Below are 141,410 nucleotides of genomic sequence, written 5' to 3'. Positions count from 1 at the left end.
CTGTCGAAGCTGTACAGTATGCAAGAGTAAAGATTGGCCAAATTAAGGAACAGTATTTGGGGGACACTGTCTTTTGGAGCAGCAATGTAAGAGAGATGATGGTGTTGTACAAGGAAAGGCAAGAATTAGACAGTGGGCCTATTCTGTCTTTTGTTTCCCTTCTTTGTGAGCACATGCAAAAAAGGTTCCCTGAGGATGAACTGAAAGAATGGGCAAGTTTTGAAATCCAGGCAATGTCAACACAATCACATTTTGATTTTGGGACTGAGAATATACAAAGACTTGTTGAAAAGTATAAAAATGTCTTGGTCCTGGGTGATTGTGAAACACCAGAAGATGTTGTTCGACAATACAGAGACTATAAATATGTGGTGGCAGAACATGTAAAGGGTGGTTTATTTACCACATTTCAAGACATGGTGAATTTCACTGTACGCAATGTTGCTCAATATAGTGTGGTGTCTCAGCTAGTTGATGTCTGCGCAACATTTCAAGCATCTAGTGCAGATTGTGAACGAGGATTCAGCCTCATGAATACTATAAAGAGTAAATTGAGGAATAGACTAGAGCAGAAGCATTTGGATATGCTGATGAGGACAAAGGCCTACCTCCTGAATGGGAAAGTTGACCTTGATAAAGTTTATCTGAACTGGAAAAATGGCAAGGATCGCCGTGAGAAGCAAGCCTGTCACCCATCTAGTGATGCCACTTGACTTGTCTGAACGTCCTTCTCACACAGTCCATCTTTGCATGTATGTCTGAGTTTTACAAACTACCCCTGGCAGGATAGCCCAACATTACTCAGTAACTTTCACATCAAATTGTAAATGTTATGTAATTTTGTAACTTATTGTGTATATGTGATATTGTATAGGCTCTCAACATTTCCCCACCCAATGAACAGTGCTCCAGTTAAAAATATTTAGTAAAATGTTATGATGGTACCACCTTTTGGAGTCTTGTGCTTTTCTAAACCTTAAGTGTACTTGCCTGTGTAACCAATCAATGTCATGGCGTCGTTATCCGATATGCAAATCGCAATATGCAAAAGCTGAACGTGGAGCTGTTTATGTGAAAATGCACCATCTTTTCACTTTTTTAAGCCAACGTTTGGAGTGACATTTGGCGCTGCACACGCGCGTGGTCTGGTTCCTGGCGCACATAGCCATGATTGCAGCGCACAGAGACCCTCCACTGCCGCACACAGAGGAAAAAAATTAGAGGTAACATTGTCTATAAGCACCAAAAATTAAATTAGGGGGAGCCGTGATGCACCGCCCAACCTCCTGCGAGACCAACAGCCACGAATTCCACATCTATAAAGGCCGTAATACCATCTACTAGGAGGAAGGGGTCCCAGTGTGATCAATGAACAATAGAACAATAGACCTGATTTAAAGAATTAATCAAAAACCAGCAGTTAAATCCACAAAGTTTATAATCACTGAGGGATCGAATGTAATGTATATACACAGTAAACAATCAAATTATTTAAGGTTGTACAGTGCCCCGGGAAGGAAGGGGGGAGGTGATCATAGTGAGGATGAGGAAGTGATAGGAATGTGTGACAGTAAAATCAAACATTCAGAACAAAATTGGCAATTAATTATATAGCCAAGATAGCCAACAAATTAATGGCAAACATTATTGAAAAAGACATACTTCAAAGAATACAATTAATCTAAACAATCGTGGCGTGAAGCTGACACTTGAGAAACAATAGTCGACGTTTCGACCCTCTTATCAATGCAGGGAATATTTGCATCCTTGCTGCGGGGTCTTCATCAGGACCAAGTGGTAGGGGCAGGCAACCTAATGAACGTAAGTATAAAGAACTAAAATTACTAGAGGGGTATAATTCCTGCCTCTTGAGTAATCACAAAGGTAGGTAGGACAATATAACTATAAACGGTGGTTAAGGTAAAATCGTAATTAAACCTTGAGAATGACAATATTATGCGATAAGAAAGACTTAAATCATATCTAAATACTGTTGCGTTGAAATGGACATATACATCCTATTGTCCAATAGTGTTACAACGTTTAATTAAATCAAATACAGTTAGTAAAGAGCTCGGGCGTGAGGGTCTGAAGACTGGTACGTAGGGTGGGGATGGCACTGAGTCAAGGCAAAAGATAATAGCTAAAGTACCTGGGATGGATTTATGGTTGGACCCGGAGGGACGAAGTTCTATAGCGAGTAATAATCCTCAGGGAAGTGTCTGCAAAAAACACACATATTTGTACGACCTAGATTACGTTAATGACGGTTTGTCCACAACTATTGCGATAGTAAAAAGGGGAGCGAGCATACCTTTAGGTAAGAGTCCTCAGTTGGCTCATTAGTATAATTCTTGTGGCGTCGTTAGTGACCAGCCAGCATCTACGAACCAATAATTAAGCAATCGTTAGGACCGGGGCATCCCGAATAGTTAATAGGCAGTAGGGAATGACCGGTTTAATGGGGCTTACCGATAAACAGGATAAACTGGTATGGTGCTGGACGAAGTTCCATGTAGCGTCGGGAGCGCGGGAGATTAATCAACAGATTGGGTCTGATGGAAAAAATAGAAAAAGATTGGTAGGTCACCACCAGAGCGATACCAGGGCAGAGGTGGAATAATGTGAGGAGGTGAAACTACTCACTGTTGCCGAGTAAATCGGATGGCTCCGTGCGAGGGAAACGGCGGTGGCCTGGTTTCCTGGTTGATAAAATCACCATGGCAATGGTGTCACGTGATGTCAGTACGGATAGAACTTGAAAAAAGACTATGGGGAATGGATTGCAGTATCGCTTGCCGAATTGAATAATGCCTATGGAGACTGCAAAACCTAGTCGATCCTAGATTAAATCATATCGATAAAGTGTACATCAGCACCTCGGTACATTGAATCTAATACATTAAAATTGAAATTAAAATTGAAACAAATGACTTACGACCATAATGACAATAGTAGTGTAAGTTGCTCAATTGGACCAAATAAATTGAGAACTAGAGGTGAAACTTCCTAAACGCAAATTAGTATGTAACATAGCTGAATTACAGAAAATGTTGCGTACCTCTCCAATATGAGGGTAAAGCACATTGAATTAGTAAAGAAACATAGGCATAGAAATGCTTCTCAGGTACACATAGAGATAGAATAAACATGCATAATATCATCAAGGTAGCGTAAAAATAGCGTACCTCTCAAACATGAGGGTAAAGCCATTAGTCTAATGATCACCTATAAGGAGAGGTGAAGAGATTGAAGTTAGTCACAATGGGAAACAGACCACTACGATTAGGTTGTCAGAATTCATGTAGGTAGGGGTGGATAGTTCTAATACTGAGCCCATTATCATGATAGAGAAGAACTTTAAGGTAATAGAGCTAGTTGAGAGAAAGAACTGTCATGTTCATTAAGGCCGGTGTTAATTGAGTCAAAGAAGTACATCCACTTCAGTTCACGAGTATTCAGTATGACTGAGATATCACCACCACGTGGCCCAAGCATCGCCTTCTCAATTACCACCCATTTCAGGCTTTTGGGAGGATGGGATTTAGACTTGAAGTGGTCCACAAGTGGTGCACCTGGTACCTCACATCGTTTCCTGCTCATATGCTGTAAAATCCTGGCTTTGACTTTTTGTTGAGTTTGCCCTATGTAGATTTTATGACATGGGCAGACAATGGCATATATGATGGTGTTTGAGTTACAATTACTAAAAGTCTTGAGCTTAATTGTTAGATGGTGGTGTTGGAATTCCTTAGTTTGAATGGTGAACTCACAGGCTTTGCATTGACCACACCTGAAATGGCCGGTGACAGGTGGCAAGTCCCATAAACAACTAATGGTGGGTTGGTTTGCTATGGGTAGAAAGGAGCATACCACATAGTCCTTAATGCTCTTGGCTTTTTTAAAAACATGTAGCAGTGTCTCTGGTTGTTGAATTTCATCAGATACCAAATGCCAATGATGATTGATAATTCGTTTGATCCTGTTAGTTTTCGTGTTGAAAGTCGTAACACAAACAATGCGGTTCTCTTGTTGGCTGATTCTGTCTTTAGGTGAGAGTAGTTCTTCCCTGGGATAGAACCACGCGCGTTTGCGTGCTTTTTTTATCAAACGTCTTGGGTAGCCCCGGTGTGCCAACCGGGAGGAGAGATCATCTGATTCCAGAAAGTAATGTTCTTTACTAGAACAATTCCTGCGGATTCTTAGAAATTGCCTGAAGGGCAGGTTGTCGCGTAGGGCTCGTGGGTGATGACTATGATATTGCAATAAAAAGTTTCTCTCAGCAGGTTTTCGATACAGTTTGGTGGAAAGTGATCCGGATCGATGGTAAATAGTGACATCCAGGAAATCAATAGTTTCATTGTGTGACTGATGGGTAAATTTCACATGTTGTGATTGTTGATTCAGCCACGTGAAGAATGAAATCAGATCGTCTTGGTTCCCCTTCCAAATTAGCAAAATGTCATCGATGTACCGCATCCAGAGACCGATGCGATCTCTGAATGGGTTCACCTGGTTGAGGACCGAATCTTCCTCAAAAGCTGCCATGTAGAGTATGGCTACATCTGGGGCAAAGGGAGCCCCCATGGCTACCCCAGATGTCTGGAGGTAAAATTTAGTATCAAAAAGAAAAAAATTCGTAGTCATCGCTATTTTTAACAGGGCCACAATAAATTCAGATGGAACTTGTACGTAATACCATCTACAGTCGCTCATTCTCATCCCTGGCCCTTCCGAACCATTATGTGAACCCCTCCCATTACTGCAGCAGGAGAATCAAAGTGAAAAAGGAGTTTGAATAAATGCAGTACAATACAATTCAAGGTCAGCAAGTGGCCAAGTACTTCAGCAACACAGGAACACTCCCTCATGGACGGATAGTCCCAATGTAGTTTTCTCCAAGATCGTAAAGTCACTAAAGAGGGAAAGGATGAAACAGAAGTCCAAGGACTATCACCCACAGGATTCTCCGGGGAGGGGACACAAATCAATTCTCCCAAAGTCAGCGATGATGGTAGGTATGTCAATATATCCAAAACACTGCGTTCGGGATTTTCCAGGAGACCAACCTGGGGCTGCCGCTCCTCTTGTCGCACGGGGTCCTCATACAGAGTCAAGATGGCCGTAGTTGAAATCGCTGCTTGTGATAATACCTTACCTGTAACAGGGTCCGGTTCCACGCACTCCATCACCACTAAGCCCGTCATCATGTTGTGAATCAGGGCTTCCACATGTGAATGAAATGCCCCGATGGCTGCCATTATCATCTTTAGTGACGGCTCACTCTCCATCCGGTCCATTTCTCCACGCTCAACAACGATCATGTTCACTTCCCCCGGGGAGCCGGCTTCCTCGGGGGGAATAGACAGGAGCTGAACGGGCGGCATCGGAGGGGACTGATCGGTTTCTGCGGCAACAATATGTATGTCGCTTGCGCGAGCGAAGACCCCGACTCACCGAGCCCCAGCCGGGCCACACCGGGTCCGCGGGTCAGGGACCTCCACCCCCGGCCACTGTTGTGCCACGTCACTCCTCCATCAATATTGATCAGGCAAAATGGGCATCGTCAAGATCGGGCAAAGAAAAAACCTCCACTACGGTTGACCGGACCCTGACTGCCTCTCACGGCCGATGTTGTGCAACTACGACACGGGCAGATCAAAACTCGAGGCCCCGGCTCTCCTGTTGGATTAGGCCGCAAACTTCCACTCGACGCAGCTCCGTCACCCAAGCAAATTAAGTTTTCGCAATTGCACCATCGGAGTGAGCAGCGGTTCATCTACACGGGGGTCGGCCGTTAAATGAGGATTATTGACGGGATCTTCTGGCAGGATACGGAGGTCGGCAGAGCCGGGAGCCTAAGCGGCCATCTTGGTTGCTAGCGTAGCTCCTCCCCCCTCTCCCTCCATTCTTAAATCTGACAGTGGTCCACCCTTCAATAGCAGAGAGTTTAAGGACTTTCTTAGTCACTTAAACATCAAGCATCAGAAAAGCAGACTTCTCTGGCACTTGCAAATGGCGCTGTTAAACGATATATGGGCACCATGAAGAAAGTGGTTCAGTGCGCGGCACTAGAAGGAATCGATCTCAAGTAAGCCTTATGTCCAGCCCCTCGTGCCTATTGGTCAACTCCCCATTCTAACCGATGAAAGCCCTGCCACCTTGCTGTTTGGCAGAATCATTGGGACAAAGCTGCCACAATGGACCACGCGCCGAGTGATAGACACTGATGAGATTCTTGTCAGGGACACTTCTTGCAAAAGCAAAATGCTAACTTATGCAGATAGGCGCAGATGCGCTTAGTACGCAGTTTTCTAAAAAGGAGATCAGGTCCTAGTCTAACAAAAATGAAAGCGGAAGACTGACGCTCCATTTGATGCTGACCTATTGAGAGTCGTGACAAGTAAATGACAGATGGTGACTGGACAACGTCACTGAAAGGCCATTACAAGGGACTCGTCACATTTCAAGCATCTGCATCGATGTTCGTGGCTCTAGACATCACGAGTGAGACAACAAGTCCACCTGCCAGATGACACCTCATATAATTTGATCTAGAAGATTGGTGCGAGCACCTCGACAACTCATTGACGAACTCTAACTTATATATGTTGTCACTACTTTTTATTTTATAAAGGGTAAGATGTAGTGTTGTGTGATCACGTGAAGTTGGACCATCATGGTCCTTGGCGGACTCCTTAGAAAGTTGTGTGATCATTTAAGGGGTATCTGGCTGGGTCTGGTCAATAAAGTTTATGATGCAGTACTTCGAGTTAACAGTTGCATGCCGGAGAATAACAACGTGTGTTACAGAGGCACGTGTGTGGCGTGGTCACTGGCATTCTCCCAGGCTGGGGAGGACGCAATAAAGGACAGTGGCATAGAGTGCAATGGTGTAGAGTAGAGTGACGTAGATGAGCAGAAAGGGCCGTGGCATAGAGGTGCGTAGAGTGCAGTGGCATAGAGTGGAGTGATGCAGAGTGCAGTGGCTTAGAGTGCAGTGATGTAGAGTGGCTTAAAGTGCATTGGCATAGAGTGCAGTGAGTGGCGTAGAGTTCATCGGGGCAACTGCAGTGTTGCAGAGTAGAATGACGGGGACCCAGAGGGTCGGCCGAAAACTGGGGGAGAGGCCTCCGATGAGGGCCGTCTCCGGCGATCGTACAGACAAGTCACTTCCCTCCCCACAGATAGACACCACACAAGGATGAGATCAACACTCTTTATATAGGGTTCTTGCGGCAAGGTTATCAGCGGTACAGGAGATTTAGGACTCGAGGGTCCTCTCAATTCTAGTCTCTGTAGGGAAAGGGGGTAGCGGGACAGTCTTGGTACCGGATCGGTACAGGAGGTGGCAGGAGGGAAGCTCACAATCCTCGAGCTTAGGAGTCTGCGGGGTCGGGCCGCGGCAGCGCCAGCAGGCCGAGGCGATGGTTCAATTGGCGTAGGGCCGCGGCAGCGCCGGCAGGCCAAGATGAGGGTTCAAGTTACAGAGGGCCGCGGCAGCGCCAGCAGGCCAAGATGGTGGTTCACGTTGCAGAGGGCCGCGGCAGCGCCAGCAGGCCAAGATGATGGCTCACGTTGCAGAGGGCCGCGGCAGCGCCAGCAGGCCGAGATGATGGCTCACGTTGCAGAGGGCCGCGGCAGCGCCAGCAGGCCGAGATGATGGCTCACGTTGCAGAGGGCCGCGCCAGCAGGCCGAGATGATGGTTCACGTTGCAGAGGGCCGCGGCAGCGCCAGCAGGCCAAGACGAAGGGTTCACAGAGCAGGGCTGCGGCAGCACCAGCAGTCCGCCAAGGATGAGTTCTTCTCGGTGTCTCTCGACTCCAGGATACAACTGCCCTCCTGGTCTGGGGCTTCCCCAGTTATAGGTCTGGATCCCTTTGATGTCCGGACCCTCGCGCCTTGAGGTCGGGAGGTCCGGAATGAGGGGGTCCCGACACCCCGCAGGGGGTTGGAGCCAGCGCCCAGGGAGGCCGGGGGTGATCGACACCCGGCGGAGGAGAGCCGTTGACGCCTTCTTCTTTCATTGACCTGCCAAGTGGTCTCTTTACCTCCTGTGTGGAGGTTGGTGCCTCGATGTCGGGGTCGGGCCAGGCCCAGGGTTGGGGTCGAGTCGAGGCCACGTGGCCTCGTGTTGTAGTGTCCAAAGATGGCTGCCGGGCCGGGGCCATGGGGCTGACGGGGACCCGGCCAGCCGGTACGGGAGGGTTCAGGAGCTGGAGTCCCGGTGTGGCCGGGTTGTGGATTACCTCGGGGGGTTGCCGGGGTGGCTCTTGCTGGGGATTCAGGGAGAGCCGGGGTCCGGGCCCTGTTGTGCGTAGGGGGTGACGGCCCGGCTACGAGGCCTGTCCAACATGCGTCCCCCCCAGCTGAAGGCAGGGAGAGTCAGCCATCCTCTTGGGGACTCTCCTCGCCGAGGCGGAAAAAGCGTGACAGGCCGTCTGCGTTGGCGTGGTCCTGGCCTGGACGATGCTCCACAGTGAAGTCCATCCCCTGTAAGGAGATGGACCAGCGCAACAGTTTCGGGTTCTCCCCCCGCATCTGCATCAGCCATTGCAGGGGTTGGTGGTCTGTCTGCACCCGAAAGGGGGTGCCGAAGAGGTAGGGCCGGAGCTTCTTGAGGGCCCACACTACGGCGAAGGCCTCCCTCTCGATGGTGCTCCAGCGCTGTTCCCGGGCCAGCAGGCGTCGGCTGATGAATGCCACTGGCTGATCGACTCCCTCGGTGTTGAGTTGGGAGAGGACGGCCCCCACGCCATGATCGGAGGCGTCCGTCTGTACGATGAATTCCCGGCCGTAGTCGGGAGCCTGGAGCACGGGGGCAGTGCACATGGCGGCCTTCAGTTTCTCGAAGGCCGATTGGCAGTCCGGAGTCCAGTTGATCGTTTTGGGGCTCTTCTTGGATGTGAGCTCCGTGAGGGGCCCCACGATGCTGCCATAGTCCTTCACGAACCGCCGGTAGTACCCGGTGAGCCCCAGGAAGGCCCGGACCTCAGTTTGGGTCGTAGGGGGTTGCCAGGCCTGGATGGCAGCGATCTTGAGCTGGAGGGGGGCCACCAGACCGCTTCCCACTTGGTGTCCTAGGTAGGTCACGGACCCTTGGCCCACCTGACATTTGCTGGCCTTGAGGGTGAGCCCGGCCTGCTGGAGGGCGTGTAGAACTTCCCGCAGGTGGTGGAGGTGGTCGGTCCAGTGGTGACTGTACACAGCGATGTCGTCCAGGTAGGCGGCGCTGAATCCTTCGAGGCCCGCCAGTACCTGGTTCACGAGTCGTTGAAATGTTGCTGGAGCGTTTTTCATGCCGAATGGCATCACCCTGAAGTGGTAGTGACCGTCCGGGGTAGAGAAGGCGGATCGTTCTTGGGCCCTGGGGGTGAGGCCGATTTGCCAGTAGCCCGCTGTTAAATCGAAGATGCTCAGGTAGCGGGCGGCCCCCATACGGTCAATTAGCTCATCTGCCCGGGGGATAGGGTGAGCGTCGGTCCTGGTAACAGCATTCAGTCCCCGGTAGTCCACACAGAACCGGAGCTCAGGGGCAACGCCCGGGGCGGCGGCCTTGGGGACCAGGACGACGGGGCTGGCCCAGGGGCTGTCCGAGGGTTCGATCACTCCCAGTGTCAGAATCTTGGACACCTCGGTCTGGATACAGGCGCGCACCCGATCTGGTACGCGGTACGCCCTGTGGCGAATAGGGGGGCTGTCCCCGGTGTCCACATCGTGAAGGCACCAGGGGGTGACCCCAGGGGTGAGAGAGAACAAGGATGCGAATCGTGTCAGGAGAGCTTGACAGTCTTGGCGTTGCTCCGGGGACAAGGCCTCGGAGAGTCGGACCCCTTCCACGGAGCCATCCTGCTCGAGGGTCCTCAGCAGGTCCGGAAGGGGCTCGGAGTCTTCTTCCGTCCCATTATCGGTAGCCATCAGGAGACTGAGTTCTGAGCGTACAAAATGGGGCTTGAGTCTGTTGGCGTGGAGGACCCGTAGGGGGTTCCGGGAAGTTTCCATGTCGATTAAGTAGGTGACGGGCCCCTTGCGTTCGATCACCTTGAAGGGTCCGGACCATTTGTCCTGTAGGGCACAGGGTTCAACCGGGGACATCACCCAGACCTGCTGTCCCGGCTCGAACTCGAGGGAGGAGGCGTGCTGATCATACCATTTCTTCATGTCTTCCTGACTGGCTTCCAGGTTGACTTTGGCGATCTCCCTGAATCGCCGGGTCTGGTTGCGAAGGGCCAAGAGGTATTTGTATACATCCGGGGGAGTTTTCTGGGAAGGCCTCTCCCAACCTTCTTTGACTAGGCTGAGGGGACCCCGGACGGGGTGCCCGTACAGGAGTTCAAATGGGCTGAAGCCTAGGGATTTTTGAGGGACCTCTCGGTAGGCGAACAGGAGGCACGGGAGTAGCACGTCCCACTGGCAACGGAGGGGCTCTTCTAGGCCCATGATCATTCCTTTGAGAGTGCGGTTAAACCGCTCGACCAATCCATTTCCTTGTGGGTGATAGGGGGTCGTGAATTTGTAGGTGACCCCGCACTGTTGCCAGAGAGACTTCATGTATTTCGAGATGAAGTTCGTGCCCCTGTCGCTGACGACCTCCCGGGGAAAGCCCACCCGGGAGAAGATCCCCATCAGGGCTCGGCCTACCACAGGCGCCCTCACGGTTCGAAGAGGGATAGCCTCGGGATAGCGGGTGGCGTGGTCCACCAGGACCAGGATGAACCGGTGTCCTTGGGCGGTTCGGGGGTCCAGGGGCCCCACAATGTCTATTCCCACCCGTTCGAACGGGGTGGTGACGACGGGAAAGGGCTGCAAGGGTGCTTTGGTTTTTCGGCCACTTTTTCCGCTGGCCTGGCAGGTGGGGCAGGCCTTGCAGTGGTTGGTGACATCTTTTCGCATTCGGGGCCAGTAAAAGTGGGTCACCAGGCGGTCGTACGTTTTGTCCTGTCCCAGGTGTCCGGCAAGGGGTATATCGTGGGCTAAGTTCAAGAGGAAATCTCTGAAGCGGATGGGCACCACCAGCACCCGACTGGCCCCCAGTTCTGCAATCCTTTGCTCACTGTAGAGCAGGTCATTGTCCCAGTAGATCCAGTGGGCCCCCGAGGTGTCCCCTGCGCTCTGGGCAAGGGCTTGCTGCCGGAGTCCCTCGAGGGAGGGACAGGTTCTTTGTTCTTGTTGGAATTGTTCCTGGGTGGGACCCCCCTCTTGACGCCACTGGGCCAGGTCGGGGAGGTCCGGGAGCCGACCGGGTCCTTCTTTGGTTTGGGCCGGGGGACTTGCTTCTGGGGTGGCCTCCTCTGGGACAATCGCGGGAGGAGGCTCCGGCCACTCGGGTTCTTCTGGACTGGGGACGGCACGGGCGGTCATGGACCGGGTCGTGGCACAGACCCATTCGGGGAGGCTCAGCATCCCCAGGTGCTCTCTCCGTTCGACTGCTGCCCAGGGAGAGCTTTCGAGATCGTTCCCCAGGAGGCAATCCACGGGGGCATCATCGCGGACAGTCACTTTCAGCATCCCTGATACTCCGCCCCATTCGAAGGGGACGTAGGCCATTTGACATAGACTTTCTGAGTTGTCGGCCGACCGGACAGGGCAAAGAATATTCGGCAAGATCTGGTCCGGGGCCACCAGATGACAGCGGACCGCGGTCACACTGGCCCCGGTATCGCGGAGGGCTTCAGCCCGGCGGCCATTAATGTTCACCCACTGGCTGTACTTCTGCGTGTTGGCGGGAAGGGGGGCCCGAGGGATCAGGTCTCGTTCCCCTAAGCAAACCAGGGACATGGCGGCCGGTTCCCACTCAGGCTGGTCGGTTTCGTACTCTTCTTGGTCTTCTGGGGGTTGCTCTTCCCCCAGGGCTGCAGCAGCGACCTGGCGGGGTGAAGGGTTCGGGTTCTTTGGGCAATTGGGATCATTTGCGTAGTGGCCGGGTCGCTGGCATCGGTGGCAAGTGATGTTGGCTCGGAAGCCGGGTCGCATCGGGGGGTTTCCCCGGCCCACCGGGGGCAGGGTGTTGCTGGCGGGAGTCACCGGGCCGGTGTCCCTACCCCGACCCTGGCCTCCTCCTCCACGGGGGCGATGGGGCCCTTGGGCAGTTCTGTGCGCTTCGCTGGGTCCGTTTCGGCCAACTCGGGTGCTTTCCCATCGGTCAGCTTCGGCGGCGAGTTGCCGAGGTTCCGTTAGTTTACTGTCCAGGAGGTGCTGCCTGAGTTCGATGAAGCAGTTGTTAGAAAGGTGCTCCCACACAACAAGGTCAAAGAGCTGTTCATAGGTGGTCACGTTGCTGCCCTTGATCCACCCCTCGAAGGCCCGGCTAAAGAAGTTCACGTACTCCACCCAAGTTGTACCCGGGATCCGTTTGCAGTCGCGGAACCGCTGGCGGTACATCTCGGGTGTGAGTCCGTATCAAGTGAGGAGGGCGGCTTTCATGTGGTCGTAGGATGTCATCAGATGGTCCGGGAGTTGCAGCAGGGCGTCTCGCCCTTCGTTGACAAACCTCCCCCATAACCCGGCTCCCCAGTCGCTCCGGGGAATCCGGTGGGAGGCCATGGCTACCTCATACGCTTTGAACCATTGCTGGATGTCATCGTTCTTGTAGTACTCTCTGACGACATCTTTGGGTATGTGGACCTTGGAGTCTGTAGGGGCAGGAGTGTTCGTGCGCTCGGGGACCCAGAGTTCCTTGTTCTGCTTCCGAATCTCTAGTTCTTTGAGGTTGCGCTCATGTTCGTAGGTTAGCTTCTTCTCTTCTAGCTCTCTCTGCCTTTGTTTCTCTTCTCGCTCCTCTCGGAGCCGTAAGTGTTCCAACGTTATTTTTTGTTCCGCCAATTTGAGCTCTCCATCTAAGCGCAGTCGTGCCAGTTCTAATTCATGGAGCCTGCTTTTTTCCCGTTCCCGGACCTCTTCTGGGGAGAGACCCGACCTTCTTTCTTCCGTCGGTGTGGGGCTTGTTTCGGGTGTCTCGTGGCTTCGTGTTTGGGGTACGGTCGTACCCGTCTCCGCCGAAGATTCCAGGGCTCGTTTGAAGTCCTCTTTCGTGCTCAGTCCTGTGGTTGAAATGCCTAATTCTATGCAAAATTGTTTCAGTTCTCTGTGGTTGTATTCTTCCAGCTTTTCCATCTGGAATTTTTCTGTTGCTCCGCTCTCTTTTGTTGTCATGGTGGTTGTGTGTCGTGGGGCGAGTGACCCTCTGTACGATTATGCGTAGGTTTGGATCGCGCCGCTGGCCACCAATGTTAGACGGGGACCCAGAGGGTCGGCCGAATACTGGGGGAGAGGCCTCCGATGAGGGCCGTCTCCGGCGATCGTACAGACAAGTCACTTCCCTCCCCACAGATAGACACCACACAAGGATGAGATCAACACTCTTTATATAGGGTTCTTGCGGCAAGGTTATCAGCGGTACAGGAGATTTAGGACTCGAGGGTCCTCTCAATTCTAGTCTCTGTAGGGAAAGGGGGTAGCGGGACAGTCTTGGTACCGGATCGGTACAGGAGGTGGCAGGAGGGAAGCTCACAATCCTCGAGCTTAGGAGTCTGCGGGGTCGGGCCGCGGCAGCGCCAGCAGGCCGAGGCGATGGTTCAATTGGCGTAGGGCCGCGGCAGCGCCGGCAGGCCAAGATGAGGGTTCAAGTTACAGAGGGCCGCGGCAGCGCCAGCAGGCCAAGATGGTGGTTCACGTTGCAGAGGGCCGCGGCAGCGCCAGCAGGCCAAGATGATGGCTCACGTTGCAGAGGGCCGCGGCAGCGCCAGCAGGCCGAGATGATGGCTCATGTTGCAGAGGGCCGCGGCAGCGCCAGCAGGCCAAGATGATGGCTCACGTTGCAGAGGGCCGCGGCAGCGCCAGCAGGCCGAGATGATGGTTCACGTTGCAGAGGGCCGCGGCAGCGCCAGCAGGCCAAGACGAAGGGTTCACAGAGCAGGGCTGCGGCAGCACCAGCAGTCCGCCAAGGATGAGTTCTTCTCGGTGTCTCTCGACTCCAGGATACAACTGCCCTCCTGGTCTGGGGCTTCCCCAGTTATAGGTCTGGATCCCTTTGATGTCCGGACCCTCGCGCCTTGAGGTCGGGAGGTCCGGAATGAGGGGGTCCCGACACCCCGCAGGGGGTTGGAGCCAGCGCCCAGGGAGGCCGGGGGTGATCGACACCCGGCGGAGGAGAGCCGTTGACGCCTTCTTCTTTCATTGACCTGCCAAGTGGTCTCTTTACCTCCTGTGTGGAGGTTGGTGCCTCGATGTCGGGGTCGGGCCAGGCCCAGGGTTGGGGTCGAGTCGAGGCCACGTGGCCTCGTGTTGTAGTGTCCAAAGATGGCTGCCGGGCCGGGGCCATGGGGCTGACGGGGACCCGGCCAGCCGGTACGGGAGGGTTCAGGAGCTGGAGTCCCGGTGTGGCCGGGTTGTGGATTACCTCGGGGGGTTGCCGGGGTGGCTCTTGCTGGGGATTCAGGGAGAGCCGGGGTCCGGGCCCTGTTGTGCGTAGGGGGTGACGGCCCGGCTACGAGGCCTGTCCAACAGAGTGCAGTGATGTAGAGACCCGTAGATTGCATGAGCATAGAGTGCAGTGGCATAGAGTAGAGTGGCGTAGAGTACAGTGGTGTGCAGAGTAGAGTGCAGATGTGTAGAGGCCAGATCCCTGAACCCAAGCTGAAAGTCAAAAACTTAGGAGTATGGTTCAATTCCAATCTTTACTTCGAATCCAAAATCAGTAGTGTAGCAGGGAAGTGCTTTTGCACTCTTAAAAGAAAGACATTGGACCTACTCCCTATTGAATCATGCATAATGGTGGTTCATGGGTTGGTAACATCCCAATTAGACTCCTGTAATGTTGTATACCTGGGAGCCACCAAAGGGAGCTTAAAAAAGTCCAAAAGTGGCAAAATGTGGCGGCCCGTCTGGTACTTAACCTCCCCAGAAGGGCATCTCCAACGGTGGCTTTAGCCACTTTCCACTGACTTCAACTGGAAAAGAGAATCCACTTTAAGGCTCTCTGTTTCAGCCACAGGATTCTAACCCCTGAAAGGCCCTAATACCTATTACCCCTGATACAGCCCTACTCCCAGCGCCGTCATATGAGATATTCTAAGTCTAATCATGTGCAAATCCCCAATGTCTTAGGGGTAAGACTGGGGGCACGCCCCTTCTTCTTTCTAGAGACTAAGGGTGTGGAATTCCCTCATGGCATATTTAAGAACCAGACCCTCTGAAACTTGGTTCAAGAACCTTCTAAAAACCTGGCTCTTTAGTTCCACTTAATTGCCTACTTGGGCCTTCTCTTACTCTTCCCCTGGGTCTCACTACAGCTTGGTCATGGTTTCAGCAGGGGGAGCACACCGTAGTGGTGTGACCAGGCGCTTTACATACAAATCCACATATTATTAATATTTTAATTGCATTGACGTAGAGTGCAGTGGTTTGGAGTAGAGTGGTGTAGAGCGCAGTGGCATAGAGTGGAGTGGGAAGAGTGGAGTAGAGTGCAGTGGCATAAATTAGATTGTTTCAGAGTAGAGTGAAGTGGCGCAGTGTGGAGTGGTGCAGGGTAAAGTGCAGCGGCATATAATTCAGCATCGTAAAATGCAGTGGCATAGATTAGAGTGTTGCATAATAGAGTGCAGTGGTGCAGAGTGGAGGGGTGCAGAGTAGAGTGGCGTAGAGTGCAGTGTAGCATAGTGGAGTAGAGTGGCAGAGAGCACAGTGGCGTAGAGTGGTGTAGAGTGGAGTGCCATAGAATGGAGCAATGCAGAGTTCAGTGGCATGGATTGCAGTGATACAGAGTAGGGTGGCATAGTGTCCATTGGCTCAGATTGCAGTAGTGCAGAGTAAAGTGGCGTAGAGTTCAGTGGTGGAGAGTGCAGTGTTGCAGAGTAGTGTCGTAGGGTGCAGTGGTGTAGAGTGGCATAGAGTGGAGTGGCGCAGAGTGGATTAGAGTGGTGCAGGGTATAGTGCAGCGGTGTAGAGTGCAATGGCGTAGAGTACAGCGGGTCAGAGTATATTATAGTGGCTTACAGTGGATTGGCGTAGAGTGTAGGGATGCAGAGTTGAGTATTACAGAGTAAAGTGCATTGGCGTAGAGTGTTTTTGCTTAGAGTGCAGTGGCGCAGAGCGCAGCGTAGCAGAGTGGCAGAGAATAGAGTGGCATGGAGTGGAGTTGTGAAGAGTATATTGGAGAGGCCTAGACTAAAGTAGTTTAGAGTACAGTTGCAAAGAGTGCAGTGGTGTAGGACGCAGTTTCATAAAGTGAAGTGGTGCAGAGTGAAGTAGATTGCAGTGGCGCAGTGGACAGTGACGTGCAATGTTGTAAAGTGGAGCGTTGCAGAGTAGAGTGCAGTGGCGTAAAGTGGAGTATGCATGTGTGACAGCCCACTGCCGTTACAGACAACACATTTTCAATTGAAATTACCATTACATTTGCACAGACATACAGTTTTACTACTAAAACTATACAGCGCACAAACAATGATGAGTGGGAATGGCATTACGTAGTGTATTGATTTGTTATGATCCAATTTAAGTATTTGTTTCCAACACACTTCAGAATTGACAAAATGTGTGCTTTATTTGAGTGTTCCTAATTCCGAAATATTCTGAAATATTTGCACAGTTCATTTAAATGCTGTGTGCTATAAGAAAAACCTCTCCTGCTCCTAATATCCAGCAAGAGTGTCACATAAATTCTCTCACTTTGAAGTCAGAGAAAGAAAAGTAAACATCAAGCTCCCTCGGAAGACGACCTTTGTCTTTGAATGCAGAGCATATGTGACACGATAAAAACAAGATTTACAGGCCTGTTTACACAAAGGAGAACTCGTGGAAGAATACAATGGGAGTTGGTGTGAAAAAGCTTTGCTCCTTGAGAGGGACAAGGTCACCCTGGACAGCCTAAAACAAATAAAGACGGCAAATAGCAAGCCAGAAAATGTGAGTTACAAACCACAAATCCAATGGTAAGCAACAGGCAGATTGCGTTCCTAGGTCAGCTTACTGAATGTCCACAAGATGACTTGAGCAAACCAGACAGCTGCACTGTCTGGTAGAATTCGACCTAAAAATTTGAATTTACCTCAGATCAACCAGCTTCCAGAATCTCTTCCAGAATCTCTTCACCTAAGCAAATGGCTGAAATATTACTTGAGAAATGTAGCAACATTAGGTAATACATACGAGTGTTAGATACACATCCTTAAAACCATTAAAAGAATCATTCACATGCTTTTAGATACAAAGACATTAAGGACGCCTAATGGCGGTGGCTTTTTACTGTGTGAAAGTGCTTCACTGGTAAACTTACAAAGATGGGAGCCTCGGCTGAAATTCATTTAATGAAAATATGCAAACTGTGATCCTGAGCGATGTGGGGCGGGGTAAGGCATCAGTCCGAAACAAAGAAGTGTGGTGACTAACCAAGTTAGGCAGTATGCAGGAGACATAATGGCACATGACATCACACCGTGTGACATTGCCCATGGCATAACAGTAAGTGACATCACAAGAAGTATCATCAGATCTTAAGACCTCAGACATATGCTAGGCAGGTATATCATGAGTAGATTTGAACCCATTACAATAGTTAACAATTGAGATTTTGCGTCTGAGTTGTGCTAAAAAAGTGATGCAACCCTGACGCAAAATCTGGTCCCCAACAAACACATTTATTTTGTAAAACTCTGACACAAAAAAATTGGCAGAAATATCTTTTTGGTTTAAGGCACCTGCTGTATAGATCTTTGTGTGCCCAGTAAATCTCAGGGAATAATGATAATGGTCGGATAAATCAGAAGTCAATGCACTTGCTGGAGAGATCTATGTTTTGTCTAGTCCCAGTTTTGAATCAAAGTAGCATAGAAGGTTAACATGGCTCTTGCAAAGCCCATCGTGTGGCACGCAGATGACAGATTTTTATTTTATGTAGAATGGTAAGTGGGTTATTGCTTTTAACCCACAGATTATTTTGCTACTTTAAATTCATAAATTCTAATCCTTCTAATGTAGAACAATGAGCTTTGAAGGACATGTGACTCCTACGAGGAACAGCCGGAACAGCGAGTTCCGGAAGCCCGCAAACCTAACAACGGCTTGCCTGAACAATGACTTTGCCTTAACCACGCATGTGCGTTAAGGCAAAGTCGGTCTAGTATTCAGGATGGGTGTGAAAAAGAAAAGAAAGAAAGAGAAGAGGATAGGTAAGTGGGGTTCGGGGTAGTTTTTAAGGGGGCGTGAGGGATCAGTGTAGTTTTTAGGGGGTGCGGAGGTTCGGGATAGTTTTTAGGGGTGGGGGTTTGGGGTAGTCTTTAAGGGGGTAGGAGGACCGGGGTAGTTTTTAGGGGGTGGGAAGGTTCGGGGAAGTTTTTTGGGGTGGGTGATTCAGGGTAGTTTTTTAGGAGGTGGGCAATTTCGGGGTAGTTTTTAGGTTGGGGGAGGGGGGTTCGGGGTCGTTTTTAGGGGGTGGGGGATTTATGGTAGTTTTTAGGGGGTGGGGGGTTTCGGGGTAGTTTGTAGGGGTTGGGAGGGGGTTCAGGGTAGTTTTTAGGGGGGAGGGATTCAGGGTCAGTTTTAGGGTGTGGGGATTCAGGGTCGTTTTTGGGGGGTCTGGAGTAGTCTTTAAGGGGGTGGGGGATCGGGGTAGTTTTTAGGGGGTAGGGGAATCGGGGTAGTTTTTAGGGGTGGGGGAGGTTCGGGGTAATTTTTAGGGGGTGGGAGGGGGTTTGGGGTAGTTTTTAGGGGGTGGGGGATTCAGGGTAGGTTTTTGGGGTAGGGGGTTCGGGGTAGTTTTTAAGGGATAGAGGATTCAGGGTTGTTTTTAGGGGTGGGAGCGGTTCAGATTAGTGTTTAGGGGTGGGGGTTCGGGGTAGCTTGTAGGAGTGGGGGGGGTTCGGGGAAGTTTTAAAAAGGATCGGGATGTATTTAGGGCTCAGGGTGAGAGAGAGGGGGGTGGTATACTTAACCATGGATAGCTGTTTAACATGCATGCCTTTACCATGAAAATTCGTGGAAAAGGAATGAGTGGTAAAGCAATTTGTGGTTAAGACACGGTCGTAGTAGAGACTGCGTTGTTAAGGTAGGTTTTCTAAAGGAACTTGCTGTTCCCACATACAACCGACTCCTACACCGTGTAACACTCACTGTCTTATGTATCACATACTGTACATTGATTTACGCACATATGACTTATTGTCAATGAATATGTTTAATGTAAAGCCCTGTGACACCCTGGATTGGGATGAGTAGCACTATAAAAGAAATAAAACCAAATAGTGGTAACTAAATTGTTATTTGTGTAAATACTGGGACAGACCAACACATTTGACATTCCCAGTCAAAAGCACACCTCTCTTAAGTACCTGTGAAGCTATACGATTTTGTTTCCCCTCGAATGCATTTGAAGCTATGTGTGAGGTACGAGAATGTTCAATCAAAAGAAGGTATGAGGACCCATCAACTTCGGACTTTGTTTTGGACTCAGCTGGAATTTAACATAACAAAGTCCCCTCGCAGCCTGCACCTTGCTGCTCGGAATGAATGTGGCCAACGTGCATGCGCTGCTGAATGTTTCTCAGTATCTGAAAATTACACCGGGACGCATTCGGCATATTACTGTGGGGTCCAACTTCACGGTAGAAGGTGCACATCCAGAAAAAAGAGGGGGTAGACACCGTCTACCCATGTATACGCTCAAGTTTTGCGCTGGGGCTGGGTGAATGTGGGGACGGGGTCAAAGATGTGGATAAAAAGAACAAAAAGTTCACAAGTTTGTTGGCCTTTCATCTGCTGGTAACTGCTTCTAAAATAACACACTTTTGGGAGGGAAAAGTCCACTCCGTGGTGAGGGACGTGCACCTCTTCCCTCAGTGCTCTATCTGTATGGATATATGGACTACGGGAAATTATTTCTGGTCACAGGTGGGAAACGGCCACTACAACGCGGCCGTTTCCACGAATACCTTAACCACGCATGCAGTACAACGCATGCGTGGTTACCACGAAAGCCTTTACCACGCATACCTTAACTACGAGGTTTGTAGTAAAGGTATATGTGGTAAAGGTAAAAAGTCAAAAAAGGGGGGCTTGGGGGGGTCTCCCCCCCAAGAAAAAAACTCACCAGAAGTCACGTCGGGATATGCAGATAATCAGCGTCGTTTAAGAGAAAACTGAAAAAAACGTCCGTTTCCTCTTAACGACGTATGACGTCACCACGCAAGTATTCGAGGAAAAGCTAATGCGTAGAAATTTCATTCCGTTGTAACGCATGCGTGGTAAAGGCATGCGTTGCAACGGAATGCGTTGTAAGAACATACAACCATCACAGGTGGATAGGGAGCACGCATGCATGACCTAAGTCTGTCTCATGGTAATGCGGTCTTGGACTTGAAGGGGTGCACGACTGCTACTCTAAAAGTGGTAGAGTGCTACTGCCCTCACACCAGCATGGTGGTGGCACTATATCCCGTTTTGTGTTCAATAGCGATCAGTAGTGTGAACACGCCGTTTTACCTGTATCCCTAGAGAGGTGCCTACTGACTCATAGATGTGTTCTTAACTCTCCCTTGGCCTGCATGGAGTGTATGTAGTGCAGCATATTTTGCATGTTATGTTATGTTATGTTATGTTATCCGTGCTTTTTATATAGCGCACGGCTGCCCCAGCAAAGGGGTGTCCCGGCGCTTCCAACAACAGAGAACGAACCCAGATACCACAGCGGGAAGACTCCAATACAAAAACAGAGGCCAGAAAAGCTATTGCACTGGGAAGAGATAGGTTTTGGTAGCTTTCCTGAAGTCCAACATACCCTCCAGACCGCGTATCTGAACCGGCAGAGAGTTCCATAGTTTGGCCGCCAAACAACGGAAGGAACGTCCTCTTGCTCGACAGTGTTTCACACGAGGAACAATGACCAGATGCTGTCCTACAGAAAGCAGCGCACGAGATTGAACATATGGGGTCAGTAAATTGCGAAGCAAGTTGGGCGTAGCGAGCTTCAATATCTTAAAAGAAAGACATAGAGTTTTAAACTGGATACGCTCCGCCATAGGAAGTCAATGAAGTTTCCGAATGGTACAGAACCCAGGAAGCATGTGCTTTCTGGAATATATGTATGTCTGGTGCATAACCTAGAGGCCTATGGGTTCCATTTTGGAAATACGGGGCCTGGCGAGGCGAGGAGGAGAATTGAGGACTGAAACCCCCTGCCAGGAAATGTGTATTGTTCGAGGGCTGGGGTGGGAGGACACACTAAAGGAAGAGAGACAGAGCATCCTCTGTGCACATCAAAGGTCTCTTTGATTCCAGGAAGAGTAAGGTGTTTGTGGGGCCTGGACTCATTGTCAGGAAGATGGTGGGACTGATAAAGTTGGTGCTTTGGACCAAGGAAACTAGATAGAGAGGAATGCATTGGTCTTTGAACGTAAGAGGCATATTTTAGTTGATGCTGACAGCTAGGTTTAATCTCTGTTACTCATGTGGCCTCTGTTGTGGTTCAATCATGATTGGGTCCACTTATGCTGCAGGAGCCTGTCCCTTTGACAAAGGGCAGATCAGAGGAGTGAGCTATCACTCACAACCTGAATTTCAAAGGATCAGACACTAAATCATATTTGTGTCTAGATTTTGATAATAAGGATGGAAGCATGATTCCCACACATGATTGAACAGCCCTAATCAACAGAAGAGAAGATCATTACAACTTCTAGCTGCTGGAAAGAGAACTAGAGACCAATGTCTGCTAGTTTCCTGCTGGGTGAAGGGGCATCGCCCAGGAAGTACAAACTAATTGCCCTGTGCCTGGAGCACTAGCCTTGTCCCTGCCTGCTAAGATGAGTGGACCCTGTGAGGAGCAGGTGAACGTCTAGAGAGAGCATGGGCCAGTGGAAAGTTTGCAGAGTGGATCCCAGTGAGTGAAGTGTGAGATGCCCGGTCCAGTCAGGACCACTGCACGGACTAGTTGTCAAACCCCGTATGCCAGCTTGGGTGCACCATGAATAAAGACAATTGCTCTTATGCACAATCAGTCGGCAACCGCTGTGAGCCAGATAGGGGCTGCATTGAAGGGAGGGCCATCACCCTTGTGAGGAGCCATTCAGCAAACCCCTCATGCCAGGAGTGGGCACTGTGAAGTAATGGCGTTGCTCTTCAATGGAGGAAATAGGCAACAAGCATGTACGAGGAGGGAGACACAGTGGAGGCAGGGCTGTTGCCTGGATCGTCATGCCCAGGCTGCTGTGAGGAACATTCAGTGATTGTGAGAAGCAGCGGAGAAGGACGTCTGACACCAACGCAGGCTGTCCGGAGAGTGAAGGAGGCCCGATGCGTCATTGTGAAAAGAGGTCACGGAACCTCAGCACCAGGACACCAAAGCCCTCAGAGACGCACCTGGCTCACCTGAATTTAAGGGCTGCCATCAGGTTGGGTAAGACTGTTTGAGGCCGGCAGTCCTGTTGGAGACTTACACAAACGTAGCTTGTGGGTCAGTTGAAGTTAACTCTTTGTTGCATGGGGAGTAGCATGGGTTGCAACAGGGAGTCACCTTCAGTATTAAATAGGAAATAATTAACCTTGTTGCAGATACTGCTTGTACTTTAAGTCTTGCGCCTGTGTATGTCTCACATCTATCTCCCCCTGGAAGAGCTTTGGACTGCTCGACTAATGCTACCCCTGAGAGTGAATTGCTAAAAGGCGTAGTGATTGACCCAGTTGCTCAGGAACCATAGCAAGTCAGACCCATGGACAGCAGGAGTAAAAGGTCTCAACCATCACAGTTGGGATCAGTAGAGCCTTCCTGCCCTCACAAAGTTGTTCTGACACACACACACACACAAATCTCGAATGAAAAAAAAGAATCAAGCGAAAGTAATCTTTTACTTAATGTATCCTGAAATGGAACATGTGATCAATACAGATGAGAATATTTTTCAGCATGAAGCTTCAGGTGACTCCATTAATGAAAGCATATACTGGCTCCCAATCAGCCCTTACAGTTGCTGATTACAAATTGCATACATTTATATTTCCTTCAGGTAGAAGGCACTATGGGCTTGTTCTTCTTTAGTTACCTGTCCATCCTTCAACTTCACAATGCAGGAGACATCTGACCTTCCCTTTCGGCCTGAGGTACCAGAAAGTTGGCATTAACCGTTCAGGGACTGAAAGTTTGGTAACTATTTTTGTAAAGTTAGAAAAGGACGGGCACGTTTGACATATTGCCATCCATTTCAATCTCTGGATTGGAGACTGGATGAATAAAAGATGATTTAATGGTAGGAAGGGTGCGTTGAATGGATGGCTCCAGACAAGTTACACCAGTCTCAGAGGTGGTGCCCTCAGCTGTTGTATGGTTCCACATAGCAATGCATTACTCCAACTCACAGAGCCCATGTTTTCAAGAGTGTATTCATATGAATGTCCAGGACAGAAAGCCAGTGGACAGGGGACACAAGTCCAGAGCCCAGCTCAGAGAGCAATATGGCTGTTCAGTACTCTGTATATGGGTTGCTGAATCCTGATATTACAGCTGTAGAGTTAGCATTACCTACGTTCTTGCTTATATTCCCGCCTACAACTAAGGTTGCCAGCTGGCCAGTGTTTTACCGGCCTGTCCATTTCTTTTAAGTGAAAATTGAAAACATCAGCAAAATCCAGTATTTCTTGTTTTTTTAATATAAGCTTAAAGGAACTTCAAGAATAAATCACTTAAAAGGTATGTCCTTGGATGGTAAAATATTTTATGATTGTGCCAGTGGTGGCCATACTATGCTGAGAGTTATCGTCTCTTACACAATCGTTAAAGCAGGGGTGGCCACCATTGATCACCATGATCGCCATCATCCTAGGCACCTCCCCCTCCGCCTGGGATGACTCTTGGTGGCCAGAGGCCCTTGGAAAAGCACCCATCCCGACGGACCACGCACGGAACCTGGGCGTCATCCTGGATTCCTCACTCTCGATGAACAGACAAGTCAACGCCGTTTCTTCATCTTGCTTCAACATTCTTCGCATGCTCAAAAAAACATTTCGCTGGATCCCCACTGAAACTAGAAAAACGGTCACCCACGCACTGGTCACGAGCCGCCTGGACTACGGAAACACCCTATACGCCGGTACCACCGCAAAACTCCAGAAAAAACTCCAACGCATCCAGAACGCTTCAGCCAGGCTCATATTAGACATCCCGCGTAAAGAACACATCTCTGGTCACCTGAAAAACCTCCACTGGCTCCCCGTCAATAAGAGAATTACTTTCCGCCTCCTAACCCACGCACACAAAGCACTTTACGAAATTGGACCCGAATGCCTCAACACACGACTGTCCTTCTACACCCCCTCCCGCCAGCTACGATCCTCCAACCAAGCCCTTGCCACTGTACCTCGCATCAACAAAACCACCATGGGAGGCAGATCCTTCTCCTACCTGGCAGCTAAAACCTGGAACTCACTTCCCACTCACCTTCGCCTTACTCAGAACCACCTAACATTCAGAAAGCAACTTAAAACATGGATATTCGACAAGTAATTCCCCACCCTCCTTCAAGCGCCTTGAGACCCTCTGGGTATGTAGCGCGCTATATAAATCTTTTGACTTGACTTGACTTGACCATTATGTGAATACCCACAGTATAGCAAGAATGATCACCATTATTCCATGCAGCATTACACCATCGGTGGCTCCAGTTGTTCTAAGGCCATACTATACCACTAATTAGCCCCACTAGGACAGTGAGAGAATTACATGCGGGTGGGGATGATCCTACCAAGAATGGTCACAGAATGTCAACAATGCCCACCATATTGCTAGTGCAAGCATCAACCACTGGTGGCACCATTATTCTACTAATGGCTGCAATGCCAGTAGCAGATGCCTCAAACCCCATGCACACTGGTTGCCATTTATAACTTTGTGGCTGGTAAAGAGGAAGGCCTCCTTCTCTCATTACCTACTTCTAGAGCAGAGAGCAGAACCCATCACTCTTGCCTAGAGCCACAATGCTAAGTGGGAAAGGGTGGTTTCACTGTTCTTTTGGGAATGTGCATACACAAACACTCAAAATTTCAACCAAGCTGTTGTTACTTGCTGCTGACCCCCAAGCTGATGCAAGACTCTTATGCCTAGAGATGTATACTCTTACATCAGTTGTGAGTTTGTGCTCCAACTATACTTGTAATAACTTAAAAACAGGGCAATCTGATATCCCAATGAAACACATGGGTCAAGGCAATCTATTTACATAATGATTCCAACAGGTTCGTTTCTATACAGCAATTATGACTAGACTAGATCAGACCACAAAAAGCTAGTTTTCCTTATAGGGGGCTAAGTCTAGGAAACAATTTGTATTATAAAATATATAACCACTTTGGTTTGTACATATTGGATGCGTGGGATATTTAGCAAAGGCCCTAGCATAGCTCTGTTAAACCTCCGACCAGCTTATTTGGACAAAGAAGCTCAAGAACCAGAGAAGTGTTGCAGATTGTTCTACTAATTAAGGCTCAAGTCTGGGGCCAGTCCAGATCTGGATAGGCCTTCCTCTTTTGGGACTGGGAGTGGCCAACATAAAGTCTCTTTCAGGGTCTCCATATCAGGTGACAACATGATGACATCACACTGACACTGCCTGTCCTCAAGGTGAGGACGCGCCCTGCAGCGAGCTTGGTAGACATTTGACAGAAGCGCAGTTTATTTTCATTGCTTTTCTTCTTATTCCGACAAGCATCCTACAGACAAGAGGTGATAAAAGAGCTGGGTGCCAGGAGTTCGTGTTGATCCTAAAGGGAGAAGATTCTGAGTCTGAGATCACCGTGTGCCGGCGTGGTGTGGCTTAAAAGATTGAAAGGAGGTCAGGCCCTCATTCCTTCTGTGGTGATCAAGAGGCCACCGCACTGGCCTCAGACTGGAGGCTATCTGCCTCCACAACTAGCTTACCCTTCTAGTGCCTTCCCCGTTACACCATCATGCATATACAACACTGTCCATGCAACAAATAAAACTTGTTCTGTCTATCCATGTTAAGGAGCAAAAAAGAAGTCCATTTGCCCATTACAGTGCAGGTTAAGAAAATCAAAACTGGGAGGTGTCCATCTCCCCTTTGGAGGTGTCCATATCCCCTGCCGGCATCACACCTCATACGTAGAGGGAAAGTAGCTTCTTTCTTCAGACATCCGCACACGGCTGTCTGCACTATTCTCTTAAATGGTGACCTTTGGACGAGTAACTGTATTCATGGTCAACTATTGCTATAGTTCCTGCTTTGCCTCTTGCCTCCGTATCATCATCTGGCAAAGTGTACGGAGTATCATAACCACCAAAATGTTGTGAGTCCATCATCTCCTTGTGTTTGCTCTCTTCTGTAGTTCCACCTATGATTGAATATGGTCTACATTGAGTTTTTACACCAGAAACATTAGCAAGTCCCTCCAACAAACCAATGTTTGCTCACCATGTGCCCAAAGCCTATGTGTCACCACCCTCATCATTCTTTCTGGACTTCTTATCATGCACACTTAAGCTCTTACAATCTTCCACGTGCCTAGTCAGTGCTAGCAAAAAGGCCTAGACTTTGTAGTAGTGCACTCCTGCAACCTAGGGATAAGTGGCTTTCCTTATATGAGTTGATTGCAGTAAAACATGTTACGCGTATAGTTTTATGCCTAATCCAACAGATATGTTTATTTCATAAGTCTTTTGAGAATGTTGCTGTATCTGTATAGTGTTTACGTTCATAATGACAAACCCCATTTTGTCTTTTCTCCACTTACAGGTGCCTGGTCTGGTTCCAGCAACCAAAATTCTCCCTTGTTTCTCAGGATTTCTTAGCCAACCAATGAATCGCAATCTCCTATGTCCAGGCACATGCCATTGTGGCAAGGCCTACACAAAATTCTCTGGAAGCATGTTTCATCACACACTTCAGCCATTGAAATCCATTGTTGTTTTACCGTTACCGTGCCTGTCACCCATTTGCTGGATGGCATACTGTACAACTGTGTTAATGTCCAATGCAGATAGTGCCACTTATTTTCTATAATAGCAACACACATTTATGTAAATTTAGTTGGCTGATAGATGAAGGAATTTCTCTTGTTTCTAATAAGTTGCTTTAAAAATGTAAACACACATAGAAATCCAAAATGCCAGTTTTAGGAATATGTTTCACTCGATCAAACGTACACCTCACCTGTGGATAACATGGTGTACTGGAGGATTCAGAATTGTAGATAGAATATGGATCCATATGAATTAATCAAACTGGTTTAGGGCCAATCTATGATTGTAATTCAACATGAGTGATTTGAAGTATGGTGACAAAATCCTGCTGCTCTGGGGTGTATAGAGAATTGGCTCATAATTAAACTCTTATACAACTTGTTACGGCTAATTGAAATCTTATTAGAACACATTGTTTTCTACGGTCCAGAACTCTCATACCCAAGACAATGTGACAGGTTCATGGAGGAAAATCCATTATTATGTTTCTATCAGAGCTTTCTACCTTAAAACATGCATATATCCAAAAGTGAATTTGTTGTTGACTTTGTTTTTTCATGGACTTTGTCTTTTTCACTTATTTTTATATTTCGGATCTAATATCGAAAACCTTTTCAACTTTAGGGCAAGATGTGTTGTTTTATTTGAGGAAAATTTCCCTTGTATTGTCTAAGTAATCATGTTCTTGCTGTTGTGCGACTGCTTGGTTCGATGTGTTCTTTGAATAAACTTTCTTGTTGCTCCATAATATTTCAAGTAATGTCCCATATAAAAACAAGAGACAACACTTGACCAGTATAACATACTTTATTTGCACTTTACAGTTAAATTGGTTGTCTTGTTAAAGGAAGACAAACTCATTCTTCGGGTAGACATCTATTTGATTTTCATTGAATAGATTTCACTTATTTTGACAAAACATTGACATCCTTTATACAACAATGTGACATAAAATTAATATTTTCAATATGATCAGTTTAATAGTGCATGTTTTTTTAATCATATTTCCTTTCCCCACTCATTCCCTAACACCTCTATACACAATATAAAGTGCTTCATTTGAAAGAAATTCATTCATAAAGCTAGGGTGAACATGACGAGTGCCCTCTGATATCATACACCTATTTCATAGCCCTTGGTCTCCTTTTCCCCACTTCAATCCTGGAAGTTACTCTAGCAAGAGCCCCTAACCCACCTCTCTTCGTAATACTTAAAAACAATTCCTATACCAATGGCAAACCAGTCTTTTGGAAAACAACTTGTGAAATACATGTTTGACAGCATTTCAGGACACACAGTGTATTCAGTCAAGAATTTAATAGAATTCTTTTAAATCCCCTTTTCAATTTAGACTGTCCACAAATAAATAAATACAATAAATTATAAGACCTACATAATGCAAACAATTTTTAGAAATCATGTAACTAAAGCATTCAGCTAACAAATGAGAGGTTTGTTTGTTGGTTTGAACACTTCTCTGTATAGTAAATGCAGAATATCCAATCTGGTGACATTACTTGCATGCCTCTTGATGGCGGTAAGATATTCCTCGATATAGAAATCCACTATAGCTCTGTGTGTTGTTTCTCTGTTAATAAAACATTAAAAAGTATTTGTTAAATTAAGAAATACAATCCCAATTTCAAGTAAATTTATGCATAGCCTGGATTTCATCTAAAATAGAGTACTGTAGTTGTCTGCCCAAAAGGTATTTTCTTGGTTTTCATTAATTGTTTTGTGATAGTGTCAACTAGCAAAGCATCTGCCAATACGAAACATGGTGGTAAATTTAGGTTCAGCTACTTTCACATGGTGAGATTAGTAGTGCCCTCCAGTGACCAAACTACTCGCTTCGTGATAGCTTGACCGAGCATACGTCTCTTGTTCATTTTAGTGGGAAAAAAAGTTGTAAATGCTTTCGAGTTTAAACAATTGAAAGTTCTATGATATAAAACAAACTTGTTTTCAATGAAAACAATAAAAGCAACGTTTAAACATTAACTACCTATGAAAACGGGTAGTGAAAAGTGGATTGACTATTAAAATGAGCCAGGGAAAATGGTGGTCAAAAACAAGGGAGGCAGGTAAATGGGGTAAATATCTTGATTAACCAACAAATAGACTCATTTAGGGTTAACAGGTAAAGACAGAACTGTGCAGTATTGTTATTAATGGCTCCGTTCTACTAGTACTTCAGATCTAGGGTAACATGGTATGTTTTATGTACTGCAACAGACTTTCAAATTAAAGAAATATAATTAAAAGTTACTGCCCATAAAAGTGTGGCAGTAACCAATTTCAATCATTAGACCTTCACGTGGCAAAAGAGAAACATGTTTATCCCAGATTAATTCTGTAATGAAATTGTGTGTGAAACTAAAATGTACATGATTTGAAACACGTATTGCACCATCCGTAAATGCTGGAAGTACATAAACACATTCTGTTCAGCGGGGGTGGTATTAGCACCGGTGTAGCACATATGTGAAAGAATTTGTTTACCCTGACCTACTGTTCAAGTTTAAAGCCAGGACTTATAGAACACGCATGAATGTGGTGATGATTTTACTGTATCCTGGCAAAACCCAAGCATTCCACCCTAAAAGTAAAAGATTGTATGTCAAGTCTTTTATGCTTTTTAATGTACCATTCAAAAAAATGTTAAGACAGCATGTTGATGATGTCAGAATGCTCGCAATATGGCTACCTGCTTAACACTAGCTGTTAGAAAGGCACTGGTCTGCAGGTCACAAGTACGAATCCAAGCAAGGGTGGCTCACCATTCTATTCTTCTGGAGGTCACTAGATTGAGGAATGTTAATTTTGGGAATAGTATGCACTCTATAAAAATGCAGTTATTAATAATTCACTTAGATATACATGCTAAATGTACCTTCTATTCTCCTTCCTTCCATCCAGGCAGACAGGTCGAATTTTTTGATATCATTACAGCTCACAAAATCCTCTGGGTACTCATTGTTCTTGAATACATCTGTCGGAACCTCTTTCAGGCCACTGTTGTCACAGAATATTCGTGCTAAAGTTGCTGTGCTCAAAGCAGATAATTGAGTTTGGGAGAACACACCTGGATTCTGCCACCAAAACCTGAAAAGTAAAGATGGGGAATGGAAATATTAATTTATGCTATATATTTATTTATTTGCTTATTGCCTCATATTCACAACCCCCCCCCCCTACTTGAATAGGAAGCACTGTGCAACAATCACAGATTAAAAGCAGCATCCTACAGTCACATTTGTCATAATTATCAAGGTTAGTAATCTATGTAGACACGCAGATTTAAGGCATAAATTCATTGATCGTCAAATACCGAACTGTGTGTGGAGTTGTAAGGGTCTGCACACATGGACGTTATTTAGAGGACGCCTTGGGTAGGAGGGATTTCTTTTGGGAACCCTGGCACTGACCCTGTTAACCTTAGTATCAGAATGAATGAAGGCAGAAGCAGAAAGAGAAGATAAACTTTCTATAGTATCAAGCCCTGTAATTTCCATAACTACTCAGAAGGAAAAAGTTTGCGTTGAGGGCGGGACAAGATTTCAACCCTGCGAAGTCATTCGGGTCAAAGGGTATGTGATACTTCTTGGTATTTTGGTGAAACATTGTCCATTTCTATAGAACACATTAAATACTGGTGCAGGTAAGAGGGTGCACTGGTTGCAGATAAGGGGGTCTTTAGAACACCCTAAACTGTGGCTGTAGCCCAGTTACTCAACTGTAAATGACACCCAGTTTAATTTGCGGAATACCCTCCATCCAGGCGCAGTAAGAGAGTTTGTTAAACGATAGGGGTCTAGTGTGCAGGTAAATGGGTCTGTGGAATATGCAGTCTTTGTTATGGATTGAAGATTGCCTGGCACCCTCTTATTGGACACAGTCTGGGCGCTCTTAAGGTAGGAGACTTCCTGGAAAGCTAGGTAGGTACAATTGTACCTGTAACTGTAGAATGGCATGGGCATTTGCTAAGATTTGCCTAACAGATGTTTCGAGACATGTAGCGGACCCTACCGTTGCTGCCCATTCCCAAATTATATGGTCGTATAAATACAATCTGTCAGGACATAGAATCATAGACTGCAAGTGAGGGAAACCCATAGTGATGCCCATGAATGTGCTATCTCAGCGCCATTTTGAACTTCCAATTGAGAGAAGATAGGGATTTCCTTTTAAAGTAGAGCAACTGTTTGACGTCCCCAAACACTGAAAAATTATGCTGCAAGAGGGATTAACAGTGTAAGGGTAGTTCACCTAGAAGCCACAGATAGACAGTTAATTGTACCTTGGAATTAGGCACTTGATCAAGTGCACATGCATTGAGCCCGAATTATAAATCAAATATCTTAAAAATAGGCTTTAATACAGCAAGTGTACAAAATGTGAATCAAGAAAGATTGTGTACGGGTAATAAAAAGGGTCAATACCAACTATAGAACAATAAATATCAAGTAAGGAAACAAAATAAAGATGTAAGAAATGAATTTGTTTACAACCTATTAATGTTAGATTTTAGTTTTACCTTTTCATTTGTACATTTTCACTACTATCATTTAAATTTTAGTGTAAACAATATAAATGTATAGTAAGTAAAATGTAAATAAAGAGCAACAGTAGAACATTGTAGTTAAGTTAACACATGGTTAGAACGAGGTTGCAATAAAAATGTATTCAATTAACTGAATTAACTAATGGCATTGCAGACCAGAACACCGAGAACCCACATTTGACAATAAAGGAGAGTCTCTCATCTTAGCATGACAGCTTGTGTTTCCTATGATTTAATAAGCAATTGGAGGACGGCCTAAGAACAGTGTAGAGGTCTGGCCCTAAGTAGGAAGCTCTAGTGATGACTTATATTAAGATGGTATCCGGAGCCCTGCCATATCCGCTCGCAGCTGTTCTTGCCTGCCGTGACTGTGCTGTGCTTTGTGTTGCCTGCTCCAGCGGAGGAAAAAGGAGTTAAGTGGCACTCGCATTGATTGTTTCTGAGGCTGTTAGACAGGGGCTGGGACTGCGAGACCCAGGCTTCAGCGCGTGAAGACCGGAGCGCACCTGGTGTCTCTTCCCGCCCCTTGCTCCTCCTATTTAGGACACACCCTCCTCGGCAAGCGGAACGCTTGCGGGACGCCGGGCTAAGCCCGGGCAAAGGGCGGGCCCTCAGTGGCCGAGGTAGGCTGGGCTGGGCCCGGTTATTTTCATCGATTGTATTTTTTTATTGAAGTATCTTATCCTTTCTCCTATTGGAAATACGCCTGACTGTCTGCGGAAGAAACCATTCATCTATATTGACTGTTAGCTTCCTCGGACTTTATTTTTCGGGCAGCCTCTGCCGCATCTCCAGGACTGTTTTTTTTTATCATTGTGGTATATTGTATTATTATTTCTTGTTTATTCACTCATCCGGAGCAAATTCATCGTTACAACATAAATTTGTGGACACATTGTCGAAAAAGATGTTTAACAAACTCCGTTCTGGCAGGGAAGTGGGTGGTATGCCTAGTGCAAATAATGAAACTATTCGCACGAGAAACAAATCGGTGAATAATCCCCCCCTTAAGGGTCAATGCCATTTGTATGAGCTTTGGGATTTGCCCTCCCCTAAGAACGGTAATTTATCTTCTAAAAAAGCCCCCTGCGCCTTGGCCCAGGAGGTCCATATGCAACCTAGTACATGCCTGCCGCTTTCTTCATCTCAGCTTGCACTACAACCACCTGTGCCAGTGGTGTCTTCTTCCCCTGTTTTCCTTGAAGGGAATGGGGAAAGCAAACTCACTTCTTTAGCACATGAGAGGGAATGTACGAATCTTCCATCTATGTCACAAACTACGTTGAAGGATAAGCTGGATGGTGATTTATCCGCATTACTTATTGATCATGAACTTTGCGGCCGGTATGTAGATATAGCAAAAAGGGAGTCCCCGGCCCCTAATAAATCCCTAGGGGGTGCTACCCCATCTGGTTTAATGTTGTATAGTAGTACCCCCTCACTGAATGATCAGGATATGTCTGATTTGTTAGTCGCCTCCGGGACCCCGGGCCTTAATCTTTCTGGCATTTGTTGTCCACTGGAAGCATGTGAAAAACCTATTTCTGAATCCATGATTGCCTTGGAACAATTATTAGCCTCTATTTTATCTCTTTTGGGGAAATTTGTTGGCAATTCGGATTGTATTTTGGAATCCGTCACCCAAATACTGAAGACATTGTTACAAAAGTCACCGGATTTGAGGAATGCTCCCCCCACGTCCGAACATGGTCGGCCGAGGGGGGAAATAAACGTGGCTTCAGTGGAGTTTGACACGAAAGCTGGGACATCGGTTTCGATACCACATACTGCGGCTATCCCCTTAACTGCAGTGCCGAACTGTATAAATAACTCAGTTCTTGTGATAATGGAGGAAAATAAATCCATCTCTGACCCTAATGTGGTTCAAGACCTATTTCCCATCTTCATGTCGGAAAATAAAAAAGAATCTACCGATGTTAAAGACGAGGCTAAGGCAAAAAATGTGAAATTTAGAAGCAATAAGGGGAATAAAAGGAAACCAACTCGTAAATATAGGAAGAAAAGGCAGCGTCGGATAATATTTCAAAATTCAGTCTCTGCACTGGAGAATGAAGTGATTGATTTGGAGCCATCTTCTATATCTGGAAAGGCAGACATTGATATTGAACGGAACTTACCCATTAGTACCTTTTTTAAGGTAGAAAGTGTTTTGTGTCCCCCTAGGTCTTTGGAATCCATCTCTCAATTGGGGGGCCCTTCTATCAGTCTTCCTCCACCAATAATGACTGAAGTTTCAATTCAAAATCCATCTGGGTCCCTTAACCCTTTGGCCTCTCCGTTCCGTGTAGCTTCAGGGAATGGAGATCGCCATTTCCCGGATCGTCCTTTAATAACTTTAAACGCTCCACTTCAAACCCTTGTGTTAGACTTTTTACCCTTATTTGACGTTGACTTGCCCTTAAATAGAGCTTGGCTTCTTAAGCGGTTTAGTGAGATTGATACTCTACATCATATCCAAACTAGGGATATTGAATTAGTCTCCCTGTTTGGTGAAGTCAAGGTAACGAGTATAAGGGTGAAATTTTATTCTCCTATTATTGTAAATTTGATTCTACAGCAAGCTGAGAACTTCCAACGTACAGGCATTGATATTCTCCCGATCTTTAACCTTGGTAATAAAAACCCGTCGTTCGTGGAGGTATCTAGAAGGGAGGAACAAAATGGGGTAGCCTCTCCTCTTAGAGACCTGAAGATTTGGGTAGCTAAGGGAAAACGCTCGGTTTCTCAAGTGAAGCCACTTCCGCTGATTCAGAACTCCTCTCTGGTAGAGGACAATAATCGGTGGAACCGGCTGCACAGTGCCTTATCCACTAAATCAAAAGAGGATCCAAGATTGTTTCAGCATCTTTAACACCCCTCTAAATATTATTTCCTGGAACGCTGCAGGGATTCACAGTAGCCCAGAGAAGTTTGAGTTGCTATTTTCTCTAGGAGCAAATGTGATCTGCCTACAGGAAACGTGGTGTATTGATACGCTGAAGGTCTCTAAGGATTACTATGTTTTGGAAGTCCCCGCCGTCCCCTCTAAGAAAGGCCATGCCAGGGGAGGGATAGCTTGCCTATTATCTAATAAATTACAATGGAAATTCACCCATTACATGGATTCTAGTAAATTGTTCCATGCCATAACCATCGACAATTTGTTTAATAACGGGATAAAGTCCCCTATTGTAATTGTGAATGTTTATATTCCTCCGGAAGAGTGTTTTAACGCGATTTTAAAGATGGTATTTCGATACATTGATCTAATTAAAAATGTCCCATCTCCTCCGGACATTTTGTTGGTAGGAGACCTGAACTGCAAAATTTCCAATTTTAGTCTGGATTTATTTAGGAATAAACCTAAAGAAGAGGCGTATTTTGTCCCGCAAGCACTCTTCCCTGATAAATTAGTTACAAACAAAAGAGGGAAGATTCTGCTAAATGAATTAGAGGCCGTCGATGGACTTATACTTAATGGGAGATTTCCGTCTGACGTGCCTGCAAAATTTACTCACAAGTCTCCGTTTGGGTCCTCTATCTTGGATTATGTTATTGCAGACTATGGTTTGTTTCCTCTGGTTCAGGACCTTAAGATAATATCTACTCCTTTGAGCGACCATAGTATACTGTTTGTTACTATTTCCTTAAAGCCTCTGACAATCGCACCTTGGTCTCTAAAGGGTGGTGAGGTCGCTTGTCATGCCTCCTCGGGAAGGTGCTATTGGAATCCCACCGCCATTAATGGGGTACAGGACTTTCTAGAGGATACCCTATTAATTTTAAATGAGTGGCATGGGAATGAAATAGCATATTTTGAAGAATTTGTACGTAATATTACATTTTATGCTAAAAAGAAAAATTTTCGACCTAGAAATAGGGTAGCGGTCCCGAGCATATTGCGTAGTCTGAATAAGGAAATAAACAAACTGGTTCGCAAACAATATCTTGATAGAGTTATGGATCGTGGAAAAGAAATATCAAGGCTTAAAAGAAAGAGAAGCAGACTCCAGTTGAAATTAAAAAAAGTAAGGGAGGACAATGTATGGATTAATCTGAGGGAATCGGTTGTCCATGGCAGGATCAGAGATTTTTGGTCAATAATTGGTAAGGGGTGTGGTTCTAGACTAGGTACCTCCCCTATCCCCATAGCAGAAGAGGACTGGATTTCCTATATCCGGGACCTCTATGCAGGGAATGGGATTTTAAGTAACGATATTGACACTGGTGTCAATTTAGGCAATGATATCGCCATCAGTGTTACTCCTCTGGGTCTTACTAATTACCCCGTGGAGAAGGAAATTGAGATAGCGATAAAAAGCATGCGGGTCTCCGGGGCAATGGGACCCGATGAACTCCCTATGACGGTCCTGAAGTCTGATCCTGTAAGGTGGAGTAAAATCCTGTTTCCCCTGTTTAAAGCATGTTTTATGACGAAAATGGTCCCTGCTTCTTGGAGGGGAAGTATCCTGGTCCCTATTTTTAAGAAGGGAGTTAGGGATGGCCCCAGTAATTATCGTTTGATTGCTCTCCTCGACTCCATCGGAAAGGTGTTTGCGAAATGTCTACTAAAAGCCCTCTCCGGTTGGGTAGAGGAGAATAATATCCTGTGTTAGAACAGACTGGCTTTCGTAGGGACCACGGTACGTTAGACAACCTTACTGCCCTTCATGTGGTTACTGATAAGTATGTTCAGGTGAGAGGTGGGGTGGTGTATGCTGCCTTTATTGATTTCTCCACAGCGTTCGATAAAGTGGACCGCGGAACGCTGTGGAGAAAATTGGCAGTGCTTGGTCTTCCATCCTACCTGTTGGAGTTGGTGCGGGCTCTACATACAGAGACCTGGTGTAGGGTCCTGATGGGGGGCGAAAGGGGTTTATCGGACATAATTCCTTCTTTGAATGGCCTTAAACAAGGCTGTTTGTTGGCCCCCCTCCTGTTTTCCCTGTACACGGTTGACCTACCCGCTGCCCTGTCTTCCAGTGAGGGCGTTGCCCCGGTGGTTGGGGGGTCCCCTATATCTTGCCTGATGTACGCCGATGATGTCCTTATTCTGGATCTAACCCCTAAAGGACTCGCAAATCGGCTTAACACTCTTCATACGTTTGCTGTGGCTCATCATATGAAGATTAACATTGCTAAAAGTAAAGTTATGTGTATAGCTGGTACGAAGAGGTGCCGCTCTGTTGATTTTGGTTGGTTTATCGGGGGCCAAAAACTTGAGGTTGTAAAGTCCTATACTTTTCTGGGGAAAATTGTTATGGCTAACTTGAGTGAGAAACTCCACATAGAGCACTGTACACGCAAAGCTATTGCCCATGGCAAAGGTTTAAATTCTCTATACCATGCAACGGGGAAACGGCACTTTCCGATTTTATAGGAAGTGTACAGATCTAAAATCCCCGCAACAATCTTGTATGGTATTGAACTTATAGATGTGAAAAAGTGGGACTTTTGCCATAAGATAGAGGGGAAACTTTTAAGATCTCTCGCCTCCCTAAACACTGCGTGCTCTTTGGCCGCCTGTAGGCTCGACTTTGGCCTCAGGAGTAGTTGGGTACAGGGACTATCGGCCCTTGTTAGATGGGTGGCCTGCCTTGCAAGAGCTGAGGTAGGGACAATGAGAGCTCTCCTCAAAAGTGAATTATTGGGTAATTTTAATGAGTTTTCTCAACTTGTTCGTAATTTCAGAAAAGCTGTAACCCTTCTAAAATTAGATGAAACTGCCTTGTTTTTGTATTCTCCTTCACATTTAAAACTTGTTTTAAAAGCAGCTTCATGGGACTTGTGTTTCCAGACGGATAAAAAAGTAATTTGTGGAAAAAGGAAGGTAGATCATCTCCTTGATTCCTATCTGTGGAAACTCCCACAACCCTATGTAATATGGAACCTACCGCATGGTATCCGCAGATTTTGGTTTCTCTTACGCTATGATTTATTACCGTTAAACCGATTGTTATCTAAATGGTATGGCTCCTCTCCTTTGTGTAATCTCTGTAAAGTAAACATCCAGGACTGTATGCATGTGTTGCTGATTTGCCCCGCGCTTCGTAAATTGCGCTTTAGATGGTTAAAAGTTATCTGTCTGGATCTTGGCATTGTCACTTTGAACGATTTCCTGTTTGCACTTTATTGTCCTCCTAATGAAATGTTCTGCTTCCACATTTTTAACTTTTTTAAAGGGTTCTTAGCTATTTATTAATATGTCTCTGGAGATGTATCCTGACTGTCCGACTCTTGTAGTTTTTGATTCATATGTCAGTTTCGTATTTACCTAGGATGTTTTAAGGATATATTTTTTCTTTCTTTTGCTGCTTTTTCGTGCAAAGTAATTGTTGCGTTGTAATTGTTGTGTGTTAAATTCTGTATATTTTATGTGGCCCTCTTCTGAGAGCCAAAAACATAATAAATAAAATTGAATTGGGAGAAGGTACCCAGATGATGTCATGAAAACAGTGTGCACCTCCGCATAACACTGGGATGTGGATTGAGGCATCTGTCTCTGTAGAGCACATTGAGTCAACGGTGGGGGATGTATGATCTGTGAAAATCCCTAATAACCTGTCTGCACCTTAGAAGATCTAGGGAACACTGTCATCCTTGGTTGACTATAGGATTATCCACAGACCTGTCTTATCAGTCCACTTTTCTGTTCTCGTACATTTTTTTGACAGCCATTTAGTTTAATTTAAAAAAAAATCTATACTCGAGTGAATAACATCATTTTTGTTTTTTTCAATTACAGTTGTAAAATTATTTTGAAGTTTGGTAGGCTCACATACCCACCATTACTTGAACATAAAACCTATTCAATTATACTGCTTTCTCATTATTTTTGTGTTATGCTTCCTTATTATAAGGAAGTTAGACTTTTACCCATTGACTAGTATGTGGCATCCATTTTGGTATGAGGCACATGTTTTCCGCAAGGCCCCAATGCCTTCCAAGCTTCATACCACAAAACCTAACACTCCCATTTTGCCCTCTCTACTCTGAGGAATCCCTCTGCTTGTGATGAATTGCAAACAGACAATAAGCTCCCTCAAGGTGTTTCCTTGGTGGTGATTTTTTTTGTGGTAAACTATGATACAATTGATTACCCAACACCCTTCAATGAGATCAAACACAGAGACAAGATCTTAATGGTTCAGGGTACAGACTGAAGAATGCATTGATCCCAAGCCTAAGAGCTGAGTGAGCCTAACTATATGCATTTCAGAAAACATTGAAAACAGAACTGTTCTCATCTATATACATGTGAACTTTAAGTAACTGAGGAGAGCTGAAGAAATTATACTGGGGAATAACTAGCTCTAAATGGACTCTAACATCTTTCTTGTATCCAAACATATGGACACAGATAGAACTGCAGCATTAGCCGGAATGCAACAATTAGGGCCCTGAAGTGTTGTTTATTTTAGAGTTATTTATATTTTTTTTAACTGATATTATGGTCATTCATTCCATGCAGCATGATTACCTCCATGCCTCCCACCATCCTGTTGCTCCACTGCTAGTGCATTTAGCATTCTTTGCAAGACTTTTCATTCTGTTTAAACCCCTGTGAATGTGTCTAGGGCCATTTGTGTCTGCATGTATGTCTCTTTTGATACCAGAGATCTCCCAGGAGGGATGAGAACAAGAGATATAGGCATACATTTATTCAGTTTACAGTTTCACAGCAGGTATTAAAGAAAACTCAGCTGTATGTTTATACTATGCTTTCATGTTCTGGGTGCGAAGCACAAATGAGGTATTTCTATTAAAGTTAGTAGGAATGGTATTAGCTGCACAGGTCTCATTGATAAGCCAAATAGATGAAGCAACAGGGAAGTATTTTGCTAGATCGGGGTCGGTGCAGCCCTTGTCAGCATTGTGGCCTATACCATCAGCACTTACAGCTTGTACCTAGAAGGAGTTCCTCCCCTCAAGGTCATCTTTAGTTTACACATGTATGGTTGCCTCTTTAGGTCAAGCCAAGCTGGACCAAAAAAAACTACAGTAAACCTTTATAGGCTAGAACACACTGTCAATCTATAGGAAGAGATGCTCTAATAAAGATTTATGCAGCTCTGAACACAACACAGGTCTCAATGAGTTGGTTTTTCCCTTGGACCCCAGCCGAAAAGGCCTAACTTGAACTGTTCAGATGTCCTCCAGGGGACTGGATGAGGAAGCACTCATGGAGAGCCAAAAAACATGAGTTCTTGAGATATTGCTAGAGTACTGCTGGAACAGTAAACTTGAGGACCGTGTATATACCACTGCACATAAAGGCACTCCGTCCTCATAATATTTTGGAGAGATATGTTAAGAGTGTTGAAGCCCTGTCAAGAGAATATACTATCTGCCAACAAACCTAATTGGCATATTGTGCCATATCCGCAGAAATTGTCAGAAAAAACAATTCATCATTGTCTAGGTTACTTTGCCAACTCTGCATTACCTACCTACACCTCTTCTAGCAACCCTTACCGCTACCTACCGTTTCTTATGATAGAAAGGTCCATTAATTTTGCCCGCAGGACAGGTGTACTCCATAACTGGGTCACTCCTGGCTAATACAGCAGTTGTATTCTGAACCACAACTATCCCAATGACATACGCTCAACATAGATGGCTTCAAATTTGGAACTCAAATTCCATACCTACATTAAACCACCTACTAATTACAATATTGTTTGGAAGCATAACCTATAAATTGCAATATATTTGAACTAGTGTTCACTAGAAATTATCCACATCCAACTGGTTTTCAGGCATCTGTCCTTTAGCAAATTACCTGTCTCCATCCCGGATTTTTCTGAATTGGCTTCCGATCAGACAAGCGAAGACGGGACCAACTCGTCCATTTTTAACAAATGGTTCAGCTATTCCTCCAATCCAGAGGTCAATATTTTCTGGAGTCTTATACAAATCCAAGAGCTTCCTAGCCAGTTCTTTATTTTTCAAGACTGCAGCAAGTTCAGCTAGGTTGTGTGGTTCAGTGAGTCCACAGTACCTCCGCCAGGTATTGTATTCTAAAATAAAAAGTATGTAAGATAACATGGTAAACCAAATGCCATGCTTCACACGACTTAACTGCATATGATGAAACACATTATTTTGTTGAGGATCAATCTATAACAACTTGTATGCCTTTGGAGTAAGTATGAGTGTGAGCCTATTTACCTAAGTAGGAGTTGGTACCTTATTTACCTTTCAAAAGACAGGTGGATCCTAGCAAATACTAGGATACACATCACCTAGCCATGCACTAGCGTTGCCAAAATCCACTAAGGTTTGCACCTTAATTTACATTCCATCGAATCGTAACAAACTGCAAAGGTTTTAGGTCTTATATAAGTTTGACAGTCTTCAAAAATGTGTCTTGTTTGGGTATGAACATCATGGTGTAGTTGTGAAAGGTGGAGTTATAATGGATCTTTTCTGTAAGTGTTGTTCTTTGTCAATTTGTACAGTAGTTATTCTTGAATATGTTGAATTTCAATGAAATCCATATTTTATGTGTAATATTGCGTTACCATACAATACTTTTGAGGCTGTAAATAGCATACAACTTTATTGTACATATTGTTTATTTTTACTATGGATAAGCCTCAATAAAGAGTCCTATTTTAATTTCAACGTGGCCGAAACTGGTGTTTCAAAGCCTAACAAAATTACAAGCTTCGCCCACAGAGTCTCTTGCTGAAAACAGGACACAATTAGGAATTACCATCAAAATTGCACCAGTAAGTACTGAATATTTTAGCAATTCATAATGTTTTTGTGGTATCTCAGGGGCTCATTTGCAATTCTTGTTAAACTCTGCACACTCAGTGTCTCTGGTACCTTGTTGGGGTGAGGGAGTGAGAGTTACAAGGTCAAATTTGTTGGGTTACCGAAGTTTCACCCAGGGACTCCATTGCTGAAAGTAGCCACAATGAGAATACCAGCATCATTTCTCCAGGAATTACTGATTATTACTGATTATTCCTGTAATTCCTAATTTCTCAGTGGCGACTCATTTGCAATCAATGATAAACTATGCACCCACATAGTTACTGGTACTCCCCCAAACCCCAGGGCAGGTGGGTTACAGGGTAAAAATCTATGGCACTTTATGAGTTAACTAGATTATTGCTAAGCATAGTAGCAACATTCCAATGCTAGGATAACACCTGACACATCACAGAAAGGAATTATAGGTGTTAAAAATACGTCTTCCTGTGTGAACTTACTATAAGATAAGGAACAAAGTCATGTTCTAGGTCACTTTGCACCCCGATTACCAGAGCAAGTCAAAACTTGTCTCAAGATTGGAGAAAATGACTTGAATAACTGGCCCATCTGTGCACAGATTTCGACAGGGCCTTGAGCTCTACACTTTGTTCTTGATATCTACATCTACAGGCTTGTTTTTCATGAGTGTGGCCACCACTCATCTGTTGCATTTGATCCCTTTTGAAATTTGGGGTTCAACGACCATGCCATCCAGTTGCTATATGCACTCACTGTGCCTGATTCACAAACGTAAATTTGCACACATAGATTTACTCATGGGTGACTCTCATACTGGACCTAGGTGTATATGTACAGGTGTTTGCTATTCACCATTTCCAAATGTAGATTTACATCAGAGTGTACACTTACACGTCTCCACAGCATGGAGAAGCAACCTACAACAGGATCTATCAGTGTAAAGTTGCTACTAGTAATTTTTCACATGTAGAGTCTCCTTGTTAAAAGTATAGGCACAAATATTAAAATGTATTATTATTTAACAAAATTATTTAAAGTATTTTAATATAAAGTATACATGTAAAATTATTTTGAAAGTGTAATATAAACATTCAACTAGTAAAATAAAATGTTATAGATCACTAGTTCATTTTGTTAAAATTGTGTAAAATAATTAATGAGTTATAAGACATCTATTTAATTTATAACTATTTTGAAACAATAATTTAACTAAAAGAATCCCCACTACAGTAGCATACTAATCTCTACTTAATATGTAATAATTGTTGTTAAAAGTTATGTGTAGAATTAAATTAAAACATTTGACATTGTTTAACTAAAGTTGAAGATTTGAATTTTATTTTAATATTACGTTTCTTATGACAGTTTAAAATAATAAAACAATTGTCTAGTAGTAATGCATAGTTCTAACAATAAACAAACAAAACAATATATATATATATATGCATATATACAATTACATTTTTTAAATTACTTTTGTTATTTACCTTTATTTCCAATGAGGTGTTAAGTTAGCCATGACTATTTTCAATGGGAGTGTGTTTCAGTATTAGTGAGTGGCCATGTGTGATGCGTGAATTACTGTAAGGATGGACTGGAAAACAATTGCTAATGTTTTGTAACCTCTAGGGCAGTAGTTACTTAAGAAGTACATGGGCTCACATTTTGAGGGCGGGTGTTTGAAGTATCATGTCCTTCCCTAAACCCAACCATACTTTACCCTTAACCCCTTACATTTTGTATTTCCACATTTTTCAGCCACTTGCTTTGTGCAACCAAAATTTACTAATAAAACATAGGCTTGCACATGCTAAATTCTCAACACAGAGACGATAGGAGGGGCGGAGGTCTCCACTTGTAGATTAGTGAAGAGCATTTTGAGCATTTTGTAGTACGTGAGTAGTACTACTGTCGTATTACTTCATGTACTGCAAAATTCAGTTTGTGAATAGGCCCCTCGGTGTTTGTTTTGTACTGTGGTGGGCTTCTGCACTCGTTTTTGTGACATGGATCTTTTTTTCATATCATCAGACATGAGAGAGAGAGAGAGAGAGAGAGAGAGAGAGAGAGAGAGAGAGAGAGAGAGAAAGAGAAAGAGAAAGAGAGAGAGAGAGAGAGAGAGAGAGAGAGAGAGAGAGAGAGAGAGAAAATGTGGTAGAGAAAAGTAGGAAAACAGTGAGAAAGAAACAAACAAACAAACAAACAAACACACAAAAAAAAGAAAAACAATGAAATAAAGGAAGGACTGGAATGCAAGAGTGAGATAAAGACATGAGCATTAGGTGAAATTAATGTCTAGGTAGCAATGTGCTTAACAAGCCTGGGGTTATTCAGAAGCGTCTGGGGTGAGTTTCAAAGGAAAAAATTGAGTCAGTATATATTCTTTCTTCCTTTCTTGCTTTTGAGTTTCTTTTTCTTGCTCAAAGTCTGAAGATAAACAATAATTCCCAGCACCAAAAATGGGGTTGGAGCCTTTCACAAGCACCGGCACAAATTAAGCCCTGCTTGTGGTGCAAGAAACAGGAGAACATCAGGAAAGTGTGAAGAGGTGTGAGCCACAGCCATAAAAATTATTTATAAGGGCAAACATTTGAACACACCTGTGTGTAAAGGGGGTGGTGGTTGCAACAATGTGCAGAAAATCGGGTAAAGAGAAAGTAAGCTCTACAGATCTTGTGGAAAGCATTGTATATGTTAATGGTAATAAGTCGAGGTGAAAGAATCCAAGCCACTAATAGGAATAAATTGACTGTCTTTCTTCATTCTGAAACTCAATATGCTACAATGTTGGTGGAGGAATATAGAAAAAAATATAGTAGGAGGTTGTTGTATCGTTAGAAAAAGCCAGGACTTACTCGGAAGGCCGAAGTCTCTTTCTCGCTGTAGATCTATAGAAGCCAAGTCTACTCCAACCCTCTTAGGTGTTTCGAAGAGCCTCTCACGGACCTCGTCTGACATCATAGTGTCATGTTCCATTAACTTTGCGTAGTTAATCAGAAGGCCCCTAAGTAGCGGATCAATTCCACCTGTAATCAGACCACGGGTTCCAGTGAGTTAGGGTTAAGAACAACATGGGAGAAAACATCAGATAATCCAAAGATATTATGTAAATTCATGGTCAAACCCATGGCTAATTTTCAGGATAGTCACATAAGATAAAGTTCTCTATAATTAATTTAATTTATGTAGTCAATGATTATCTTGAGAATTTAGTTTGGACCCTTCCCTTGTGGACCTATACTGGACAACGTAGCTATAAAATTTTTGAGACCACCCCTGACTTGCATGGTATTTTATTACTTGCAACATTCAATATTGTGCTAAATTACGGCCTTTTGAAGCTTCACACCCACATTACATGTAACCTCTTCTGTCCTAATACTCTGCTAACCCATTTGTTAATTTGTTCAATAAATATGTAAGAAGATTTAGGTTTTAGCTTATATATATATTGTACTGATCTCAATATATCACACCTATGTAAGTAGTTACACACACTACCGTAAAGTGGTGATATTTACCTCAAGCATATAGGAATAGCACTTAAGATGTGATCTCAAGACCTGGAATGATATTTAGATGTGCTCATAAGAACTAAACAAAAAACGTTGTAGCAACAGTAGAAATGGAGAACCCCACCCCCCAAACGACCCGCAGAACTTGGCATGATCAGACTGCATTCCATTATACTTCTCAAGTTATTCTCTTCACCATCTAAGAAGATGGAGCAGTTGCACTGGTTGGACCAATAGAGTGCCCTAGTTTCTTTATTACTAGAACCAGGGACCACAACATTGCCAATCAACTCATTGGGATTACTGAGGTGAAGAATGGAAAAACAGACCAGAATCAAACCTTATCCCATCGGATTGTTAATTGCAAAGCTCTTGATGCGACTTTCAGGTCTACACATAATAATCTATTTGTCACAACCAGAAAAGGGCATTACGTTCCAGTTGCAATATTCATGAGAGAGAACAATACTGTATGTGTGTCCCATGAAGTAAACACAACTGTCTAATAATGTTGATAAGCTCACTACCTTCATCATTGTTGCGAGTTTGGGGCTGAAGTTTCAGAACTTTCACTGTGGATGATGGTTGTAGATAGTGACTTACTTGCATTGTTACACATCTACATATGAGGTGCATTCCTTAAGTGGCCCTCATCTGTAACAAAACACATCGCGTGAAGTCTTTAGAGTATGCATGATAATAAATGTTACATGCCTTCACCTGATGCTAATTACAACTGGCATTCTTTCTATTTATACATTAAGATGCTCTGCTTTTCGCAAGGGGTCTTTTAAAGGATATGAGTCCCAACGCAAAACTTTCTCCTTATGGTATTTCATCAACTGCTGAGGAATTGTCTTTGATGGGTTTCAATGGGCAGTCACACATCACTGATGTTTGTTCAGTCTGGCAAGCCAAAGCTAAGTGTTCTCTGTTCATTACAGTGCATAGGTTTGCAGACATAAATATAGATAAAGAGCCTATGGACATGAATTTCATAGTGAAATATTATCATATGAACTCTATTGTGAATTAAGGAAAGCTTCTTACCTTCCTTAACAAGTCTCCATGTAGCAAAAATGGTTTGATGGAAAGGTATCTTAAAATCTGGACCATAAGGCTTGTACTTGCTGTCCAAGCGGAACATGTACGGTGCAATGGATGTATGGGCGAACCGAAAGGCAATAATGTAAACTGTGGAGATTCTGGGGTCCACGTCTTCATTGTAACGTTTGTAAGGAGGAAGTTCTATGTCCATCCAATCTCCAAGGACAAGCGGGATGTAGTCTCTATAGGTAATCACCTAGAATGAAGAAGCCAAAGTTTAGTGGCTAGTTAATTCATTTGATTTTATTGAAGCATTGTCCTCCTTAAGGTCTCAAAGTGCAACCACTAAACGTGTGGTATTCGCTCTTTCTTTAGGGCCCCAAGTTTTGGAATGATCTACCCTTCAACATCAAGTGCTCTTGTTCACTCCTCAATTTCTGATGTAAGCTGAAATCACGTTTGTTTGGTTAGGCAGTTATAGGCCAGTGCCAAGAGCCTCTAAAGGTTAGCGGTACTATATAAATCCTGCTAATCAATCAATCAGTTATTAGCTATTAGTGGTGGATAAGCAACCCAATGAGTATCTAACCTTCATTTTGATTCTAATCTTAAGCATATGCTATTGAAAATAAGAATGCTCTTGCAATATACAAGAATACGAGAAAATAAAGTGAACCCTTGCTTTCTGATGGCTGATGTAGCTGCAAAATGAGGCAATAAAATACATTGTTACATATGCTATTGATTTGCCCTTTGAATTTGGTATAGAGATGCCTCTTTTTAAAAACCAATCTTACTTGCATCAGATCAGGTCTACGTTTAGTAAAATAACCATTTTAATTTTTGACAATATCGAAGACTTCTTTCATTATTTTGTTGTTGCCAAATTTCAAAGAAATGTTCAGGATGGTTTTAGAAATTGTTTACACTTGACTTCGCCCTGCCCCAAGTTCTAGGAGATACATGATACATGATTGTTAAGCTGAGCTATGTTTGATTACCATTTTTGTCTTCTGTTACAATGCTGTAAAAGACAAGAAATTGTGCACTCTTGCACAAAGAGGTGATGTTTCTTTTTTACCGTTCTTTTATTTTTTTTCTTTTATTGCCAGAAATATTCGAGAAGCTTTACTAAAGATTGTTATGACGTTATAATGTGTTTATTTTAAATAAAGTGTGATGCATTTTTTGTTCTGTTTGTAATTTGAATCTAAAAATCAAATTGTTAAAGTCAATGAAAATTGGTTTGCTCCGGTATAATTGCCTCCTGTGTAGAGGATGGCTTCCATTCCCTAGGCCTGTCTTCCTTATTTTAAATATTGTGCTGTGTTAAGGACTTTAGACCACAGCAAGAGTCATGAAAGCAACTCATTTAAGTTGTTGTATACTATAAAGCGGTCGAACTATCTACCTATAAAATACCGCGTCCACTATTTATTTTATTTATTTTATTCAAAGTTTTATATAGCGCGAACAAGATCCTTACAGATATCAGAGCGCTTCACAGAGACAGGGGTAGGGGCAGCAGGAATGAACAGGGATAATGGGAGCAGTATAATAGTCACAAACATAGTAGGATAATAATAACGTACAGAAAACATATCAATATACAATCCGGTAAACAAGTAATATAAGACGGCACAAGTCATCAATCCCACTACAGAAGTGTTCAGGTAGACCTTGGATGTGTGGATGGCTTATACCAATTTCTTAGGATAGAGAGAACACTGAGTGGGGGCATCGGGAGGGTGATACAGTGTACCAAAGTGTATCATATATTGGTCGGTAGTAAGAGAGTAGCGTAGTAGTGTCACCATCAAGTAGAAGTATAGTGCCAGAGGACAAGGTGAACAGTGATACAAAGCGATGCAGAGTCTCTGATCCAGTACCTATAAAGTTCAGGAGATCTTTGCCAGAAGCATGGTTTTCATCTCTTTCTTGAAGAGTGCAGTGGAGGAGATGAGCCTGGTTTCAGGAGGGAGCGCATTCCAGATCCTGGGTGCCATTCCTGAGAAGGAGCGCTTGTATGTTTTCTCTTTCCGGAATCTACGAGGTTTCAGGAGTAGATTTTTTGTACTTCTATTGGATCTCGAACCTCCTGATATAGACAACTTTTGAGCGAGGTAGTTGGGTGCATTGTGGTGCACGGCCGCGTGTGTCGTAACGGCAATTTTTAGCTGTATTCTGGCTTCAAAAGGCAGCCATTTTAGAGACTTTAAGTCTGGGGATATATGCGAGTGTTTTCTTGAGCCAGTAATGAGTCTCGCGGCAGCGTTCAGGGAGGCTCTTAGGGGTGCTGTTGTGGATAGCGGGAGTCCGCTGAGGACCACAATTCCGTAGTCTATTCGAGGGATGACTAAAGCTTGTACAGCAGTTTGGAAGTCTTCGGCAGGGAGGAAGGGTTTAATTTTCCTCAGTGTGTTGATTTGGAAGTTAGCTCCTTTTGTGGCTTTGCTAACGTGCTGCTGCATGTTGAGCTTGGCATCGAGTGTGATGCCTAGGGATTTCGCCGAATCCTCGATGGTAGGTTGGACATTGAGTGCTGTTAGGTTATTGAGCCAGGTTTGGGTGGTGGAAATTTTCGCCGGGGGTGAGATGAGTAGGAACTCAGTTTTCAGAGCATTTAGCTTGAGGTGATTATCGGCCAGCCAAGATTGAGTGTTAATAAGTGTGGAATTCAGATGTTCGATATCTTCCGGGGATTGTAGCTTTAGGTAAAGTTGTGTGTCGTCGGCGTACATATGGAATTGGACATTGGAAGCTTGGAGCAAGGTGGCGAGCGGTTCCATGACGAGGTTGAACAGTGTGGGGGAGAGGGAGGATCCTTGTGGAACACCTAGATCTGCAGGCACAGGTGTAGATAGCACATTGTCGATCTTGAACTTCTGAGACCGGTTATGAAGGAAGGACGAAAACCATTTGAGAACAGTTCCCGATAGACCCATTCTAGTGCTTAGCAGCTCCAGCAAGTTCTCATGTTTGACCGTGTCAAATGCTGAAGAGAGGTCAAGAAGGATGAGGAGGCAAGACTCATTGCGATCAAGGATTTGGAGGGCGTCATCAATTATGTGTGTCATAGCTGTTTCCGTGCTATGTTTCGCTCGGAAGCCTGATTGATGAGGGTTGAGGAGGTCAAATTGGTCAATGTGTTTAGTTAGTTGGAGTTGGACACATTTCTCCAGCAGTTTGGCCAGGGTGGGGATATTGGTGATGGGACGGTAATTGTTTAGGTCAGACGGATCAGCTGTAGGTTTCTTGAGTATAGGCGTGACTTGCCCCACCTTGAGGGAGTCTGGAATGAGACCTTGTTGCAGGGAGCTGTTGATGATTTTGGTCCAGAGAGGGAGGAGCAAGGGGATGAAGTCTTTTACAGCATTAGCAGGTAGGGGGTCTGTGAGGTGATTAGAGGGCTTCAAGGTGCAGAGCAGTTTGTGTATTGCTTCTTCCGAGTAGGTATCGAAGTACAGCCAAGATGCCTTGTTTTTAGGTTGAGTGTTAGACATCCTGGTGTGGTTGGGGAATCGGCTTACATCCATGATGAGGTCATTTCTTATGTTGTCAGTCTTTAGCTTAAAGAAAGCAGAGAAGGCTTCACAGTGTGGGGTGTCGCTTGTTGTGCTGTTTGATTGTAAGGGTTGTGTCTTTGTTTGAGTCTTGATTAGTTCGAACAGCTTTCTTGGCCTGTTTTTTGCTTGGTCCAACTGGCGGCTAAAGAAGTCCGACTTTGTGCGCTTTATTTTCCTGAAGTAGGCATTTCTCTTGTTCTTAAGCCTTTTGAGATGCAGTGATGAGGGGTCAGATCTCCAGGTGCGCTCTGCCATTCGCATAGTACGCCTGTCGTCATTGAGTCTATCGTCATACCAGGGGTTAGAAATTTTGGTGGAGACTCTCTTCAGTTGCAATGGGGCGACTTCATTGACTATTGTATTCATAGAGACAAGGTAGTGGTCGGTCAGTGAATGAACATCCGAGGCACCTGAAGGGGGAAGGAGAAGATTGCCGATGTGGGGAGGCAGAGTAGAGGGGTTAAGATTCTTCATGTCCCTTTTCCAGGTTTTGGATTTGGTTGGTTGAGCCGGGTTAGGTTTAACTTTTTCGTTGATAAAGAAGGTGATAATGTGGTGATCTGACCAGTCACAGGGTTGGATCGCCTCCAATTGGGTAGAGTTCTCTTTGGCGATGATGAGATCGAGTATCGAGCCTTTGTCGTGTGTTGGTCTATCGCATATTTGGGTGAGGTCAAGCGCGTTAAGGAAAGTTTTGAGACTATTCACCACTGTGTCTTTCTGATCGTTCCAGTGGAGATTGAAGTCACCCAGGTAGACTTGGGTGGTCTGCCGACCGGCATTGGATGTGATCATGTCCATGAGTTGTTGGGTGAATATGAGGTTGTCACCAGGCGGGTGATAGATGAGATGTAAAGCACAAACTTGTTTGCCCTCGCTGGTGATGTCGAGGCAGAGGAGTTCACAGGAGGTAGGGGAGGGGGAGGTGGCTTTAGTAACGGAGAGGTTGCTCCTAAAAATGCATGCAATTCCCCCGCCCGTCTTGCCCGGAGGCCTGTCCAGTCTAGTGATGTGATAATTGGGGGGGACTAGTATGTCCATAATCGGGGAAGAGGCTTCAGTAAGCCACGTTTCAGTCAGAATGGCTAGGTCCAGATCCATTGCTGAGACGAGATCAGCGATGTCGGAGCAGTGGCTCTGGGCCGATCTGCAATTGAGTAGGATGCATTTGAGTTTGGGAGAGAGAAGGGTGGTCGAGTCTTCTAGTGTGAAGGGAACTTTTCTGAGGTTGTTAGGGACGGAACCTCTGTTGTTGAGTGTTGGGAGCCTCAGAGGATTTGTAATAATTGTGGGTATGGGGATGTGTGTGTTGGATATGTGTTTTACCGGACCTGGGCCATAAGAGCGTAGGAGAGAGCATAGGTCGCGGTCCGACAGTGGGCTGAGGCCACGCTGGGGTGCGGTGGAAGTTATTGCGAACGGGGATAGTCGGCCAGCGCGGGTGTCGTTGGAGGCGAGGGTGTGTAGGGAGGGTGCGTCGTTTGTAGGGCAGTGGGATGGTGGGAGGTAGACTGGGCTGTGAGAAGAGAAGGTCTTTGATTGCGTGGACATCTTTTTTGACTTGTAGAAGATCCTCTTTGACTTGTTGGAGGGTGGATAAAGTCATGTCAAGAGGTGGATTGGAGATGGGGTTGGTGGTGAGAGCCATTGGTGAATGGTTGAGTAGTGAGCTAGAAAGCGGGCAGGGTATCGAGGGGGGGATATGCTAGCGTTGTTGGAAGGTTCTGCGGTGATAATGAGTGGGATGGCATTCAAAGTGTGGGCGGGTTTGTGGGCGAGGGGTGTGGGTGAAGTAGGCGGTGGGTGGGAGGCATAGGTAGTGACGTCAGTGGGAGACGGTGCAGGTGAGTTGAAGAGTGAGTGAAGGCTGAAGACAGTGGGGGAGACAGGAGGGTAGTGGGGGCTGAGAATAGGAGGGGGAGAGAGGGGGATGCTAAGGTAGGGGAGGCGGTATGTTCTGTAGGATTGGTTGGGAGGGTGAGAGTGTCGTGGGTGAGAGTGGGGAGGGAGCTGGGGAGGGAGAGGGATCTGCCGTGGGGGGGATGGGTGGATAGACTCCGAGCGGTGGTGTGTTCAGATGGTGGCGTGTTGTGGGTGGGAGTTGTTATGTCAGGGGGGAGAGGGATGGGGGGGTACGAGTGGAGGTCACTAGATTGTTAAAACAAGAATACACTTATCTCCACATCCTACTTAGACCTAACTGCACATACGCCATCTTAGACTGTGGTAAGGTTCGCAAAGTGGAAGCAAAATATCTGAGTTCGTAGTGGAGTGTTAGTGGTGGAACACATTATGCATTTAATATTTTGCAAATGCCATGTGTCTGCCAAAGGCAAGTTAGGTCAATTGCTGCTTTAGTTCTGAATTTTGCCCATCCTCTGGAGGGAGGTTTAGGCCACCATAAATCAAAACTTACTGGCTCAAGTTCAATTAGCCTTGGCATTTTCAAGATACCATTACCTAAAACCAGGCCATAGTGATCAATCATAGAGTAAGAATAGCACCACAGCAACCATTTCCCTCCAGGTCATTATAGACATTGTGTTCAGTACTGGAGGGTTGTGTGATAGCCTAAAGCAGTCTGGGTGTTCTAGTCTTGTTTTACTTCCAATTAACTAATTAGATTACCACACTTGGCATCAACGATTTATCGGTGAAAATGTCATTTCTGGAGACAGTGTTTGTAATGACCTACAGTGGGGTGATCACACTAAGTAGAACTGAAAACCATAGACATCATGGTAATACGCGGCAAATCTATCCCACTGCTAATGGATGGAAAGGAGGAAACCAGCTCTTCAATCATTACCTGCATCAAAGCTGCCACAATCTTCCGTGCCTCCTGATAAATTTTTTCTCCATTCCAATGTGGATTTAACTTCTTTAGTTCCCTTGCCAGCCGGTTGTGCTCTCGAAGGAAAATTGTGTTGATGGTCATGTAAGGCAGATTTTGATTGCCTCGTCTGTCACCTTACAAAAGAGAAAACCACTGTTAACAAAGTGATTGATTGACACATGCATCCACTGAATCCGAAGGATATTTATTGTTAATACCAAGCAGCACAGCATGCAGTGAATTTATGGTTATTTAGGTCCACTGGGTGAATGGTCCTGATTGGTTCGATTCTCAGTAGTCTAAATGAACCACCCCTGTGGTATGTTAAGTGTTTCTAAACTAGTCTATGAATGCCCTGTTCTTCCCGATGATTGGAAATAAAAGCATCTGCTTGAGATAGATTCTGTCTGTGAAATGGCACACGAGTCACCAGATGTACTTTACAAGAAGCCCTGCAAGTCCATGTCCTGATCTAGGAATATCCTGGATGATGATATTTCTCAGACAGTCCACTCGAGCAAAGATGCTTGTGTACATTTCCAGAGTATCTTTGCTGGTAAAGGTCCTGCTGTTGAGCTCTTCTCCTATAGATCCAAGACCTTATATGAACCTGTTGCTGTAGGCTCCAAGGGTGTCAGAGGATGGAAAGCGGCCTTTTGGTTCAATACAGTCTGCTTGCCAGTGAGACTCCCATCAACCAGGAAGCTAGAGACCATCTGTATCCTAATCCACCCAGTTTGCTGGTGTCTACTGAATAACGGTCTTCTATTCTGGTCATCGTTGCTACTACCGATAGATTGTAAGAGCTTGGCTTTTCTTAAATGCTTGGAAGCTCCAAGATGGAATGTGGCATTGTGAACCTATACCACTGCCTATGGCCCATTCGTCGAAGACTGAACTCTATCCTGGATTCAATTCCAACAAACACTCCCAACACATAATTTGTAGTGATATGTACCTCGGTTTCAACTATCGTTACCAAAATGCTCATGGTTGATGATCAACCCTTCGAAAATTCAGATAACAGTGATTGTAGATTTCAAGATTGTCTATCCCAATAACACTCACAAAGAGTTCATGGAAATCTTGCAGAGCTATTTAAATACTAAACCGTCACCACATTAGGATCCAGCATACTTTATTTTCAATTTGACTCAAATAAAGTTTTCTTTAAGCCACTGATCAAATGAACAGCAAACTACAGAAAGAAGACAGCACTCGAAATGACCTAATCTTAGGTGTAAAGTAATTTTTGGTCCAGTTTTCACAGCACTTTTCTAGGTTTCCCCAGAGCAATGGGTACCAGGTGTTTGGACATTGATTCCTGTATACTTTACCCTATTTGTTGGTGCTTTTTCCCATGCTCGGTTCAACAGTTTTTTTTGCCAATATCACAACAGGGATGAGGATCAAAGCTTTAGTGCCTGCACCAGTTCCAACGTCCCATAACGTAATGCTCAACACGGTGAAGGTGCAAGTGGCTTGGAACACAATCCCCTGCGTTCCATAAACGAGAAAAAAGGAGGCAATTCCCCTAATATCTCAAGAAATTACACGCACAAAATAGCCCTGCACCCTTCAAATAGTATCAACACATGTATTCATCTCAATGTTGAGTTATGTATTTCTTTCATAAAGAATTGAATAAAGAACAAATTTTAAATTTCAAGAGCCTTGATTGACTTCACTTGGGAAAACAACTGAACAACTATGAATTATTTATAATGAGAATGCTGCTAAAAGTATTGTACATAACTCAACATTGAGATGATTACATGTGTTGATACTATTTGAAGGGAGGATTACTATGGTATTATCTCCGCACTGATGATGGAGGATGAACCTGGATTGATCACAATCTATCAATCTGGTAAAAAATGTTGTTGATGTTTATGAGTGAAATGGGCTGATATGAGCCACATTGCAGTTTATTGTTCCCTCGTTTGGGTATGACGGTAATGGATGCCTCCAGCATGGTATGCGAGAGGGTGCTCTTAGCCACAAGTGAGTTAAAGAGTCAAGTGAGCATAGGGGTGAGTGCCTGGCAGAACAATCTATAAAACAAGCATTTGCAATGCAATCAGTCTCGCCTTTGGGACCTTATATGTATTTAGCTATGCAGCACATTAGCCTGGGTGCTGAAACACTACTGTTCTTTAACATGGAAGGAAAGTAAGCACCAAACTACGTGACACGCCAAGTATGGGAACACAAGGAGAGAAATATTGCCTTTCAGCGGGAAATGGTATAGTCCAAAGCACTGTTTTTAATATAAAATCAGGGCCTTCAGTGGTCATATCACTGAAAATACAAAATTTGAAAAAAATATTATTGTCCCTCAACAGAAAGCAATTCTGGTATTTTACTGACCTCTACTGGTCGTTTTCTATCAAGACAGTTAAATAGAGGCAGTTGAACAAGCAGAAAGCAATTCTAGTATTTTAGTGACCTCTACTGGTCGTTTTCTATCAAGACAGTTAAATAGAGGCAGTTGATCAGAAAAAAGTCCCTAATTGGAAGCAGACAAGTCCTAGGGCTGATCTCCAGAGCCCACAAAGTACATACACATATAATTATATACTAAAGTACATACAAGAGGTCTCAAATGCTCGACCTAAAAAGGGGCAATGTAGCCATCTGGGCACAGGAATTTAAGCAGTTTCTGGTGTACTATGTCTGCAATTACTTCCTCTACATGAATGGGCTGGTCAAGAGAGTCAACCTGCTGGGGTGTCAGCCTAGACGTGCGTGCACCATGCAGATAGGCCTGCGTGTCTGCAGGCTGTGAGTCCTGTGCCTCATAGAGAGAAGCATAGAAATCCCTAAAGGTGACCGCTATTGATGTGTTCTCCGTGACTGTATTGCCATCTGGCTGGAGGAGGGCCTCTAGCCCGCAGCTTGTTAGCCAAGAGCCTGCCACATTTGTCGCCACCTACGTAGAAGCAGTGCTGCAAGCAGAGCAGTGCATATTCCGCCCCATCTAAATCTTAACTACATTATGGGCAATCATTTTTAACTCATCATGGGCAAGGGAAAAGAAAGGCTATATCTCTGACTTATGCCCTGGTGTGATGGCATAGATCATGGGTTCTCGCAAACTTTCTCTCGGGGCCAAATCTACAGTGTGGTTTGTGTCCGAGGGCCACACCGGGGGCGGGGGCAGTGGGGGAGGAGGTGGGGCTAGAGCAACAAAAAAAACTCTGACCATGAGGTTTAACACAGGTCCCTTCAGCGGACCCCTTCGTCCACTGAGCCACCAGACCCGGCATACACACATCTCTCTCTCCCCCTCCATCCCTTTCTCTCTCTCTCTCTATCTATCTCTCACTGTCTCCCTCCCTCTATCTGTCTCCCTCCCTCCATCTCCCTCTCTCCCTCCCTGTCTCACTCACTCAGACTGTCTCACTCCCTCTCTCTATCTCCCTCACTCTTACTGTCTCACTCCCTACCTCTTTGTCTCCCTCTCTCCTTCCTTCTCCCTCCCTCGCCTTCCCTCTCCCTCCCTCTCCTTCCCTCTCGCTCCCTCTCCTTCCCTCCCTCACCCTCCTTCCCTCTTCCTCACTCCCCTTCCCTCTCGCTCACTCCCCTTCCCTCTCACTCACTCCTTCCCCTTCCCCCACCCTCACTCCCCTCCTCCTCACTCCCCTTCCCCTATTTCCCTTCCCCCTCTCCCTCCCTCACCCCCCTTCCCTCTCTCCCTCTCTCCTTCCCTCTCTCCCTCCCTCCCCTTCCCTCACTCCCCTTTCCTCACTCCCTCCCTCACTCCCCTTCCCTCTCTCCCTCCCACACTCCCCTTCCCTCACTCCCCTTCCCTCTCTCCCTCCCACACTCCCCTTCCCTCACTCCCCTTCCCTCACTCACTCCCCTTCTCTCACTCCCTTCTCTCACTCCCCCTCACTCCCCTCCCCTCACTCCCTCCCTCACTCCCCTTCCCTCACTCACCTTCCCTCACTCCCTCCTTCCCCCTCACTCCCCTCACTTCCTCCCTCACTCCCCTTCCCTCACTTCCGCCTCCCTCCCTCCTTCCGCCTCCCTCCCTCCCCTTACTCCCTCCCTCCCCTTCCCTCACTCCCCTTCCCTCACTTCCGCTTCCCTCCCTCTGCCTCCCTCACTCCGCCTCCCTCCCTCCATCACCCTCCCTCTGTCGCCCTCCTCCCTCTGTCTGTCTGTCTATCTCCCTCTGTCTGTCTCCCTTTCTCTGTCTCCCTTTCTTGGTCTCCCTTTCTCGGTCTCCATTTCTCTGTCTCCCTCTCCCTCCCTTTCCCTCCTTTTCCCTCCCTCTGTCTCCCTCCCATCCCTCCCTCCCTCTTCCTCTGTCTCCCTCCCTTTCCCTCCCTCCCTCCCTCTCCCTCTGTCTCCCTCCCTGTTCCTCCCTCTCCCTCTGTCTCCCTCCCTCCCTCTGTCACCCTCTGTCATCTCACCCTGCCTGTGTATCAGCCCGGGCTGAGACAGCTTCCCGGGCACACACACACACACACACATCCGCACCCGAGCACTTCACAGTTCTTTAAAAGACCATTTGCATGTTAATGGGGCTTTGTTGTATTTCACCTCTTCTTACCGCCCCTGCAGGTCCACTCTGTCTATCTCCGGAATGAATCTCCCGGCCCCTACAGAGCAGCACAGTCTCTCAGAGTCGCGCTCCGGTTGCAGACACTCTATAAAAAAAAAATTTAAAACACGGGTACGATGTCTACAAGGTCCGCGGACCCCCAAGGAAGGCTGGCCAGGCCGCTGGCGACCTGCGGGCCGTAGTATGAGTACCCATGGCATAGATGGTACCTGGCACTGTCGCTGCATAGAGCTAGCAGGTGAGTCATGAGAAGGGGCCCCACGTGACCTTGTGAAACTCTACAATGGAGTGAGTACATGACAAGCGTAAACCCCAACCATAAACTCAAATACACCATAAACAAATTAGTTCACTGTTGATCCAGTGGTATCCTAGGAAGTCCTGAGAGGTGTTCCCAGGCAGGGACCTGCAAGTGTGCATTTGAGGGTATGTATCAGGGTCGTCAGCCCCCGCCACCTCTGCCCAGAAAGTAAGGTAGAGCCCCACTTACTTAGCAGGGTTCTATGTCAGCTACAGGACTGGGAACAGTCTTAGTTCAACTCTTGTTGCTTTGGGTCACCGTAAATGTTGTTCATGACAGCTTGTCGCTCCTGGGCGATGGTTTTGGGGGCCGTCATAGGCCTTTGGATAATGCTGGGACTCTCCCATTTACTGCGCTGTCTCTCCTCGTTCTTGCTGGGTCTACGCAGTGAACTTCCCTTTGCCTGATCGGGTATGTTTAGGCGTCTGCAAGCTTCCATCAGGTCTTTAATTTGATGACGAGTGTCTTCCAAATGAAAAATTAGGGGAACTGGATGGCCGGAATTGTAGGAGATTGCCTTGCTCATGACAACTGTTGTAAATGGACGGAGGGCCCTGCATTTCTGGAGAGTTAGAGCAGATAAGTCCCGATATATTGCTAGTTTGTGGCCTTGGAAACGTTCAGGCTGGGCATCGCTCGCTCGGCGCAGGATAGTCCATTTCACTTTGAAATTATGAAAACAGGCAAGGATCTCAGGCGGTCAGCTGCATTGAACCCTAGTGAGGCCCACTCAATGAATCCTTTCCAATTGCACATCAATCTCCCCCTGTGAGTTCAGTATTTGACAGAAGAGTACCTTCACATAGTCTGCAATGTCTGTGCTCTCAGCCTCAATTGGCGCCCGCGGATGCAAATGTTATTCCTGCGTGAGTGGTTCTAAAGGTCTTCTGTGTGGGCCTGTAGTGCCGCTTGTTGTTCATGTAGACATAAGACTTGTTGCTGCAGGTGCTCAAACTCCTCGCCCTGTCTAGTTTCATTGTCTTCAGGCGGGTACACCCTGTTGCCCACCTTTACCAGATTACGTTTGACCTCCCTGAGGTCCTGTGCTATTTCACGTTACACTGCCTGGATATCATTGCTCAGGAAAGAGAAGAGTGTCTCCATAAACAACCTTGTCAACAGGGCTTCCTCCTCACTTCCCTCTGCTGCGGGCACCGATCGCTGTGACTAATGGGCTTACTCTGCCATGGCTCCTGCTGCTCGCGTAAGCATTTCTTTCTGTCAGCGTACCTTCTTTCCCCCGGCTGAAGCCATGATAGTTCGTAGTCTCCCCATGACCTCTCTGCTGGGTTAGGCCTCTGAGAGGGGAGGGGATGTCTTTCACTTTCCATGGGTAATCCGGTGGTGCAGCTGCCGAGCTAGTGCGCCCCTTAGTACACTATGGGGTTACAGGGCTGTCTCTCCTACATGCCCCAAAATGGCACCATGTGCTAGGAGACCGGGCCACTTGTCCAGATGTTTCAACCATATGTTACAGGGGTGTGGTGTTGCATGCACTCACACCCAGAAGCCACCACTTTCCTTGAGTCTGGGAATGGGGAGCCCCAATCGTCACCAGAACCCGTTGCTATTCACGTTTGCGTGGCTGCTTCTAGTGATACACCAGAGTGCCTGATCCCCTGTGGTCCACATGCTCCGTGGTGCGTAGTCTTGGGTGCCCAATGAGGTCAGCTCCCACCCGGCATTTCTCTATGTCAGGCTGACCATACAGTGCTGTTTGTTCCAGCCTCCTTCGGGTGCTAGGTCCTCAGTTCCAGGCCGCCGGGCCCCAGTCAGGCATCAGGTGCAGCAGCTGTCTCTTCTGGAGCCCCCGAACCCTCTTGAAGGGTCTGCAGCATCCGGGGATCTCTTGTCCCCCTCAAGGTGACCACCGCCTCTTTTTGTGGCTACCTAGCGCAACCTCACCACACGGCTGCCATCTTGGGATTAGGTCATGGGTCTCTGCCGCCGGGCAGTCGGCACAGCAACAACCGGGCGGCTCTTCTGCCTCCAACGGTGCCAGTGCTTTCTGCAGTCCCTTCTCCGCGTTCCAGGAGTTGCAGAAGTGGCCCCAGCAGTGGCGGCCTGAGGTGAGGCAGAGACTCGGCGCCTATGCAGCCGCCATCTTGACCACGCCCGCCGTAATAATTTTAAGAACTACATTGTAATACAAAAGTGTGAAATTAGTTAGGAGGATGGTATACACTTTAACCACTTTTCTCTTTCATAATAAGGGTACTGTTATGCTCTTAAATGATCCCATTAACCACTGCAGGACACCAATAGAATTATAAATATATAATTTTACTTCAATTATATAAAAAAAATCTAGTCAATCAAATTTAAGATAAAACTAAATTGTTCGAGGTATGAAGTGAAAAAATATTGAAAAATCAGTTGCTGTTTATTCATGAACACAACAAACAATAGTTCAGAAAAAAGTGTGTTTTCCAAAATGCTCATCCTGCACTCCTCCCCCTTCCAAGAATTACATTTGTAAAATTTCTGGAGAAGTTTCGGTGGCTTCCATTGATGCAATCTGGTCTTTATCTGAAAATGCAACCTATACTTCAGAATGTGTACCATTCCTTGCATGCGACTGCCACAGACGTGCCCTACAGTCACCGACTTCGAGGTATTTTAAAATAATTACTCACCAGGTGTAAAGCACGGTATGTTGTAGGTGGTGTTCGTTAGCTCGCAGGAATCTTTACGGAAACAGAACACGGTGGGGCCACACGTGTCCGCTGTGTCACCAACGAAGGGTAAAAAGTCATGGCTTCCATCTTTAAAACGCTTGTTTACTGCTAGAAGGCCCAAGTTGTTTGTATTGTCCCTCAGCATCTGTGCGTAACAATCATGGCTGCCATAGACGGCGCTGGCGTCCAGAAATGACGACACGATGTTGGCGGGCTCCCGGGCCTCTGTCTCGCTCGCGCAGGCCGGGGCGATGCGCGTGAATAGCATGCACTTCCTGCCGCGTTTCTCTGTCGTTGGGTCATCAGGTGGAAGCTGCAAACGAAAAAAACAAATAGAAATCGTCGGTCAGTCACTGTCAGAATGTATGCATCACCTACTCAGACATAATTTCGCTCCTGCCGACAACTAGTCTACATTCTCTTATTAATTTGCACAAATGCAGTGGTGTAACGTGTAAAACCCGTATTTCACATGCAGCTGTGAAATATAAAAAATAATTCAGTTTCCCCTAAAGTTATATTTTATTATCATAATGACAGCTCCGCTCCCCAAACCACCCCCCAGAGTTTGCCCCTTTCAGAGGTACTACTAGGGTTTTATATGGTAATGGGGAACTAAATTATGTGGCAAAGTTGTCTAAATTAGAGCAATAAAGTGCAAATTGTGTGGCATGATGCAACACAATCTCTGCCCGTGTTACTTTGCTAATTTGTAGCAACTCACAACATTTCTATTGAAGTCTACCAATCATGTACATTTTATGGCAAGTGTTCCTAGCCATAATTACGTAGTAAAAATCAGCCATTCCCATAACAACAGCAGGCGCATCCACAATTTGGCGAAGAGCAGAACATCTTTACTGATCACAGAGTATCTGCTAGTTTGAAGAAAGACGTATGGCTGAGACACAGCCGAGGAAGATCGATCCTGGAACTTCTTAAACTCGGGATGGGAATCAAATGATGGAACAACACTTTAGTAAATTCTATCCAAAGGTGAAAAGGGTGACAATTTATAAGTGGCAATTCGCCAATTAAGTTGCAAAACACCATCAGTAGAAAAAATACAAAAAACACCTATTCTAAAAAACTCCCACAAACAAAAGAAAAGGTTTTTTTAAACCCTTCCACGCAGGCCTTATTACCCGAGCGGCTCCGCGGTGCTCGTGAGGAGCCCAGCTCATCATGCTGCACAGCGGAGCTGTGCTCATGACGAGCTGAGCTTGTCCCAACTCCGCCCACTCCTTTAGAACGCCCGCACAGGCGGGGAATTTGCCCCCCATTGGCCGTCCGTGGCAGTTATGACGAGCTCAGCTCGCCATGAGCACAGCTCCACTGTGCCTCATGACGAGCTGAGCTCGCCATAAGCATGCAAGGGGTTAATAACCATCAAAAATCTCAACAAGCATTTGCAATGCAATAGGTCTCACATTTACAAGAGTTTGAGCTATTGGCATTGTAAATGAAAACCCCTTTTATTTATGTGTCGTATTTAAAACAGATAAATAAAAGGCCTTGTCATTTACAATGCCAAAAGCTTAAACTCTCGCAAATGCGAGACCTATTGCACTGCAAATGCGTTTGGCACCTGTGCTATACATTTTTTTAAAAGCATAAGGAGATAGCTTGTTGTCCTGCAACAGCAGGCAGGACAAAGCAATTCGAGAAAATAGTGCTGGAGGCTGTAATTAAAGCCTACCAAGTAACAACACACATAACAGGGACAGCAGTGGGCGGCATAGGTAAACGTAGTGAGGCGGTGGGGCGGAACAGGGCGGAGTGGATGGGGTAGTCGACAGACGACGGAGGGGTGTCGCCATGGGAGGTTACAAAATGAGACAAGGCGGTACTAAGGAGGTACTACTAAGCCTATTGGCCAATGAAGACCCACAGATTACAGTGGACAATGACACAAGCCAATGAAAAATATGGGCAGAGTGGGTGGATTTTCAAGTCGCTATCTGAATACAGCATACCTTGCCGAGCAGCGCATGCGCGACCCATGCTCAACCTAAAAAAGTCCCTATCTGAATACAGCATACCTTGCCGAGCACCGCATGCACTGCCCATGCTCGACCTAAAAAAAGGTGAACAGCTTTTACGACGCGGCTGTTACACCGCCGCGCCGTTACAACGTGGTCTTTTCAACGCAAGTCGTTACCACGACTTGCGCTGGAGGGCGCTGCAGGACAAGGAATTTTTTGATTTACTATCCAACACCTTCCCTACTGTACGTAGGCTGGTGTTGGAATAGTAAATAAAAAAATTCCTAAGTCCGCACCCGCTCCAAAGCAAGTCGTGGTAACGACTTGCGTTGAAAAAACCACGTTGTAACGGCACGCGTTGTAAAAGTACGCGTCGTAATGCCGTACATCCTAAAAAAAAGCTTGTCCCTATAAATACTTAGGCGCTGTAAGGCTGCCTGCAGTGGGTTGGCTGCGGGGCATTCGGCCAACAGCAACTGCCCAACGCCTTCGGCTACGGGTTGCGTAGTTGGCCATGTGCATCAGACTGGGTGCAGGGGCTTGTTGAATGCCAGGCCCTGTGGCCAAACTCCGTTGAGCACGGCCTTCAAGCGGGTGCACCGCGTGGTGGCCACCCACAGGGGCTTTTGCCAGCTACTGCAGTGTGTAATGGGTTGATGGTCACACTCAGATCTTAGGCATAGCAGACTCTGCTGCACAGAAGCTGTGGGCAGCAGTGCAGGCACCATGTGGGGCCGAGAATTAGGTCCTGACCGAAGGCATATGCACCTGAGGCCGGTTGAGCTCGCAGTCTTTCCAAAGGTCAGACACTGAGGTCAACCGCCACTGTGCATGGCTCGAAAATCTTTTCAGCTCCACTTTCACTTAGTGCAAAAATAGAAATTCTCAAGCTGAAATTCGTGTCTTTTACAATAATAATGGCAGTTTGTATATTTGTGCGGGGAATATCTCATTATTAGACAAACATGCATTGGCGAAGACAAAAAGTCTGGACTTTGTGTTCTAACGCACAGAGAAACAGAGATAGCACATTAAAGCCAGACTAATCTAAGAAATGAAAATGAAAATGAACTGGGATGCGCAAGTCAATGTTCCATGTTAGTCTCTGACCCTTGTCTTCCTTATAGAAAGTCTTGCGTTCATCCAATCCGCTGTGCACCCTATCAGTAACTAAGCATCTTGTGTCAACCTTTCTGCACCTCTAGAAAAGATGAATGTATAGAGAAGTGCTTATAGAGAATGTAAAAGTTATTTGTATTCTCCAGTCACTCTTTACCTCCTACAGTCTGTCTCTTTCCTATATCTGTTCTCCTCTCACTAAGGGTTGAAACCTATCCTGTACTTATAGTAAGAGAGTGGCGATGAGGTAGGGCCGACACTTATAGGTTTTGCCCCTTCTCTAAAACAAGTTTCTGTAGTGTACTGTCTATTAGACGGCGATACTCCTCTGATACACATATGCAATGCCTCAGGGTTGAAATGGATAAAAGATGAATAAACATTATATTGTGCATAATATAATTACAAAATTCTCAGCAGCAACTCCAAATTTACAGCATTTCGGAAAATTCTGTTCTGCCCTTTGTCACTAGTAGGTTTGACCACAGGGGTAGAGCAAACGTGTTAGTCATTGATGATTAAGATCAGTGAACATGGGGAAAATGAACAGCAAATCATAACAAAAATTCCTGTAGAAATACATCCACTTTAAAAAAAAGCCTCATAAAGTGGTAACTTTGGTAATATTGATATACATAATTATGTTAATTAAATATTTAGACACTGAATGACAACTTCTAAAAGCTAAATTGAGGTAGAATTGAATGAAAGTCTACAGTTTGGCTGGATGAGTTGATCTTATCCTGGGAGGAAGTTGATTTCCTGATACCTCCAAACCTAATATAGCAATGATCACTACAGTGCCAAAAATACTTAAAGAAGTCAGCAATTCCATCTCCTGCGGGAAGACCAATTGCAATTAAAAATCTTACAGCAATTGTATTGATTTCTATACATTTATTTTACTGCTTGTCACCAGTTTAACTTCATCTATAAAAGAAACCTCTGAATTTCTCAGAAGAATTTATGCAATACAATGGGAAAATGAATTCTGTTTGGAGACTGTTACTGGTGTGGCACTCTGTATAGTAATAGAACATTACGTTGAGTCACATATAGTCGATTATTTGTTGATTTCAAGACCAGTAATTAATTCTAAACAATTGTAAATGTTTTATCATTGAATAGATTGAGGCTAACAAATAATTACTTTGATTTTGAGTGTAAATTGTATTTATTGTCCCGAGGAATAGCGATGGACTCTCGGTTTGTGCCATCTTTGGCAAATCTAATGATGAAATGGTCGGAGAATAGATATGTTTGGCAACAAATCAAATACGTCTTTATGCAACATATGAAGGTTAATTGATGATATTTTATATTAAGGAGTGGAAGTACACAGCTGTTGGACTGCTATTTAATTTTAATTCTAAAATCCTAAAAACATCTGCATGCAAGCATCACAGGAGAAGTTACTGTGTGAATCAAGTGGCAGAAGCAGAGTGTTGGCTTTCAAGGACATATCAGTGATTAGTTTAAATAATTTGGTTTGTATTGCATGAAGTTTCAAGCAAATTGTTTGAAAAAAATCCAATATTCTGAGAAATTAAATTGTGAGACAGGTAATGGGTTTGAGAAAATAAAGCAGATAAGATCAGGGTTATGGTTAATGTTTGGGTGAGTGGAAATTATGGGAAAGAAACATAGGTATGGATGAGACTGAGAGAAAAGTAAGAAAAATCAACCCAGATGTTAGATCAAACCGAGTGATTCAAACAAATGTCAATTTAAAAATGAAAGGGTATTTTGGATGGTTTCAAATCCTTTGATTTGATCTTGATTTTTTTCACACTAATTGCTCCAGATTGTTCACAAAGGGCCTGCTTGACAAAAGTACTTAAGCACTGAAGTGTACCTTAGGTTCCCAAAAATAAGCAATGGCGAGAGCACAATTTGTTTGGCAATTGTTGTATTTTAAATTCATAAATGAATTTACTCATAAACAGCGTTTCATTCTCTAAGCAGATTTTTAAGTGTTAATGTGTATGCTGCTCACAGCATGGGGTGGGGGGGGGGGGGGTGCCGTAGAGACCTACACTTACAAAAACTGAATACCCACAAGTTATTACATTTTTGGTCAATTTCACAAAACATATGCGCGTACTTTCCCTTCTGAAAATGGTCTGAGATTTACTACAGGATTGCACAAATGTCAGGGTGGAAAAGTGCACTATACGTCACAAAATTGGTGTGGTTGTTTCTCTGTGGAAAAAATAATTTCTCCCTCCAGAGACATGAAAAAAGTTAAAGCATAGAAGTACATTTATGTATACATTCTGGAATATAGGAACTTAAACTTGCTATAACATCTGTAAATCTTTAGGCTTGTGAGTGCTCCAGGGACACTCCAATTGTTCAGATTCCAGGGAGAAATCTTGGAATTTTTGATAATTTCGGGAAAGGCTGAATTACAAATTGTAACTCGTAACACGTGAGTGTAAATTTTACAATTTCCTATGGAAGGGTTTGTGAATCGGGCTAACAAGATCGAGGATGTTGGTGTGTCATGGACTCCAGGAGACGCAACCAGAAAACACAGCAGCGTATGACACTGCATTTCCACTATAATGTTAAATAATGTGAATGCCTGGTGGTGTGAAATCACAGCATTAGATAGCACCGTGGGATGACAGTCCCTCCATGCAGGCACAAGCCCAAATCCCCTCAGGATAATATGGGTTACCATTGTCACCACAATCCCACCGACCATTGAATGCCTATATTTGTCTGAGAAATAATGTCCGAGCAATAAACAATTGCAATTTGGAAAGTTCCATCCACACTGTCGGTAAACATAAAGGAAAACCTCTGAGAGGGTTAGAAGACTATCAAACAGTAGATGCTGAATGCGTGACATATATGTATTGTATGTCTTAATTCGTAAGATCCTACATGATGATAAAAAAATAAATGTTAGTACCATGGACCATTCATAATTTAGGAAAGGGAATCCATTATGTGTCCTACCATGATGGGGAAGCTATTTTCGGGTTCCCCTTTGATACACGGATCACCGGAGTTCTTCGGGGGACCACAGTCTAAAAATCCGAGCTGTGAAAACACTGTGTCATGAGTAATAAACTGGCCCCACTCCATGAAGACCTGTGACCTCTCCTCATCTGCGCTCTCAGGCCTGTTAAGGCAGGACACAATCTTGTTTGATACGTCTCTGACCTGTGGAAGAGAAGAAAAGGGGAGCTGAGAAACTATTTTAGAAGGTACATCAAAAATGTTGCACATAGCAAGTGCTCATTTGAGTATGAAGTGATGTCTATGCAAAGCAAAGAGTGGATTTGCCCCTTCTTTTCAATTGTAAAAGAATACCCATGTAAAGATTAAAGTTTGTTTAGTCGTTTGTTACGGCAGCGTGCCTCACAATTACCATTGCTTGCAGGGGGTTCAGGATGAGACACTAAATACAAAACCATGAGCTGTTTTAGATCTGTATAAAACCAGATTAAAGAAATTATGATCTGAAGAGTAGGGTGTTGAGAACATATAAATGGTACCAGACAAGTGTTTTTTTTTACCTTTTTTGTTACATTCTCTTACAAGATGTGGAAGGGAGATAGAAGGGTTTGCTAAGAATGATGTAAATTTGTGGTCAAGTGCTGACGTTAGAAGTGGAACTCAAGACTCCAGACTTCTAAAGTCAATGTCTTAGCAGGTAGACAACCTCTCTAAATCCGGGAATTTAATTTTTCAATATTTTTCAATGCTTTCCACATGTTTTCCAAATATGAAAATAAGTAGAGGACACCTAAATATAATTTGCTGGGTATTGGTAATTCATGGTGTAAGTATGCAGTTTCTAGTAATGAATATGATCAAACCCAACACTTTGGATAATTTCCATGTGAATCTTGCCCACTGCTGAATGAAGACTATATATCTTTTGTACACCCTTTTTAACTTGTGGAACCAGGGATAAAACAAACCAGTTGTCCACATGGGCAATTAGCACATAAGGATGATTACATAAAACATTCAGACTGAATTTTCCCATTTTCTCAAAGTCAATCCCATCTTTCACTTTTAGTTTAATCTATTTCTTATTACACAAGAAGGACACAAATGTGAAGAAACAGTTTATATAACTTTTTTATCAAAATAATAGGTTTTCTGACAAAAACTCCTTATAGTTTGGAGGTAGTGAACTATTATGTAACTATTTAAAGATGTTCTGCAACTTTATTACATTTTTAATATTTTCTTACCAAAATATTGTATCTAGACTATTGACCACAGGTACATCATGAGTAAATCATGTATCACATTGACTATTCTTAGCTCTACATTTTCGTACTTTGAGGATATACATATTTTAAAAGTATGTATATGTGGAATACTGGAATATTAACTGTATATTTACCTGTAAATGCTTATCTTCTTACTATAGTGGTTGTCAATATTCTAGATTCCATATTTTGGCAGGAGAATATTACCTATTTTTCTATTATGTTATATAATCTTTTTTTGAAAATGCTAAATTTGAAATTTTCTCCCCCACAGGGAAATGGTGTTTGAGGAAATTCCTATGTGAGAATCACCTCTGCACTTAGCACTTTCGCTACGGATTGAAGTTTTTTCCTGCTACTACCCAGCTGTTAATCATGTCCTAATTTGAAACGTTTGTCCATTTCTCATATAACACACATATGAAATGTGAGAAAAAAAAATTAAACATTTTTGCATAGTTGCAAAGTGTATACTTGGATAACCCCTGAACGAGTACATGGAACATCACTCCACTGGGTAAGATCATTCCTCCCAGATTGTACATAACAAGTAAAACATGGACAATTCCTCTAAAAAATCTCCCAAATTACATGAAGAGTACTTCAAGGTTCTTCCATTTTCAAATCCCCTCAAATTCCTGCGTGGTTCACCCACAACCACCCTTAAAAGTCATATTGTTGGATATCACATGTAGGCCAAAGTCACTCGGATCCACAACTCGATTCCAAAAATTCTTGAGAATCACTTCTCTGCCAATGAATGCCCCTCTCACTGGCTCAAGCTACGGCATGCAACTTACTTTGCTTTCAAGAAAGTAAAACTAGGCACCCGGGCCGCTGCTCTGAATCTACCAGATCATTTTCTTTTGCCCTACCTCGTGCATTGATCCCTTGCTGCCTCAATATGAATTGCGTGTTCATGTTCGACTCATTCACCACACAAGGCAACCCTAAGTTCAACATTGTGTTCTGCAACCCATCTGTTGTGTCCTGTTGCATCTTACAAACTCAGCCACTACACTGAAACAATCATTGCCTGATATAGTGCTTCACAAAGGAAGAAAGAAAAACAAAATAAAAATAAATTGGCTAAAAGTGGTTGGTGTGCTTGTTGTCAGACACGAATACAGACTATAAGTACTTTTCTCAAAGGGTATCATCTTGGTGGTGGATCATGCACTTGATGTAGCAAAGGAAGTTGCTGTTGAACATGTTATTTAGCACTAATACAAACTATACATTTTTGCTCAGGGGTACCGTGCACTTGGCTAAGGGAAGGAGACAGCTATACGACAATTTGTCCTTTACAGATACAAGTACATTTTTGTCTCTATAGTGCAACAGATTACAGCAATGGATGGATTGGTGGATGTTGTCCCTTTAAGATACAGACTGCTAATGTTTTTCCCCTTACAGACCATGTGTTGAATTATAAACATTGGTACATACACATTGGTTCCTGACGTAACATTGCCTCACATACATCCTTGCATTTCCCCCACGCATCGCCTGACACCAGTTGTTTGTTTGGCATCGAAATGGCTATTTTCTCCTTGTCTCACACCAGACAATTCCAATTCTCCGGGACTGGCCTTCAGTCACACCTCATCAGTGCTTCAGAATAAATCCAAAATGCGTCTTTATTCAAATCTCGGGCTTCTCTTGCAAAAACCGTGAACTAACATGAGGAACTAAAGAGGAGAGGTGAGGTTAAGGAGATGGCAGAGGGAGAACGAATGCCAGTATGACTTACCAGTGGGAGAGGATGGCCATTGTACAGTTTGCCTTCTGTCCAACCTTGTGGTAAAGAAACTCCATCCTCGTATTCGGCTGGCAGCCAACGTGCATAAGCAGTGTCTGATACTCCAAGAGTAGGCCTTGCCCTAAAAGAGGAAGAAATAATTATTTGTATGCATAGATACTTAGGCCCACATGCATCATTGTTACATTTTGCACTTCCTAATTTGCGAAAAATAAGGAATCGCAAATTAAGAAGTGCAAAATGCTATGCATCATTATTTTCGGTATTCATTTGTGATTCGGTAAAAATCGCAATTTTTACCGAATCCCAAATGAATACCGAATTCTTAAGTTAATTTTCGCAATTCCCATTGATTCCTATGGGCCAAAAGGCCCATAGGAGTGAATGGGAAGGCATCAGCAAATTGCGAGTGGCACTTTGAAAATTTCATGGGTGCAGGGGGGGTCCAAAGGACCCCCCCATGCACCCCTGAAATGTATTTTTCGCATCATGTTTCACACACACATGTCCTAAGGACATGTGTGTGTGAAACATGAATGTTGAAAAAAAACCATTTTCAACATTTTAAACACTTTTTCCAAATTTACCGAGTGGTTCAACCACTCGGTAAATTTGGCACCCTAATTGCGAATTTGCACTTCTAAAAGTAATGATGCATTGCTTTTAAGACATCGCACATCTGCGACTTCTTAAAAGCACCCGCAATTTTAGAACTCGCAAAAATGTTACGAATTCTAAAATTGCTTCATGCATCCCAAAAAGCACTTTTGCATTCGCAAACGGCCGATTTTAAGGAATCGCACCGTTTGCGACTACAAAAATGCTTGATGCATGTGGGCCAATAGCCCATGATTAGTAGCTGCTATTCTGATTATCAGAAAAAAATATGAACATAAAATAGGATCAATCCACCAAAAAATATTAATCCTGCATGTAGTGATTACAATTGATTACTTCCTTTTAACCAGGCATGATAGAATGTATGTCATGAATCCTTTGGCCTAAAAAACATATAGTAGATAACAGATGTATCCATAGATATTTTGTTTGCTGAAGTTGTAGGAGCAAATCAATCCTCAACTTTCGTTGCTTATAAGCATACCTAAATTTGATAGTGCAATCCGCATCACATTTTATCGATTAACAAATCTGATAGCCCAGTCGGACCTTTGTACTTAGACTTAAGTTCATCAATCTTGATCGGCTTACACAAATTCACTTTTGCTCGCCTGAATGGAATGCTTGATTTTGCTACCAGATGATGGTGGGTCCTATAAAATATTAACATATCACCTGTGTTGTAGCTGTTATCTTGGATAAAGTAACAGACAGCTGAAATTTCGAACAGGGTGCCATAAAAAGAAGGTAGTAAGTTCACTCGTAAAACAAGAGAATGAAGCAACCGAAGCCAACCACGCAAGAGAATCTTTTAACAAAATGTGACCAAATCATACATTTAAACGAGCAATGTCCTTTAAAAGAAAATTATTGTAAGCTCACAGAAAGTTCAAAAGTAGCCAGCACAAAGAATTCCCATACTCTAATAGTAGATTTCTAGGCATCCCTACTTCTTCCCTAGGGTACTGGGCGAGAAGGAAGTTGTCAATCCTCATGATCCGTTTGATCAATACTAAACCAGATTACACATTTGTAATGACGAGACTTAAAATCGTCACCACGTTTTCTGTGTAATGACGAGACTTAAGGCAGTTATCGTCGAAGATGTTTATTATGTTGGAACGGCAAGTATCACCCCACAGGCACTGGCCAGCGTCCGCTGTCACGACTGTTCTGTCTTGCTGACCCAACTGTCAACGGACGAAGAGCTTGTGACCACACCACACTAGGCATGACGCAACACACCGCCCAGGCGGAGAATGGTCACACGGGGCAGATACTACAAAATTACTACAAACACAATTTCTCCAATCAAACTGGCCAAAAGCCATAGCTTTTACAGACAGTTCAAACAACCTGGTTGTGTGAGGTAACATTGCCTAGAACCATGTTTGAAAACTGCATAAAACATCTCGACCCTTAACCCTAAATGCTTGTCATGAGCTTGTTACAGTGGGTGTATTCTGGAATGGAATGTGCATTAGAATGTATATTTCCAAAGATGCAGGAGTATTCTGTGGGAATACTGCTGGCAGAGAAGATGTTAGGGCCTGTTTTCTGAGCAGAGCTGGAACTTGGAATAAAGGAGAAAAACACATATGGTGTCCTGATTCTTGTGTGGACACATCACAACAATGCTCTTTCATGTTCCTTATCCTGTTCCTTTCAACTAGATTCTCAGTCATGTAATATGGCCATGAGTTGATTTGGTTTAGGAAGGATTATAGAGTGAATAGTTGCACATATAGCACAATGTCAATCTTTTGTAGAGCAATCACTCAGGTTGTTTTCACAATTCTTGTCCCAGGAATACGTTTGTTTTGATATTTTCAATATAGAAAACCAAAAGTTTATCATCTTTTGTCCTTGGTACACTTGTGAAGCACACGGATGAATAAACTGACTCAAACAACCTATTGCCTCTGCAACCTTTTTAAATTCTAGTCCAGTGTGCCAAACCACCTCAGTGTCCTACTTCTGTTAGCCCACGTTTACTCCTCAAATATATGGGTGTAATTTCAGTCAAGATACAAATATATCCAGTGTATGCCAACCATTGCCATACGATGTCATGGCCCTAACCATAAGATGGTCAATGTTCTCTTGAGTCCAGTTATGTATCATCATATGCCAGTCGACGCCATCAGAAGCCAATGTATGTTCGTGTGCCAGTTAATGTAATGTACCTAGGTATGCCCCTTGGCCACCTCGTGTCATTTGCCGTGGAATACCACCTATGCTAGTCGATTCTTCTACATCCACAAATCCTGTGTATGAAAGTCAATTCCCTGTCCCGGTCCATGACTCCTACTGTCATTTGGTTGACTTTTTATGATGTCCTGGTCCATTGGTTGAACTTTGTCGGATATCCCGGTCATGATTTCAGACCCTATTGGTTGAACTTTGCATGAAGTCCCGGGTTACGGCTTCTACACTCATTATTTGCCCATGACTGGAAGTCTGTAAGGATCAGCCGTTATAGGTGGAAAGCAGGATTCTGAGGATAGAATGACTTTACACAAAGCACATACATGTAGAGCCCTCAGGACAAGTAAAAATCCTGTTTCTGTCTTTCCTCTCTTTTCTGTACATGTGGACGGTGAAAGTTCAGCCCCTCTTCTTTGCACTTCTGCACAGTCAATCGGTGTGCATGTAAAAAAAACGGTACCCTACGGGAGAACAAGAAATCTTGTATGTCCATTCACAAACTGACTCGTCCAAAATCGGAGGGAGGGACGAACTTTCCTGACTTCCCTCTTTATCATAAATCCTTTATTCTGACCCAATCATCGCACTGGCTCCCTGAACCTTCTGTTCCTTGTCCTCTTTGGACTACGTTAGAACATTCCTTCATTTCTCCTTTTTCCTTTCAGGAATATCTTTCCTTTACACGCACCCCACAGTCTGTTTTCACCCCTATTCTTAAACATGCTTCCAAAATTCTCCCAATACTTCCTTTGACATCTTTCCTTGACTCTCCGATATGGCACAATTTACACATTTTAATCAATAATAAACCTTTTTTCTGGAAAGCATGGAGACAAAGAGGGCTGATTTGGGTGAATCAATTATATAATCAAGATTTGATTTTACCCTTTTCACAAGCTCGCACTATTTTTGGCTTCCCTTCATCCTTTGGCTCTAAATACTCTCTCTTAATACAAGTTATCCAAACTGCCCGCTTACAACACAGTTCATCTTCTCTTACCAGCTCTCCTGAATCTGCTCTCACTGATAAACTACACTCCTTACTACTTTGCAAGTCTAAAACCTCCACTATATATAATGTTTTACATACTTTACATATACCAAGAGGTAAAACTAAGAGAGAATTGCTATGGGAAAAGGAATTTGACACTTCTTGGACTGCAGACTTTTGGGATAAAATTTGTCTCAAACTGTGGAAATCATCTAGGGCCGCAAACTCGACACAACCCCTCTTTTTTCATATAGAACAGGCTATTCTCTCCTCTTGCTCTCAATTCATATCATTCTGAAATTTCACATAATTGCTGGTCATGTTCTATGCCACATACTGACTTATTCCATCTGCTTTTTATATGCAAGTTTGTCCGAGTTTTTTGGGAAAAGGTGTGGACACAACTTAATTTGAATTTTCATTCTAATCATCCTTTTTCTATCATACACATCTTTTTAGGCAGCATATCCTCTATTTGGGACAGTGCTGACACTAATATAAAAATAATTGACCTTTTACTAGCAGTAGCCTTTCAGCAAATAACGAAGAATTGGAAGGATTTTACCAAGCTCTCATATCAAGCATGGTGGTATGCTGTCTGTTACAATCATAGGCTAGACACCACATGTGTGTACCCCTCACACTTGCAATCCAAACGTTTAAACCTGTGGGAACCAGTTGTATTATTCATTGATGCTAGTGCTAAACTGTCGCCTTCACTCCCCGGCAGCAAGAAGACACTAAACCTCCATGACTTCCTTTATGTTAATCTATAGTTCTATTTGTAATTTCTTATATGTAGCATAACATAGGATATGATTCTTTAGACTATATTTATATTCTCTGATTGTTCTCTTTTACACCTTAGACTTTCTTCCAATCCAACTGACACATTGTGTATAATTTTACTGATTTTATTGTTTTTATATTATGTACATCATTGTATCATTGTATTCCTTTAGCCTAATAAACTTTGTTCTGAACTAAAAAAAAACTGTACCCAACCTGAATACAGTTATACTCGGTGCTAAAGAAATTGGTGAACCTTTACTCCATATTGAAAGATAGGAAATCGATGACAAAGGAAGAAAGCAGCGATAAGCAAGCATTGGCAAAGCCAGTAGGTCTTGCCGTCCTGACCTATTGATTTGTCAATGGTTAACAAGAAGGAAAGAATGAATGAATGAGTGCCTGAAAAATAATCAGTCGAAACAGAGAGGCAAGCCAATCAAAGAGATGGTAAAGAGGCAACGCTCCATGAGAGGGCCAAACATAAGATCGACAAGCTGGGACACGAATCAGAATCAGGCAAATGAGAGTTACAGGAAAGGCAACCAATGGGAAGCACTGGGTGGGCTCTCTGCCCCTCTATGTTCTTGGTAAGCTACAATATGCCTTGCAACTGAAGGTGAATGCACTGTCTGGAAGGCCCAAACTAAAAAGAACCAAGCTTTCCAGAGTATGATATAGAGACAATGCAGGTTGGTGTAAGAGAGATGCAAGGTATTGAATTAAGACTCAGCAGCCTTGCTATTTGTCAACACTAGCATTCGGCAGCAGCGGCGGCGGCCACCTAAAAACCTTAGCAGTTGAAAAAAAACAAATTAAGTATTGTTTTACCTGTTGTTGCATGCACCATTGATGTTCCTGTACACATCCTGCGGCGGGCAGCTCTTCACTGACGTCTGAGGGGTGCAGTGAATGTATTTAGGATTGCTCGCATGTGAAACATGCGTCTGCTTACCTGCAACAAAACAAAAAACGATGCATCATTCAGACCTATCACTTGTCTACTGAAAGCATGCGTAAATGCATAGTCACTACACTTATGTACCAAGTGCAAGCATCATATGATGATTGTGTAGGTGTCTCAAGATGTGCATTTAAAAAATGGTGCCTGTAGAGGGAGTTTCTCTGTCTAAAGCCATGCCTACTAGAATCATGTGATTTTGTGACCCTTATATTTTCCACATAACTGTGGATTTGCCGCACTTGACACTTGGCTTGGGTGACTACCCCACTCCATGTCATTACAGACACTGCCTCCAGTCCAGAAGCTCTCACCGACAGATCATTGTTTTCAGGTATAGCAGTCTAATTATTTCAATGGACGCAGAGCAGGACTACAGTGCCCAGAATGCATTAGGGGATACACAAAAGTTCAGGATTGGCAACAGTGCCCATAATGACCTGGAAAGAGGCAATCATCTTAGCTTCAGATGAGCATCTGGCACCGGCCCGGCCCCTGTGGTTCAATTTAGGAAATCCAAATTTAAGACATGCATGGCAATCACAGAAAAAGGTCCTCATTTTATTTGCAAAATATGTGCTTTTTAAAATTCCAGGCTGCACATTAATTTAACCTTAAAAAAAAAAAGAACAACATTTTTTAGGGTGTAGTAACTAGTGAGTATGGTTGGTCAAGTGCAGCATACTACAAGTATTAACATGATGTGCATTTATGAACAGTTTGTGAAAGGTAGAGTTATTGCATGTCTTCAGAAAGTTTAAAGAAGTGGAACCAGTGAGAAAGAAAAAAACAGAAGGTGGGCCTTAAAATCATTTGAATGACCCTTAACTGCTTGGCCTGAAATTCTAACCTTTCCGCACTTTTGTGCTTGACAAGCTTTCAACCAATTGGACCTGGCCATATCCTCCATTAATAGAATATATGTCATTCAATGTAGTATAATGTAGTATATACCTCTAATTCTAGGCTTTCATTTGAAAATGATCCATAAAATGTGACTTCCAAATGTAGAAGAGCTTTGCCTTTTTTTCCAGTCCTTTTCCCCAACAGATTCTGGCAGTTTGACTTGTTAAAATCTCTATGTGGAAATGGCAGGTTGTAAGAAATATCCACACCTTTGGAGATCCAATCCCAGCTCCAACTCTGGTATTGGAATTTGGACCCCAATTTATAATGTGGACCTTAGAAGAGCCTTGGTCGCGAGAAAGATCATCATGAAAAATTGGGAGTCAACGTATAATCTCAATAAACAGTCAAATACAGTTTTAAGATGATCCCCTTTGGAAAGAACTGAACTTCACGTAGACACAAAAGGTCAACCCCAAATTTAGTTTCGGGTTCAAGAGAACGATAATCAAACCATCAAAATATCACATCACCTGTATTTCTTCTACATAAGAAATCATTAAGCAATGCTCCATGACATATACTCCCACCTTCATGAAAATAAGATCTATTTATTATTCATACAAAAATCAATATCATGATTTATTTTCAAAATTCAAAATAAATGATGCATGTTGGCTTTATATTTTCAAATAATTCATTTTCACAAGCCCACATCCTATTCCCTCACATCCAAACTTCAAACACATTCATTAAAAAAACATGAGGATTCAAATACCCTATATCTCCCTATCAGGTCTGAACTCAAATCAAAGTTCTAATATGCATGGAGATATTTTTTGTCTCAAAACTCTACTACTGACACTGACCAGTTTTGTCCACTCCTGCTTAAGGCCATCTTTCACCCTAGTCCTGCTAAAACAAATATTGAGGTTTAGAATTTGTACACAAAAAATTGGATAAAGTTTGCTTCTCAGTTAGATGTTGGGGCAATTTATTCACATTTAAGTAAAGTTAAACCTAACCGGTTTTCTTATTTTTTTTTTATTTTGCCAAATTGAAAATGATATTCTGTTAACTTATGTTTGCTGTTTCTATTTAATCCTGTTTGGGACCATAAATTCGCTATTCTCATAATTGCTATTAATTATTATGGCTTGAATAATTCTGTATCTAATAATGTAAATCGTGATATCTAACTCCGGGTCAGTATATCTAAGTCCTCAGATATTTAAGCACGTGCAGAACAGTTTTTATGTGTTGTGCTTCGGCGGTGTCCATAAGCTATTATGATTGTGCATGCAACCCATTTATTGTATTACATTGATATTTACATAGGATTTAACCATACCCCATTTCAGTCCTTTAATTTTTGTTGTTTAGTGCTTGACGCCAACCAGACGTTGCTTCAATGCACATTATGAGAAGTGAAGAAGAAGAGAGAATTAGGCAGGGAAGGAACAGAGAAAAAGAAAGGATATAAGAGAAGAACGAAGGGCTTGGTGTAACCCCAGTTGGACTGAAGAGGTCCATGGGTACCTTCAGAAGATTACCTCACCAGATTTAGCTTTGAAAACGTGTTTTAGCAGATTCAGAATTCAATGGTACCGTATTGCTCCGTATGACCACTAGATGGCGCTAGTAGCACACTACTGTTCAACAGGCAATTTAGAGCATCATAGAGCAAGTGCGTGCGTCCGTGGATCTACGAGTGGCTAACACAGTTTCTGCTGGAGAAGGAATTATAAGAGCCTTCACAAGGACAAACCCCTATGAGTCTCCAATTCATGTAAAGCTGATGGCAGAAATGCATTATGCATTTTGCACTCTGCCCGATGTGAGACAGAATGCATGTAGGTGCAAACTTTTATATTTTTCCTGGTGAGGGATAGTAGCAGCCTTAGACAGCAGCCTTTGACCCACGTGACAGATCAGTAAACACAACATTTCAGAAATAAAAGTATATGCAAGGATGCATAAAAGGGTACCATTGAATATGTTCCTTTATTGCCTTTTGAGGGGTTCTGATGACACCACAAACCACAATTTAAGTCCATATTACACAAATTACCGATTATACATTTTATATTACAATCCTATTTTGAGGCACTTAGTTTAAAATATCCTTTTTAAAAAAAAAAAAAATTGGAATGTTTATTGAAAGCCTTAAGTGAACTCTGAACCATTTGGTTGTGTATGCAAAGAAGGTGAGAAAAATAATTATGCAGGTAAGAATGTAGAATTTCTGTAAAAAAAATATGCTCTCTGTTAAAAAACATGTTTTTTTTTATAGAAGAGAGAGATTACTGAATCTGTTCTTTGCAAGACGACTCTTACAGTGGCAAGTAAACATAATTAGAAAGTTTATCTTTTGTTTATTTTTCCTGAAGAGAATATTGATTAAATAGTGGACAATGGTAAAGTCTGTAGATTGGTTCGGGACTGTAATTACGATGATGAAGCCCATATTTCACAGGGATCCATGAAATAATTTCCATATCTTACAGGGAACCATTAAGTATTTTCCACACTTAACGGTTCACCACATTTTGTGAAAAAAAACCCTGCTAAATAATGCAATAATGCAGTTTATATGCATGTTACAAGCTATACTTAACACGTGTGAATTACCTTTTTGGAGTAAATGTACACTCAGGTTTTGTCAATAGCCATAAAGTAGTAAACTTTCTCAAGGTTGTAAATTACTCAAAAGTGTAAGTTACCTTTGTCAACCAGGCACGTTCTGCCTCTTTTTTTAATCTTGCAGTTGTTTTTCATCACTCCTTCCTTTCTCTTCCTCCTTCGTTCTGCTTTTCTGCCTTGCTCTCTCTTTCTCAGGGTCAAAAATAAGTCCTGGTCACCAAAAATGAGAGTGGTCCCTACGTGTTGCACTGCTGGAGGAATTTGGATCTGTAGCTTAGCGTGTGACCCTGATGGTTTTGGGGTCTTAGGGGCTACTGGTCTGCAATCCTGACTTTAAGTTGAGGGGTCAGAGCCATGCATTAGTAAAAGAAATCTAGGGAGTATCCTCATAGGCTTGGCTGTTCTAGAACACTAGACTGCTAACCTTATGCGCATTATCTCTCCCTCCATAACAGCAAATTATTAGGTTGTAATGGTTAGGATATATCTATCCGGCTACAACTGATTTAAAACCCCACTACGGTCTGTGTTTTCCTAGGTCTCTGTGGAAGTTTTTCGTTAATCACCATGCAGCGACATTGAGAGCTGGTACGTGGCAGCTAGCAGTGGGGTTCCTGTGGAATGGGGGTGGCAACTCACATAGGGGCGGTGGGTCTTCGAGCCCGTCCCCCGCAACCAAAGAGGTACCCACTACCCGCAACCACGGGCAGTAGTTAAGGTTGGATTATGGATCCATCGGCGAGGTTTCCTACTAGCAGGCATTCTGAGACCCTGTTTGTAGGATCAGTGACAGGAAGCTGCATTTGATGGTCTTTGAAGATTTCCTCCAAGATAAAGCTGCCTATGGTTTGCATCAGGAGGACCTATTTTATTTTATTTTATACCAGGGCTTTAACCAAGGCGTTTGTTATGCCTTGGATCGCCGTCCTGGTGACAAGGTGACATATTTTTCCGCTGCCCCGCCTCCACGCCTGGAAACTCTGTTTCTGTTGATGGTTTAATAACTGTAATTATATATGGCAACAGACACACCTCACTGTTCTTGTCCTCATACATCTAGGTCAGTTCTAAGTACCTTTCTCCTATGATCTTGTATTTCCACCATGCATGATCCTTGTTTTTATTTCATTCAGTTTGTTAGTTGTCCTGCACACTTGCTGTGTGATTGGTTGCAGCTCTGAAGCACTGAATACACCAGGCAGGAAGCCAGGAGGAGGAAGAGAAGGTGCATGTGAGGAGTCTGAAGGAAGGTTGTGAAGAAGTACATCTTAAATGTAGGATGGTTAAAAGGTTTCTTTATTCATATTTCATGAAGAAAGGATCTCATCCACAGGAAACACAGGCAGGCAGTAACTGACACAGTCCTGGCCTCAATTGGAATCAAAACATAACTACATCATGACATTCTAAGAATAACATTATACAATCAGCAAGTCACACATACATAACACAGTGAAGGATACCACACACCTTCCCCTGAAACATAAAATGTACTATTTTAAAATATAGTCACTAAGAGCTGCAGGAGTACGGGTTAAACGTGTACTTTTTCTGACAGGAACATCAGACTCGACATGAGCTTCTTTATTAAACAAATTGCTATTTGTTAAAGTCTTTCCAGCAGAAATATCACTACTGTTCGACCCCTTGTCTTTCGAAGCAGACCCTGAAAATGAAGCAACACGATTCAAATTCCAAATCCTTCCATCATTTAGCTTAACAGCATTACGAAAGAGTTTTGTGACATAAAAAGGAGAAGAGAACTTTGGCCCTGAAGATCTAAGTGGAAGACGTATCCTCACCCGATCCCCAACACACACTTTGGTATGAGCAACTGCATGCCTGCTATCAAAGTTCTTCTTCCTCAGCTCAGACTTCACCTCCTGTTTCAATGAACTTAGGCCCCTGTTATGATTCACTGTTTCCACCCCTAAATTTCTCATCCAAGTTTGAAATATTGAAGTGTTTGGTGTGTGACCTCGGAAAAGCTCAAAAGGAATCTCACCTGTGGTGGAATGTGGTGTAACTCTATATACCATTACTCTTTCCATCAGGTTATTTTTCCAATCTGAGCCTTGATCTTTAGAAATCTGAATAGATTCCTTAAGTACTCGGTTGAACCTCTCCACCATTCCGTTACATTACGGATGGTAAAGTGAACAACGCTTATGTTTAATACCTTTATTCGCCAGGAAATCTTCCATCTCCTTTGATACCAGCTGTACACCATTATCTGTAAGGATTGTTTCAGAGAACCCTTCCCTACCAAAAACATCTCGTAAAAATTTGACTACATCCTTGGTTTCGATGCTTTGGGTGATTTTTATCTCTGGCCATCGTGAGAACATATCAATCATGACTAACACGTACCGTTGACTATTCCCAGAAGTAATCGGACCCAGAATGTCCAAGGCTACATCCTGCCAACAACGTACCGGTATCTCCCTAATGACCATTGGTTGCTCCTTGTCTTACCCACCTTGTCAGAAGAGTTACATTCAACACAATCACGAATCATTCATTCTACAAGAATATCTATACCTGGCCACCAGAAATGTAACCGTATTCTCTCCTTTGTTTTGGATATGCCTTGGTGTCCCTGATGAGCTAAGTGAAGAATTTTTTCCCTAATCAGAGAAGGTTGGATAAGTCTAGTGCCTCTCCACAACAATCCATCCTTTAAGGATAATTCGTCCTTAACATTCCAGTACCTCTCGGCAGTAACACTCAAATTCTTAAGACATGGCCACCCTTTACTCATCAAATCACAAACTTCCTGTAACTCAGAGTCTGTACACATGGCGTCTCTCCAATCATTCTCCTGAACAATTCCTTCAACAATCTCACACACCTTGAACTCATCTACTTCCCAAGAATCTTCAGATGATAAAGAAGTTTGGTCATTCTGCTCCATAACTAATCTAGAGAGACAATCAGCAACCTTATTATTCACACCTGGTAAATATCTCACATCAAATTCAAAATCCTGGAGAGCGATAACCCATTTACAAATACGTGAAGAAATGGCATCCAAACCTTTTTTATAAAAGACCTCCTTCAACGGTTTATGATCAGTGTGAACCACAAACGAATTACCCCAGAGGAACTTTTTCAATTTCCTAATTGCCCAATAAATACAAAGAGCCTCCTTTTCGATCACAGAATATGACAACTCTGGGCCAACTAAAGATCTAGACAGAAACAAGATGGTAATCTCTTTTCCATCCCTCATTTGCTTGAGCACAGCTCCTAAACCTCGGGAACTAGCATCTGTGACCAAAATTGAATCATAATTTAAATCAAAACTCTGCAAAGAAGGAGCTAGACTTAAATCTTGTTTGACAAGTTCATACTCCTTTTGACACACCTGAGACCAAGAAAACTTGACTCCTTTTTTTTTAACAAAGCTCTCATGTTAGATGTCTTATTCTCAAAATGAATTATTTGGAATGGACGCACAGCTGTTTCTTGTTGTTATTTTTGGAGAAAAGTAATAAACTTTTTGGGTGCTCCTAGAGGTGGCGTCGAGTGTCCGACGACATGGGCAATTCGGCGGCACCCGTCTATGCCAACATTTTCATGCAGTGGTATGAAAACAAACACATATTGGCCAAAAAAGAATGGACAGACAACCTAAAAATGATCATAAGATATATAGATGATCTATTCATCATTTGGACAAATACAGAAGACAGTCTACAGGATGCACTGACAAGATTCAATCAAATTGACCAACGCATCCAACTAACATGGGAAATATCTAACACCATGGTCAACTTCTTGGATGTAAAAGTTTCGATCACCCCAGAGGGTTTTTCTACAGATTTACACGTAAAACCAACTGACAGAAACAACATGCTACATCATTCAAGTTTCCACGAATCGAACCTAATAAGAAATTTACCTTTTTCGCAGATGGCGAGAGTCAAAAGGATAACCTCAGATGCGGCAACTTGCAACTTAAGATTAAAGGAAACCGCAAACAAATTTATCAACAGAGGGTACCCTCAGGCACTCATTGATGAAACGAAAGAAAGGATTGATAACATAACAAGAACTGAACTGTTAACCCCTAAAGCCAAACCAGAACAAACACGGACCGTAGTGGTTTCGAAATTCTCAACTGCGAGTAAGAAATACAAGAACACCATCTTGAAACATTGGGCAATACTGAATTTAGAACCGGACTTTAAACAAACATTTAAACTCCCACCAATATTTGCGTTCACAAGAGCAAACAATCTGGGAGAGATCGTTCAAAATAAACCTTTGGATACTATTGAGTTTACAGGCACCAAACCATGCCTTAATTGTGGCAACTGTAACAGTATAATCAGGGGCAATACAATCAACCACCCAATGAAGGGGTACCCAATCAAACTTAGGGTAAACGCAACATGTGATACCAACAATCTGATTTATGGAATAAGATGCCCATGTGGAAAAATGTATGTGGGAAAGACTGAACGGCGCATCAAGGTGCGCCTCACAGAACACAAATCAAACATTCGATTGAAAAATACGAAATCAGCTTTGTCAGCGCACTTTGTGGAACAACAACACAACATTTCTCAACTAAAGTTCGTGATACTTGACACAGTACAGAGAACAGAAGGAAGAGATAACACCAAACACCTACTAAGGAGAGAGAACTTTTGGATACAAAAACTTACTACCCAGAAACCAATGGGTCTTAATGACCGGACTGAACTGTCATGTTACCTGTAAAAAATTGCTCTAAGGACTAGTGCTTGCCAACACTGAGTGAGCCCACACAGATAGATTTAAATAGAATAGAAGGTAGGTCACGTATGTCTCACAACACAATATCCCTGTCTAGATCGCTGACACACGTGAATAACACCACAGTAGCTCAAGAGTAGAGGACCACATTCCCACATGCTTATCAACTGCAAGTTCTAGTCCCCCATTAACCTTTCGTTTTTGACAGAACAATTACCCATCGATGTGAATATTTATTTTTTAATTTTTACTTTTTACTTCTTAATTTACAGTTCTTGTGAACAGAATTGACCCCTCATATCTGACAGCATTGAGCTTCACACATCCAAATCGAGCATAATTTTATATCACTTATACCAGACGCGCATAGTCTTTTTTTCATTTCAATGGTCACATGACCGGAACCCTTTCGAACATAGCAAAGCGCGGCCAGTTTTCCGACTGAGCCGTCGTTCCTTTAGAGTTTTCAACGGACCGAAGCACGCCAAACTAACACTGCAGGTCAGTCCTTTTAAACCGACCCCACTGGGCGCATTCTTATTGTTTTTGCAACTCCTCACATAGATTAAACGTGACGATGTCTCCCATCGTTTCCTTACAGATACAACTACACCAAAAAGGAAAGGCTTGTAAGTAAAACACAGAGTCACTATGAATGTAAACATCAAGGATGAACTTGCATGATTATATGTTGATGAATCCCCTGAAAACATGAGTTTAGCGATTTAAAGTGTGAATATTATATGTATATGCACGTACCAACTTCAACAATGAACAATAATGTTATGATTCTTACCTCATTGTAATATGAACTGTAACTGATATTACACTATTCTTGCAGTGTCTGTTCCCTGATGAAGGGTATAACAACAATGCCCGAAATGCATTGGATATCCTAAAAATGACATTGCCTGAAGCTCATGATGATATAAATATATGACAAAGATGAAATGAAAAGAAAGAACTAAATCTCATATGAATTAAATAGAGATTTATGAACATTTTCAAAACAGAGTGGAAGTCTTTTTTCTCATGGAAAGACAAAATATGTGTGTGCCCTAAAGGGATGGAACTGGAGGCTTCCAGTTTCACTGTTTTCTCTTATTCTCAAAATGAGGCACAAACTTGTTATAATATTCCACCATACCTAGAAAGGTAATCAACTCTTCTCTAGACTTTGGCGTAGGCAAACTGTGTATAGTTTTCACCAACTTATCCTTAGGTTTTACACCATCAGGAGTCAAACAGTGACCTAAATAGTCAATCTCAGTCAAGTTAAATCTGCACTTATTTTCTCTTAAAGTCAATCCTCTGTCCTCAAAACGCTCCAGAATAGATCTAACTCTAAGATCATGTTCACTTTGTGATGAACCAAAAACAAGTATATCATCCTGATAAATTTTAACGCCAGTAATACCCTTCAATACATCCTCCATTACTCTCTGAAAAACAGAGGCTGCAGAGACTAAGCCAAAAGGTAAGCGAGTAAACTTATATGTGTCAAAGGGTGTGATAAAGGTTGTGAGACCCATGGACGTCTCCTCAATCCTTACTTGATGGTATGCAGCCCTAAGGTCCAGTGTGGCGAACATGCAGGCATCCCCAAGTTGAGTTAACATGGTATTAATATTGGGAAGAGGGTATCTATCCGCTACAACCTCTCTATTAAGACCCCTAAGGTCAACACAAAAACGAATCTCGCCTGAGGGTTTGCGCGCTAAGACAATAGGCGAAACCCATTCACTTGCCTCAGATTTCACGATGATTCCATCACTCAAGAGTTTCTCTAATTCCAACCGCATAGGCTCCTGCATAGCTAAAGGAACGCTACGCACTTTACATGCCACAGGAACTGCATCTGTCTTTAAGGTAATATTATGAACATAATCAGAAAGACAACCTAGTTTGTCACTAAAGACATTTTTAAATTGTCCTCGCCAGTCAGGATAAGACACCTCATTTGTATTCAGATTAGTGACCTTTTGTACACTTATCACATTACAGCCAGTTGCACATGGGGAAACATCATTTAAGATAGCATTATCCCCCCCAGAGTGAGATACTATGTCTCTTAGAACAATGCAGGGGTTCTCACCAGGAACTAGAGCGAAATGTAAGTCTGCCTGATGAAACCAACTTAGAATGCTGTCCCCTCTGCAGGAGATGTAAATTTTCCCCGCAGTAAGTCGTCCCTTGTAATCAATTTGACCATTCAAATAACCTACAAGTTTAATAGGTTTTCTCCCATAGGCCAGTGGTCTTATATCAGGCTTAAAAACTTTTACTTTTCCAAAAAGTTTCTTTTCAAAGAAAACTTCGGGTATTAAATTGATTTTTGCCCCAGAGTCAAATAACATTTTGACTTCACAATCATCAATGCGTACGACATCAACAGCACCTTTACACTTTTTCCCATCAGATAAGGAAATTTCACGACAATGTAAGTCGTCTGAATCAGAATTAGAGTCTTCATCAAATAAGGAAATTTCACCACAATGTAACTCATCTGAATCAGAATCAGAGTCTTCATCAATTATCACTTCTTTCACTTGTTTTTTTTCCATTTGTTTGAGACCTGCAAGCCTTCGAGTAATGCCCTACCTTACCGCAATTGTTACATTTAGAAGATAAAGCAGGGCATGACCTATCATTGGTCAGATGATCAGAGGCATTACAACGAAAGCACTTTAGCTTTGAACTAGTGGAGGTTCTGTAAAGTTTAGAAGAAGAAGGAGCGGAGTTGGACATTTTCTTAGTGGTTCTAGTTGTTGCTCTCTGGTCTGGTTTTTCCAGGGACTTATTCTTATTAATAACTAAGACTTTTTTCTTAGACGTCGCCTTTTCTTTCTTAAAAACCTTTACACATGCAAGAGAGTGTTCTAGTCTTTTGGCTATAGTGATGACCTCGTCTAAATCTGGATCATATTTTTGCCACAGTTCGTCTTTAATTTTTTCTAAACAACATCCTAACATGAATTGATCACGTATTCTTTCCTCTAAAGTACCTTCAAATTTACAAGTGGCAGCCAATTTGCGCAAGGCCGTGACATAAGTCTCTACAGACTCCTCATCTTTCTGCATACGCCTGCCAAAGTGGTACCTTTCTAAGATGGTACTCACTTTTGGCAAGTAATGTTTATCCAGTTTTTTAATGTTGATCTCAAATTCATTTAAATTGTTTGCCTCCTCAGTAGTCAATTCAGGCAAATGTTCGAACACTTCTTGCCCTTCGGAGCCTAAGCAGTGCATTAAAAGTGCAGACTTCCTTTCCGCAGAAAGAGAAGTACCACACACCCTTGCATAATTTAGAAACACTTTTTTCCATTTGGACCAGCGAATGGGTGGATCCCCTGGTTTCGATAGTAAAAAGGGCCCAGCTGTAACGTCCTGCATAACTCACTAGTAGAATATCGGAAAATTAGGGTGAACACAGAAATAAATCAATTAAATACAATTTGAAGACAATATCAGTAAAGTATGCCAATGAATCTGTAAGTAAGTAACAATTAAAAGGCATAAAATGACATAAAATATCAGTATAACAATAAATTCATCATCAAAAGAAACGAGATTATCAGCAAAACCTGTAAATAAATTATAGTTAAAAAGGCTAAAGAGTAAGTACAGTATAAGTATAGTTTATAAATACACACTAATAAAGCTGAGAGTGTCAGCGTAGACAAAGAGTTTATCATCAGAACCTGTACATAAATAATAGTTAAATGGCTAAAGAGTATGTATCCTAAAAGTATAGTTTGACTGCACACACTAATAAAGCTCAGTGTGTCAGCGTTGATAAAGCCTTTAAAGCCTTTAAATCCCACGAAGTATAGTCAGACAGTATTCTGATGTTCTTGTCGTTATAAAATAAAATGCTGTTACCTTCCTTCATTCCTCATAATCAAGTTCGTGAGGAGAAAGGATTAGCGAGGAGGAAGCGCCGCTGTAAATCGACGTTCCGATGTGGCGTTGTCAAGGAAAACCAAACGTTGCCAAGGAAAGCCAAACGTTGCCAAGGAAGGAGCTCCGTCTAAGTGTGACGCATGTGGAGCGCAGCGTACACAGGTTTGGAACGCAGCGTTAGGAGCATGCGCGCATCGTGTAGTTGATGAGCTTAGAGCGTGACTGAACGGAAGAGCGAGGAACGTGCAGGTGAAGGTAATTATTTACTTTCAAATTTCGCTTCGTTGCACAATCGGTAAACTCGTAGTCACAAAAAGCCCAAAGTTACACAATCAAAACATTTAGAGTTGTTTAAGCGAACAGTCTCTGCTGCTAGTCCTTAAGAAACGAGATGGAAACTCGGCAGGCAGTCATTAGAAATGTAAATAAATAAATCAAAATCCTCCGTGAGGCGAGTCTTCAATGTTCAAGACTCCAGGGGTTGAAAAGGTATCAAAGGGGCAAGTACTTTCAAAGCCAACCAATGAAAAGTATTTTAAAAGAAAGCTAAGGAAATCTGCCGCTTTTTTTTTTATGTGTGATAAGCGGACAGATATTTTCAAGCCTCAAAAGAGAATATAAGGGCAGGGAAAGGAAAAGAATCAAAATATTGTAGAATCTTCTTTTTTTAATTTCCAAAGTCCAATAAGAAAATAAAAGTAGTGCAAAGTACCTTAAGTTGAGGCTTGGTGTTGAGATCCTTTTAGAGAATTTCCTTTTAAAAGAAAAGTTTTTCTTCCTCTTCAAAATGAATGTTGAAAGTTGAAAGAGAAGTCTTCATCCCGTCCTCGTCGCCAATGTGAAGAAGTACATCTTAAATGTAGGATGGTTAAAAGGTTTCTTTATTCATATTTCATGAAGAAAGGATCTCTTCCACAGGAAACACAGGCAGGCAGTAACTGACACAGTCCTGACCTCAATTGGAATCAAAACATAACTACATCATGACATTCTAAGAATAACATTCTACAATCAGCAAGTCACACATACATAACACAGTGAAGGATACCACAAAGGTGTTTGGGTAGGGTCTAATCCTTACAATGTGTGGGAGTAGGCGGATGCAGATGTTCAATTTCTAAGGTGTGGCTCGAGATGTTGCAGTGGTAAAAAGTTACATGGGTTTGCACCAAGCGAATGAAGGGATCTTACCACAGAGGGCCACGTTACAATGCCCGCGTTATACTTACCGGTAACTTAAAACCTCCTCCACCCCTCTTCCTCCTTAGTTCCCAATACCGAGGGCATCAGTGACTCTGAACGAGTGGGCGGAGTAACTTTTCCTGAGGATCTCCTTAGAAATATGGAATTACCAGGGAATCATTATTTACAGCCTGTATCTGGAAGATAATACTTCATTTTACCAAGAATTCCTCCTGAAAACTCCAGCTGCTTTCAGCTGGGTCTGATTCCAGCCGGTGCAATCTCAGGGTGAAACTCCACAGATTCGCGGAGTTATAAGAATTACTGAGGACCACGTAATGTGGACCAAAGAGTTAGTATTGTATCCGCTGGAGGCAGGGGCAATCTGCTATGGATTGCTACCAGTAGTGATCTTGTCATATGGTGCAGAAGTAACAGCCCTAATAAGTAATCGAGAGATCAACAGTTGAGTGCTTTATGTACAAAGCCAAGAATTACGGCAGTGCAGGAGCACAGATTCCCGCTATCCAGCCTGCCTCAACCCGACATCGGCCACTGCGCCGCCGGAGTACGCACACGCAGCTCCTTCCAATTTATTGTGACCGACTCTTCCTCCGCTTACTGAAGCCACCATTGACACCGCCTCCCTTCCCTACCCCTAGTTCCCCAACTCGAACTTGTCAGTGTAATAAGGCTCTATTCCACAGGCATATAATAAATGTCCTGATGATGATCCATACATTACCCCAATGGATCGAAACGCCGTCGACACTATAAAACACCTAATACGCTTAAAATTCTCCATTTGAATATTGTAAAAGTGTTCTTCGCGATTTGTTTTTTGACACTGTGAACTGTTCTTATGTAACAAACCACAAGCTTTGCCTGAGCCCCACGTTGTGTTGGTTTGTCTTGTATTCTATTGGTTGGGTAGGACACATGCTTGTGTCCCACTTTATGTATTACTGTTTAACCACTGTTTAATTGCCTATAAGTAAATATCAGACCTCTGTCCGGCTGGATATGTCCACTTAATATAGTACCGATTGCGTCTATATTAATTTTGTTTCCTATCCCTAACTTCTCTAGGGACCATTGTTGTTTAAAATAATTGATTCCCAAGGTCCCTGGCTGACTTTACTTGGGTCCCCTTGTTGTTTTATAATATGGTTTGAGAGAGTGTCAGTTGAATGAGTGCGCTTAGCAGCAAGGATGCTGTTCTCGGTGGGGCTCCTTTCATACCTATTTTACCTGTAACCTGACTCTTACCTTAAGAATGAACCTGATCCTGTTTCACCTTACAACTGACTCCCTGAATCTTCAATTACCACAACAGGGAGTCACAAATGAGTCAGGACATTCTGCATTCTCTAGAGAATGGGCAAGTTGTGATGCACCTCTTAGTACATAGGTTACATAGCAAATGTGCACACCCATTCGCAGATCAGCGTGTGCAAAATGCACATCCTGGGTTGTAATTTGGTGATATGACCTCAAGCCCTACATCTCAGATGTATACTGTGGCTTCTTTACCTTTCAACCAAGCTGTAGATTTATAAAAAGATTGTATTGCAAGCAATTACCGAATGTAGAGAACCTCTCAGCTTCAATTGACTGTAAAGTCAGTTTCGAAGAGCTAAGATGACTACCAGCTCCCTGTTGATGTTACTGAATAAAATCCCATTTGGAGACCTGGATTCAGAGCATTCCTGTGCACGCCCTGGAACCAAGCCTACTGACCTGAAAGAACAGCAAGTTCCATGCCAGCTAGGTGAGCTGGACAAACATCATTTGCAATATAGAGAAATATTGAAATTACATTAAGATGTAGTACACATTGCCCTGAAGTGGCATTTATTAAAGCTCCCCAGCACCTCTATCCTCTTAGGAGAAGAAGCTAGGAGATCTGCACTACAATTCCCAGAAATTCCAAAAGTGGTTTTGTAGTTGTAAAAAAAAACTATTTGCCTGAACTTTCACATACATGTATGAGTGTGAACCAGGATAATTTATTGGACATTTATGTATCTCAAAGACTTTAGTGGACTTCCGCCATAAATTGACTGAGCTGCCACAATGATGCATTTGCAGTTACCCACCTCCGATTTAGAGGTGGAGAAACTATTTGGGTTCTTCCAAAGGGGCTTAGCCAGTTTCACGGGCAGAAACCTTTGACCTGGTGGCCCATTCGCAACAAGAGCCACCATGTTGATGATGTTGGCTCAAACAATTAAAGGTGCGGTGATCGGCACTGTTTTGTCATTCCTAGGGATCACTGTCAGAATATCGGAAACAAAATTATCATGTGGACAGTATATCATGCCAAAAATATGGAGGACCAAAATATCGAGAAGGTAAGTGCAAATACGTAAGTATAAATTTACTATTCTGAACTCCATATCTGCATACCTTGAAGATATACATATTGTCAAGATACATATACATGGAGTTATATATAGTAAAACTTTGCTTAGCTATAGAAACTTACCTTCACAATATTTTAGTCCTCAACATTCTTGACACTATAATTATTCTCCAATATTTTGTCTAAACACTGTCAGAGACATTTGTTTTTCTTTTACATTCCAGCACTAGACCCACCACACAGCCTACTTTAGGGGTTTCTTCCTGGCAAGAAAAAAACAGATGAAAATAAAATCAATGGACAAAATAACACAATGAGTAAGATAGAAAATATTTGGGAAGGTCCCTTCAGGTTTTAAAAATCCCTACTAGTCTGCACATGGCTACAAAGACCTTGATTGAAAGTCTGAGGGACAGGCTTATTTAAACCCTTTTGAAGATACAGTTTGTTTGAAACTGTAGTTTTTTTTAAAATCTCCCTTTAAATGTTTAGTACTCAAAGATGTTCCTGCCTGATCTGCAATAAATTCATCTTCAAGTTTGGTGCCTTCATTGTATGAATTAAGCAGTCCTTTAATTTTCTTTGGCCTTGTAGGTTTCAGCTTCAATGTAGCAACATTACAATGGTCCCCTTTAAGGATTTGGTATATATAAATGTATACCATAATGGAGATCCCTAAAACTCAACGTGGATCTCGCCCTTGGTTGACCAACACTGTAGAACTAGTTGAAAAGATCCACAGTCTCACAGGGGGTTGCAGTCTAAAACCCTACTTTCCAATACAGGATGCCCCTGTGGTAATTTACCATGTTTGCAGCATGACACTTTAAAAAAAAGGGAATTTCTTGATTATTAATCCTGTCAATTTTTCTGTGAAAAGTGCTTCACTCCAAGTTTATTAGGGAAACAGGGGTTCCTGATTTAAGCTTGCCCCTCACTGTGCCAGGTCACATGCTTCTCAGCCTTGTACATAGCTCTGGGTTTGTGGGGATAATTTGCGTGACATGTTAAGTACAGCTCTCAGAGGAGCACAAACACAACTATGTAGGACGCGTCATTCATGAAAACAGTGATTACCATTTTATTAATGGGAGTGTCCACTGAGGTGCATACAATTATACTTACTGTGTTGTTTTCAGCATTTAACATTGGTCCTGACCTAAAGGTATGTGAGGAGTGTGACTTCACTGCTATGACCCAGTGACGCCACTTGTGAAATATTCTGACGAGTCACGTACTGCTTACTTCGTACGCACAAGACTCTAACCTCTTCCGATGAGCCCAACTCTAGTCTGTTACAGCAGAAGTCATGTAGATTGAAATCGAAATCCAGTATTTGTAAAGCACACAATTACCCGAGGGTGTCAAGGCGCAGGGGCCGCCGGGAAGATTAAGCGAGCTATTGCCCAGAGTCACATGGTGCTGGACTAACCTGCCACCGGCGCCGGGGATCGAACCGTGAACCCCGTGGTCCGGAGTCAGGCACCCTGGTTGCTGTGCCACCCCTCTTCCCTAAGTTCAACATGTCCGCTCTCTGAGGACCTTATACTAAAGAACAGTGGTACTTGCGGACAGTTATGTATAAAGAGGCTTACTACTTCTTCATACAAACATAAGTTTCCAGATGTGTGTCATCCACAAAAAATCAAGCTGAAATAGGGTAGAGGGACATAGAGAGCCCCACACTGAATTTATGGTTACAACATCCATTTAATTAGCAAAGTCTACAGACTTAACAGTGGCGGCTCCTCCGCTAAGGCGGAGGAGCGTCATCTCACCGCTTTTTAGCAGTGAAATAAAAGAAAAAGAAAATTATGAAAACTCAATGTTATTATGATTTTATTTGTTCATGCTGTGGCAGCTTTGCAGGGTGGGATGGGGATGCTCTGATGACAGGAGCAGGGGGTGTGGTGAGCACACTTTGTAAGTGCGCATGAATATTTGTCCGGCTGTCTCGGGCCACCAAACATTCATGTGCACTTTGCATGTTCTCCACCCAGGCTGTATTGCAGCCTGGGTAAAGAACATGCCCCGACTCCAACTGCCTTTCGGCGCTCGGACCAATCACAATGCTGCATTGCAGCATTGTGATTGGCTATGGGAAGCCTGGGTGTGGTTCCTGTTCTGTCATAGCGGGGGAGTGACTACGGAAGAGAGACGCGGCAATGAAGCAATGAGAAAGTACGTTTTTTCTTTCTTTTCTTTTTTTTTTTACTCTTGCTTCCCCCGCCTCCGATCCCTGCTGGCAGACACTGAGACTTAAGCTTGAGATGGTAGAAATATATAGACTGATTTGCAAAGATTTTGATGTGACTTACTGTTGTAATTGACAAAGAAAAACTTTCTGTTTAAATAAAGCTTTCTCTTGCCCCGGCCACAAAATGTGACGATGCGGTAGCCATACACGACTTTCCCCCTGAGACTATAGTCCAGCCATAAATAGATACTACCGTGGACTCGGTCACTAACAAGGGAGTCCAAGGTTGCACCTCAGCTCCACCACCTATGGTCTCATCCCCTTCTTATGCACTTCTGCCTATCAAGACCCCCTTTAAACCTCCTAAACATCTAAGTGGTGAACAAAAAAAAGCGAAGGCTCGCAAATCAAGTAATGCCAGATCCCACCTGGTCCATAGTGGGTGTGACTCAGCTAGCTGTGAGGTGAGGTTGGCCAGCTTGGGCAAAATGATTGAAACAATTCTGGATGCTAAGCAGAAAGTTTTGACTGATCGCCTTGAGGACATTGGGCAACTTTACTCAATCTATTTCCGAATCAACTTGTGGGAACTCCAGCACTGCCCGTACACCCACCTATGATGTCACTGAAAGGGGACAGCAAGAGTCTTGCCAGATGTCGTGAACCCAAGGGAAGGTCTGGTCCAGGGGCAGGTGCTATTACTGAGGCGTCTGCTGCATCTCGTTTAACTGCTCAACCCGCCTCAGCACCCCAGGCCCAGGGTAGCCGAGGGGGTTTTACCTCTGCCCACAAAAACACCCCCATTACCACCAACTCCTCGGACTTGCTCACATCATCTCCTTCTGGATGGGATCTGCCGCCACAGCTTGCCCCTATGTCATCATGATGGACGGTGTGCCAACCCTGGTGTTAAAGAGTCGACTGAGGACCGAATCTTTAATTCCACCCATTGGATCCATCACAACATGTGGTGTCAAGACTTATTACTAAACAAAGTGTTGATGGCTTGATGGATGGGATGGGTGGGGAAGTTCCAAAAGGTATACCCAGTTGACTGTGGCATCATTTCCTTTCGAAAACCTAGAGTAGCAGGAAACTTGGTCAGGGCTTTTTCTCTAGGCCGGCATAAGTCCAGTAACATCAAGATGCTACCATTTGGCTATTTTTACAGGCCAATGGCCAGCAGCACTCTTCCTCAGACACCTTGGAATGTAGCCAAGGCCCTGTGCAAGCCAACTCTCAGCTCTTAAACTTCCACGTACAGAATCGTTTTGGGACCCTGGGGAGCTTGACCGACGTGGACTTACTCAGGAAGAGTCCCAATAGCCCGATGTACACCCTTAGAAGATGGCCAAGACCCAGATAATCAATCCAAAAGACACAGCCACGGGTAGTATATCACAATACACCCTCTGTAAATTTGCCTCCTGTGCTTCTTGGTGGTTTCCCCACATGTGTGGAATAGGCTTTTTCCCCCTCATCTTCCCCTCATCAGGCAGACAACATTGAGGGTCCCTCGATTAATATGCTCCTTTTGAGCATTGGTGGTCTACATAATAAAAAGGACAATGACAAATGGGCTGCACTCATCTCTAGCCATGATTTGATATTTCTACAAGAAACGTGGACCATGTAACTTGTCAGTATTGATGGGTTTGCTGCATATCAGTGCTTAATTTGTAAAAAAAAAGAAGTGCAAGTGCTGACAATTTTGCCAAGGAGGCCACCGCTCACGTCTTCCTCCGGTGAGCCCCACTTTCAACACTTGAGCCCCACTTTCAACACTCTCACTGCCTCAGTCTCTATCTTCTAACCTTGTTCTGTTGTCTGTCCCCTAAGTCCTTGCTCTAAGAGTCTATCATCTCACCTCTCTAATTGTTTTCTATCACCTTTGTCACACCCTGGAGTTTTGACTTGCCCTCTATTCATTTTAGCCCTGCTCTTTTTTCTCTTCACTTTTATCCATTCTCTGTTCTCTCTCCCCTCAATCTTGGCTCTTTACTATCACTCTCTAGCAGTGATTAGCTGTGTCTCCATTTTATCATTTGTCTGCTTTTTTCCTCTGTCCTGTCCTCCACATTCTTTTATTCTATCTTCTCTCTTCTTAATGCTTTCTTCTTCACATCATGGTTGCTTTTTCTTTGTATCTGATTTGCTCTCCTCCTTTTCTTCTACTTTGTTCCATTTTAGCTTTCTCCTCTCTTGTTTATTCTCCTCTTTACTCTTGCTGTCTCTCATCTCTAACACTGCTGTTGCTTGTGTCCCCCTGTCGTCAGCCTGTACATGTCCCTGCTATTTTGAACTCTGCGTTTTCCTGTTGTCATTCCTAAAGAAGCAGAAGATGATGTGTTTTACTTTCTTACCTACACCGAGTGCAAAAACAAAATGTACACCAAATGAAAATGTTTTTTTGCATATATTAATCAGTGTGGTATGACTGGGTTTATTGCGGATCAGGTGGCTGCTTGAGCACAGCAGGTCATGTCACTGCTAGTGCTGCCTGTAATTAGTAGATCCAGGGATGGCGACAGCATAGGCATCCACTGCTCAGCTTGCTGTGATCCTGCCTGCTACAGCACAGGCATTGTCCCCAGCAGTAATGCTGCCAATGCCGGTAAGTATGGCTGTGTTGCCTACTGGACTCACTCAGGCTCAGCAATTACCATGCTGGGGTGCAGCGCACAGATTCTAGTGGTGATGCCATGGCGCATACAAGTTGTGTTGGGCCACAGCCGCATCAAGCACATTGAGGATAGCAGTAATGCAGGGCTGCCATATATGATACTTTGGCTGCCAGCAAGTGGAAAGTCCACACTTACTTTCATTTATTCTTCCTCAACAGCCCTCACTCCCAAGTTCCAAATGCGCTCTTGCAGCTTCCTTGCCTCAACTCCGTCATGAGCCAGTCCCCAGCTACAATTATCCAATGGGAGGTTTAGGCTCAGATAGTGGCAGGGGGCAGCAGACTAGGGGAATAGAATGCAAGCCATAGTTTGTCGCTGACTTCTTGGATTTGTGATCAGGGTGATGACATCATCACTAACGTGGTGATACACAGTCATGCCTGCCTGAACAGGCATATGCCGGCCTGCCTATGAACATTTAACAGCCATTCAACATGCAATGTATGTTATTCTTTTTATTTTGAATTGAACAATAAATATTGAGACCACCACTTGCAGGTTCAGAAATTGTAGCCCCGGCCATGTGAAAGAGGTGCAGGTGCTGAGCACCTGCTCAAATTAAGCACTGCTGCATATATGGTACTGGTAACTCCGTCACCTACTGGTCAGGCCAAAGGTGGTTTAATGGCTTACTTATGAGTCATTAAAAAAAATCTCACAAAAGGCAGTCTACAAAGAGCGTCAATGATCCAACATCAACCGTACTGCTCCAAGCTAATTATCAACTCACACTATGTACGGGGATAGAGGGATAGAGTAACTTATGAGGCACCCTGGAATGTGAAATTAGCCCGCTTCATTGTCAGAGTCCTGCTATTTAACCCCTTCGCTGCGGGGTTATTCCCCCCCTGTGCTGGGGGGGGAGGGGGCGCGCACAGCGCCCGCATGCTCATAACGAGCTCAGCTCGTCTTGAGCTACAGCGCTCCGGTGCTCATGACGAGCTGAGCTCGTCACAGGTGCATTGGCTCCCGTGGAACGCTCAGCACAGCAGGGGAATTTTCCCCGCACCTGAGCGTTCCACGGCTCATGACGAGCTGAGCTCGTCATGAGCACCGAAGGTGCTATGCCCTTTTGTTGACATGGCCTAATGGTATTCACTTTGCTGTCATCAATTTCTACAATGATTGGGGGATGAGGGGTGAGGGGTGGGGGGTAATTGTTGGGGAGGATTGGGGTTGGCTGGGGCTGGGGGCGGGGGGCAGATGTTAATGGATACTTACACGGCATCCACGTATGAATTGCACTGACTCCGGTGGAACGAACTGAACGCAGACGAGTCAATGGACTTTCCTGCTGAAAAGTTTTGCTTACCTAGTGAATACCTTGTGGAATGCAGATGAATATGGCTGTGATGATACTTATTGATACAGTGTATTGCCTTGTTGTCAAACTAATAAAAATTGTTTTAAAAAAATCAATTTCTACAATGAACTCTTTGGAGCTGAGGCTAGCGCCAACATTTTTAAGCTCTCAAGTTTCATATCGGGTCTTGAATCGGAATTAGCCCCCCTTAAGGATTCCACATTGTGGTTGGGGGTGACTTTACTACCAAACTCGGCCATTTGCCCCAGGCTGATGAGTCAGCCACTCTGGATACAGCCTGTGTGAGCGGTGTTTACTAGAAGTGTGACCCGAAAGCCGGGGCCATTTTGAATGTTATTAACATGTTTGTCCGACATTTTTAATGCCTGTGATGCCTTCGACCCAGCCCGCCATTTGAATGCTACTTTTTATACGGAGTGGGGTTCTGGGTCAATTATTGACTATATATTTTTTTCCAGTTTTCTCAAGAGTTGGATTACATGTGGGGGTACTATTGGTACTGCCCTGAGTAGCCACAATCCCTTATGGTGGGTTTTTGGTATACCCAAGGGGGGGGGGGCGGAGGACAGGTGGTATTCCCTCCGCTTCCCTAACTGTTAAATCCCAGGGGCTCCACCTAGAATAGAAAACTGTGGTATTGAAAAAACCTGTGCACTAATCACCTTAATATTTTATTTAATTGCCTAACATTTTTGGCAGACCTATGTTTAATGGCTACCAGTTTTATTCAGCGGGGGTCTGTCATTAGAGCCTCCTTATGAAACCCCCAGGCTGGCACCGGCTGGGGCAAACTGGTTTGACCCTACTTGCAGAAAGGCCTCCACGATTTTGCATAGTGCTCTAAAGGAAAACCCAAGAGACAGTCAGAAAATTAAGGGATACAGAGCAGTGTACAGAAAGGCCCTAAGCAGTTGGCGCAAAAAGATTAAAATGGAATATTGGGGAAGGCTGGTGCAGTCCTGTAGGAAGAAGGATTTTAAGTCCTTTTGGAGGGCAGTCAAGGATATCAGTAACAAGGGAGTTATTGAAAATTTAGTCACTTCTTCCTTTAGACCAGTGGCCAGTGCGAGCCACTTTTGTGGTCTCTTTTTCTCTGATATGTCACAGGACACCCATGAGGCCAAGGTGGTCTACCCAATTCTCATGAGTTTGACCCTGGAAGAGGTCCATGAGGCCATTATTAAATCTCCATCTAATAAGGCACCAGGCCCGGACGGGTACCCATGGAATTGTGGATCCCTCTACCTTGTAACTTGCTTTAATGCCTTTATTTGCTGGGCCTCCCATACTCAGGACATACCGCCACCTTTCTCTATCTATAAAAAAGGTGACCCACAGTCTCCTAGCTGTTATTGTCTAATATCCCTGTTGGACTCCACAGTAAAAATCACCAGGAGGGTTGTACTACACCACTTGCTTTCCTGGGTCGCAGAAGCAAACACACTGTGGTTGGTATAGTACGGTTTCCATGAGGAGCTAGGCACGGTGGAGCAATGTCTTAATCTACACCTGATTATTAGCAAGTACACCTTAGCTAAGCAGGGCTCAATCTGCCTGGCCTTCATGGACCTGCCTAGTGCCTTCGACAGTGTGGCCAGGTCCAAGCTGTGGAACAAGTTGAGTGACCGGGGGGTAGAGCCAGGGCTGGTCCAATTCCTGCATGCATTACATTTCAATCTTTCAGCATCTGTAAGGTAAGGCCCTGCAGGCGAGCGTACCTCCAGCTTCCTGCTGGGGAAGGGCGTTTGCCTCGGGTGCCTATTGCCCCCTATTCTCTTCCTGTTGTACATCAACGGTCTTGAGGAGACTTTTTCCACCTGTGCAGTGGACATACCACTAGTGGGCAGGAAACAAATCCATACATTACTTTTATGCGGATGACGCTGCCCTAATGGGAAGAACACGTATGAGCTTAAACATCCTCTTCCAGAAATGTGTTGGCTTCTTGGGGTCTATGTGCCTATCCACCAATCGACCGAAAACCTATACCATGTCCTAAGGGCCCAAATCTATGAAGCAAAGAAGTGTCTATCTACAAGGCCACCAGTTTGCCTCTAGCCAGGGATTTTGCTACTTGGGGCGGTCCTTGATGTCAAGGGAAATTGGGACCCCTGTAAGAATAAAAATCTCAAAGGTTTGCTAGTGCTGAGGGCTTTATCTACAGCATAGCTTCCTGCATCGGTAAAAGGCCCATGACTCCTCTGTTGGAAGTCTTCATGAGCAAATGTCTCCCCATGCTAACTTATGGGACTGGCATTTAGGGCTATTCTAACATCTCTGCCCATTAGACAGAAGAGAATAGGGCCCTGTGCCGCCTCCTAGGTGTACCTCCAGCCTGCACTTCTTAAATTGTCCACCAGCTTGGCGTTGGGTTTGCTGAAGATCTTATCGAATTGCCCCCCCATCCCCCCCCGCCGGTACTCTGGTGTGCCATCTGGGCAAACCAACATGCAGGCTTGAACAGGAAGGTGATTCTGGACTGCTTTGCCTGCGATAGAGGCCTAGCCATTCCCTGGTTGTCTTATATTAAACAGGAAATATTCGATCTGGGGAGACTCAAGCTCTTTTCCTCCCCTACCTGTATATCCAAAGCTGATTCAACTTGGGTCAAGAAGGCATTACTAACTAGGAACAGATTGCATAGAGAGGATTCCAGAATATTTCTGTTAGAGTGGGTGTCAATCTGCATATCTTCTTGGATGAATACCACCTGCGATAAAGTTTTGTAACCAGGTTTAGGTTGGGTATAGTAAGGTGACACTTAAGTTTGCCACTGGGCCAATTTAATTCTACCAACGTGTTAATCTGTCCCTGTGATGAGTCCTCTCCCCAAAGCTTGCTTCATTTCACCTTCTTCTGCAAATATAATAGGGCCCGCTCAAAGTTTTTAGTACCACTAATTAGAGCCTGTGGCATTAGAGGATGTGCAGAGGCTCTGGTGTATTTGTAATCTTTGCACTCCCTGCCCTTTGTTGTTCTGTATGTTATGTTATGTTATGTTAATGTTAAAATAATTTCTAAAGCGCACTTACACCAGGTGGTTTCATGGCGCTAAAACAGCTAGGAACTTTGAGATGTTATTCATATGCCTGTAAAAAGAGGAACGTTTTCAGAAGAGTCCTGAATTGAGTGTAGTGTGTTGCACATCTCAGCTCATTGGGAAGGGAGTTCCAGAAACGGGGAGCCAAAAAAGAAAACCTAAGTCCTCCGTGTTTTTTTCGTTTAAAAGCAGGTGAAGGTGAGAGGACCGGAGTTCGCGTGAGCGGACATAACGTTGGATTCTGGAAGAAATGAAGGCAGGTCCTTGACCAGCAAGGGCCTTGAAGATGGTACAGCCCAGCTTGAATACTCAACGTTTGGCTACCGGAAGCCAGTGGAGGCTCTTCATCAAAGGTCTAACGTGTTGATGCTTAGGTTGGTGAAAAATGAGCCTAGCTGCCTGATTTTGAACGAGCTGTAGGTGATGAAGTTGGTATGCTAGGATGCCAACATAGAGAGCATTCGCATAATCGATGCGAGAGGAGATCAGGGCCAAGATGACGAGGGTGAGGGCTTCTGTGGTCAGGAACCAACACATTTTTCGGATACTGCGAAGGTGGAAAAAGCAGGAGGAAACTACCGAATTGATTTGGGGCTTCAGGGACAAGTCACTACAGATGATAACTCCAAGACTTTTTACAGAGTTGACTGGTCGAGGAGGGGTGCCCAAAGATGGAGGCCAGAAGCTAGGATTCCAGGGGTTGATGGACCCCCCTGTTAGAACAAGCTCAGTTTTATCAGGGTTGAGCTTTAATTGGCTGGAGTACATCCATTCACTGATGGAAGTCATAGTGGATTGAAAATTACTAATGGATGTAATAGAAGAATCTATATTGAATATCAACTGAAGGTCATCTGCGTAGTTGAAGGAATGTGGCTGGGCTATTATGTAGAGTCACAATCAAGGGTTGCATATATAGATTAAATAGGAGGGGCGATAGGGCAGAGCCCTGAGGGACCCCACAGGTCAGCTTTGTATTCCCTGCCACGAAATTGTCTAGCCGGACTGCCTGGGAGTGCCCATGTAGGAAGGAGGTAATCCACTTAAGGGCCAGGCCCCGGATGCCGGCGTTGGTGACACGGTCAATCAAAAGTTCATGATCGACCGTGTCGAAAGCCGCCGATAGATCTAAAAGCACCAGGGCCTGGGTGATGTTTTTGTCAGCACCTCTCCTAAGTTCATCCATAACAGCTAGGATGACCGCTTCCGTGGAGTGAGCAGGCCTAAAGCCCGCCTGCCGGGGGGCGAGAAACTGGGAATGCTCAATAAATGAGCTGAGGCAGTTCATGACGTGAGCCTCCAGTATTTTGCTAAGGTAGGGGAGCAAGGAAATAGGGCGAAAGTTGCTTGGCACCAAAGGGTCGGCATTAGGTTTCTTCAGTATCGGGACAACTACAGCGCATTTAAAGGTGTCCGGAACAATGTCTGTTTTAAGGGAGTTATTAAGGAGTGAGAGTGGCGGGTCGGGGCAGGTAAGAATGGCCTCTTTTAGAATATGGGGAGGGCAGCAATCATTAGGCGAGCCAGATCCCACCTTGTTCAATAGGGTCAAGAATTCTACTCTGGAGATCAAAGGAATTTGATTGAGCGTGAAGGGGTTTTTACAAATTACGGGGAGGGTGGGGGGTGAAATGGGAATGGGGATATCATCCTTGATAAGGGAAATTTTGTCAATAAAAAACGATTTCAAGGAGTCGCAAAGTGTTTGTGAAGGAACGGGTTTAGCCGTCACCCTATCAGGTTGTGCGAGCTCGTTGACAATTGAAAAAATATCTTTGGCCTTAGTGGATGAGTTCGTGATTTTTTGAGAAAAATAAGCAGATTTAGTCTGGATGATGGAATCCTTGTAGTTTCTTAGTAAGGCTACATAGACCGCTCTCTCCTCAGGGGCATAGGCACGCCGCCAACGGCGCTCTGCTTGTCTAAGTGTCAGCTTTTCCTTCTTTAGTTCGCCAGAAAACCAGCGTTAGGCGTCGTGGGGGCGCTTAAGTCGAATATTCTTCAGAGGGGCTACCTTGTCGCTGGCTACTTCTAGCCAGCGGTCAAGGTTGGAGGCCTGGAGAGAGATGGAGGCCGGTTTGTTGGGAGAGGTGGCTGTAAGAAGGGCATGGAAATCGTCCAAGTTGGCCTGTTTCCAGTTTCTGGCCGTAAAGTTGCCAGCCGGGGGCAATGAAGTGAAAGGCGTATAAGCCATAGTAAAGGAAATAAAATCATGGTCGGACCAGGTACAGGGAGAGACTAGGGGAGGTGTGATTTCTATATTGGAGGTCCAGACCTGGTCCAGAATGTGCCCCTTGGCATGAGTAGCCTTGTGCACATGTTGGGTGAAATTCATGCCTAATAAAGAGTCTGTGAAGTCAGTCGAAGTGGAAAGTCCTTTTTAAAATGTGCTCTTAGCAGGAAAAAACAAATGGCTTTTTAATAGACTTGGGGGCAGATGTACAAATGTTTTGTGAGGTTGCAAATGGGAATTCGGCCCGTTTGCGACCGCAAAATTGGTGAGCCCCATGTACAAACCATATTTTGAGAGTCACTAACCTATTAGCAACTAGCAAAATTTGGTTTGCAACTCGCTATTAGGAAGGGGCGTGCCAAGGACGTCCCTTCCTAATAGTGAGCCTGACTGCAATGTATGATTGTTTTGCAGTTTACCACCCTTTACAAAAGGGTGGAAAGCCACTCGCAAACGGGAAGGGGTCTCCTGGGGAACTCTTCCCTTTTGTGAATGGGTGTTAACATATTTTTTAAGAGCAGGCAGAGGTCTCAGGGACCACTGACTGCCCTTAAAAAATGAAACTGAAATGTTTAATTTTCCTTTAAGGAAAACGGGTGCATTTAAATAAAAACTGGTTTATTATAAAAGCAGTCACATACATGGTAGTCTGCTGACCCCAGCAGGCCACCATCCTTGTGAGTGCTAGCCATTCCCAATGGGGTCGCAAATTGCGACTGCCTCATGAATATTAATTTGTGAGCCCATTGGAAATCGCAAACAGTGCCTGAGACACTCTTGTTCATTCACTTTTGCGAGTCTCAAATTGCGAGTCGCAATTTGATGCAATTTGTGACTTGCAAATGTAATGTTCGTACATCTGGCCCTAGATCTGCATATTCCTGGCATTTTGCACATGTTTTTATTCTGAGTGCTTTTATGTTTCTATCTTTTTAATGAATAATTGGCTGTGATTTGTTTTGCTTTAAGGATACCTTGTATATTTGTACTGTGCTTTTATGGCTGTGTTTCACTTCCAAAATAAAGTTTTTCAAATCAAATCGAATCGCCTTACTGGTGTAGAATTCAAGGTTTGCTCCCTTATTCCAGTGGCCAGCTAATAGTACTCAAAGCTTACTCCTGGAATTCAGTAGCAAACCTGGAGGGTGGGAAGAGTAATGCGTTTACTTATAAGTAAGTCTTTATGATTCAATTCTATAATCACACATACATGTGTTAATAATCTTGCATGCACAGAGGGGAAAATTTCTAGAACTGATACTTTGCGATTGTAAATGAATATGAACCCTCCACCCATCCGAATACTATATAGCTTCACAATATCGAAAGGTAAGTGCATATAGGGAAGTATAGAATCCCTATTCCCTAATTTACCATTCTGAAGTCTGCAGTACAGTACCTTGTTATATGTACCACATAGGTGCATGTAAGTGAAGTTAGGTATATTAAATCTAGACTGACTTACCTGCCTATATTTTGTTTTGTCCTCACTTGATATTGTATCTCCAAATTTCAAGGTGCATACACTTTTGTTGAGAAATTCTGCATGGGTGGTCTTTTTAAGTAGAAATTCACAATGGAATTTCTGTAATACAAGAACTGATCTTAGGAAGGTGATGGAGCAGATTTGATCTGCAGTCAGGTATTGTTTTATTTTTTTGTGCTTCAGACAGGCTACATTTAAATTGCCACGCACATTTTGGTGCAGGTTAAAAACATGGCACATGAAAAACAGGAAAGCGAGGCCTATTCAGTCTGAAATGCTTTTGCTGAATTAACATGTGTTTTTGCATTGTAGAGAAAAGTGGCCTTTTTACCTTTGAAGATTAATAGAATGTGTTTCTCTCTTTCCAGCTCATTCCTTGTAATCTAAATTCACTATTTCTGTCTTAAAAGACTTTGACTTGTTGCATATTTTGATAAATATTTTCAGTTAATAACACCTCTTTTTATAATGTGTGTGAATTAATAATGCACCAAACACCACACAGGGGGCTAAATGCTTTTTTTGCATGAAAAGCTGTTTAAAACTCTAAAGCATATTGCTGTGTGTGCTATATTAACTGTGTGTGCTTTTACATTTTACACTAAATGCATGAAAATGCTATGTTGCACATTGCACATTTATTTTGCATGTTGTCATAAACAATAGAAAAGCTGCTTGAAACTAATAGCTTGGCTAGGTAAACATTTATAAGGGGTATTAGTATGGAGTTGGGAAACATAATGGGCTGATTTACATGAAATTAATATTCTCTTTGTGTTTCTTTTATTTTTGGGGCCTAAGAAAAATGGCTGCCTGTGAATCCAGCAAGGCTATGACATGCATTTTCAGAAAAGGGTGCATGCGCAGACTGCGCCAGCTTTCCTCATGACAAGAAGTCAAGGACATCTTGAACTGTACATTCTTGTGATTGTGCCAATGTACTAGCTAACTAAAGTATCCGTCCTACTGCGCTTTGAAAGGAAGGAAGGACGAATTTGAATGAAACATTTTTCCTAGTAAATGTTGCAAACGTTTATAAATGTATTAAATAATTTGCGCTTCTTTTGTTAAAACTGGTAAAGTCAGGTTTTTAGAATGAGTCAGGGTAGTGAGAACTCTTGCCATCATGACTGACCAATCACGTACAAGTTTTCCTGAAAATGAAACATCTTTGTGTAGTCTGCCAAGAATTAGAGTATAAAATAATGATCTCTCTGGAGGGGGTTTGCCTTCTAGGCTCATTAGGGGGGGGTGTGAGCTCTTGAGAGAAGGAACAGATTAGGCCAAACATCCTATGGGTTAGGTACGAGAAACGTTTGGCACTGCAGGCCACATTCCTTTGAGGTCTGGTGAAGGGCGGGCTGTCTCCCTCCTTGTTTGCTCTTTAGACACAGAGATGCACAGAGCAGCAACAGATAGAAACGCTCTTTAGATTTAGATGCTAAACTTTAAGTTTATGCTTTGACTAATTAATTAGGTCTAAAAAGATTTATTTGTCTTATGCATTTATTTCTCTTAATGGGAGATTTTTGCCAACTATTTAATTATTGATTAGCTTTGCAAGACTATTTTTCTTACAAACTCTTTAAGAATGTTGCGCCACATTTCTTTCCTACATGTAATGCTTATATGCAGACTGTAATGTGTTCTGTATTATTGCTATGTTTCCTGTTTTCCAAATTCTGTAACCTGATTGATATTTTACTAATGAATAAAGGGTCAGAGAAAAATAAAATTTACTTTTTTTTTGTTGAAACTTTTAATTAATTTTATAAACACAAACACAAACAATTTGCAAGGAATAAAGAGAAAGAGCAGACAGCAATATAAACAACGTTGCATTACATGGTGTGGGAGCGGGAAGGTTAATCAATGAGCGTATGTTCCATCAAGAAAGATTCTCACATGTGGGGGGGGGGCAGAAGGAACAAAATATATCCAATACACAGTAGTAAGTGGAGGAACCCTCGGGTTACGGGGACGTAGGTGCAACATCTGGGTCAGGGAGAGGGGGGGTACATATATCACCACGGTAAGTGTTCCACTGAGTCCATATCTTCCCCCATTTGCGGGGGGTACCCCGAGAAATATATACAGTTTTTTCCCTGAACATGCACCAGTCCATGTTTTGTTTCCATTTCCGAATCCCGGGTGGTCCCTGAGCGCCCCACAGTTGCGCAATGTCTCTTTTGGCGATCATATTGCCCAAGGTCACCCATCGAAGCTGCGATACGGAGTAGTCGTTCGGTTCCCACACATTCAGCAAGCATCTCCTAGCCTCCGGCATCGATCGCACCCCCGTAACCTCACTCATCACCTCGTGCACACGGGTCCAGAATCACACTACCTCAGGGCACTCCCAAATGATATGTAAAAAGGTGCCCAGGAGACCGCATCCACACCGACACAAACCATCCACAGAAAAGCCCATGTGTACCAAACGGGGACCAGTCACATACACTCTATGCAGGATTTTAAGTTGCACAAATCTAAGGCGCGCCTGGATGGCCACCTCTTTAGGGGAAGAGATCGCCGCCTGCCAGTCCTCATCGTCCAGTTCCAGCCCATCACCAATCCAGACCTCTCTAAGGCGAAACAGGAGATCAGACCTGGAGTTGATCAATTTTTTATAAATAAGCGAAATCGTACTATCAGGAACATGTCCGTCCAGTACCCTGTCCTCAAGCGGGGACGACTCCGGAATCTCCACACCCGAAGGGAAGACCGAGAGCACCGCGTGGCGGACCTGCGCATAGTGAAAAAATTCGCGATCGCTCAGAGCGTACTCGGTTTTCAATTCCTCAAACGTCTTCATTCTCCCCTTAGTCCAAACATCATCAATCCTGCTGATACCTATCAAGTCCCACCTATCAAACCCCTTCGACTGCCAGAGAGAGCCAAGTCTATCGGATGCATACAGTGGGGTGGCACGAGTTAATTTATCAGTCCACCCAAGCGCCATGGAAGCATGTCTCCACACCTGGACAGCCGTCCTAGTGGGGCCCGTTACGTTTCGAGGGGAGAGTCTCGAGTAGAGGGCTCTATTATAGTCACCCCCCGGCAACAACCATTTGTCCATCTCGAAGGCCGGATTCGGCAAAGGGCCATACATGCAATGATTTATTGCCCCCAATTGAGACGCCCAATAATAGCGACGGATATCAGGCAAAGCAATTCCACCGTCGTACCATGGGAGCGACAGTTTAACGATGGCGATCCGGGGCCTGCCCCCCCACACCAGTTGTCTCTGTAAGCTCTCAACCTCACGGAAATATTTGAAAAATTTACTTTTGACTAGAAAATAAAACCCTTTAAAATACTCAACAACTCTCTCTTTATTGGCTTAAAATAATAATTGCATTTTTTACTGTACATGATTATTTAAAGTCTCCTGAAGGTAATACATGGTGTCAAGGGCCCAACACCTTTTCAGCGGTAAATTAGAGGTAGCATGAGGGTTTTGCATTGAGAAATTACCAGAAGAAATTGCCGCTCCATCAAAGGAACAGCTTCAACTGAAGGAACCTGCCATCACGGTACTGATCGGGCTTTAGTCTACTATTATGTGTTTAAATAATTGAAAAAAAGTCATTTTGAAGATGCAAGCACAGAGAATTCTCATGCCTACAAAATGATGACATTTGCCTCCAGTTGGGTCTGCACAATCCGAAAGAGACCAATTGCCTCCATTTGGGTTTGCACAATCCTAAAGAAACCAATTGCCTCCAATCGGGTTTGCATGTTCCTAGAGAGGCAATTGCCTCCAGTTGGGTAGCCTAATCCTAAAGAGGCCAATTGCCTCCAGTTGGGTTTGTATATTCCTACGGAGACCAAGTGCCTCCAGTTGGGTTTGTATTTTCCTAGAGAGACCAATTGCCTCCAGTTGGGTTTGTATATTCCTAGGGAGACCAATTGCCTCCAGTTGGGCCAGCACAATCCTAAAGAGGCCAATTGCCTCAATTTGGGTTTGCACAATCCTAAAGAAACCAATTGCCTCCAATCTGGTTTGCATGTTCCTAGAGAGGCAATTGCCTCCAATTGGGCAGCCTAATCCTAAAGAGGCCAATTGCCTCCAGTTGGGTTTGTATATTCCTAGAGAGACCAATTGCCTCCAGTTGGGTTTTCATATTTCTAGAGAGGCCAATTGCCTATCATTGGGGCTGCCTTATCCTAAGGAGGTCAATTGCCTCCAGTTGAGCTTGCATATTCCTAGAGATGCCAGACGCTTCCAGTTAGGTCTGCACAATCCTAGGGAGGCTAAATGACTACAATGGAGTCTGTACATTAGCAAAGTGGGTCATTGCCTTGAGTTGTCCTGCAAGTACCCTGAAAGACTATTTGTCTTCTGAGACATATGCTGATTTTCAGAGAGTTGACATTTGCCTTCTGTTGAGCCGCCATGTTTCCAATGTGGGATATTTCCTTGAAGAAGAGTCTGCACAGTCCCAGCAAGGCTCATTGCCTTGAGTATGGTCGGCGAGTTGGCTATGGGCCTTGAGTGAAGCTCGCCTCCATATTCCCGAAGAAGGTATTAACTTTCGGCTGTGTCTGCACATGAAAATGCGATATTGCAAGTTCCGCATGCTAGCCCAGATGCCTGGTGTTTTCCTACCTCTATTAATGCTGCAGGTGAACAGTTCTTCATGGACCACAGGTGCACCGTCTCATCCAAATCATTTATGATTCATCCAGGACTAGAAATTAACTCCCTCTTCCACCAGCAAGTAAACACATTAAAATAGCAGAGGTGGTGCTTCATCATAATATGGATACACATTATTATCTGTTGCTTCCGTGTGTTGCATCACAAGTTTCAAATTAGCAAGAAGCACTGGCAAAGCCAATAGGTCTGATGCTCTGACTTTGAGAACTGACAAAAGCAATATAGGCTGATATAATGCAACACAGTTTTAAAAAGATGTGCTTTAGGTATACAATGAAATGAGTAGAGGTTCTAATGCATTAGGATTCCTATCAAAGAATTGCACATTGCATCAAATAATGATTTTCATTTGGGGATTTCTTAATAGTAATCTACTAAAATGCATTTGGTAAAAGTGGGTGCAAGGTGCACACCGACTTGTACTGAACACATTGGTATTTTGTAAACCAACCCATGTATTAATAGATTGGTTCACAAAATACAGATTCATAGTATGCCACAATTCGATCTACCTCATTAATACGCAAAAGGCAGGATGCAAATTGAAACCCTTTATGATTGGTTAAGGTTACAGGCATGGTGGCCTGCTGGGGTCACCAGACCACCATGTCTGTTATTGCTTTTAAATAAAGCAAACTTTTTTTTAAATGCAGCTCATTTTCTTAAAAGTAAAACAGGGTGCATTTAAAAAGGACAATGAATACTTTTATAAACATTTTTTGCGAGTACCACTGCCTGCTAAAAAAAAATTTTTTTGTTGACATTCACAAAGGGGAAGGTGCCCCTTCCTAATTGTAAATGTTTACCACCCTTTTTGATTTGGGGATAAAAAACTGGAATTTGGTCGCTGAACATTAATACATAAGGTAAAGAATCTGGATTAGGAAGAGACGTCTGTCACATGCCCCTTCCAGCTACTGATTCTGTATTTATTCTAAAACCCAAATTGTGATTCGGTAACATGTTACTGAATACATTTATAAAAGCCCTTTTGAGGACGCAAAGGCTCACACTAGACAAGGTGACCCTAAAATTGCTTGGTTCATCATGCCCAAAATGTATGAGGAATGAGTATAACTTAATGAAGTAAAATAGACCCTTGTGCATTTTAATGGATGTAGAAGGATACACCCAAACAGCAAAGAGAAGAAAGTGAGACTAAAATACTCATCTGGGCTGATCCAAGATGTGATTGACAATATCTCATGTCATAGGCTGAAAGTTTTTGAGCCAAATAAGACAATGGGGGAAGGAGACTTATAGAAAGCGCCAGGGAGTATGTAGAGAATATGAAGAACCCTAAGCACAAAGGTAAGTTGACACATGCAGATTTACTCATGAGTAGTTTTACTCTTGCACATAGGTGTAACTCTACACTTTTGTGCAATTCACTATTTCTGAGTGTAGATTTACACCAAAGTCTTTACTAAAATGTCTCCACCCTCTAATACCAGGGGATGGAGACATACAAGAATACATTTATGAGTGTAAAACTGCCACTACATGTAAGCAGAGATCTCCTATGGTAAAGTATATGTAAAATTCATTCATTTTACAATTTAAAAAAATAAATACTTGAATGGAAAATATAGTTGTGAATTAATTTAAAATAAGTATTTATTAAATATTGAAATCATTAAAATCGAATAATGTATTTTAGAAATATTGTTTTTAAACAAGAATATACCACCCACGATAGAATATTAATATTTAATTAATAATTGCTAAATTTAAATGTAAAGTTCAATGAAATTGTTTGTAAATTATAAACAATTTACTTTTTAATATAATGTAAGGTGTAAATACTAACGGAAAATTATATATATATATGTTCAATATTAAAAGTCTGAATAATTTAATTTATTTAACATTATTTTCTATGGGTGTTATGCTAAATCCTTATCTCCATTGTTTTTTATGGGAATATGTTGCAGGACTTGTGATCTATCATGTGTAGTACTAGAACCAACTCCCAACCTGGGTGGGCTGGAGTACATTTGCAACAGTTTTTGGTGCCTTGTGGGCTGTAGTAACTTTAAAAGTGTTTTTTGTGAATAACAACAAGCTTACTCATTTGTGGTTAGGTGTTAGTATAAGTTTGTCCTACCCTAAACTCCTTCATAACTCCCTCGAAACCTATGCTTACACCATTCTAAATTCGTCCCATTCCACAATTTCCCATGGTTCGCTTCGACGTTTAGAGCGCTCCACATAGAAAGGATCGATGCGTGGTTTGTAGTAAGTAAATAAGAGCTAATGTTACCTACCACAAAATACAGATGTGAATCGGTACGAATATGTTCACTATGAATACCACTAGAGCCATTATGTGTTAAAACTGAAATGTAGCTCTAATCTAACGTTCAAAGTATACGTAACTCCATACCCATTTCCTAATCCTACAAATAAATTCTCCATTTTCTCCCCAATCACAGTGACCATTGGTTTGACCTCACAGCCCTCAGCCAGCCTCTCCACTTCTAAACGAAACAGACATTTCCTTTCTATTCCTTTCTCATTAACAAACCAAAAAAGACCAATTTTCAAGCTTCTTGGAGATGTCACTGGCTGACACACCGCACCTGCGGAAAACTGCAAACATCACTTCCTCGTACATGTATCTGCCCTCACTTACAAAACTACCCCATATGATGCTTCACACATTTTCCAAATCATTCTCTCTTCAGACCTTTTAACCTAGCCAGGAGGACGGCCAAACAGAAGTTGTACAGTTGCATAAGCACAATCATCAAAGTGGCCTGTGGGTGGAGGTACATTATCGTGGTGTGCAGTACAAAGATCTGTAGGAAACTAGGAACTGGATACTCACACTCATGGCTCTTGGTTCACTAAAATAGCACAGCTGCTGGAAAATAGATCACACAACCATTGACCCAATATGAGATCATGGGATTTGACCCTTGTCCTAGCCATAGCTCTCAAAAGCCAATGATGATGAACCAGAGAAGAGTAAGGAGCGGAAACTGTTTACATTTAATTTCTCTGCCTGATGTTCCCTTCGTGACCCATAATACCAGGGTAGAAAGGGAAAAAGAAATGGATACCATCGGTGAGCCAAGTGTTGAAGTGAGTACTTTTGGCTACTCCTAACTGACACCCAAGATCCTACAAGGACCCACTGAAACGAAGAGGCACCTAGATGCGCACGCTGTAAAAGAAGCGAGAGATCACTGCCAGACTCTTGGGCAGATCTAAGAGTGACCTGTAGATATGGGACAGTGGTGGGAAAGCCATACCTTGAACCGAACATCCCGGAGCAGTCAGTTGGGCAATGATGAGGAGGCATCCGAAGAAACGACAAACACCCTTCATCCCTAGGAAAGAGGAAGCAGTACATGAGGGAACTTGTGAAAAAGGACAAAGATATGGATGTGACAATTCAAAGTTCTGATGCTGTATTAGTTGATCTGAACACGAAACCTAAATATGTGACCTATTCAATTTTTTTACAGATATTATTATAGATTTGACCAAGCAGGATGAGACTGACTTGCAAATAAAAGTGCACAGTTGGTGGTTCCTTTAGGGTACCGCATGATCAGAGTTGGTGGTAGGGTGGCCACCTCCTTCTAGGTCATTACGGACACTGTTTCCATTTCTGAACCTTTGTGATATAGCTGGCCGCGTTCTGGGAGTTGTAGTCTTGTTTTGCCTCCATGAACTAATTAGAAAACCACACCTGAAATTAATAATTTGTAGGTGAAAAATTCAGGAGCGTCTTCGTAGACCTGTGGTGAGGTGGTCACACTAGTTGGTGGTACGCACAACATCCACATGTGCACAGCTGATTGTGCTCGCAGATATAACATGATGACTTTAGCGTTACTTGCAGGGACCACCGCTGCAGTTGGCAGTCCTTCAAAATACCACTGGGGTATGCTTGGTGGTACTCACAGATATGGCATGTGCACATGTTGTGTTACTTGCAGATACACAGTGGCATTCACAGATGTCACTGGAGCAGAATTGGTGGTGCTGCAAGGTTTCTACTGAAATGTAGGGTCTCTACCGCGGACTGTTAGTAAACATTGAGTAACAAGCGCAAAAAGCAGTTTCTAAAACTAACAAATGCCAAGGCAGACTTAATTTAAAAGAATTCCAGTTGGCTAAACCACCTACATTTAAGCCTTTTAAGCACACATTTAGTAAGGGAATTGTGAAAGAGATATCTGTTCATTTTCTAAAGCAGGTCCTAATCTGGTGGTAGTATTTTATGCTGGCAGAAATGTGTCAAAGTCAGTGTTTCTGGGCTTTCAATATAGAAACTAATGCATTCCTAGAGTTACAGTCTTAATTAATTAAAATTAAAGAAAGCTAACTAGAATACAATAAAATAATGGTTAGCACATATAAAAAGAAAACCCACCTGTGGATATTCCAATTCTCATATTGTGAAACAAAAAACAGAAAACACATTAATAAAAAGGGCATTGTCTTACTTGCTGTGCTCCTCGTTGGAGTGGTGGCTCTTCTCGACAGAGTCACTAAGGTCCAAGCCGAAGCAACAAGCCTCGTCGGCTGAGTGACCGCGCTCTTCAAAGGACTGTGCTTCTTGATGTGTTGAATGTGTTCGCAGCCAAAGTGACAGAGCTCCTGCTACATCTGAGTGACCGATCTGGGATTACAATGAAGTATGTACAATGCGTGTACTCCGTGTCAGAGTGTCCAAAGACCTTATAAAACAAACTATGGTCTGCACTGTTCCTCATCCGAGTGGCTGTATCTTTCATCGTAGAGTGGCCATGTTCTTCCTTGGTGTAGCACTCCTCTTCATGGTATGACTGCGTCCCTTGATGGAGTAACCCTGATCCTTGTTAAAGTGACTCAACCGCTGATTGGATGGCTTTGATCCTTGAAGAGGGACCTGAACTCCTTGTTCGCGTGACCGTGCTCTTTGCTGGAGTCAACTTAGGTCTTCTTAACGTGGATCCTTTATACCATGTTATCAGGAGCCACCCTATTTAATAAGCTGGTTGAAGATATGCGGCTATGAAGAAGTGATTAAATCCCATGCTTGGAAGGCGGGAATCCTTGACAAACCTGTTGGATGACTCCACACCTCAGAGGATCTGTAGTGAACCATGGTGTTGTGGGTGTGTCATTGACACCTTATTAGAGAGCACATATTACATTTTCATTGACTCAGCTCTTAGTTATGTTTTTGATTTCACAATAAGTTAAACTTGCGTCGGTATTTCTATATAAAACCATTAAAGTCTTTTTAATCCCTTTATTTTACTTTAACCCCAGCCCTGTAATTAGCCTGTTATTACATCTTGTCGCACAGGTATTGCATTTTATATGAGAGTTGTGCTCATCGCAACATGAATATAAACTTTCCTTCTTGCTGAAGCAATAAAAATTGCATTTTTCTGGCTCAAGTACTGAGTAAAACATGCTCGTCCCATTTAAAATTGCATTGTAAATTCAGAATATGGACAGTACCTGTAGTATAAATGCTCTGAGGTTACAAAATGGCGGCAAATGAGTTACATAATAGTAAAAACGCTTATGAATTTCATTTTGAGATCTAACAGATTTATTAAAATATTACAATTGTATAATTGCAGATTCGTTTCTGGAGGTAGGTGGGGTTGTTTTGGTATCTAGCTGTAATTTCTACAAAACTCTAATTACAAATGTGAGGTTTTTGGGACATATGTGACTGTGGCTACATTTCAGGAGTGTTTCGGGGTAACCATATATTAGAAAATTGTCTTTATTATTCCTTAACTTTTGTCAATCCTGTTGAGCTTTTTAAATTTCAATTTATTTTATTTGCTGTGTAAAAACCTGTTTTAATTCTTTGTCTTTACATGTGTACAGTTAATTTAGTCTTTATGTCGATCATGTATTTCAACTGTCTTTTTTGCTTTGTTTTTCTAGATGATTTGACAATGTCAAGGTTTTGTGCTTCCGTGAAAAATTGAATAAATTACATTTCTGTAATAGATGAAAGAGGCAGGGGAACATTGGAAAGGAGATTCTAGAGTGTTGGCAAATGAAAACAAATGTTTCTGGATCAGCGAGAAGACAATAGGATATAGCAAGTTTTTAAGTGAAGAGACGTCTTCTCATTTTGTTGCGGAAGAGGAGGAGAGCTGTTTCTTGTGAATCTGGAATTAATCTTGTTCTGGATCATCAGAGTTTAGCAGGAGAATGCTTTCTGTCGGGTTTTCACCAAGCCTGCAATGCTGCTGTGCCAAGATACTGGACTTGAGAGCCAGATATGTAGTGGGCTTCCTTTGGGATGCTTTATAAATGGGTGGGACCGCCATGAAAATGCTGTTGGAAATGGACATCGTAATCCTGGCGGTGGTGCCTGCGCAGGCACCGCCTCCATTAAGGATCACAATTCTGACAGCTGCCTCATCGTAATCAGTAGACCCTGTCAGGGGCGGCGACAGTAAAGGGTCCTGCATCGTAATGTGGCGGTCGGCCTAGGAGGCCCATATGAAGTCTAGAAGGAGGGATGAGAAGCTAGATGAGAACCTTGGAATTTGGAGGGAGCTATGCCGAGGTTCCTTAAATCCTCAGGTGCACTTAAGTGATCGGCATGACTCAGATACTAGTGGATGTTCTACTGTAGGGGATGAGTGATATTATGCCAAAGCTTTTATGATTAGCTTATTGTTGTTGGACAATTGGTACACCTGACAGTGATCATGTACTGTATATACACCTTTGGACTTTGTCGTGGAACACATCCAAACGCATTGCTTTGTGTTATGGTCCTATATTGGCCTTTATTGATTGTAAAAATGAAAAATAAAAGTTTTAATTATTTATTTTGGTAAATGTGGCAGTCGGCCCAAATGGCTGTCTGTCAGTGGGATAGCCACCGATGGCCTGGTGGTGGTCCCAGTGGCATCGTAATGTGCTTTTATTACCCTAGACGATGTATTGCAGGCATAGTAGATGCATGGAAAAATACCATGAAATGAGAGACCTGAAGGTAATGTGGGTGGACAGACAGAGTCAGTTATCCAAGAGCAGGTGTTATTTGTTTACCTTTTCAAAGTTTAGTCAGTGGGGACGGCTGCATATCAAAGATTTGTCAGAGGGGCGTGATTTCAATGCCCCTATCAGCAAGGAGGTTCCTTCACTTTATCAAGGTTTGAGAGTAACGCAATTTGATTTTCTTTCTACGGCGTAGCTGGTGCACTGCTTCCAGGTCACGGCTGTAGGTGACTTCCTGTCAGGGCAGGCAGAGACTATTGGGCTAGTCAAAGCTATCGGGCGCATCTTGCCTGCTGGTACATGGGGTCCCAGGAACCCAACCCTCTGAACATGCCGACCTTCAGCCCCAAGTTGGGCTTCCTGGAGTAGCGGAAGGAGCTAGTGATGATAGCTACCCAAGCAGAGATGGAAGGTGCTCAGCTCCCCTTAGCGCAATGGGATTACTATGCCCACCACCGAATCGAGTTCATGAAGTGCAAGAGGGGCAACTGGCCAAACTTTCTAGCATGCAAACATGAGCGGCACGCTTAGGACTACTGCAAGCGTCAAGACTACGACATGCTGATGAAGGAGTATGAATGGGAACGAAGGCTACTAATGAGGAAGAAGAGGCAAAAGGATAAGGCAGCTGAAGCACAGGGAGCTTGAGGAACTGCACAAACCTATCTCAGTAAGTGTGACTACTCTTGAACTCACATAATTGCATTTATTTTAAATAAATTCGCCTTAAAAGAAAAAAGAGTACCACAATTTTTACAGCAGCTCTGATGTCTTCTACCACAACAAAAAGTTTTACAATCTGAAACAGCTATAGTCTGTGCATGGGGTTTTCAACTTATGTGTGGTACAAGTCTTGAAGCTGACCAAGATGTCACGGTGCAGGCTAAGCAAGTTGATAATGTTGGCCAGTTTGGGTGCTATATTCATTGATCATGATTTGTTGTTTTTAAGTCTCAGCCACTCTGAAAGTTCACAAGAGTTTCAAAGAAAAAGTGACCCAAAATCTGCAACTTGTGCTATCTTCCTCAAACTCAGCCCTATCAACAGCAGTTTACCTACTGCTCATAGCAGACATTGAACACTGGTAACATTAATCCTCTTGCTAGCTAACCAATGCTTGACCATATGGCTTAGAGGCTACATCTAGGCTTCCAAAGGGATGAATTTTTTATTTATTGATTTCAAAGATATCTTCGATTTTCAGCTATAAAGCTTTTATCACATCCCACAACCTCACCCTTAGACTTAATTGGTGAACAACACAACTAGCAACAAAAAACACTTATATTTGCTTTGAGGCACTTACATAACCACATCTGGTCAGAAATAAATTACAATAAACAAACTACTAATAAGAAAGGATAAATCAGTGGAGTGACACGTAAGATCCCTACAGACAGAAACATTGATACTGGTGTGCTGCTGTGAAAACCTTAGTCCCACCCAAATCCCTCCACAATTCAGTGGTGTGGAATTCCTATCGTCCGACGCCCAGGAGATATTGTTTGGGGCCAAGGGCCGATATTCGATGGACAAGTAGACCCAAGTCCCCGAAGCACAAAGGATTTTTGCTAGTAAAGCGGGATTTGTATTTGTGTGTGTAAATTATTTAAACATATATATGTCTTATATTAATTCAAAGTATTTACTAATAAGACTGTAGCTGCAAGGAAATGTAATGAGCTGTGAGTTCAACTTGCATTACTGACAGTGGTTCCAGTACAAAAACCGGTACACGACTGCAACATTGAAAACTTTGAGACTACTTAAAGTGATCTCTGATTACATGCAGAAACCTGGAAACAATGTTGCTTCTCTTGTTCGTTCTTCTTTCCCTCCACTATCCTTCTCAATTCAAAGAACAGACTAACATATCCACCGCTCAAATTAATTTCATATTTCACTATACTAATTCCCCACTAATCCTTTTTTGGATCAGGAGCAGCGTGCTACTCGCCGAAAAAGCGCTTTGACACCTCGTCAGTGGGTAGTAAGCGCTATAAAATGCAATTACAATACAGTACAAAATTAAATGCACACATACAAAAATTCAACTTGAGAGAAGTGTTCTGCTGAACCGTTGCACAACCCTTGAAAACATTTCTTTGAGGCATCTTTTTGTAAAATTTGTTTGATGCAATTCAGTATCTAAAAAAAAATGGAGGGAGAATCAATGCAAACTCTTTGTGGACAACACGAAAATACGCTTAGGGCCCAATTCTTAGAGAAAGACAAAAAGGTGCACCTACAGATATATGACCTTGCATTATTTCAGATATGTGACTTTCCAGAATTCAGAAAAGTTTGCTAAAATATGCCTAGAAACAGAACTCCTAGAACATGTTTTCTCAAAACATTTTTGCTTGGGCAAATATACATGGTCACGGGTTCAAATCTCGTTGGCTCTGCTTAGCCTTTTATTCTTCAGAGGTCGATAACATGAGTACAGCTGAGTTGAGTAACGATAAACATTTCCTATTTCAGCATCAGGAAATCCTAGGCTGAACATGCATTTTACAAATACCTTGTTATATTTGCTCTTGGGGTAATCTGCTGAGAGATTGCAGATTTACTTTTTCTACACCCTTTTCCCTCCTTGTAAAAGTTCTACTCTTGATCCTGTCAGGAGTAACATTCCAACCTTTTCCAGTGTGGGAAGATGTTGGAGAGGAGTTGGTAAATACCAGTCGGTATGCAAGTTAGAGGGTGTGCACAGAATCAAAGGGTGCCCCAACCCATGAACTACAATCAACTTCGAGCGCCTGTTTCTAGATTTGTGGAAATGTTGGAAAATCAGAGCCTTGCTAGAATCCAACCCCAGATACAATGTGTGCATATTCAGAGATGCTGTTATCAGAGCACTGATATAATAAAAATGCTGTCCAATTTGCCCCCTTACAATATGGTGCCAATAGGGACAAGTGTTACAGCAAACAAATGATGGACGGAATGATCGACAACGCAAACATTCTCCCCCAGTCAAAAGATCTGGGTTAAATCCATCGTTCTTTTGCCCACTACGCCACCCCAGTTTGGACCCAGCCATATGCAAATCAGTCTTGACCCTGTGCCCCATGGGAACAGTCCAGACCGAGCTGCCAGGCCAGTTCCTCCCTGGACCAGAAACAAGCATCCCGGGACCAGTTTCAGGGTATGTCACCCTTCTTCAGCCAGGCGAGCTTGAATCCAGTTGCACAGTGAGCAAGGGATCCACGTCTGGGCATACCATCCCACTTAGGGCGAAAAGTGTTACAGCACACAAATTCCCATCAGCAAATAGATTACCCCGCTGGGCAAGGGCCCCAAATATCTTTGTCAGAGGCTCAAACGATATTACCCTGCTAGGAACTTGCGTTCCAGTGAGAAGGAACTACTGACAGTCCCCGTATTCGACAAATCTAGATGGGGTGGAAGATTGTTTCCTATCTGGCTCCTAACCTTTGGAACAAACTGCCATTTCATGCCAGAACTTGTCCTGCCTATAATACATTTTAGAAAAGCACTAAAAACTCTTCTGTTTTAACTTGGTTTTAACCTGTTGGCGCGGCCCCAAAGATATGGAGCTCTCTGCCACCGGAAGTACGCAGAATCTCATCAACAACTGGTTTCAAACAGGAAGCCAAAAGAATCCTAATGGACACATTCCTTCCTTAATTTGGGCCAGGTCCACCGGCTCCAAATCATTGATCCTACAACCACTGTTCCTTCATGTGATTCTGCTCTTCCTTACCGCATTGTGCGCTCCCCTCTTAACCCGCTATTATCTGTTTATTATGTTACTCTCCTTTGTGTCATTTGGCTGTAAATTTTTGCGATTATTCATGTTGTGTATTCTTACTTGATGTCATTATTGTTTTTTTTTTATCTTCCTTCCACCCTTCTGTAAAGCGCTCTGATATTCTTTGGTATCTGATTTGCGCTATATAAAACTTTATCAATAAATAAAATAAATAAATAAAATAACTGTAAGCTGAGATACCCCTAAGGGGGTGATTCGCGAGCGCTATCAAATAAACTCATTCATTCATAGATGTTTTATAAAATTCTACACCTCTGCACATGCTTACAAAAACCAGAACACAAGCCAGAGGTTCCTAGCTGCATCTCAAACAGGATGGAGTAGTCAAGGTCAAGGCAACATTCTGTCCACACTACACACACATCATCACATAATTAACTAATAACTAAAAATATAACAATATATACAGAAAATAAAGGTATTGCCCCTTAGGCTTAAGCTTAGATACCTGGAGCACAGATGGGCAGCCGGTACTGGAGTTAAAAGACAAGTAACACAAGAAGGAGTACCAGCTGGTACCGGACAGAAAAACAAGTAAATGAGACAGAAGTACCAACAATTTGGAGTAAAACTTGAAAAGAGACACATATTACTCATCCGCCACCACCAAACAATTATATTGTGGGCATGTCAAAAACACATACAACCTTTCCTCTAGATCATACTACAACACATTCTAATACAAGCAACCCTCTACCTACTGAACATATTCCTGACACTTGGACTGCAAACTTCAGCCTTTCGGCTCAACCACTATATTTTCCAGCACTTTAGCCAGGATGACCAGTGTAAATGGCAAGTTGACCACCTCGCATACGTCAGCAGTGAGCTTGTAATGGAGCCAACTTACCGTGCAAGGCCATTGGTTACTTCATAGTTGGGTGTGTGCAACCATTGGCCCATGTGGCACAGTGGAAGTCAACCATGATATAGTTTACTCTGTACGCTATTGTGTTTTGGTATCCAGAAGCAGATATGTCGGGTCACATTTGGCTGGAGGGCCTCAATTGCCAGCTACCCCTCCTTGCATAGTGTTGGAGGTTATATGTCAATATTGTCTCTGCTGTTCTCTGGAGTGACCCAGAGGCGTAATATTTCAATGCCCACAGACCTCTGCCTCTGTGTGCATTGTGTGAGTCCTTGTTCTGAAGGGTGTTTGAGATGTTCTTGGAGATCCGGTACATTTGTAAAGAGGTTCCATTCAATTTATTTAGGAAGACTTTGCCTTTGCTTGAACCTTCTTTCCTGAGTGCCTCTCCCACGTAGCCAGCGATGATACACAAGTTTGCATACTGGTTGGAGTTGCACGTCTAGGATGTACAATTATTCTCACAGGTTCTCCACACCAGCCTGTTTGGTAAGAAGTTGTGCATCCCTCCTGTACGCTTTTATGGGTTGCATAGGTGAAAGGCGGAGGTTGGGAGGAGAAGTCGAAGCGTCTGTTCAAATTGTGGTACTCTCCCACCTTGATGGAGGCAGTTCCTTTGGCTGGATTACAAATGGTTGTGATGTTGCATGTGTCTCCACAAGCAAAAAACTCCCTTGGTTCATGTGCTTCTTTGTCATTTAGATATTTTATTTAATAAAAAAGAAAATCACCTGCGCTTTACATTCTGGAATTCATTTTATTCACTAATGTTTCTACGCTTTGATCTGCCCAAGTCTAATCACTTGCACGGATTACTACTGCGATTTCTCCACTCTCCACTCATTATGTAGAAATATGGACACAGAGCCCATTACCACCAACCAGGATACCTTTTTTGGTCTAGTTATAGGAGAAAAGATCAATACATGTGAAAATGTCTTTGTAAATCAAGCCAAGGCTGTCTACATGAATCGAGGCAGATAAGAATCCCAGCGGATGCAAAATTTGTGATTTAATAATTTTTAGAATTCTGAGTATTCAAAAACAAATATCAAGTATCATTTGTTAACCGAAATCACAAATGACACGTTTTTTCAAACTAGGAATGATATCCCTTGGACACAATAAAAATACATTTTTCCAGTTTTTTGGAGTCAGCATATCGCACATAACAATTAACTACAACATCTTAAAGATTAATTTGATTAAGAAATGACTTATTCTTGGCAGTGCATTCAGTAATCTGATGAGGATTAAATTGCTAGAGTGTTAAAGACGCATTGTGATCTTTGTCTGCTCCCAAGAATCAATCAGTGACTCATACTAATGTTTCATTCAACAGTCAAACTATGACAGTCACTCTACATATACCTTCACTGTGCAAGATTTTATTTATAGACAAGCTTTAGACAAGTCTTGAGAGTTGCAAATAATGCAAATAAGATTGTTTTGTGTTGATTATAAAAGCGTAGTGCTATTTTTTGTTCAGAATTGATTCATCTAAAATAATAAATGCAATAATTTCAGAAGTAAATCATCTGTTGAGGAAGTCCTGTGCATATTAGAACATTGGGATGTTGGAAGCTCCATTGAAAAACAATGGAGTGCTCCAGGCTTCTAATGGCTGATAGAAGCCTGGAGCTTCAGCATTTCAATGCTGTCCTTCACAGATGTTCCTGCGAGTGAATGCCTCATGGAGCGAAGGAGATTTCAATCCCCTCGGGCTCTTTGAGGCCTTTGCTTTATTTGTTAACACATCTGCCCTCTAGTGGCGGAATGTTCTAATAGCCTTATAGCCCTCTGTTACTGGGCTATACTGGCATCAAAGTCCCGCTCCTTTGTTAAAGGACCTCGCCTTCGGCTCGGGCCTTTAGCCCTGGAGCAGGCCTTTCATGGCCGGTATAGCCACCATGGCAGGCTATAAGGCTATATTAGAACTCACTGACTAACTGACTGCTAGCCAATAGCCGCAAAGAGATGTTCGGAATTATTCAATATCATGCAGATGTTTGCATCATAAGTCTGGTCTTATTTTACAGCAGCAGAGTCTGCTTAATTAAGTAATGTTTTACCACATTCTACATACAAGTAAACAAAGTTCCATATACTATAAAACAATGCAACACATTCCATGAACTAAATATCCCTGCTGCCTGAGAGACAAAATGGCTGTGTGCAAACAAAGACAGAATCTTAGCGAAATGGCAAAAGAGACAGGGAAAAAAGCACGCAGTCATTTCCTCATAATGATCATGCCATGGTAGTGTGAGGATGGGCGAGGCTAATGCATTTGTTCACGACACCACAGTCTTAGACATGCCAATGGCATTAGTCGCTGGCAGGCTTCATGGAGTGTTGCTGTGCAGGTTATTAGCATCATAGATGGAATTTCATTCATATTCAGTGCAATAGTCATTGATGGTGTTTATATTTAGGGCTCCCAGTTTTATGGTATTTATTTTTGGGACATTTCCGTCTGTATTTCTCCATATTTATTTTTTGCTAATTTTATCTGTATTTATCCATTTTTATTTTGGGTTTTGGGAAGAAATTAATCCGAAATGAGTATATTTCTACATTTATTTGACCAATAAATATGCACTCATGCCTGAACGACTGACAGGTTTCAGGGATATAAACACACTCAGATGATAAAATGTGCTCTTATAAGAAAACATGCACCTTTTAACATCAAGGTTGTGCACATCTATTGCTGTTTAAGGGTCTTTACTAAAATTCCTGTATTTTTTTAACCCCCTTACCTTTTAATCAGTAGAGCTATTGGCCTGGTAGTCATAATTGGCAGTATTTAGAATCACTCAAAAACAACACAATTTCTGTTTTTATCCACAGTCAAAAATAAATACTGACAGGAAAATAAATGGTTTTCTGTCTGTATTTATCTGTAAAAATCTGTAAAAACGGAAAACAGGGAGCCCTATTTATGAGTCATTGCTGACTGAGGTCTTACGGCCTGATTGAGCGTGTGGGGGACAGAATAGTGTCTGTCGGTATGGCAGATAACATTACCTTCACCATCTCGAAGGTACTGAGCCCACTACATTTAGAGGTGACTGCCAGCCCAGGGGGCATCTCTGTAAATTAAATTGAACTGCCACTGAATTTCAATGTACTAAAGACTTGATGAACTCTTTTTGTCGGGTTTGAAGGCTGTCCACCAAACTTGTAAACTTTTTTTGTTTTTCAGAAACAAACTACCAAAGTAGGAGTTAGTTTCTAAAATACAAAAATAAGTAATGATTCACACACCCTTGGAGTTTTCTCCCAGGGTGAGGGATCATTATTTTTTTTTATCCTGGTACTTGACACCAAATTTTTCCTGGCTGTGATGGACAGGAAAAAAGGCATTACATTTTTATTGCATAAATAGGCCAATGGTGTAACGCCCCTTCTCCGATGGCCGCAACTGAATTCCATTGCCGGAATAAGGTCCGCCCGTCTCTGAATGAGGTGGGTGGACCAAACACTTTGGAGAGCAGGCTGCTCCTTTGCAATAGCGATGGATTACTCTGTCTGCCAAACTCTAATTCAGGATCTTAGCTCCTAATATAAACCAGAGGGACAGAAGCATAGGAATTTAATTTGAAATAAGTGATCCCAATTTGATCACCAACATTTTGAAACTGGAATGGAATTTTAAGAAGTAGAGGGACAGATTTTAAGAACCGGCCTATGTACAAATAGGTTTGCTAACATCATTCCCATTCACTGTGGATTGGAATCAGACCTATCACACATTTAAGAGAGTAGCCAGAAAATTATAATATCACCCCCCCCACTCTGAACTAAAGCTCTGATCGCATCAGGCATGACAAGCAAATGGACCCAACCCTCCATAGAAGATCTTCCTTGTCTCTTCCATCCGAGCAGCATTCATTCATCCTTTCACTCTTCAATTCACCCACGATATCCACTATTTTACCGTTACATTCTGTCACCCATTAATTCTCTTATCCATCATTCAATCTCTCCCCATCCAATCATTCAGCCATTCCATCCATCCATCTGTTCACACATCCATCATCTACACGTGCATCCATCTACACATCTATCCACCCCTACAACCGTCCTTTCACTTACCCATCCATCAATAAAGCCTTCCATCCATCCATCCACACTCTGATAGTTCCATTTACTCCCCAATCCCTTTACTTGTCTATACATGTATCCATTCACCCACTCATCCATCTACCTACTCATTCATACCACCCACTCATCCATCCATACTTCCGATCACCCATGTTACCTTTCATTCACCCTTCCTTCCATTCTACATTCCTTCTTTCTTTCCCAGCTTTAACTCTTCTTTGCTCCTGATTGCTGTCCTAATGAGGCCGGTATTCCGGTATAATGTTAGCTATGAGCTACCGTCTGCTGAGTTGAAAACAGAAGAGACCATAACGAACCCCACCCCGCTGTAGCCGCAATAGCGGGAGAGTTCACAACAGCCCCACTTACATTACTATTCATGAGGTAGGTTGCAATTTGCGATTCACTCCAATTGGTGACTATTGCAAGGATTGTGGCCTGCTGGGATCAGTAGACCACCATGTCTGTGATCACTTTTATATATTCACTATGAACATTGTTGCATTTAAAAAAAAAATCCTTAAAAAAAAAGTTTGTTTAAGAGATGGCAGGGGTCCCGTTGACCACAGGACCACTCATAAATAAGCTGTTTTGTACATTCCCACATACAAGAAACCCCAGTTCGGGTAACATAACTCCTATTTTAGTCTGATATTGTTACATGGGACACCGAATGGTGGGGTCCAAGTTACACAGTACTGTTTGATGTGGTATCCTCAGCTTTGATCTTGAGTAGGACTATGGTGGGGACTTTCAAGGAAATATCGATTCATCTGGGCAGATGGAAGGAGGAATTCATGACTTGTATGAAGGCCCGGGAGGCCGACCAATGCCACTTGAAAGGCGTACACATATATTTTTGCAATCATTTGTTTCTGAGGGGCCGGTGGCGTACAGGACTTTGCCGTCGATTGCACCACAGGAAGGCAAGGGCACATCAAAGATTTTAAAGACGCTTTTCTAAGGACTGAAGGAAGATCCAGACCTAATGCCTGACTTACATTAGATAATTAAAAGTTCTACACTTATGCCCAAAGGAAGGTGAGTGGTTCACTTACTTTTTAGCCGCCCTTAGGTCTTTGTTGAAGTTCCGCTGGAAGTTTCAAAGGCCCAGATTTTTTGGTAAGAATTAGGACAGAGCCCCAAGCAACACTGAAGTCCCAGGAGATGCCAAGTGCCCAGCTGAGTGTGGAAGGCAGGGTGAGTGGTAGCACTGAACCTCTATTCCATTCTTGTGATTCTATTGCCGCCACATGGTTAAGCACAAATAGGACTCCCTTAGTGAGACCTAAGGATTCTGTCTATCTGTTCTTTCAGTATCTCATACACCTGATAGGTTCATAGATGTTTATATAGATTGCCCTTTTATTTTGTCTTCTTTTTCTTAATGGGGAAATGGTTTGCATATTTCTCTTTGTTTATTCTAATAATCTTTCTTCTTTTCTTTTTAAAATGTCACGTGCGAGATTTAGGTTGCACAAGAAGCACCCTTGTTATGATGTAAATTCTAAATAAGTGTGTTAGACCCAGTTTAGGGCCCTGTGCTGGAATACAGGGACTGTTTCCCTTTCTTCATTAAACCAGGATATTCCCAAAGGCTTTCTATAGATTTTAATGAGGAGTGGGTATTGTAAAGCCACTGGGTAGTCATATTACCGGTGGCAATTCCCAAATGGTGAAAGTCCATCAGGGCTTTTAAAACAGATGGGACTAAAAAGATACAACAACAACGTACTCTTCCAAGGGGAGCTGGATTGCTCCACCTCGGGGATTTAAAACTAGATTTAAAGTAGCCTTTATCAGGCACAGAGATGAGAGTGTACAGAAACCAGCCAAACAGGCAGTGCTTGCAAGGTTGATTTTTACAGTCATGTTTTTCCTACTTTTTTCATCTAAAATTCAGGTTGGTGAAAACGTCAACATCAATATCGTTGGACATCGATGACGTATCTCGATGTCATCGTAAGATCTATACGTGCTGATGGACTTCTGGACCCATCACACAGCGAATTCCACTAGACTCCCTCCTGCTGTAGAGAAGGTCTCCAACCTTCCATGTCAGAATCCTGGTCTCAGATAGAGCGTACCTTCACTCAGGTAAAAATAATCATCTGTAAATTCATGACGCGTTTGATATCATTTTATCTGTAATACACTCGGTCCCCCCGCAAGAGTACTTGCAAGAAAACCTACACAGATACACATACTCTGCCTAGTTTGTATTTATTGGTTCCAGGTTCTGGAACTCCTTCTTTAAAGACCCAACAAAGTGCCAGATTTAGAGCTTGATTGTCAGGTTACTCCTACATAAAAGTGATGGATATGATGTCCTTTTTTCATTTTTTTGTTTACATTTTTATTGATTTTTCAAAATTCATCCTAACCTCCCCCTGCCACTCCCACACAGCTGGTGACACACCAGAAATATGTAGCATAATTCATTCAAAATGTTTGCTTCTATAAATATATTACATATATATCAACACATAAAAATTCATAATTTATAAGCAAAAACACAAAAGAGAAAAAAAACACCAGACCTACCAAACCCCCTCGTCCCCCAAAAGTGCTCTTTGCAAAGAACCATATGTAAACATTTATCTCTCTAGAGTTCCCACTCACTCTTCCCGATACCTTCTAACCAACTCTATTACCCCTCCCATGCTTGTGACGGAACCGTTCCGTCACGAGCCTCGGGTGGGCTGTGCTGGTGACGGAACGGTTCCGTCACGGCCCGCTCGCCGCGCCTGCGCGGCACGAATTCCGCGCCTGCGCTGACGTTCTAAAGAGCGGGCGGGGCCGTGACGGAACCGTTCCATCACAAGCACAGTGCGTGCACCCGCGGGCCGTGACGGAGTGGTTCCGTCACGAGTACGGTAGCACTGCGCGGCCCCGCCTCCCCCTTAGCGCTGCGGCGGAATAGCCGCCGCAGCAAAGGGGTTAAAGGGGCCCAGATTGTCAAGCCTTTTCGTCGGGCACAACTACTTTTCCGCATGTAAATCGCTTTTTCTAAATTATAAACTGCCAAAAACCAAGCCAACCATTGTTGGAACCCCTGCGGGTTAGGATCTAACCACACTGAAGCAATACAAAGCCGTAGGATTGCCATAGATATAAAGATCAAATCACGTCCATATTCTGGCCCATCTATCTCTGATACTCCTAATAAAATTACATCTGGTGATAGCACTACTGTCAAATTGAGTTTCTCCGAAATAAACCTAGATATTTCTTTTTTGCGAATTTTGTAGCTCGCCACAAGCAACAAAAATATATACAATATCTGCTTTATGTAGTGCACATTGAGGGCAACATGTTCCTTTCCCCTTTCCCCACTGATGTCCTGTTTTCAAGTTCCTTAGGATTTATTGCACTTTTAATAAGGTCGATAGTGACGAATAACTGGTCCACCAAGCGACAAATAAGTGAAAAAGGGATGAAAAAGAATTCCAAAAGAGTGAGATGAAGATACAGGGAGTGTAGGACGGTGGACTAGGAAGGCTTGGCATTTGGTAGCCCAGCATCCGGTCCCACAAGAACTGGGCTCATAAGACAAAGATGGGGCCCATCCCCTTATTTGTTTTGCAAAATAGGCACGGCACAAACAAACACACAGACAAAGGCATTCCCAGGAATGGAGAAACACTCACACATGTTTAAATAAGTCCTGCTTTAAGTGCCTTACTCGATCCTTTCAACTTCTAATGTCCTTTTAGTAAATGTACAGCTCTATGTACACCTGGAGTCTCAGACTTAAAATAACTGTAGTTGCTCAAATACGCCTAATCAAATCACAAAATGAGGGCCAGAGGAGATTTGAAGACCAGCAGGAGTTGACTCCCTAAAACTACCAACAAAGCACAAATAAATATCTGCGTCTAAATAGGAGAAATAGAAAGAAGAGAGGAGTTGGTCAGTGGGCCTGACCGATGTGGGATTTCGTCACGAGCCACGGACGAGCTGTGCTTGTGACGGAGTGGTTCCGTCACGGCCACGCCCGCTTAATAGAATACCCGCGCAGGTGCGGAATCGCGGCAGCATGGGCGGGGCGGCGGCAGCATGGGCGGGGCGGCGCGCTGTGACGGAACCACTCCGTCACCAGCACAGCGCGTCCATGGCTGGTGACGGAGTGGTTCCATCACCAGCACACAAGGGGTTAAAGGTCAAATTCCCTCACTCACCAAAGGTGGCATGCTTCATCATAGGGAACCTCCTCATGCCGTGGTGTGTAGTCACAGTGCGGGCTACGACCCCCTTACTAGACGGAGGTTTTCAGTGGTATGATAAATACCTTTCTAATGAGGATGGAGTGGTGAGGGAAAGCAGAGCGTGACTGAAAGGGTGAAAGGTAAAAGTGGCTCCAAGGTACGGAACACATTTTATTCATACATCCCTGGGTCAAGATTAAAACAAGCAAAACCAAACAAGTACATTTATAGCTGCTAGATATCTCCAAAAAGGTTGGTCGACATGTTTCTGCCTATGACCTTCCTCAGGGGTGTTGCAGCATTCCTCACAACCTATATAAATTGGTGCTTCTGCTTCAGTGCTCAAAGTGAAAAAATTACAAGTGTTATAATACAAAACCAGTGGTCCAAATATAAGTCCAAAGTAAGGATCTACTGGCGGCTTCCTGAAAGACACAGTATGCATAATGTTAGCAATACAAAGCCACATACAGTAGGTAAAAGAAACAAACTTACAGAGACAACCCTGTAAAAACACATTGGAATATAGTGGATATCTTACTTATTTTTCACCCATGCAACAAGCCCTGGGACTTCATGGGAACTAATGGGACAGGACAGGTCAGTGTGATAGGGGATAGAAGAGGCTTACCCGCTTACGTCAGGAAAGTTGCCTCTACTCAGGTCCTGGCGTGAGTCTCAGGGAACAGTCTCTCCTAGATTGCATCATAGAAAGGAGAAAGAAGCGAAAGAGAAAAATAGTCAAGGATAAGAGCAATTAAAATGCAGAGGTTCATTGTGACTTCAAGGTTTAAAATCCCAAAATTCCAAAACCAACTCAATTCATAATTCAGGCCTTAAACATCACTGTATAGCTATGTGCCCAGCAACCCATTTAGTAGCGCCTTTACAAATGCCTTTATTATTCGGATTAATTGTGTGGTTATGTCAGGCATCCCAATTGTGAAAGCCTTCTGACACCCCCAGGTTATCGATGTGTGGTGACCATCACCCCCCACCCAACATTATGATCACAGTGATCGGTCGAATAACCTTCCTCTTTGATGCTAAGCACCGATGCTCAAATACAAAGTAACAAAATTACAGCACAGTCGCATCAATACACAAATAAAATAATACCACTTTAGTAAAGCCCACGAAGTGTAATCGATAATGTCAGACTTGCAAATAATAAAGTGGAGCGAGAAGAAACACGCCCAATAGAGGTTGGCTTGTACCGAGGGTGGTGGGGCGGGCACCAAAAAAATACAAAAATTAATTCACTTACCTTAGCAGCGCAATGTCCTCCTCCCTCGGTTTTCTTCCAGGAAGCCCTGATGCTAGCAACTGCACTACCTAATGCTAACGCTGCTTTCACAGCATGAAAGCAGTGCCAGAATTGGATAGAGCAGACTCTCCCATCGCTTCTAAGGGCACTGGAGGCCTGTGCTTTCTCTATTCCAGCTGTCTAAGAAAACTACGTTAGAGAACTTAAAAATGTGCATTTCTGGCCGGCCATCCCAAGAGGCCCGGCCAAAGAGACATGCGCTTTTTAAAGCGCACAGCACATTGCAGTTGCCACTTGTCATCGCTGGCCCTGCCCCATCCTGACACTTAGGGGCCGATTATGATGGCGGACGGTCTAGAGTCCACCCGCCATCATGGTGGCGACCGGGACTGTCTGCAATACATGCAGGGAATCCGCTCACCAAAATTGGATGCGACCACCACCATGGAGCACCCACCGTGATATTAAAAGAGCATGTTGTGCATTTCAGTGCACTACGTGGCAGGCACTACACATTGCCTGCCACTTAGTGCACTGAAATGTAGGGGGGTACCATGGGAACCCCCTAGGTCACACACACCTCCCCCCCAGGCATTGGGGTCCCGCAACAGGCCCCCAAAAAGAACATCCGCCCGTCTTTCATGACAGTTTTGCCGTCATGGAAAGGCTGGATCACAGCCTTCATCATAATATGGTGGACAGTGCCTGCTAGGCACCGTCACCATTTTATGCATGCAAACCGCTCGGTCCGATTGCCTGTGGCGGATCTGTGGCGGATCCGTGGCAGACGGGCTTTGCATCCGCCAAGGTCGCAGTGTGAATCCGCCCGCCATCCTAATCTGGCAGGCGGTCAATCCACGTTTGATGGCAGACGGGTTGCCACCTCACTGCTAGCGGTGGCGGTCCTTCCGCCATCATAAGGACCCCCTTAGATCAGGATGGATTGCTGAAAAATGAAATGGTAATAAATAAACTTTATTACCATTTTGTTCTTCAGCTCGGGGGTTTGTGGGGGCAATACTCATTTGCTCAAACGGAGGAGCCGTCCCTGAACACGCCCACATCCCATGGCGTGAGTTGGACCATTATTGCTAGCAAAAACCACACAGGGCGGAAGACACTCATCAACACTGCAAACTGATGTGGGAACACGTGACGCCAGGTCAGAGGACATTGGCCTCCGCTTTATTTCCAGGTTTAAGTAGCCAGTGTATGCCTTACTAGGTGTGTCTTGTCCTCTGAAAAGTCCGGAGGAGCGCGGATGTAGTGAGACATCATCGAGGGAGCCCCAAGCCTGATGGGAAACATATTTTGTGTGCTGATAGAGTGTTCTAAAACACAGAGCCAAAAAAGGCTCATGGAAACAGTAGTCATCTTGCTCTGGTGTAGGGAGAAATATTGGGGGCAAAGCACCAGAGCCCCAAGAGAGAATAGGTTTGTGCTCTGATGAGAGGTTTAGAATCACTTGGCCATTGATGCCCATGGGAATTGCAGTTACTCTGGCATCAGTAGAATCTATTCAGTGAATAATAGATTTGTAAATGACACACCAACAAATAAATAGTTATAAAACAATCTTATGTTGATTTCAAGTAAGGGGGGTGGTTTTGGGTTGGTGTGGTGGGGGCCGCTTTTCTCCCTTATTTTATAAGGCAAAGTGTGGTCATAGTCAGTTAAGATGGATATGTACTGATATGTATGGGCCCTAATTCCATACTAGGGTGGATGCAAATTGCAACGTCATTGAGTGTAGAATTATCGTAATGTGTGTGTGTAGTTTAATCATAGTCACAATGCTGAAGTCATGGGATTGAGGTCCAAGGGATCTCTTCATTAAGGCTGTGATATGACTGCGTAACCTAATAACCCATTTCTATTGCCTAACAAACATGAACTGAGAGACATTCGTGTTTGAGGGGGGTAGATATGTCTTGTTTAAAACAGTCCATCTCAAATCATCAGCTGAGTGACCCTCCACGATGACGAGATTCGTCATCTTGGTTGTTTGTCTCTTGCATCCGATAGTGCTCGTATGCTCTGTAATGCGGATCCTGATTTTACGTGTCATGATCCCCATTTACTGTAGGCGTCAGGGACATTTCAATAAGTAAACCAATCTTTCACTATTGCAGTTGGTGTGCTGTCTCTGCTCCCCCGGTGTGTTCAAGCCAATATCTAACTAGGTGGAGTGTTCCGTCTGTGCACACACTCCACACTCACCACAGGGGAAGGGTCCATGTACTGGTGGTAACCCCCAAAGAGTGTTTTGCCTTCTACTGTTGGACGTCACCAGCCTGGTGTGTATCAGTTTGTCCCTGAGGTTGCTACTCCTTTTGAATGCAAACAAAGGGCGCGGAATGGACATTGTCCATTGATTCAAGATGAGCCAATTCTTGCTTACTGATTCCTTTATTAGTTAAGAGAAACTTCTGAAAGTGTTCACACACACTAGCCTTCCGGTTGGAAGTTTCGGTGGATTGATGTCGAGGAGAGCCTCTCATTTATTGCTCCTCTCTTTTGGCTGATTGGCCTATAAGCGGAGCCGGATATTGGTTGTCTAGGAAGTTGCTTGAAAGAGTATTGACGTGATATCTGTATTTCTGGACAGAGGAAGAGTTGAGTTGAACCTGCAAAAACTGACCAAAGGGTAGACTGTCTCTGAGATCTTTGGATGGAAGCTCTCATTGGCAGCGGGGCTTTACGGGCCATAGTTTTTTTTGTATAGTTCTGTTTCAAGCGAGCCCGCCTTAGGGAGTATGAGTAGGTCCAAAAAAATCTAATCTCTCCTTACTGAATTCACACATGAATCACAGAAAAAGGCTCCCAAATAGGACCTTTTCAACAAGTTAATCATTGGTTAATTCTGCACTAAGGAAATATAAACTGTGTGGAAGTTTTGGTGCTATCCCAAACCCCTCACACATCCTCACTACAAAGGTTGTGGTTGATATATCCTTTCTAGCAGTACCGTAAACTGGCAACTTTGACCTGACTAACTTGGAAATCATTGTATGAAGGAAGTCCCACCACATGCATGTCTGAAGGTGAGAAACAGTTGCTATTTGCAACTAGAACAGACGATTTGGTATAGTGGCATTCACCTGGTCCTACGCAATGATTTGAAATGTGACAACATCCACTGAAGCTTGATTAATCGATCTGGCTCCATCACCTCCTTCAGTTTTTCACCTGTGTTCAGAAACACATATCTTCCAATTGGGGCTAGCATATAAAATTCTCATTGATTTTAACAAACATTGTCTCACAGAAGTGACTAGTTTTCTTTCCCCGAGAAAAATATTTGGATAAATTAGATACTGGCCCAGAGTCAATGTTGTATTCTACATCTTATAAAAATAGTACTGTGTTCCTTTAAGATGCTGGTCATGTTCAGCATCCAGTTTATGATGTCATGTACATCCAGTGTATGATAGAATGTTATGTTTTAAGACTAATGAAACTGTTAAACCAGAAGATGTTGGCAGATGATGAGCTGTGTAGTTGTACTCAAATAAACTACCTTTAACCTAAGTTCCTGTCTCCTGGATTACTGGACTACAACATATTTTTGGCGACGCGGTCCTACACAGCTGAACCCACGCATCCAACCTCAAGAAATAATCTTCATCTTCAAACCATCTGCCAACTCTCTCAACTTCAATTTCAACCTCTCAAGAGACTTCAACCATCATTGCCTGGAGCCTTTTACTTCAATCTACTTTCAGATGCCCTTCAACATCAAATACAGATAAGTGACTTTTTACTTTTCTGGAATCAAATCCAGCAGCGCTTTCAACTTTGACATTCTGCCACATTTCTCAGCGTCTGCAACCTCTTCTTTAGAACGAAGGCATCAAAATCTTTCTCCAAAGATTTACCGCCAAGCAAAATTACCATAGCTGCTTCATACCAAACACAGCATATCTAACTCTGCGCTAACGCACGCTTATTCTGCCAAAACTTTTCCTGCCTCTTACATTTCATTAGTTAATTGACCATTAATCGTCATTGCGCATGTATTTCAACAGCGTGTTTAGTGCGTTTAGAACAACACTTTGAAAGCAGCATTTTTGCTAAAGCGCGAACAAATAAATATTTGTTTACTTTTGGCTCCTGATTAACGACCTCTTCAGCGCGTGTCAACTCCCTCGAGCAGCAGCTCGCTCGCACTGTTGACTTTGGAAACCAACGCGCGCCAACTCCCTCGAACGGTGCCTCGCTTCCTCAGTTGACATTCCTAAGTGCTTAATATTCAACGCATGCGCAAAAGCAACACTCGTCACACACGGAAGAGGAAATCCGTGCTTCTTCTGTTGCTAAGCGACGGAGTGGTGACTCAAAGGCTCCTATGCTAAGATCTTCGTCTGCATTCTTCGTCTCATCGCTAAGCAACCTGCCTACTGCTTGAAGAGCTTCTATTGCCTAGCAACGAATTCTTGCCTGGATTGTTCTTTGTTTTGAACACTCTCAGAACTCTGCTTCTTCTTTTGACAATCAATTGTTTTTTTTTACAAACAATTCTAGAAGCCTTTTACAAAGTACTTCCCACGCTTTCTTCTCAGCACTAAGGCATCAAAAATAAATATTTTTCTCTACTATGGTAGAAGACATATGAACACTTGAAGAAGACATCTTTGAGCGATATTCTTTTCCTTCTTTCTACAGTGGAGTTATACAAGTGGAAACTTGAAAAATACACCTTGTTCATTTTTAAAAGTTTTTTTTTATTATTCAACGTCACATATCCAACTTGAAAACCACATCTGTCCCACTAACTTTACTACCTCTCCTTGTTCAAAATGTCCTCTCTACAATCCATAAATGCTCCTCCTGCATTTCTTGATTCTCCTGGCGATCCTCCTGTGAAGTGGGATATTTGGTTTGATGCTTTCGAAACTTATTTGGGTGCCATTGGAGCTTCAAGGTTTCGTCCTGAGCGAAAGAAATGTCTTTTATTGCACTCTTTGGGATTTGAAGGGAGAACTATATTCAAACATTTGCCTGAACTTCCTGTAGATAATGAGGTTGTCGCTGATGAATATCAAACCACTGTCACGAAACTTAAATTGAGATTTGATAAGAAACCTAACTTAATTGTACTTAGGCATAAGTTCTTTATGAGAAAACAGTCTGATTGTGAGGATGTCGATGCATACTTTTCCACTCTTAGGAAACTAGCTTCTGTCTGCTTGTTTGAAAATTTCACCGAGCAATTGATTCGTGATCAATTTGTTGGTCATTGTAAGGACAAACAGACTAGACAGAAGTTACTCACTATGGACAATCCCACTCTTGATGAAACCATCAAGATTGCGAAAAGTATTGAAACCTCTCATGTTTCTCTAAAAGAATTAGAAGACAAGCCTGTAGACTGTATTAATTTTGTTGGAGCGTCAAAAAAAAGCAAAAACAGATCTTTTAAACCTATTAACAGTTTTACTCCTAAACCCAAAGACAGTCCTTCTGCAAAATTCAAGGATGGTGGGCCTGTACCCAACAACATATGTTTGCGTTATGGTGCCTCCACTCACAACAAAGGTTCAAGGTGTCCTGCCATGAGTTCTACGTGCAATTATTGCAAGAAAGTGGGACATTACGCTACTGTTTGCCTAAAAAAAAAATTTCAAAAGAAGACTATAGCCTGTGTTGTAGAATCAGAAGACGATTCAGACACAGAAACTATCTCTATTGTTACTGATGATATAGAACCTGATGGTACATCTATCCCGCTCACTGGGGATCCTTCGACATGTGTAGATCCCATTGTTGAAATTCTAGTAGGTGATAAGAAACTTAATTTATTAGTAGATTCGGGTGCCAGAATTACTATAATTACCAATGAGTTGTTCCGTGAAACATGGGGTGAAAGAATTTTGTTTCCACCTGATAGAAAACCCATTTCATTTCAAAAACGCAAAATAGCTCTATCAGGATTCTTCGAAGATTACCTAGAATTCAAAGGTAGAAAAATCAGGGGGAAAGTGTATGTGGCTGTTGATGGGTTAAACATCCTAGGGTGGTTTCATCAAGGACTTTTTGGCATGCAGCTGAGACCAGGAATGAGAGAGCAAGTCTTACTTGTATCCTGTGAAGAGGAAAACACTAGGTGGGTTAATGAATTCCCTTCGGTGTTTGGAAATCAACTTGGCAAAATCGCAGGTTTCAAACACAAAATAATAGTAAAAGATGGTGCTACTCCCATAAAACACAAACTCAGGAGTGTCCCTTATAGTGTCAGGGAAGACCTTGATAAAGAAATAACCATGCTCTGTGAAAAGGAAATTATTGAACCCACAGAATCTTCACTATGGTTATCTCCTCTTGTGGTCGCACGTAAGAGGGATGGAAAACTCAGAGTTTGTGTAGATCTCAGGTCTTTAAACAAAGAGATCTGGGTTGATTCCCATCCTCTGCCCAAGATAACTGATCTGTTTACTAATATCAAAGGACCTAAAGTTTTTTCAAAGCTGGACTTAGCCAGCGCGTATCATCAAATCGAACTTCACCCTGACTCACGATCTCTTACTGCTTTTGTTTCACCACTAGGTACGTTTCGTTACAAGAGGATGCCATTTGGATTAGCCTCCGCAGCCTCTGTTTTCCAACGTGTGATGCAAAACTTGTTGAGAGATGTTGAAGGGGTTCTTGTTTTTCAAGATGATGTTCTAATCCATGCTAAAGATAATATGACACATGATAACATTGTCAGGAAGGTTTTGGGTATTTTTAAGGAAAATGGTGTTGTCCTGAAAACTGAAAAGTGCAAGTTCAGTTGCAGTGAAGTTGAGTACCTTGGACATTTGTTGTCTTCCGAGGGGATCAAGCCTAGGGAAGGGTTGATTGATGCCATTATGAAAGCACCAATACCAAGGGACAGGTCAGGAGTTAAATCTTTATTGGGACTCTTGGAATATTACTCGAGATTTGTACCAGGGTATGCGTCTATTGTTAGACCCATCAGTAACCTACTCAAATTCTCCACGAAGTTCTCATGGACCAGTGACTGTGATAAGGCCTTTTCTGAAGTTAAGGACATTCTTAGAAAAGGTGATGCACTTACCCCATTTCATCCGGATTTACCTTGTTATATTACTGTAGATGCAAGCAAAGTAGGTCTGGGTGCCATCCTTACTCAACGTTCCGGTGAGAGGGAGTTTATAGTTGCTTTTGCTTCCAGAGTACTAAGAAGTGCTGAGGTTCAATATTCAGTTATTGAAAAAGAGTTGCTGGCGTGTGTGTGGGCTATTGACAAATATCGGCCGTATATTTGGGGTAGGCGTTTTAATTTGATCACTGACCACAAGCCATTAGTCTCCATTTTGTCAGCTGGTCCAAGCAAATGTTGCACACCCAGAATCACAAGAATGGTGACCAACTTACTTCAATATCAGTTCGACATCACACACATATCTGGTGGGAAAAACACACGAGCAGATTATTTATCACGTTTTCCTCAGAGTGATGGTGTGAAAGAAGGTACGAATTTTCATGATTTGAATGATGAAGACAAGGAGGATTGCTTTGTAGCTTCAATAGATGTACCTGTATTAGCTGTGGGGTCTGAAGAAAATTGGAAAGAATTGTTGACAAAGGACAAAGTGTTGCAGGAAGTATTTGATTATGTCAGAAGTGGGTGGCCCAAAGAAAAATCTTTAAATTCTATGCTGCAGCCATATTGGAAAATTGAATCTGAAATCTCTATTGAAGATGGTCTTTTGGTGAGGTGTGACAAATTAATACCACCTCATGATCTCAGACCTACTATTATGAAAGAGTCCCATGAAGGACATTTGGGAATGTCTCTTACGATACGTCGAGTACGACAAGATTTTTGGTGGCCGAGCATGGACAATGAGATTCGCACTTATGTTGAGAATTGTCCAGTGTGCTCTATATCTGAAAAATCACTCAAAAGTACAGTTCCACCTTTGTCTCCAATCGAATGTCCCAGCAGTCCTTGGGTTAAAGTAGGCATTGATATCATGGGTCCTTTTAATGTTTTACCATTAGGTTTGAGATTCATTATAGTTCTAATGGATTATACATCTAAGTGGCCCTAAATTAAAGTTGTAAGAGAAGTTAGCTCTTCCACTGTGATTAAGTTCCTCAAGGAAGTGTTTATGAGAGAAGGTTTTCCTGAATCGATTGTCTCTGACAATGGGACTCAATTTGTTAGTTTGGAGTTTCAGTCGTTTCTCAAGTCATGTGGAATTAAACACTTTAAGAGTTCACTTTACTATCCACAAACAAATGGCCTTGTTGAGAGGATGAATCGTGTTGTGGGAGACTGTGTCAAGTGGGCTGTAGAGACAAGACAAGATGTCCTATTTTCGTTAGAAAGTATGATTTGGTCTTACAGAACAACACCTCACTCTTCACACAAAAATTTCTCCTTTTGAAATATTGAGAGGGAGGAAAGCTAATACCAGCTTCAGGCCTAGCTGGATGTCAAAATGGTCTACCTCTGTTGTTAATCTTGAATCTGTCTTAGAAAAAGTCAAGTCAAATTCTATGGTGGCTCAAAATAAAGAGAAAAGTTGGTTTGATCATAAGAAAAAAACAAAAAAGGTCACTTTGTGTGTAGGAGATTTTATAAGAATAAAGAACTCTACACATGTGCAAAAAGGGAGAAGTAAGTACAGTGAACCTATCAAAATAGTGAGAATAGGTGAAAATGCTGTTCAAGTAGAAGGAGGATGTTGGTGGAATGTTTCGAAGGTTGTGAAAGCTAAAACTAAAGAAGTTACTGTTACTCCTCAACAAAGTGACATACTTACCAAAAGTACGAATTTACCCAGTAGAAAAAGTTCTAGATCTATCAACCTGCCTAGCAGATTTCGCGAGTAATTTCATATTATTTTATTGCTAAGTTTCCTTTAAGTTTTATTTCTTTGAAATTTTCTTTCCTTTGGAAGAAAGGGAGGTATGTTGTATTCTACATCTTATAAAAATAGTACTGTGTTCCTTTAAGATGCTGGTCATGTTCAGCATCCAGTTTATGATGTCATGTACATCCAGTGTATGATAGAATGTTATGTTTTAAGACTAATGAAACTGTTAAACCAGAAGATGTTGGCAGATGATGAGCTGTGTAGTTGTACTCAAATAAACTACCTTTAACCTAAGTTCCTGTCTCCTGGATTACTGGACTACAACAGTCAAGAAATTAAAAAAGTTAGAATTAGGTGGAACATTTTGTCTTCTTCTCACTACACTCTCTTGGCCTTTTCTGCAAGAAATACCACCAGTTGTAAATTGCACTCTTCTAGATTTCCCACTCTGCTAGGTGCTAATATCAGTTTTTTTAACTTCTTTACAGCATCTAATATCAGTCGTATTTCTTCCTCTTCAGAGCCTCTAATTTGGTGCAGTGTTTTTGAATCAATAGTGGCTTACTTCTTCCTTTGATGTCTACGAATCACCGTCCATAATTAAAGGTGAGAACTGAAGGGAAACTGTGAGAAATGTATTCATTGGTTATTGCATGGATATATAGTGAATATTGCTAGCATACATGTCTAAAAAACTGTATCCGGTTAAGGTTAAAAACTTTTTTTAACACAAGCACAGAGCTGATTATAAAAACAAGACAACAGGGTGGCCTTGCACAAAGAATGGATTCAGTCAGCTTCGTGTCACCTACCTGTAGTTCCAGTGTTACTTCTTTTGATCTCAAGACAAGCAATATCACTTCCTTCACCCCTAAAAATTAAATGGAAATTTACGTCACTTCCTCGGCCTTTACAATTTGATGACTTGCACCACTCCCTTCAATTCCCACTCTGTTTTTTTTCCAATTTTTGCTGTTTTATATACAAGGGCATTGGAATGCTTTTCATGAGCACCAGTGTAAATCAAGTATCTTTTGTCTTGTTTTTTAGGCATGAAGTGATTTGACAACAATCACAGACGGTTGCACTAATTCCAGGATTGCTGGTGCCCAGTTCCAAAGTGACCACTCTGGCAGAAAGGCTGGAAGTTCTTGATTCATTGGCTGGTCCTGATGTTATGCATTACAACATGCTTCTTGGAGCAAACCTGGACTGGCATGTCTTTGAAGCTGAACTAAAACTCAGTGCTCAGAAAAGCACAGGCTTTCAATGCTGGGCCAATCACCATTAAAGGCCCGTACCGCAGGATTGTGATCTAATCAACATATGGAGCGAAATTAAAGCTCCTTGAAATTAAATGTTCTGCTGAAAACTGGGAGATTTGTCTGGACATACTTTCCAGTTGAACTGACCCTTTTTCACAATTCTTTATTGGAAGATTAAAACAAAACAGTGTATGATAAAACTGTGAAGGAAGTGGGGGGGGATACCAGTGGTGACAAATGCAGATCTTAGCTGTGGCTAGAGCCATATGCAGTAGACGGCTCTGATGGTGGGAAAGGTCCAAAGAGGTGGCTAGACCCGTAGAAGGATCAGGGGACGAGGCAGGGGTGATGTGATTGGTAGGGTCTCGCTCAGCGTGGTGCCGACTGCCTTCCAAACGGGTTGTACCGAGGGGCAATCACAGAGGACATGGATCAGGTCACATCATGACCTTTCATGTGTTTGTCACTGATGGTTAAACATGTGTTTGAGACCACTCACCCTACCTAGCAAAGAGCTATTCTATTCACATAGTAACATATTAAAGCCCTGCTTCTAGGCCAGTGCATCAGTTATGAGTTGCCATTCGTACCTAAAATTAATATAGGTTGAAGACAGAAACTTTGACCTACATAAACTTCTAGAAGTTGTCGGGCTCAAATATGTTTTTCAGAAAAAATCTGCAAGGCAGGTGTACATATGCTTCCATTCACTAATGTTGGTTTGCAATGCATAGATACAGTTGAATCCAGTTTTCTGTTCAGTCTCAGATATTCGGCTATGCTCCTGATCTTCAGGTTACTTTTGCAACGCAAGTGGTATGGGAATCGCCAACAGCACCAAAGTCATAGAATTCATCTTCTTAGGCCTCTCTGGATTGCCTGAGCATCAGCCACTCCTTTTCACTCTTTTCCTCATCACATATATGCTCACATTGCTAGGGAACGTGACCATCATAATGGCAGTATGGACTGACATTCGCCTCCAGACGCCAATGTATTATCTACTTGCAAACTTCTCGTTTGTAGACATGAGCATGGCTTCGGTGACCGTGCCAAAAATGTTGGTGGACTTAATCTCTGTGAGGAAGACAATTAGCTTTTCTGCTTGTTTTGTGCAGATGTACTCCTTTCTACTTGTCGGGAACACAGAGAGCTTTCTCTTGGCAGGAATGGCCTATGATCGATACGTAGCCATATGCCTCCCGTTGCATTACACCGCAGTGATGACCAGAAGACTCTGCTTGGGAATGGTGATCTTTTCGTGGACTGTGTCATCGCTGCACTCCCTATTACACACTCTTCTGGCAACAACATTGTCCTTTTGTGGGTCCAATGTCATCACCCATTTCTTTTGTGATCTTCCAACCTTGCTGAACATATCATGTTCAGATACTTCCACCAACAACATAGTTCTTTTCATTGAAGCGTCTTTGCTCATATTTAGCCCATTGGCATGTGTCCTGTTGTCCTACATTTCCATACTTGCGGCCATCTTGAAAATACGGACCGCACATGGAAGGCGAACTGCCTTTTCCACATGCGCCTCCCATTTAGCTGTTGTTTCACTGTTCTACGGTGCTGGAATGATTACGTTCCTGCAGCCCTCATCCGCTCGCTCACTCTACAGGGACAAGCTTGTCAGCCTCATGTACACTGCAGTCACACCAATGGTGAACCCTTTCATTTACAGCCTGAGGAACAAGGAAATAAAAGCTGCTCTCAGGAGAATGTTGGGGAGTCCTGTTTGAAATATGAGTTCGGAGTGGGAAGGCATGAGTCGTAGGCTAACAATTTGAACACCAAGGAGAAGGAAGGATTCCAGAAGGCATCTTCTGGTCTACTTTAAGGGTTAGTGCAAGGTTTGAATGCCCCACTGGGGATGTTACCATCTATAAATAATAGAGAAATAGAACTTGGACATATAGGTAAAAAGATGTTACAGGTAGAGGTGAGTGTGTGTTCTTAAGTATAAAAAAAGAGGCATGTGACTTGACGGCGAGAGCAGTTGAAATAACGTATAAGAGAGTAGAGCAGAGTTGAATGACAAGAAATATCTGTGAGCAATGAGGAGAGTGAGACATTGAAGAGAGCAGTAATAAAAAGAGAGATAAACATGAAAAGAGAAGTAAAATAGTAAGAAATAATGGCAAATGTTGGGTTGTATGGGTGTTTTCAGTTATGGTTGTACAATAAAATAAGATGTATTGTATTCTGAGATTTCAATTGTTGTGATTACAGGCAATGACAATAAATTATCTTGAATTGAATAATAATTTGTTTGCAAATCATGCTTACTGTATACGTTTTGAATGCTACG

General features: G+C 43.3%; 3 protein-coding genes across 3 annotated transcripts in view; 2 read left to right on the top strand and 1 right to left on the bottom strand.

Moving 5' to 3' along the window:
* The window catches only part of LOC144798153 (zinc finger protein 862-like), a 3,404-nt gene extending 1,357 nt beyond the window's left edge, over nucleotides 1–2,047 (top strand). Inside the window, exons 1-2 of the mRNA XM_078668901.1 lie at nucleotides 1–26; nucleotides 2,033–2,047. The exon at nucleotides 1–26 is cut by the window's left edge and continues 1,357 nt beyond it. Coding sequence (XP_078525027.1) covers nucleotides 1–26; nucleotides 2,033–2,047 — 41 coding nt within the window. The remainder of the gene's footprint in view (nucleotides 27–2,032) is intronic.
* A 25,701-nt stretch (nucleotides 2,048–27,748) lies between these two features.
* Nucleotides 27,749–112,704, bottom strand: LOC144799390 (myeloperoxidase-like). The gene is made up of 12 exons (XM_078670681.1): nucleotides 112,225–112,704; nucleotides 111,022–111,099; nucleotides 74,326–74,449; nucleotides 68,880–69,009; nucleotides 65,856–66,062; nucleotides 59,743–60,097; nucleotides 52,206–52,366; nucleotides 45,834–46,086; nucleotides 44,124–44,294; nucleotides 40,307–40,544; nucleotides 29,854–30,065; nucleotides 27,749–28,548 (listed from the first exon to the last, which is right to left on the bottom strand). The coding sequence occupies exons 2-12, from the start codon at nucleotides 111,095–111,097 to the stop codon at nucleotides 28,526–28,528; spliced, it is 1,950 nt and encodes a 649-aa protein (XP_078526807.1). The 5' UTR covers nucleotides 111,098–111,099; nucleotides 112,225–112,704; the 3' UTR covers nucleotides 27,749–28,525.
* Nucleotides 112,705–139,814: 27,110 nt separating this feature from the next.
* LOC144799095 (olfactory receptor 1E16-like) lies at nucleotides 139,815–140,841 on the top strand. The gene has a single exon (XM_078670289.1). The coding sequence runs from the start codon at nucleotides 139,912–139,914 to the stop codon at nucleotides 140,839–140,841; it is 930 nt and encodes a 309-aa protein (XP_078526415.1). The 5' UTR covers nucleotides 139,815–139,911.
* Nucleotides 140,842–141,410: the final 569 nt, after the last annotated feature.

The sequence above is a fragment of the Lissotriton helveticus genome, chromosome 12, assembly GCF_964261635.1.
Source record: "Lissotriton helveticus chromosome 12, aLisHel1.1, whole genome shotgun sequence".
NCBI lineage: Eukaryota > Metazoa > Chordata > Amphibia > Caudata > Salamandridae > Lissotriton > Lissotriton helveticus.
This window is presented reverse-complemented; position numbering and strand designations above follow the sequence as displayed.

Coding starts and splice junctions, on each gene's coding strand:
- LOC144799390 (XM_078670681.1), bottom strand. CDS start 111,097: ATGAAGGGTGTTTGTCGTTTCTTCGGATGCCTCCTCATCATTGCCCAA. Junction 74,450..111,021: donor TCCGGGATGTTCGGTTCAAG/GTATGGCTTTCC, acceptor GTTTTGTTGCAG/GTAAGCAGACGCATGTTTCA. Junction 60,098..65,855: donor AAAATAGCTTCCCCATCATG/GTAGGACACATA, acceptor TTTCGTTTGCAG/CTTCCACCTGATGACCCAAC.
- LOC144799095 (XM_078670289.1), top strand. CDS start 139,912: ATGGGAATCGCCAACAGCACCAAAGTCATAGAATTCATCTTCTTAGGC.